This window comes from Zosterops lateralis (genome assembly GCF_965231275.1).
Source record: "Zosterops lateralis genome assembly, chromosome: 4".
In the NCBI taxonomy this organism is placed as follows: Eukaryota; Metazoa; Chordata; class Aves; order Passeriformes; family Zosteropidae; genus Zosterops; species Zosterops lateralis.
Genome location: NC_139765.1, coordinates 22,610,830 through 22,729,938, shown reverse-complemented (window position 1 = coordinate 22,729,938; position 119,109 = coordinate 22,610,830). Strand labels below are relative to the sequence as shown.

At 47.2% G+C, this 119,109-nt stretch overlaps 8 protein-coding genes across 15 annotated transcripts; 6 read left to right on the top strand and 2 right to left on the bottom strand.

The window, feature by feature from the left end:
- Positions 1–1,807: 1,807 nt before the first annotated feature.
- Positions 1,808–10,607, top strand: RAC2 (Rac family small GTPase 2). Its single transcript, XM_083860713.1, has 7 exons — positions 1,808–2,006; positions 4,808–4,879; positions 6,070–6,187; positions 7,637–7,699; positions 8,387–8,546; positions 9,420–9,554; positions 10,309–10,607. The coding sequence occupies exons 1-6, from the start codon at positions 1,972–1,974 to the stop codon at positions 9,548–9,550; spliced, it is 579 nt and encodes a 192-aa protein (XP_083716839.1). The 5' UTR covers positions 1,808–1,971; the 3' UTR covers positions 9,551–9,554; positions 10,309–10,607.
- A 2,815-nt stretch (positions 10,608–13,422) lies between these two features.
- On the top strand, positions 13,423–18,398 carry SSTR3 (somatostatin receptor 3). Its single transcript, XM_083860703.1, has 2 exons — positions 13,423–13,836; positions 16,750–18,398. Exon 2 carries the CDS (start codon positions 16,811–16,813, stop codon positions 18,014–18,016), a length of 1,206 nt encoding a protein of 401 aa, XP_083716829.1. The 5' UTR covers positions 13,423–13,836; positions 16,750–16,810; the 3' UTR covers positions 18,017–18,398.
- Positions 18,399–26,125: 7,727 nt separating this feature from the next.
- On the top strand, positions 26,126–62,746 carry IL2RB (interleukin 2 receptor subunit beta). Of its 3 annotated transcripts, none has more exons than XM_083858979.1 (10): positions 26,126–26,579; positions 48,488–48,585; positions 48,913–49,039; positions 50,519–50,612; positions 51,792–51,903; positions 52,392–52,540; positions 53,004–53,181; positions 54,943–55,039; positions 56,821–56,905; positions 58,236–62,746. In XM_083858979.1, exons 2-10 carry the CDS (start codon positions 48,504–48,506, stop codon positions 59,061–59,063), a joined length of 1,752 nt encoding a protein of 583 aa, XP_083715105.1. In that variant the 5' UTR covers positions 26,126–26,579; positions 48,488–48,503; the 3' UTR covers positions 59,064–62,746. The 3 variants fall into 3 exon arrangements, with proteins under 3 accessions (XP_083715105.1, XP_083715107.1, XP_083715106.1); XM_083858981.1 differs by lacking the exon at positions 26,126–26,579 and adding an exon at positions 35,360–35,387; XM_083858980.1 differs by lacking the exon at positions 26,126–26,579 and adding an exon at positions 46,760–47,218.
- On the top strand, positions 28,887–35,305 carry C1QTNF6 (C1q and TNF related 6). The gene is given in 4 exon segments (XM_083858982.1): positions 28,887–29,429; positions 29,431–29,565; positions 30,451–30,688; positions 32,273–35,305. Coding segments are annotated over 4 exon segments (993 nt in total). The 5' UTR covers positions 28,887–29,357; the 3' UTR covers positions 32,821–35,305.
- Positions 62,747–65,002: 2,256 nt separating the features above from the next.
- TMPRSS6 (transmembrane serine protease 6) lies at positions 65,003–81,796 on the top strand (the record flags this gene model as incomplete). 2 transcript variants are annotated; one of them, XM_083859617.1, is made up of 18 exons in its annotated part: positions 65,003–65,045; positions 66,579–66,735; positions 66,911–67,053; positions 67,232–67,299; positions 68,549–68,733; positions 71,461–71,502; positions 72,346–72,550; positions 72,927–73,063; positions 73,272–73,384; positions 73,854–73,963; positions 75,039–75,184; positions 76,093–76,191; positions 78,077–78,190; positions 78,470–78,586; positions 79,300–79,468; positions 79,841–80,112; positions 80,795–80,931; positions 81,631–81,796. In XM_083859617.1, the coding sequence occupies 17 exons, from the start codon at positions 66,588–66,590 to the stop codon at positions 81,787–81,789; spliced, it is 2,364 nt and encodes a 787-aa protein (XP_083715743.1). In that variant the 3' UTR covers positions 81,790–81,796. The 2 variants fall into 2 exon arrangements, with proteins under 2 accessions (XP_083715743.1, XP_083715742.1); XM_083859616.1 differs by lacking the exon at positions 65,003–65,045 and having other exon boundaries at positions 66,564–66,735.
- A 1,208-nt stretch (positions 81,797–83,004) lies between these two features.
- On the bottom strand, positions 83,005–90,631 carry KCTD17 (potassium channel tetramerization domain containing 17). Of its 3 annotated transcripts, XM_083859618.1 has the most exons (8): positions 90,114–90,631; positions 89,373–89,481; positions 87,568–87,659; positions 86,551–86,646; positions 86,055–86,180; positions 85,283–85,355; positions 84,823–85,038; positions 83,005–83,773 (listed from the first exon to the last, which is right to left on the bottom strand). In XM_083859618.1, the coding sequence occupies exons 1-8, from the start codon at positions 90,339–90,341 to the stop codon at positions 83,625–83,627; spliced, it is 1,089 nt and encodes a 362-aa protein (XP_083715744.1). In that variant the 5' UTR covers positions 90,342–90,631; the 3' UTR covers positions 83,005–83,624. The 3 variants fall into 3 exon arrangements, with proteins under 3 accessions (XP_083715744.1, XP_083715746.1, XP_083715745.1); XM_083859620.1 differs by lacking the exon at positions 84,823–85,038 and having other exon boundaries at positions 83,660–83,773; positions 85,217–85,355; XM_083859619.1 differs by lacking the exon at positions 83,005–83,773 and having other exon boundaries at positions 84,925–85,038; positions 85,217–85,355.
- A 6,474-nt stretch (positions 90,632–97,105) lies between these two features.
- Positions 97,106–102,554, bottom strand: LOC310908328 (3-mercaptopyruvate sulfurtransferase-like). 3 transcript variants are annotated; one of them, XM_083859215.1, is made up of 5 exons: positions 101,530–102,554; positions 101,196–101,274; positions 100,714–100,787; positions 98,700–99,352; positions 97,106–98,091 (listed from the first exon to the last, which is right to left on the bottom strand). In XM_083859215.1, the coding sequence occupies exons 4-5, from the start codon at positions 99,292–99,294 to the stop codon at positions 97,793–97,795; spliced, it is 894 nt and encodes a 297-aa protein (XP_083715341.1). In that variant the 5' UTR covers positions 99,295–99,352; positions 100,714–100,787; positions 101,196–101,274; positions 101,530–102,554; the 3' UTR covers positions 97,106–97,792. The 3 variants fall into 3 exon arrangements, with proteins under 3 accessions (XP_083715341.1, XP_083715342.1, XP_083715340.1); XM_083859216.1 differs by lacking the exon at positions 101,530–102,554 and having other exon boundaries at positions 101,196–101,508; XM_083859214.1 differs by lacking the exons at positions 100,714–100,787; positions 101,196–101,274; positions 101,530–102,554 and adding an exon at positions 99,796–99,873.
- TST (thiosulfate sulfurtransferase) lies at positions 99,928–110,546 on the top strand. The gene is made up of 2 exons (XM_083859217.1): positions 99,928–100,578; positions 110,063–110,546. The coding sequence occupies exons 1-2, from the start codon at positions 99,993–99,995 to the stop codon at positions 110,359–110,361; spliced, it is 885 nt and encodes a 294-aa protein (XP_083715343.1). The 5' UTR covers positions 99,928–99,992; the 3' UTR covers positions 110,362–110,546.
- The last annotated feature ends 8,563 nt before the right edge of the window (positions 110,547–119,109 follow it).

Below are 119,109 nucleotides of genomic sequence, written 5' to 3'. Positions count from 1 at the left end.
ATATCCCATTATTAAATAATCTCATTTAATCCCATTTAAATGTGATGGAAAGAAACATCCTGAAAGATTTTATGTAGATCCCTGTTGTCCCTCTACAGAGGCACTGGTGGAGGAAAGATGTTTATAGATTCAAAGCACAGACTTCTGACTGGACAAGAACAGACCGTCCATTGCAGTTGCAGGGAATTATCTTCCAAAAGTAATTTACCCAGAAATGGGCTCTTGCCAGGACTTCATAGCTCATTGCTAGATGTGCAGATTTACAGTGTCTTTGACATGGGGCCCATCTGTATGTGGGTTCTCCACAACAATCCCTCTTCCCTGACCAATTAAACTGGTCTTCTTCTCCAGTCCCTTCCACACTGCCAGTCCCACAAGCCTATATGCCAGACTACCAGGACAAAAGCAAACACTGGGTTTCAGCAGGTCAGTGGTTCTTGTTCATCCCTGCCACCAGGTCCTAGAATGATTTTTGGTTTTCCACCAGTAGTATTCTGGAGAGCCTAATACCCCTGCCTTCTAATTGAGTTCATATATTCTGTGCCTGACTGTCCTTTCCAGCTCCACTCTATAAAAACCTTTGTCCCTCTCTCTTATGTCCTTCTCCGACCTGTATTCCTGTGTCCCATTCCTGCTCTCACTTGCAGAGGTGTCAGTGAGTTTCCTTCCTCCCCTTTCCCTACCACCCACAGAGGGAACGCCTTGTACAGCTGGTCACTTTGTGCTTCTGAAATAGTGGCAAGACTTGGAAACATTCCATGGTTGAATGTTTCTGGGCTGTAGCCAGTGCTGGGTGACAGCTGGGAGTGCTCTCCTCCAGAGCAGGTCAGTCGCAACAGCCTTTTGTGGCTGCAGCAGCACAAAGGTCATCAGCCTTTGGAGAAACACTTTACTCAGAGTTCCTTCCTTCAGGAACATCCCAGCTGCAAACCCATTGTTCTTGCTCTAACTGGCCTCCTGGCAAAGCCTGGAAACGCTTAATTAATTCTGTGCCACCATAGCCCATCTTCTACAAAACTCATCTCCTGCCCATTCACTCATGGATTCAGGCTGGAGCACACAGATATGCACACATACACTCTTTTCAAGGCTTAATGTTGCATGGGAGGAGAAGGAAGGAAGAGGAGGCAAACCTTCATTTCATTAGTGGAAAGAAAGGAGTAGAGCTTCCTGGGATCATTCTGCCCTTGTCTCTTCTTTCTTAGGGTGATTGCTTTCTTCTTCTTGATGCTTAGCTGTAAAAATCTTTTATTTTCTGAGGACAATGAGGACTGCCTGAGAGAGCTGGAGTTGTTCAGCTTGAAGAAGAGAAGGATGTACTAGTAGTCTGGGCAGGTGAGGAATACCTTATCCCCACAGTAGCAGAGGAATAGCCATTGGGTCACAGCTGCTTTCAAGAGGCTGCATGACTTCCTTGTTCAGCCTTCGCAGAAGTATTGTTCCTTGTGATGTTTCTCCTTTGACACTTACGGTGCTGGGAAGACCTGAAAAATCTTCATTACCCTTTGTCAATCTAGTACTCCCACTTCAGATTCCCTTCCCTGCTAACACCTTCTCCAAAGCTTGGATAAAGGAGGGAGGAGAAAATCCACCCTTCCACATTCTCACCCGCTACTAATCCGTTCAGCTCCCCTGGAAAAGCAGTTTGGTGCCCCCCACTGTTCATTGGGATGAGGTGGGAAGGGAGTGAGTGAGACATGCAGGGAGAGCAAGAAATATTAAAGCAGTCATCATCCCTACCAAGAAGTCCCGCCTGCTCCGCCTTCAGCCAACGGCCTCTGCCGCAGAGCTGCCGTTGCGGTGGAGGGGCGGAGGGACCGGAGGGTGATCGTCGACTGAAGTTCCCTCTTCCACTTCCTCCCTTCTTGCAACCTGCTATTCTGAAACTCACATTTGCCCATCCCTCCCTGCTACTGCCTGGCCTGACTTCCCTTTGCCTCGGGGACCGTCGTCCGCCACGGGTCCAGAGCCATGCAAGCCATCAAGTGTGTCGTGGTGGGAGATGGGTACGTACCCTGCGGGTTTGCTGTGGGTGCAGGGTGGGACATGCTGTGACCAGGGGCATGCATCTGCATTTCCATCTGCATCCGTGGGAATTAGAGTAGGTCTGTCCCATGCACAGAAGGTGATGGTGTTCCTGCCAGATTCAACTTGTAGGCAGGAGTTAGATTTAAAACCCATTAGAGGCAATTGGTCTCCTGCAGGTGAATGGCTCCTTAAAAGCCGTGTGCTCCCTGGGAATGACTGGGAGAGGGCATGGCACTCTGATGTCTATCAAGATCTCTATCAAGGTCTCTATGTTCAGCTTCCCTCAGCAGGTTAGCTCTGTATTGGGGTGTGGTGGAGACTGTTGGCAAGGGGCTTCTGTGGGCACACAGAGAAAAAGCTCTTTCCACTGAGAAAGGCACAAGTGTAGGCCACTTGTAAGGAGCGGGAGCTAACAAAACCTTGCCTTCACAACATGGTGGCTTCTCTGCCCATGTTCCCTGATGCCCGGAAATGGCCTGATCCAAACCATCAATGAGTTAAGCAGTCATCACTGCCTGGGGCAGGAAGGATATAGTGGACAGAACATCTTCTTGCCCTGTGGGATGAGTAAATGCAAGAGAGGGAAGGAGGAGAGTCTGTGCTTGGAATGGAATAGCTTAATTCCTTTCCACCTAGGAGCTGGCCAGACTTCTCTGGGGCAACTATAAGGTAGCAGATGAAGAGACATTTACGGCAGTGCTGCTCCCCACAGTCACTTCCTCCTTCAGACCTTGCCTGGAAACAAGATGTCTGCACATATAACCATACATGTCAGACATGTTCTCAGGGGCTGGGCAAGGAGACGGGGAGAAGGGATGAGGAAAGACAGAGCTCCAAATAAAAACTGTAACCTCTAAAAAAGGTGCCCTGAAGGCTTTAAGCTGGAGCTGGATGAACTACTCCACTGGGTGCTTATCTGTTACCCAGTTCTCTACCCTGCAGTTTGCCCCTCACACACAGCACCAACTCTGTAGCCTTCCCTCAAGGCAGCATCCCCCTCATATCATGGTTAACCCTGCCACATGTCCTGTGCTACCAATAGGTAAGGCTTTGTAAAGGCCTTACCTATTAGAAACAGTGCTGCTCTCAACCCTTAGGACCTCAATTCCTCTTAAATGTCTTCTGTCTCATCATTTTTCTTTTCTGTTCTCTACACCTCTGTATACCTCTCACCATCTTGCAACACAGCCCTCATTGCTCTGAGCTCTTGGTTCACCTCCGCTCACTTCCCTCCCAGCCAATGTTACCCTCTTGGCTCAACCCTAACAACCATAGGATCTTCTCCTATCACTCAGCTCACATGTGGTCCCATAGCTGTTCTCCCCCCATATCCCCTTCATCACACATCACTGACCTCTTAACATGCCCTGGGTTCAATCACAGGAGCTGCAGGTACCACTAACCTCACCTCTGTGTTGTAATCTTTTCCCTTTCACTGACCCTTTGCACAGCTCTCTGTTCAACCACACCAATTCAGAACCTCCCCCTCTCCCATGACTGATCCACTTGCAGGCCCCATAGATCTCCTGAGGCATTTCCATGAGAGCTTCACCTCCCTCAGTAACTCCATGATAAGAGGAAAGCAAGGCACCTGGGGAAAGAGCAGGGACTGAGAGAGGAGGATTTAAGAAAGGGGGGTGGCAGGAGGAAGAAACAAATGTCAGAGCATGCCAAAAAGCTCAGCTTCCTCCTCAGCTGCCCCACAGTCCAGCCACAGAGGCAGGTGCCTTGAGACCAGTGTGCCTGTCAAGGGCACACAAAAAGGCAGAGCTGCAGCTCTGTGGCAAGAGACTTTGCAGGTACAGCTGAGATGGTCTGACAATCCCCAGCAGCATGATTACAGCCTTTGCCCAGGAAAGACCTCTCCCTCCTCCTCAGCTGTGCTAGTTGAGGCAGGTTGCTGTCACCACCTCCATTTCCTGTATTCTGTAACTGAAACATGGCCAAGCTTTCCCAGGCCACAAAAACCTGAGAAACAATGTCCCAGCAGAAGGATTTCTTTTCAACATCTGTCTTGGCTGCTTTATTTTCTTCCAATTTTTCTGCACTTCTGTCCCTCCTCACAGGCTTCAACTTGCCCACAACACCTCCTTCCCTCACATGATAGCCTTATTGCTCCTTATCCCACCAATGCTCTCACCCAGACTGGGTTGCTACCTTGCACTCCACCCTGCTGCAGCAGGCTGTGGGGGAGGCTGAGGGGAGAGGAAGCACCAGCTTCTAGCTCAGAGACACCACCAGCAGCCTTCAGCAGCCATGGACCTTTCTGGCTCCATACAGCTCTCTGCAGGTGTTGCTGCAGCTTACTGTAGAATGGGAAAGACTGGGTTAGTCAGGAAAAGTTCCTACCAGTCCCTGGCCACAGCACTGGAAAAGCAGGCAGGAGTGCCTGTACTTGTGTGCTGAAGCTGGCATGGCCGCTTTGTCATGGCACATCAAGCCAATGCATCTGTCCTGGCTGTAAGCCGACAGCACTCTGCATGCACTGCAAAATGGGCTTCCACCTCCATCCCAGAGTGGATGTGTTTTAGCTGAGTGATCTCTGTACTAGACCATAAAAACAAGCCTTCATGCTCAAAACCAAGAAACATTTCTGGGTGACATCCTGTCTTTCTTCCTGCCAGGTTTCTAACCTGTGGTTGTGGGCTGTCTGGTCTGTGAATGTGTTTCTGCTTCCAGGGGTCTCTGGACAGGGCTAGGTTAGAGGTGTGGAAGGATTGCCCCTAACAAGACTGCCTGCACTGCCGTGAATTTCTGCTATTGTTTTCTTTCTCTTCAGGGCTGTGGGAAAAACCTGTCTCCTTATCAGCTATACCACCAATGCCTTCCCAGGAGAATACATCCCCACTGTGTGAGTAATGTATAAACAGGTCCTGTAGTGGGTGGGAGGCATGAAAAGTAGGATGTGAAGGGACACAGTAACCCCTTGTTGTGCACTCCATGGGTCACAGTCTCCATGCCAAGCAGAGGAAACTCAGGGAAGGTGTCTCTAACTTTGGATCTGTCACCTTTCACAAGAAGCAACATTATAAAAGCCTGGTATAAATGGGATGTTTGGGAGACTCCAGCCAGCTCAAGGTCTATGTGCTTCCTAAGTTTACAAGTAGCAGAGAGGATCCTGCTGGCCAAAAGAAACAAGCACTAGGCTACAACAACTGGGCCACACCAAGAGAAGGCAGCTGGATGGACATGGGACCTCACTTCCTTCTCTGTCCAAAGCTCTTGCTCTCATTGGAACAGTCATAGATTCTTCATGAAGCAGAATCATAGAATTGGTTGGAAAAGACTTCTGAGATCATTAGGTCAACCACTAGCCTAGCACTGCCAAGCCCACTACTAAATCATGTCCCTTCTAATGTGCAGATGTCATGAACACATTCAAAAGACCTTCGTGTTGGTTCCTCCCTAACACTGGTTTCCCTTTGTCTAGGAAAAAAGTAACAAAAGGACCAAGAAATAAAATATTCTAGGATGAGGGGAGGAACTTCTCTGTTGCTTTATTATCCTTTTTTTTTCTTTACTCCTAAGCAGGAGTTTACGCCTAAGCATGCAATCCTGACAGTTGTTCTAAAATATTTCAAGCTGGGTTGTCAAAGAGTAATGGGACATATTGTTCTCAGTTCCAGGAGGGCTGTTGAGGTGTGCAGCAAACTACAGAGTCATGGATTCTTCTTCACTTCTAAAAATAAAACTAGGTTTTAGAACACAGAAGAAAGATAGGAGTTTGGCTCTAGAGCAGATACAGTTGTGGGAAGGATATTGGGGGAAAAAATGGGAAAACGGTTTGTGAACCTGCATTCAAGGTATCAAAGGTGTAGCTGCAGCCAGGCACCTGTCCAGGACAACTGAATGATGAGGAGGAGGTTGATGAGTGGGAATTCTATAAGGTGAAAGTTCACAAGAAACCAGCATCACCCAGGTGAGCTGAAAAGACGAATCACCACCCTTTGCTCCTGGGTGCACCTAGTGAACCTCACCTACACTACTGGAAGGGTTCCTTCTTCTCCTGTTTGAGCCATGGCCTTTGTCTCTGAATTTCAGGTTTGATAACTATTCTGCCAACGTGATGGTTGACAGCAAGCCTGTAAATCTGGGACTGTGGGATACTGCTGGACAAGAGGATTATGACAGGCTGAGGCCGCTCTCTTACCCACAGACGGTGGGTCACACTCCATGCCCCTCCTTCCTTCCTCCCTCAGCTACATCTCCATCCCTCACTGCAAAACTCAACATGAAACAGACAGGGTTGTTACTGTCTCTCTCAGCCCTTTTCTGAGAATATCTCTGTTGATATACAACTGCCTTGAAACACAAAAGTTGAAAGGTATCTTAAGGATATTTTGGAGCCTTTATCTAAACTCCCATAACTGGTATAAGTGAGCAAGAAAACAAGACATTCAAAGACACTCTTGAACCCAGCTGACACTGACTTTGTGTGGGGCAGATGCCTTACACAGCCCTGGAAGAAACCTTCCCTTTGTAAAGTTAAGGTTGTTCATGGAATTTAAGAGCTGAGGCAGGAGCTTGTCACATTTCTGTGAACCTGACTCTTCTGACTTCTGCCTTTTAAAAGAGATACGATTTTTTGGGCAAGTGATTGATCTGCTGGTGCCTCTAGCAGAAAAAATGGGTGTCTCAGATACTGTGTTCACCAGTTTTTCACCACACTGACAGAGTGATTTCAGGGTTTAAGGATCACTTTGTCTGGAGAATGTTGTTTCAAGCAGTCTCTTGGCAAGCTCAGCAAGACCTTGCTGCATCAGGCATTAGTCTAAAGATTGCCAATGCAAATAAAACGGTTAGGAATTGATTATGAATTATTTGTTTGGGCTAGGTTCTGCCACCTAAAAATCAGAAACCTGATATAAGGTGTTTTTGCCTGCAGTCAGTGCAACAGGTCTATTTCTCAACAACATGCTTGCATCCACTCTGGGACATATCTCAAGGATAGGTAGAGGAATGTCTCTCCAAGGTTTTTGACTCTGATGGCTGTAGAAGTATGGAAATGGATAGGCTGGGTCAAGCACTGCTGCTCCAGCTAGGTGAAGCTGGATGAAGTAGATATAACCTTGATGAGCTAGTATTGTTTTGGTTTTGTTTGGTTTGCTCTGGTTTTAAAGGAAGTCTAAATTCTACCATGCCCAGGAGAATCACTTACCTGGACAGCCTGCCTCCTCTGAGTCTCCTGCATGTATAGTTTTTAGGCTGAAACTAGGTCTGTCTTAACTGTAGGCAAAATTATTTTGGCCTGAAAGCTCTCTGCTGTTCTGTGAGAAATAAGCAGGAAGCTGTCAGGCTGTTTCCCATGAGGATGAATGTGCCAACCACAAAAACCCCATCCTCAGAGTTGACCATTTGGCTCTTCTGATAATGGTGGCTATGGTTACAATGACTCAGGGGAGCAGAGAGCCTTCTCTCCACTAGAGGCAAGAAGCAGCAGTCAGGACTTTTGTGTTGTAGAGAGAGCTTTCCCAAGCACAAATCTCTGCTGCTGAAGGAGGGTGCTGCCCACACAAACTTCCCTCCCCTCCCCTCCCTTCCCCTCCCTGCTTCATCATGTCATCCTATGCTCCCATCCTAACTCTGCACCACGGTTGTATGCCTACAGGATGTCTTCCTGATCTGCTTCTCCCTTGTCAGCCCAGCATCCTATGAAAACGTCCGTGCTAAGGTGAGACCATGTCCCGGTCCACAGGGGATAAGGGGGATGACATTGGTGGTGGTCTTGCAAGAACAGTGACTATGGGTGGAAACTACCACTAGGACATCTAGGTTCAAGAGGTCATATCTCTTTTCTGTTAGTCAGAAACCTCCTTCAGATGCCTTTTCTGGTTCATTTCAAAGAGGGTGGCCAACTCTACTAATGGACAAGTATTCATCTTGCTGGGCTATTGTACTGTGAGATCACAGACATATTCTGATGGCATCTTTCAGCCAAGACTGTCAAAGCACAGAGACACAGGTCTGGTCCACAGGGTACAAGAAGCAGGTACTGACAGCTTTTAGAGGGGAAATGAGGGAAGAAGGGAGAGATTAATGAACAGAACAAGAATATGTCCTTCCTACCATTTTAAGGTTCTTGCCTGGGTGGGAGGGTCAAGGGCAGAGAGCAGCTTGGGATTTTGCATAACAAAATTTGAGCTCCCTGTCAGGGATTTTGCCTGAGGACCCAGCAACAGGAGCTGGCCTGGGCCAGGCTATAGTGCCCAACAATGGATGTGAGAAAGGCTAGGCTGTTAGCTACCTTGCTGACTTTTTTTCAGCAGTGTTTGTTTTCCTTGTTTCTCTTTGTTTTCCAATGTGCATGCTCATTCATGTGACCTCTTCTCACACCTTTGGCACTTTGCTCCATTGCTAGTGGTTCCCTGAGGTGCGGCACCACTGCCCAAGCACTCCTATCATTCTTGTGGGCACAAAGCTGGATCTGCGTGATGACAAGGACACCATTGAGAAGCTGAAGGAGAAGAAGCTATCCCCCATAACATATCCTCAGGGTCTTGCTCTGGCCAAGGAAATAGGTATGTGTTTGGGAATCATCTTGGACCTACTGAAATTGAGAGGCAGTAGAAAAGGGCTTCACCTCAGTTTATGAGGCTTTTGTAGTAGTATCTCACAGTGGTATCTCCAAGGGACACAAGTAGACACATCCAGGGTCATGGGACAAAATGCACTTCAGAAGACTCAGGAAGGAGATCTGCTTCTTAAGGAAGACTCAGCCCCTTAGCCCTCTGTTTTCTACCTCTTTCTGGCCACCATCCTCCACATACACACACAACTACACACTTTCACATTCTCCTCCCCTTTTACTTTGCTTACTTCTATCTGGGACAATATTTATTCTGTGCAAGCCACAGCTGCACTGTGGACAGAGGCCACTCCTCCATATCCGGAGGGAGACAGAAGAGAGGCTTTTAACCTCTCTCAGGAAGAGTTGCAAATGCAGTTTCCTGTCCATGCCTCTGTCTGCTGGGGCTTATATGTGCAATCCCAGGTATAGGTGTCTCACCCCACCATCCAGCTCTTCTCAAATGTGGCACACAGAAGTAGGAGAGAGGGTGAGAAATGTAGCTTGAGGGAGTTTTCAAGGAGTTTAGCAGAGAGAGTGTCTGGTCAGGATGGTCAGACACACACAAAATTGGCTACATGGGTAGCCAATAGGCAAACCTAGGTCTAGTGCAGCTGGCAAGCTTTGCCCTGAAGTCAAGAGTGTTTGAGTGAGTTAAATGTGTCCTGACAATGTGTAATGTCTTTGATCACCTGAGATGTGTTTATTCAGCTTGGGCAAGAGCTGGTGCTATGCTTTCTAGCATAAGGATCAAAAACGTGGGTATCCCCACTGCCTACCCCAGCTCCTTTCTTCCCCATTGCAACATCTGCTTTCTTCCTGACAGACTCTGTGAAATACCTCGAGTGCTCGGCATTGACACAGCGCGGCCTCAAGACGGTGTTTGATGAGGCCATCCGAGCAGTCCTCTGCCCGCAGCCCACCCGGACAAAGAAACGGGCATGCAGTCTCCTCTAAGCAAGTAAGTCTGACAGAGATCCCTGGGAGTGACACCAGTGGTGCTTTCCTGCTCCTGAACCCAGACAGTCGGGGCCATACTGTTCCTGGTGAGGCTGTTGGAATGGGTCACTTTCAAAGAGAGAGAGAGAGGGAGACAGGTGATCCTGCTTGGGAAAAGGACAAGCAGGACATGGTATGATGCACCCAGGATCAACTTCCCCCTCCTTTCTGCTTGACTGTGGGCAAGTTTGTTCCCATCTCTTGATGTGGGGCAGCCTAGGATTTTCCACATGTGCCCTCACAGAGAAGAACTGTCTGTCAGCTTCTGCCACAGAGGGAACTACATCCAGGCTGCCTTGGGGATGACCTGCTATGAGACCTATGAAGCCACAGATTTTGCCTGTAGGAAAAAAGGAGGAAAAGAAAAAGCTGTTCCTTATTCATGGCAGTTGCCAGTGGCCCTTCCTCTTAGCAAGCCCTGCTCACCTCAAGGGTTCTTTTGTGCTGTTCGTTGGCAAGTGGCAGCTTCTCCTGCAGGACTCCTTTACTCCTCATATTGTCCCTACCTGCCTCCACTTCAGTACAAGGCAGCAGAGGGAGGAGAGAGGCTTCAGGACAAGAGTCAAAGCTGGTCAGAGCCTGATGAGAGAAAAGAGTGAGAGCCTGCTAGTTTGGACCCTGTCCCTTCATACACCCACCATCACCAGGGCAGAGGGAGGGAGAGCAGGAAAATAGTTGAGCTGGTATTGTGAGGTCTGTCATGTTTTTGGCTATAGATCCCGGCCTCGTCCTGATGCCAGGCGCTGCCCAGCACACAGGAGAGTGATGGCTCCAGCAACCCGGAGCTCAGCACCCTGGGATGGTTATTGCTTTTTATTTTTGCCAGCTTGAAAGACTGCTGTGGGTCTGTAACACTGGTTTGTCTGTTCACACAATGTCCTTACTCTTGCCTCTCCTGCCCACCTGCCCCTTCCCTTCCTTCTAGGCCCTGAAGTTACAACGTAGTGAATACCAATTCAGTATTCAATACCAATACCAATTCTTATTCAAGACCTAATAAACAGACTGTACATTCTTGTCATGTCCGTGATGTGTTGCAACTCAGAAGGACACAGCTCTGAAGCTGTAAGCAATGGGACAGCTGGACTGGAGGCACCTCCCAGCTGTGCCCCTCCTTCCACAGTGATAACCCAGGCAGCACCACATGAAGCCTGGTGAGCCTCAGTTGCTGTAATTTGATGAGACCAGGCCTGATTCATCCTCCAAGTTGCTAAGCTCTCAGCTGAGCCCCCTGCATTCCTTTTGCCTTTCCTCTTCTCATTCTCCATGAGTTCAAAGGAAAAGTTGTCTCCCCTCTGTGCCATGCAGAGAATGGGATGCAGGCTTTGGGAGGGGACATCTGGATGCAGACTCCTCTCCATGGGGACAGCACCCACAGGTTGCTGGGGACATCTTTTCACCAAAACATTGCTGCATTAATCCTTCTAAACTCTGGCACTTTCACACTGCCAGACACAGGCAGAGTGAGAATAGGAAGGGGGAGGGCAGGGAAAAAAATTAAAGAGGGAGGAATGAGTCACCAGTCCAGACAAATTGCCTCCAAGACACTAAAATTAAGCTGAAGAGAGTGGTCCCAGCGGTACTATGGATCTGGCAGCTGTGAGCATCTCCTTTCCTGATGCAGGGACTTGAGAGGAAGTGTTACAGGGTTGCTGCTACTGCCACTACTTGCAGGAGAGAGGAAGGCTCAGAGTGTGATGATTGGCACTGCAAAATCCTGCAGTCCTAGGAGGGCACAGAGAAACTATGGAGCTGAGCCAGATTACTGCTCTTGGATGCCAGAACACTTCTGAGCTTCAAAGGCTGCTTCCTGCACTGAGGAGTTGCATTGGTGGTGCCAGGTACAACCAGACACAGTGAAGCTCCCGAGGTACCGTGCTGCCAGGGAAATTTCTGCAATTTCTATTCATGGTCAGATCTAAAAAAGGCAGTTAATTCAATGATGTGACACATTACAGGCAGTTGATTCAATGATGTGACACATTACCTACTGATAAAGTTCAGAGCAGCCCTGGCAGACATCCTGTGGCAGGGAGTTCCACAAATATCTGCACTGCACATGGGCTGCTGGATGGATTGCCCAGGCCTCATCCAAAGGTAATGTAAATTATGTCAATGTAAGTCCAGAAGAGTAAAAATTAAGCCTCTGGTATAGTCATAAACCTGTGAAAGGGCATTAGACACAAAGTACTTGAAAATGGGATCTAACCTCCTTTAAGCATCCTAAGCATGACTCAAAGCAGTATGTTCCCAGTGGTTTATCACTTCTCTCCAGTTTTCAAGCCTTGGCTTTTACCTTTTCAGTCTGCCCCATCCCCTGTCATGTACAGCAGTGCATACAATGTGTGTGAAACAAAATTTGTGTATCTGCCTCCCTGTGGAGGTGCACAGGCTGAGCTCTCCTCCCAACACAATTTAAGCAGTTTGCATAGCCCTCCACTGGAGCTGAGACAGAGAATGGGACACAAATCAGAGCACTGAGGAAGTGATCTGGAGACCTGGAATTTGTGATCCTATGACCATACTTATGCTAACAAGTCCTGCAAGAGTTAGCAGGACTGTGTAGAACTCTGCTGTTGCATGGCTCTGTTTCTTCTAATAAAGGAGCTTGGGGGCTTCTGCATGATGTGACAGACATGTGCCCTGCCATAGTAAAGAAAACCTCTGGGTGCTACCCATGCCATTCCTTCCCCAGTGAGGACTCCACTCTCTTCTGTGTCTCCAGATAGCATTGTGGCCAAGTTCTAGCCTAACGAGACCTGACAGCTTTGAAGTATTATCAGCTCACCTTTGAGCAGCACTGACATAAAGTTGCCCAAGTAGGTTTGGATGCCAGATTTTAAACCCTGGCTATGTTGTGCTCGAAGAGATACTGCCTTCTTTTGTTAAAGCTGAAATTTACCCTAGGGGCTCAAATGCTCACCAATAGCAGGGTCAAATATCAAGAATTGGGTGAGGAACAGTACAAGGAGTCACTGATGTTGGCTGCAGGGCAGGAAACGGGGTGAGAATGACAGGAAAGCTCTTGGTGCAGGGAATGGGATGGGAAAATCCCTCGTGGGACAACTGCTCACACAAAGATTAATTTATTTCTTAGATCTGTTTCTCCTGTGTCTGTGCCTTCCAGCAGAGATGAAATCTGGTAGGAGAGTTTGGGGCTGTTAAACTGGACCATTTTCCCAATGAAGGTGCAAAAGACAAGAGATCATGTACAGAGCCAGGGAAAGGGAAAGAGTTGTAAGAGACAGACCCCTATCTGCCCATCTCCCCTCATCTCCGTCCATCTGGAGGTGCTCACAGGGCAGAACAGAAGGGTTTGTGTGCTCAACATCTGCCCCGATTTCTGAGCACCCTGCCAGCCAGAAGGTTTTGGTGTGTTCCTGCAGCTCCGAGCAGCACCAGTCCTGCCTGCAAGACCCTTGGATCAGGGGCCCATTTCCTGGGTGCCCCTAGGAGAGCCGAGCCGAGTCGCCCCCTCCTGCACGCCACTCTCCCACCACATAGCTGTTCTCTGCATCCCTCTTTTCTTCCTCTCCCTCTTCTCTCCATTGTCTTCAGCTTCTTTTAACGCACTCCTCATTCCTTCATCCTCCCCTCTTCTGCGCTCCCCTTATCCTTCTGCCCACCTCTTTGCGCCTCCCTCTCCTGCTTTTATTCTCCATCCCGGTATCTCCCCCTGCTCATCATTGTTCTCCTGCCCTGTCGTCCACCCCCTCCTTCTCCTCCTTCTCCTGCCGGTGTTTCCGTGCGTGGCGCCCATTGGCTGCCGGCACCCGCTCCCCAGTACCGGCGCTCCGCTCCCTCTGCCCGAGCCCCGCGGATGGTGGGGGCTGCGTGGGGCAGAGACACACGGGCGTGGGGCTGAGGGGCCGCATATCCCCCCGCCGGCCCCCGGGCCCCTTCCCACGCCAGGCACGGCGGGGATGAGGGGCAAGTCCGGGAAGAAGGACTCGCGCCTCCGGTAGCGCTCGGCGGGGCTCGCTCCCTCCGGGAGCGTTTAAGAAAGGGGAAGGGAAAAGCATGACACGGATTCTCTCCGGGAACCGGAGGAAAATGTACATCCCGACGACATGTAAGTACCTGGCGGTTCTGTCCGCTCTTCCCAGATGCCTCCCGCGGGCATGAGTCCATACAGAAGTTAAGTCTGCAGTTCCAGAGAAGAAAATCTGCTGACCACCCCCTGCTGCCGACCCTCCAACTCTGCCTGTCCAGCCTGGTCCAGCCTGAGAGAGCTCAACCCCGAGGTGAGACGGGAGAGTCCTGAGCTGGAGCAGGGCCGCGGGAAACAGGGGGGACAGGAGGGGAGGGGGTCAGGAGGGGGGTGGTGCTGGTTATTTAGCGGTGTTGTCCCTCCCAGCTGCTATTCATGGTTTGTTACCAGGACTAGGCTCAGCTTTCAGCATCCACCTCCTCCTCTCATTCAGTGCAGAAGCATATATATATATATACATATATATATATATATATATATAATTATTATTTATTTATTTATTTTGCCCTAAGGAAAGAAGTTGTGCCAATTTCCCATCTCTTCCTACCTGTCTGCCTTCTTCCTGCTCTCCAGCTGCATGAACCAGGCATATTCTGGTAGTACCTCTTAGAGGATCCTAAGCCTCTTGCAACAGGTGCTGTCCACATCAGGAACAGATCCAAATAGATATGATCACACTATCAGTCTGAGGCCAGGGTTCCTAACCAACTCCTACCTATGCATGTGCTGCCAAAGCAACCAGCAGAGTGGTCCATCCAAACTAAATGGAGCACTGGTGCCCAGTATTTTTTTCTGCCAAACTAGCCAAAATGTGTGACATAGCATTTCAGCTGGTACATGGTACTTGAGAAAGTTAAAATGGCAGCAACAGACCATGCCTGCTTAAAGATCAAGTTTCTCCCCTGCAACTGACTGAGCAGAAAAATGAATTCATAGGAAATCCATGCTTTTTGTTGCACTCCTTGGCATTTTTGATAGGGCTTCTGAAGCTACCCTGAAGCTGGATTTACTCTATTGCTAAACAACCGTCTGAATAACTGTCTTTGAGGTCTGGACACCAGACACTTCTTCAAATGCTTTGCAGCTCCACCAGGAGCATATCCAGCCATATTTGGTATTTATAAGGCTCCAAATGTTTGGTCTTTTTCTTCTTTAAATTCATTTGCATGCAGGAGGAAAATCCAAGGGAATTCCTATCTATGTCTTCATCTTTTAGAAGATCTTTCTTTTATGAACATACTGTTCTCGCTTCTGCCACCTTTTGTAGGGATCTTTGTCCCTAGAGCAGCCATTGCCCTCCTCTTTTCTCCAACAACTGATTTGTGTCACTAGAACAGAACTGGAAAAAATATCAGAGGAAACATCCTTGAACTTAGAGTTTCAAATCACTTCCTATTCTGCTTCTTCATTGCAGCCACCCATGATGTGGGGGACAACCCAGTGCTGCAGGACCTCATGGGATGGGCTTCTGTCGGGACAGTGTGTCACAGCCCAAGACCCCTGAAAATTAAGAAAATCTAAACAATCACAGTCCTTTAAAGCTCAAATGCTCTAAAGCAGGAAACATTTATACAATAGCATGTCAAAATGGCCTTAAGATATAGTTGCTCAACTGTGTTTTTATGGGGCCTATCAGATGAGGTTCCTTCAGGATAAAATTTGATATATCTGTGGAGTCTGTTGGGTTTGCCTGTCTGATGTCCAAGGAATACATCCAAAGCTCAGGTCTCCCCTAGGGTTTCCAGAACTTGGAATGGCACCTACAAAACAAACAAACAAACAAGTAACAAAAGCCCAACCAAAAAAAAAAAACCACTGTAATATTAGACATTTGTGAAGAAAGTTGTGATGCTGCAGAAAATCACATCTGCGAGAAAAGTCTCTGGAATGTCTCTGACCTCCTGAAAGTAGTTAAGGTTGTGAATCCTTTCCTTTGACATCCCCAGTTTTAATTTCAATAGAAAAGGAGCTTCAGAGCCATAAGGGATTTGTTGAGATGTAAGAAGGTAAGCCTCAGGGTCACCATCCACTTCCACCAAGTCATCTTCTATTCCAAGGACCTAATTCAGGGGGATGACCCTGTCAGTCCACACTTCCAGAAGATTTTTCCAGAGCTGGAGTAATCCTGAAAGGAAGACAAATCTCCCCTGCATTAGATTTTCCAGGATGTCTCTGGTCCACCGTATATGCTGGGCTTTCTGTTTCACATATAAACCCCTGACAAAAGGCATGTCCGTCCCTTAACTGTCCCTTCTCCCCCTGCAGCTCCTCACCCAGTGTCAGCAGTGAGCTGGTGGTGAATGGAGAGTTTGTTTGCTCAAGGATGTCTCTGAGGGAGCCGAGTGCTGTTTCCATGCTAAACCCTGACATGACAAGCAATTGGGCTCCTCAGCTTAGGAAGGCTGGGACACTGCTTTGGTGTTGCAAACAGGTGGGGCAGGCAGAGCCTCTGCCATTAGCAGTGTGTTGCAGCATGCAGAAGGAGAGGCAGAGAATGGTGAGGAGAACAAGAGGAAAAGAGACAAAAGGGATCTGGACTGATACCTCTTGGTGTACCCAAAATTTTCTTTCCTTTACTCTTGAGCTGGCATAACACAAACCAACTGCCCTCCAGCTCAGGTGCTGAGCTAAGCCTCTCTGCTTGGATTGAAAGTGGTTTTCCTTCTCCTATGGGGCTAACAATAACCTGGCCAGTCCAAAAAGAGCTTCAGCAAGCAGGAGAATAAATAGAGAATACTAAAGTCAGAGTTGGAAAGGCACTTTGTCACAGGATGCCTTTCCCTCTTTTGCTTGTAAAGCACCTGCTACCCATAAATGAGGACCAGGCCCCTGGTGACCATGTCCTTAGTACTGGACCCCTTAGCAGAAAATGAAAACTTTCCCTGTCCTTATGCTAGTCTGTTGTTCTTTCCCCAGAGGATCTTTCATTAGATGAGAGGCCCACATTGACCCATCTCCCTCATTGTCCCTCCATGTCCACTGTGCCTTGCAGGACTAGATGGATTTGATATTGTCCTAGATTTTCCAGCATCTGCTAGCATTCACAAACTCCCCTTGATTTCCCATGCCTCCCCATACCTAACACACAGTTAATGTGGTGATTTTACCTGTGGCTTGTTCAGCTGTCATGTCCCCAGTATCAATGTTTTTTTTCTCCTCCCTTCAGCTCCAGATTGCTAGCTGATCCTGCAAGGACACTGCCCCCTGCCCTCTTCCCTGCCTCTGCTATGGACACTTCTGCTTTTAGCCTCCCCACACCAGCAGTGTTGGAGGAGGGGAATGCCTCCAGTAGCTGGGCAGGCTTCACTACCCCCAACAGCTCCTCCACCGTCAGCCCTGGTGTAGTTGTCAGCGGTGTCCTCATCCCCGTAGTCTACCTCATTGTCTGTGTGGTGGGGTTGGCTGGGAATTCCCTGGTCATTTATGTGGTCCTGCGGCACTCCGTGAGCGAGTCGGTGACCAACGTGTACATCTTGAACCTGGCCCTGGCTGATGAGCTCTTCATGCTGGGCCTGCCCTTCCTGGCTGCGCAAAATGCCCTGTCCTACTGGCCTTTTGGTTCTTTCATGTGCCGCCTAGTGATGGCCGTGGATGCCATCAACCAGTTCACCAGCATCTTCTGCCTGACAGTGATGAGCGTTGACCGCTACCTGGCTGTGGTCCACCCAGGGAAGTCCTCCAAATGGAGAACAGCACGGGTGGCCAAGGCCGTGAGTGTAACCGTGTGGGTGCTGTCTTCCATAGTGGTGCTGCCTGTGGTTGTCTTCTCAGACGTCCCTTTAGGGATGAGTACGTGCCACATCCAGTGGCCAGAGCCTGCCTCAGTGTGGAGAGCTGGCTTCATCATCTACACTGCTACCCTGGGATTCTTTGGACCACTGCTGGTGATTTGTCTCTGCTATCTCCTGATTGTTGTGAAGGTTCGCTCCTCTGGCAGGCGGGTGAGGGCTCTGTCCTCCAAGCACAAGCTGTCAGAGCGTAGAGTGACCCGCATGGTGGTGACTGTGGTGGCTGTCTTCGTTCTTTGTTGGCTTCCCTTCTATGTCCTCAACATAATCAATATTGTCTGCCCACTGCCAGAGGAGCCATCCCTCTTTGGAGTCTACTTCCTTGTGGTGGTGCTGCCGTATGCCAACAGCTGCGCCAATCCCATCATCTATGGCTTCCTCTCCTACCGCTTCAAGCAGGGTTTCCGCAGGGCCATCTTCAGGCCGTCCCGCCGAGTCCAGAGCCAGGAGGTGCCAGCATGCCCCCCAGAGAAGATTGATGACGAAAGGGAAGAGGGTGAGATCAGCAAGATCACCCAGAATGGAAATGACAGGCAGGATCGCCCTCTAAGCAGTAGAGAAGGAAAAAGCAATGAGCAAAAACCACTCCCTGAGGAGCCTGCGGGATGCGAAAAGAGGAACAAGTTGCACATCAGTTATTTATGATGAAAGGGATGGTGCAGGGGAAAGATACATTGGGACACAAAATCCCCTTCACATTCTCTGCTTTCAAAGGCAATGGGAGACATCGATACAAGGGAATAATGAGTCCAAGAATATGCTTAAAGATGTATAGGGCTCCATGATCTTGTTGAAAAAGCAAGGCATTGTTCTTGGCTTTGGAACAGACACCTGAGGTTTGTGTGGTACCAGTATTACCAGAAATCGGTAAAAATAAAACCTCCTTAACACTAATTTAGTGTTAAGAAGCAGGCATTCATTATTTGGCTGGAGGCACCAAGGGATATCTCCTTCTCCTGATAATTCTTCAAAATATTATGCATGGCTGAGTACAGAAAAAGCTCCCATATATACTATATTTTACATACATGCTAATTGATTTTCCCAGAATAAACATACATATGATATTAGTTTCCCCAAAATTATTAATGTATTTTCCCTCTCATTTACGCATGTGTTCTTCTGTCCTGGGAGTTTCTTGGTGGCCCCTTGTGGTTGGTAACCTCAAAGTCATACCTGACTGCCTGGTGAACTGGTAAAAGTCAGCACAACTGAGCTGGTTGCTTTCGAGTTCTTCTTCCTACAGAATAAACATTGTGCGGTTCCATAGGCCAGTGGCTTTTGAAGAATAAGCATTGTATTCGCCACCAGGAGCAAACAATTTTTCATCTGATAACAGCAGGTAAAGAGCAGACTGCATTTAGGGAGAGCTGAAGAGATGACAGGCACTGAGAGTACAGAGAGAGCAAGGTCAGCCCTAGAGAGATGATCTACCCTTAGATGACCCAGCTTTGGAGGGCATAGGCTGCCATCTCATGGTGGCACCTCAAGGAAGTCTCCAGATGGCATATACCACATGTAGGCAACCCAGTGCTTTGACTATCTTCCTTATAAACATGAGAAGTGGTTTACCTTAAAAGATGAGCAGTAAGGAGAAATATCTGCAGCAAAGACATACCAGCCAGTTGCATGCATGGCTGGCCTCTCTCTAGGTCTTCAAAAGTCTTGAGGATAGATTTCCTGCCCATGCTGGTCATCGCTAGAGACCACTGACTGCTCAAAACCTCCTCTTTCTTTTCAGAGCTCTTATGGACTCTGGGCAGGATGATGAGATTTACCTGGGAGAAATAAATTGAACACTTCTTTCCTGCACCTCGCATTCCTCAGGGTTCTCCTGGTGCCTCTGCACCCTGGTGGGAGGTGTAACAAGGGTAGAGAAGAAGACAATGAGACATGAGTTGGAGGCAGCATTTCTTTTCTTCTTAAGCTTTACTGTAAATAAAGAAAAAGCCTTTGGACTTAGAAGGCCAAGTGGGCAAAACTATTCTATATGTTTAGGGTAGGGGATGCTATAGATTTGGCTTTCCTGGGAATACACAATCTTGGGTCAATCTCTGTATGGAGTCATGTTTGGCTGATACAAAAGATTAAGGCATCTCTCAGTACAGGATGGGGGCAGGAAACAGACAGAGGTCAGGGGATCTCCAGTGTGTGGGAGTTTTCGTTGTAAAGAGTCTGGGCAATACTAGGAACCAATTTATCCTGTGGGAAGTGGTAGAGTATTTGGCTCAGGATGATGAACATATGAAGTGTCTGCATGTGCACAAAGGTAGTTGTAGGCAAAACTTTGTTCCCTGGACTGTACATGTATGGGAATGGCTGAAGAGGATCAGAGACCGAGGAATGAGGCCAGTGGGAGGCGGGTGCCAGTCTTGGGCACTGATGTTCATGTGCTGGGGGTGTGCACATGCACAGGGGTACCTAAAGGGGTATGCATGTGTGTAAGTGTACACAAACACAGATGAGGGAGTGTGTTTATGTAATTGCAGGATGTTTAAGTGTCGATATGAATGCTTGGATAAGAGTTGGAGAGCAAGTGTGCTGGATGGAGTGGAATTGGATGAGTGCTTGCTTGTGCACACTGGTTGTTGGAGAGAAGTTGTGGATGGGCCCATCTGAGTGTGCAGGCTAGAGGAGCAGCACTGTACAAAGGTGGGTGGGATTAAGGTCTTCCTCTCCACTTTGGCTTCATTCCTGCAGCTCTGCTAAAATGTCAGTCCCCACGCTTTTAACTTCTCCATGAATGCTATTGCTAAGCTACAGCCACTGAAATGACCCTCATATTGCAGCCCTTTGGGCAGTTTTCTCCACAAACAATTTTGAGAAATGGGACAGAGGGACCCACCAGAAAGACACATGCCTCCCTGAGGTCAAGAGATGTGGCAGGAGGTGACTTGTGGAGGGTCAATTATGGGAGCTGGCTGCATAACAGAAAGATGTCTCACTTGAAAGAAGGTAAGAGAAGGAAAGGGGTGGCATGGGGTCAGGTGTGCTGGGACAGAAGCCAAAAGCCCTGAGCTGGGAAGCAGAACAAGCTGCAGCAGCTAAGGATCGTGGGAACAGCACCGCTTTTTGAGGAAGCAAGAGTCAAGGTCACATAAAGGCAATATGAGAAGACATGAAGGCCTGGCAGGCATCAGAACTGCAGTGCAGGGCACCCGACTTTGGAAAAGGACTGTCACAAGGAGTCAGCTGAACAGACATCTTCTAGTCAGGTTAGAGACCAGAGGAGGGGTGGGAAGGGACTGCAGACACAACCAACCAAAACACATTCAGTTGTGCTCTCAACCACTGGTACTGCCATCACCTCCATGACAAAGATTGTCCCCTGAAATCCTACCTCCTCTTGTTTCCTGTTTAAGCCTGGGATGCTCGTGCAAAGCTGTCCATGCCTGCAGGCTCAGCCTTGGGAGCTGAGCTGCCTGCCAGACCACACAGGAACTGCTCAGGTGCCCTTATGGTGTTCCCCTGAGCATGGGCAGTCCAACACCCAGGAGTGCAGGCTCAGCTCACAGGGAAAAGAAGGAGCATGGTAGCCAGTTTCTATCTTCTGCAATGCCTTTACATCTTTTTCTCCTTCAATCCATGCATCAGCTTCCCACACTGTGGGCCCCAGTCAGAAAAGCAGCCAAACTATTCATGGGCGTGGGATACAGTTTGTTGGACTAAAAAAAGCCTGTTTTAGTTTCTTGGAGAGCTCCTGCAACATCCACTGGATGAAACACAACCAAGAAATCCTGGCAGGATTGCCAAAGGATGGACAGCCAAAGCTTCTGCCTCTATAAGAGGCAACAAGAGGTGGAAAGATTAAAAGGGCTGACTACCAAATGGTCAGGTAGATGGACAACACAGCACTTCAAACTCTGGTCTGTGTTGCTCCTCTTGCAGAGCAGAGCTGGTGAATGCTGAACTCTCCTGGCAGAGCAATCCCCATAGGACAGAGCAGAAATCGTATTATCTGAAGAGCTTGTAGCACTGCTCATGGTTGATGACCAGGCACTGAAGAAGGCATGTGACTGTGAGCAAGGATCTTGCAGGAAGGTGGCTGGGGGCAGATTTAGGATGGGTTTCCTTATCCATGGAGTGGCAGGCCAGCTGCTGTGAGGAGATGCGGGGAGTTCCTCAGCTGCCCACACTTAACAGTCTCCTTCATCACCAAACTGAGTTGAGGCTTCATTTCACACGCCATTGCAGCTCCATCTGCTGCAAATCACCATTCAAGAAACTCGGTCGACTGGTTGGCTTCTTAAAATACCAACATTCCTTAAGAGGCCAAGCACTGCAATGCCAGCACCAAGCAAGTATGTCAAGGGGACATCATTTTGACACATGGAATCTGAGCTCCTACCAAGGCAGCTCTGCAGGGCAGCTGCTGGGGCAAACAAAATGTATTCCAGGGAGATCTGCAAAAATAATGGAAACCTTTAGATTAGGTAGGGGTTTAAAAGAAAAGAGACATAAGCATCACATTTTTCTGGCTTCTGTTTTTCTCGCCCTCCAAAGGCTGTATCCTGTTTTGCAGTGACAAACTGGGGAAATAAAAAATGAAGATGAACAGAAAATAAGACTGGGGGAGGGGAAGGAAAAGGTATTTCTTGTCCAAAATTCATGAGGAGAAAACAAATGCCACAAAATTCTTCAAGCTATCACCACTGATTTAAAGGCTGTTTTTCACAGGAATGTGCATTCCATTTGGAATGATGGTCAGGAGATCACTGCCTCAGCACTGTTTCCCTGTTGGTGAATCCCCAGAGTTTTCTGTGGTTATGGCATTAATCTGACTGCCTTTGTGATCCCTGTCCTTAACGATGGACTCTGGGCAACCCAGAGGGATTGAAACCATGTGCAGTGGCTAAATGAAAGTCTGGATGTGTTCAGGGGGGATTTGCTCCAGTCAGGTATAGAAAAGAGTTTTTCTATTCTGGATGCAGAGACACAGAGATAAGGGCTCCATCAAGCCCTGTGCTGCACAAAAGGTTTCATTCTTGTCACGTAGTGATCAGAGCTGCAAGACTAGAAAGGGCTGCAATGATTTCAGCAGCATTGTGCAATCCTCTTCCAGCAAATGTGTGATTACAGATGGGGTGATAGGGACACAGGGAACCCATTCTGTCAGAGTTTGTGTACATACCAAGAGCAGAGAGAGAGAGGCATTTGTATGTGCTGTGTATGCATGCATGCAAATGACTGTTTATTGCATCACTGCCTGCTTGTGTGTGTGTGTACGTGCAACTGCATGGATGTGTATAAACACACAGACATATGCTATGCACGGGTTCAAGCAGATACATGTGTGTGTGAGACCATATGGGTCCACCCACACAGGTGCCCACACACCCAGACCTGTGTGCACCACTCAGCCTAAGCATGAACACCAAGAGTGCAGCACATTCACCTTAATGCACACAGGCTGGCAGAGGGCATCTGCACCTTGCCAAGGACCCTCCACACACACACACACGCACCCACCCTAAACCCAACTGCACAGTGGTGGTCTGGGGCAGCTGTAGACCCACTTAGTGTGACCTTTCTGCTCTGCAGAGGATCTTCAGGAGGAAAACTGGAAGGGTGGTGAATGGTGATGGCAGAGGGGCTCCAGTGCGGAGAACCAAGGGGGTGTTTCCAAGCTGTTACCAGCACAGCCCACACATAATGCCATTTGAAGCTGTTGTTAGGGAGCCACTGAATTTGTCATCAGCAGGGAATCACAGCAACTCAGATCAGGCAACAGCAAAACTGTCCAGGCCACGTTCTGCTTTCTGCTCTTGTACAGGGCCGTGGAAGAAGGGGGTGTGTGGAGGGGGCCAGAAGTATTGTTGTAATTGAGTAGCTTCTAGAGAAAAGAGACAGGGGAATACAAAAAAAGGGAAACACCTTTAAAAAGAAGATGCTCCTAGCTCTCCTGAGGATCCGACGGAGAATTGAAATTGCTTTATCTGCTCGAACGAGTGGAAAATATGCAAATATTTGCTCATGAAAAATTGCTGTTCTTTGCTTTCCCAAGCATAAACTATGCAAACGCCACACACCACACAGCCGGCTCACGCAGATCTCACACTCAGCACGTCATGCACAGACAGACACACGCGCATAGCCAGTGCGTCAATGCAGCCGGGCTGGGACACGTGCCTGGGCTGCAGCACAGTAGCCTTCTCTACATGACAAACAGGGCCGCGGGGCACGGCAGTATGGATGCCTCGACTAGCAAAATGTGTCTGGGCGGGCAGTGTCCCGCCGCGGCTCCCCGCCGTGCTCTGGAGCCGGAGCGGCTGCCGAGCTACGGGCGGGAGGGACGCGAGAGCCCATCCCGGTCCTACCTTGCTCTCGGGCACGCGGGACACCTCTGGGGAACACGCAGCGGGCGCGGGAGGGGCAAAGCGGGGGTGGCGCCGAGCGGCGCGGGGGACGCGGGGAGGGGGATGCGGGCGCTGCGCGGCGCGTCCTGCAGAGGGGCATTGGGCACCGGCCGGTAGGTGAGGCACCGCGGAGAACCGGGGAACGCGGCCGGGCTCCTACCCTTCCCACTGGGGTTAGGACTGTGCTGCCAAGTGGCAGGGGAGCCTCTCCTTGCCAACCCCCCCCGCGTGTCAGACATCCAGAGGGACCTGTGCGGGCATGAGAAGTGTGCAGTCGCAGCACAGAAACACAGTTGTGTCCTGGGCTGCATCAAAAGAAACGTGGCCAGCAGGTCGAGGGAGGTGATCCTGCCCCTCTACTCCTCTCTGGTGAGACTCCATCTGGAGTGCTGCATCCAGGTCTGGGATGCCCAATATATGAAGGACATGGACCTGTTGCAGTAAGTCCAAGACGACACTCATGAAGATAATCAGAATGCTGGAGCATCTGTCCTATGAAGACAAGCTGAGCAAACTGGGCTTATTAGCCTGGAGAAGAGAAGGCTCCATGGAGATCTTATAGTCCCTTCCAGTACCTAACAGGAAACTACAGGAAAGCTGGAGAGGGACTTTTCACAAGGGCATGTAGTGATAGGACAAGGCTTTAAAATTAATGAGATCAGGGTTAGATTAGATATTAGGAAGAAATTGATCACTGTGAGGTGATGAGGCACTGGCACAGGTTGGCCAAAGACACTGGTGCTGCCCCATCTCCAGTGGCATTCAACGCCAGGCTTTGAGCAACCTGATCTACTGAAATGAGTCCCTGTCCATGGCAGGGGGTTGGAATTAGATGATCTTGAAGGTCCTTTCCAACCCAAACCACTCTGTGATTCTGTAATTCTGTCATGTCACTCCAGTTCCATTAGTGGAAAGCACCCTCACAGGTCCAAGAGCTTGTGAGCTCTTAAACACCAGCATCCTTGCCCATCCACCTGTCCACTCATGCCCCACCACCCCATCTCCCCTCCACAAAGTTTTTGTTTCTTTGGTGAGAAAGCTCATGGGTATCTCTGAAGAAAGTTTTCTCACCCAAACTGCTGTGTGCCTTTCTCGGCACTCCTTGTGAGAGCTGACATGCCCTGAGTAGTGATCTACTGTTGATAAGTGATACAGGCAGGTCTAGGAGTGTGCGTAGGAGAGCATGGCAAAGGAGTAAAATTTTCTGGGTCTGCACAGGAGTGGATGGGAGAAGGGGGCCTTCAGGTGCATGCAAATACAGAGAAGCAGAGGGCAGCAGGTTTACCTGAAGGTTATTTTAAGAACTGGTTCAAACAGGCTACAATGTTACCTGGTATCTCCCACCCAGCCAAGCTGCTGGATCTAGATGTTCACAAGACAGCAAACTCTTTCTGGTTGCAATAGGGATAGTCCTGCTAGTAGTCATATACCAGAGTTTGGGGTAGATAACAGCACAGTTCCTTGGTCTCACAGGCAGGGTTACAAGGCAAGGGTAAGGGATGGGACACTCAGGTTGGAAAAGCTGCTGATGGGGAGAGGGGCAACCTGGGTGATGCTGTGAGGCATCTCCAACTGAGGCAGCTTGTGAGCCAGTGTCTGATACCCTCCCTGCTCATCTGTGTCACACAAGGACTGGCTGTGGGGGCACTGGGAAGTAGGAGACAACCTCATGCTTTCCTGCTCAGTATTGGAGATTGCCAGGTCTAGCAACAGCTTTGCTAAAGCAATGAGTGCAGGTGAACAGCTCTTCCAGCTGCTCCTCAGCCACGTGGCATTTCAGCAACACACAAGAAAAAAAAAAAAAAAAAAAAAAAAAAAAAAGCAGTCTTTGCCAGGCCTTGATCTCTGTGTGAGACAGACCAGGCCGCCAAGCAGCACACAGCATAAATCCATGCTGGCAGAAGTGCCTTCAAACTCAGCAGCAGGCTGCATAAAGCCAGGGAACATGTCATTTCTGCTTGGTCCAGGCCCCACATGTGCAGAAGTCTAAAGAGAAATGTAGTCATGCAGCTGACATCTAATAGGTCTGCCCATCCTTAGAGATGTAGAAGGTTTTCTAATTTTGTACCATGCTGGTGCTCTTGAGCAACAAGGGCTGGCTGTTGCACAAGCCCTGTGCACAGACATGGAGTCCACAGGCTGGAAAAGATTCATCTAATCATAGAATCACAGAATAGTTTGGGGTTGAAGGGACCTTTAAAGGTCATCTATTCTTCCCAGCCTCTTCTGCTGCCTGGCCAGAGATGATCAGCAATCCTGGTACAGCAGAGTGACAGCTGCTGTTACAGGATAACCTGAAGGCATCACAAATTACTGAAGCGAAAAACCACATTGCCGCCTTTCCAGGTCTCAGGTGTACGCCTCTCCATTTACAGGCACTATGGAAGGGCAAGGCAAAGGTACTCAGGAGCAGTCAGGCTGTGATGGAGAGGAGGCAAGTGCAGACCAGTTCTGCTCATCCCTTCCCAGCTCTTGAAACACCTTAGCTTTCTGTCCAACGGTAGTAACAGCAGTAGCCAAAAGCCTGAACTTTGCTTCCAGAAGGAATCAGCTGTTGAGCAGAGCAAATTGTGATGCTGTGCAGGGTGGGTGGAAGAAGGGAGGGACGGAGGGAGGAAGGGAGAGAGGGAGGGAGAGCCAAGCCTGACACGGGCCAGAGCAGAAGGGGAGGCACTCACAAAAGCCTTGGAGGCAGGATGGAAAAGACAGTAATTACATAAGAGCACTTGGCGAGCATCTGGCTGGAGTCAGCTGGGCCCCGCCGGCCCTCCCTCCCGCGCTGCTAACCAGGAGCAGCTAAGGATACAGGATAGAGATAACTCAGCGCGGGACCCCTGCGGAGGGAAGCGGAGGTAAGAGCTGCTCCGCTTCCCCTCCCGGCTTGTGATATTCTTGAAGATTAGGGGCAGAGGACTGGGGAGCACGGGGAAGGAAAGGCAGCTGTGGTGGAGGAGAAACAGTCAGGCAGGGGAAGAGAAGGGGCTCTTCCTCTGCCTCTTGGTGCAAATACCTTTGCTCTGGAGGTTTGGTGAGGGAGGAGCTGTGAAGGGCAAGTGTGCGTGGATGTGCGTGTGTATGTGCAACAGGGGAGATGATCCACATGTGCCACAGGGGAGCTGAGCTGTACACACGGGCTAGAGAGGAGAGAAAACATCATTTCCTTCTCCATACCTGTGGTAGAGAGGGAATAATAGGATGGATGCAGCCACTGAGGTAGAGACGGTCTTTGTCCCCATACTTTGCCAGTGTTATGGGAAAAGGGAGGAAACAGAGGAGGAGGAAACAGCTGCTTTTGAGCAGGGATCATTGCAGTATAATCTGGACAGTGCTTCCTTGGGCTGCCTCCAAGGCAAAGTGTGTGATGAGGGAAAGTGAAGATTGTTGGACACACAAAATGCCCTCAGGCTTGGACTGCACTTTAAAGCATGTCTGGCACAGGTTTACTGGATAGAATTCTCAAAATCTCCTGCAAATGTGACTGCTCTGGCAAAATATTGCTGGTACACACTGTTCCCTTTGGGGAGCAGGGCAATATTACCCAAATGAAAGTGTCTTTACTGGCATAAACTTCTGCCCAGCTGGGCAATGCCACCAGAGCATGTCTTTGTTTGCTGGCTCCTGGCAGGTCCCTATGCAGCCCAGATGAGATATTAAATACAAAGTCCTGCTTGCTTCCCACTGTGACCTGTTCTTGCAGTCAGATAAAACACAGGCAAAGGCCCCAGCAGATGAGGTCCCCCGTGAAGAACATCGGCTTGGCTGTGAGCAACTCAGGAGTGCAGATGAAAATGTGGTACAGAAATGAGGACAATGGCCTCCCTGCAACCTGTTTCTCTTGGAAAGGTGGAAGAGGCCAGGCATAAGGCCAAGAACTGCAAAAGTGGGTAATGTCATGTTTGGAAATCAGCCAGGCAGGAAACCTGAGAGGCAAAACAGGAGCTTTTTTGGGGCAGAGAAGAACTTTGTCTTCAGTATCAGTCTCTAAGTTTTCATACACCCCAGAAAATTTACTTGCCTTTAATAGAACTGTCAGCTGCAAAAATTCCCACCAGCAGCAGCCAGGAGTAGACAACATAACTGATCACAAAACCCCTCTTTTGTCAGCTGGTAAGGCTCCATTAGCACGAAGCATTGCCCTAACCTTTCCCTCCCCTCTCATTTCCCAAAAGGGGAAACTGAGGTAAACGCAGGCAACTTGCAGTGGATTCCATTGCACGTCAGTGCTGGAGCCCGGTGAGGAACTCACGCACTCAGCAGTGAATTTCTCTGTCCTCTTCCTGCCCCAGCTGGAAGGCATGTTCACTCCACATTCATTGAGCTCCAGGCTGACAGGCAGCCTGAGAATATTTCCAGGCCTCCCAGCCCCCATTCCTCCCTTCCCCCCCAGCTCACAGTACATATTTTCCCAGAGTTTTCCGCTTGCTTCTCCAGTGGTTCTGGAGTCCTGCCAAACGCCAGCCACTCTCTGGGAAGCAGGGCCTCCTATTCCTAAACCAAACAAATGGGAGAAGGGAAACAAGAGAAAAAAAAAAGTCCCAGTACACGTAGACACGCTCAAAACCCTATTCCCCTCAGAAACCTTGGACTCTTCTGCAGCTCCTCTGGGAAATTGCAGGAGGCACAGTGCTGACTTGGCATTTCTGATCCCTGCAGAACAGAGATATTGTCCATCCTTCCTTCTGCCTCACAAAGACCCGGATGTGCAACACCCCCCTCCCCCCGCCCCCACCTCCCCACATACCCCGGGTATAAATGCCCAGGTCAGTTTTGGTGCAGGATAGAATCTTCTCATCCTCTTTCCAACAGACTCCGCAGTGTAAAAAAAATTCTCATGTCTCTCCCACCCTGCATTCTTCTCCCCTCCAAAATGCCCTTCATTCCAATGTTCTGGTGCAGCCACATTGTTCTTACCCCAAAGGCACAAGCTTGTCAGCTTGGCGCCAAGCTGGGGACAATGGTCACAGCCAGGGTTTGTTTCCAGATCCCCAGTTTTGCTGGCAGGCAGCTCCCAGCAGCCAGGCTCTGCTTCAGACTAGGCACACCCCTCCCATCCAAAATGCTCAGCCTGGGACCTAAACAGGGGACGTGACCAGGGGATGACACGTGCTGGAGCACAAGGCTTGGGGCTCTGCCAGGCAGAGGGGATGACCAGAGAGGAAAAAACTGATGCCTCTCCCCATTGGCAGCTGCTCCTGCTAGAAATATCATGCCTGGAGCAAGAGGCCACAGTGACGTGCAGAAAAAACAATGCAGGAGAGAATGAAAGATGAAGTGTGGGGACTATGAGTGGGTCAGGCACAGCTGGGAAGAGAGCATGGCCAAGTGAATGGCAAATGCATGGGACAAGGGACTAGTGCAAAGGACTGAGGGCAGAATCCTGTAGCATCCTGCTTGAAGAGAAGTCTGGCTCGTGCACCAGTTCACCCTACCTTGTCCATCATGAGATGTCAAGGGTGGGATATTGCCCTGCTGCTGTCCACCCCTTGCACAGGGCACAGTCTGTGCTGGCCGCATTTTTTGCTGGCTGGAAGTGAAAAGGCAGAGACTAAAACCAAACCAACAACATGTACAAGGAAAAGGCACTTCCTAGGAAAGGGTTAAAAAGACGCTGAAACCCAAGCCGGTTTAGGATGGAGAGCACCCAAAGCCAGGGAAGGAGGAGAGGAGAGGGGGAGGAGGCCGGTCCAAGCCTAGCTTGTGCACCCAGCCAGCGCTGAGCAGTGCCTGTGCCAAGAGCCGGCTTCCTTAAAGGCATGGGCCCGGGGGCCTGCCCTGCAGGCAGAGGGGAGCCAGCGAGCAGGGGCTGGGAAGCAAAGAGGGGAGCCTTCGGCCTCCAGGGTGAGCAGCTGCGCTGTGCCGGGGGCAGGCAGCAGGAGGGGGGGCATAGGCTGCAAGAAGGGCTTTCTCAGCTGCTTGGCATGTCTGTCTTTTGTAAGCATACTTCTCTGCAAGCTGCAGAGCTTCACGTCCTTCACCCTTGGCAGCGAAGCAACTGTCCTCTAGTCTGCCCAAAAGCTGCACTGGGGAGCCGGCCATCCCCTTGGAAAGGTGCTGGGGTTTGCCTGAGAGCCCACTGGGCATGGGTGGAAGGAGACCAAGCAGCTGGGATGGGTGGGATTTGGTGGGGGAAAGGAAGAGTCTGAAGTTAAGCTCCCAGCCCATAGGAGAAGAGACATCTCTTTCAAGAGATGTGGGTCAGGCTCCATCTGCGACATGGGGATTTTAGAGTTAGATTCCTATAAAGAGTTGATACGCAGTGATAGAAGGGCTGGAGAATTTTTTTAACAGAGCTTCCCACAGACTGAGCAGCCTACCAGAGCATGCTTTTGCTAAAGATCTGCTGAGGTTGGACTCAATGACCCTAGATGTCTTTTTCAATCATACCAATTCTGTGAATATGTCTGCTTCCTCTATCCCAGCCTGGGGACTGAACATTCTAGTGGCTTTAATGGTTTGCCTAGTCAGCATCAAGCCTTCTCCCAGGGTCAGCACCAAGTCTCCACTGGCCTGGGCTGAAGGGCATGGGGAACCCTCTTGGGCCCTGTGGTTGCTGCTCAGATTGGACCCTTGAACAAGCATGTAAGCTCTCTCCACAGGACAATGCCATTTCATCCCACCCCTGGCTCCAACCACTGAAAGATGTTTCATCATGATCTCTGTTCCATCCCTTTTGTCCTCCCACTTCTTATACCTCACTCTTGGCACTTCCTCATATCTTCCCAGGTCACCATGGACATAACCTACCTGCGCACATCCCTGACCTTCCTTTTTCTCCCTCTTCTTGTGTTTGGGGCACCCACTGATGAACCCAACCTCACAGAACCAGGCCCTGGTGCTTGCAAGCGCTGTTGTGACTCATTGGACTCTTCCACAGATACCCCACCAGTCCCTCCCAGCCACCACCACTTTCCCTACCCGGTGCCAGAGGTCCGTCCCTATATCAACATCACCATTCTGAAGGGTAAGTCTTTTCCCCAGGATGCCAAGGCTGGCTCAGAGACTGATGACATTGCAGTGGAGATGACAGATGGATTTCTGGCATGCTGGTTGTGCTAACAGACCATCCTGGAGGATAAGTGACCACATACACTGTGCCCAGTGTTTTGTGTTAGTGATGGGGAGTAGGCTGGGGGGATGGAAGTCAGTTCATATCTCTGATGTGATCTCTGTGTCTCAGGATGCTGCCTGCTACTAACTTTTCCTCCTTGCTAACACAGGAGTGGCACAGACAGCCTCTTACCAAGCTGGGAGGACACAGTCCTCGTCTCAGACTTACAGAGTCCTGTAATGCCTGAGGGAAGGAACATGCCTTATCAACTGCAAAATAAGCATGTTTGGAAGGCATTGGTACCCAGGGAGGTTGTGGAGAGGCCTTCTCCAGCTCTGTGGGTCATGTGCATTTGGGAGTGGGAGGAGGGCAAAGGGAAGCAGCAGTTATTTGCCAGCACCTCTAGGTTAAACTGGCAGTGACCCCCAGCTCATTCTACCCTGCAGTGGCTGGCTTGGCTAAGGGGAAAAAGTTCCCTATTTTACATCAGCTCCTCCCTTCAGGACTCACCTTTTAGCCTTTGCTGTGGGCAAAAGCCTGTTTCCAGCTGGATGCTGCCACATGTTTCTTGTAGCTCTATGGTTTGTCTGGGTTAACTGGGCAGATGCTCTCCCTTCCTTGCCCCGCCTGGAAGTAGCTGTAATTGATCAAATCTCAGAAGGGCAGATAGAGGCCTAAACTAGAGTGTGGTGTCTAAGGGGGACCTTCAATACCATGCAGGGGATGGAGAGGAGGAAAAGAATAAAATACAAACTTTGAATGCTGTCACTTAGTGCTGGAGGCTGCTCTGAGTCCCATTCCTTCTTTGTATACACAAAGTACATTCTGGTGCTGGTCTCTGTATTGATGCCTGCCTAAGTGTGTGATGGGCAGTGCACATCGGGTTAGAACTGCAGTATTAATTATACAAGATGCTCAAAGCATACCAGTATTGTGAAAGTACCATTCCTCTAAGTTTCAGTGCTCCATCTGCCCAGTCCAGCTTGGATCTTTTCCCTCTGACCCACTGTATTGTCCCTCCCCAACCATATTCCCCCACAGGTGTTAGCAGTTCTTCCCCTTCTCCAGCCTACTGCAAGACCAGTGTGCATCCTGTGTGGATAACTGGGTCATAGGAGAGGTGTATGGGAGGGCAAGACTGTGCTGGAGGTAAAGGAGTGTGGTGGAGGAAGAAAAAGTCAAGAGCCCCAGTGGTACTCTGGACTGCTGGGCTCCCTCTGAGGCTGAAGTCTCCTAGGGAGAGGTCCTGGTGCCTCTGGCAGAGCTGTATCATTTGGTGAGCAGGGAATTCATTGGGGAAGAGACTCCAGTCATTCCCAGAGCTCTGCTAGTTCCTTTCCTATGAAGAGCAGAGGCATTGTGACCCTCAGAAGTGTTCCTTCTTCTGGCATTGCCCCATTCTTGTGCAATCCTCTCCCTCCTCATTAGGCTTTCTCACTGCCACTTCCACATCTTCTGGCATCACACAGGAGTTGTGTCCTCTGCTTTCTCCTGTAGGAGAGAAAGGAGACCGGGGAGAACCTGGGATGCCAGGGAAATGGGGCAAAGAAGGACCACGAGGCGAGCGGGGTGCCCAGGGCCAGAAAGGCAGTAAAGGACAGATGGGCACAGCAGGAGACCCCTGCAAGCATCAGTACGCTGCATTCTCTGTTGGTCGCAAGAAAGCGCTGCACAGCAGTGAGGGCTTTCAGGTCTTGATCTTTGACACTGTCTTCGTCAACCTCTACAGCCACTTCGACATGTTCAATGGCAAGTTCTACTGCTCAGTGGGAGGACTTTACTATTTCAGCCTCAATGTCCACACCTGGAACTTCAAGGAGACCTACATGCACATCATGCACAATGAAGAAGAGGTGGTCATCTTGTATGCCCAACCCAGTGACCGCAGCATCATGCAGAGCCAGAGCGTCATGCTGGAGCTCCAGGAAAATGATGAGATCTGGGTGAGGCTCTACAAACGAGAGCGGGAGAATGCCATTTACAGTGATGATGTTGATGTGTACATCACCTTCAGCGGGTACTTGGTCAAGCCCAGCATTGAATAACTGCCTCTCCTCTTCCTTGGGGTCTCTTAGGCCTTTTCTTCTTTCTCTCTCTCCCTCTCTGTCTCTTTCTGTCTCTTTCTCTCTCTTTACTGCCCGTAATCACTGCAAATCACTTGGAAATGGGCCTGTCAAATCTCAGGCACTGAGTATGAAACTTGCCACACTGGCTCCCACCTCACACTCTCTTGTAGCCAGACCTGTATCTGTCCACTTTACTTCATGGCACTACCAACTCTTGCCCCTCACCTCATAACCCCAGCTTAGGTTATTGGCTTCTTCTCAATCTGCCAGCAAGCTCCCTCCGGCATTTAGGGTACTAGAACAAGAGGAAAGCTAAAATGCTGTTCCTGGACCTGTGTCCCTCCTTGGGGCTTTATACACAAAGGACTCCTGTGGAAAGGGCTAAAAAGTCCCCATTGCCATGGTACATCCTGGCTCCTCCCCATCCTAGCTAGACATATCAATTTTGCAGCCTGAAACAGGGTCTTGATGTCACCTCTGAGCAGACTGGGATCTGATGGTCTCCTGTAGCACAAGGAAGATGTAGAAGCACTGAGAGAGGATATTGTCCTTCCAAAAAGAGAAGTGTTGGCCTTCTAAACTGGCTTTCCATAGACACCCTCCTGTGTCACAGAATCCAGGCTGGCTGTCAAACCTAGACCTGGTGGGATTGTCCTCCTCTGTGCCTCTTCCATGCCAGCTCTAGCTCTTCAAACAGATGAAGGGTCACACATCTGGCCAGACCCTTCATAGGCATCTGCCCATGATTCAGTAGAGGCGACCATTCTGTTCCCACTAGGGCTCACCAGTACAGACTGAGAGAGAGAGAGAGAGAGAGAGAAGGTTGAAAATCCCCTCCCACTCCTCCCCTGGGGTGCTACTCAGTCTTGGCTCATCAGCTATGGGAAGCTAGTCCAGAGAGCAAACCTGAATCTGCTCTCCTTTGGCAGAGGTGCCATTTCATTGTCCTCCTGAAGGTGGTTCTCCCACATTAGTATTGAAGCGCCTGAGCTCAAGGCTGTAGGGGAAACTGCAGTTCAATCAATTCCAAACCTGGACAGGCTGCCACTTCTTTGCCTCTGTGATGGAACAGAGATAGAGGTGAGACTACAGCACATTGCCCAAGGATTAAAATCTTGCCTGCCGTATGCTCCATGACCTTTTTGGCAATCTCATCAGAGTAACTGAGAAAAGCGTGTGGCTAAAACAAACCCTTATTCTTTTTGTCAGGTTGGAGATGTCATAGTGAGAAAGGAATGCCAGTGATAGAGTTTTCTAGTACTATTTATATTGGTCTCACACTTCTCCTGCTTGCATCCCTTTGGAGGGGATGCTGCAGTCCTGGGGGAAGCAGGTGAGGCTGGCTCAGCACTTTAGGAAACCTACTTCCACATGTCGTGATGCCCCCATAAACAGCACTGCCAAGATTTGTCTCTTTTTTGAGTCTCAGGACAGGACAAGCAGGAGAAACACACTCTGCTCATCACTGATCATGAAATCAGCAGACTTACCCAAGTTCTGCTGTCTCATGATGAGCCACAGTGTCTGCCTATAGCATGTGAGACTACCAGGGCTCTCCCAGAAGAAATGTGCATCATTATACAAGATTAGGTCTGGTACACACAGCCCAGGATAGCAAAAAAACAGGGACCAAGGCTAAATATTAAAACTGACCTTGGAAAATTTGCAGGGCATTTTGTCTCTTATCTTGTTTGCTTATTCTCCATGCTTTTCTGAGGAAGCTGTACAGACTGTAGTGAGTTTCAGGAAATTTGCTCCGGATCCTCCCCACCACTGCCAATGAGGCAATGGGTATAAAAAACAAAGTTTCACAAAGGCAAGGATGATTTTTTTTTTCCCAGGGAAACGTGATGAAGGGATCATGGAAACTAAAGGAGTCTGTGAGTTTCTTCCTCTCCCTTAGCAGGCCAAGTGTGTGGAATTGCTCAGAGACAGGATTTCACATAGCAGAGGAAGAAGAAAGCTGGAGGTGGTGTGCTCAGGACTGAATTCCTTTCTCTCTTCCTCAACAGGCTGCAAACCCAGAAATAATCTATTTACAGTGTACAGTGCCTCATGCCTGCCTGAAGAGAAGCAAGTCTCTCTAACACTGAATATCTCCATAAACAAGCTTCCTTCTTTCTCCTTTCCTATTTGGTGATTGAATACTGGTGATAAGTCTCCTGTGCTACCCATGAGGAGCCAGAGGGTGCCTGATTTGTGTGAGAGAGGAGGGAAGGGGGACCAAAGGGTGTGTTTAACAGGCTTCTGGTGCTAAACAAGATGGCATTCCCTTGGTGCTAAATCAGATTTCAGGAGTATTGAGTGCTTTCTGGAAAGTGCAGTAGGCTGAGTTGTGATGTACTCTGGAATTAATGGTGCTTTATGTAACAAAACCAAACAGACTCCAAGAACTTTTGTATATATATTATTTTTTTCCAGTGGTATTAAACTTTTTTCCTTTGTTGTTTTGCACTTAAATATGGTTTTCTCTCCCAACCTATTCCTTCTAGCTCTGGTTATTGTGGAATGATGTGGTGGAAAAGACACTGACCTGAAATTGACAGGTACAAAGTCTAACTCAGCTCTGAAACTTCCCTGGGTAATCCTTGGCAATCTTCTGTCTGTTTCCTTTGCGAAAAACCATTACCTCAAAATACTTACTGCTTGAACACTTTTAATTATGACAACACTCTTCCTTCTGCTGGAAAAGCTTTCAGCAAATTCAAAAAAGGATTCTTTGATGATTACCAAAAAAATCCCAGGATAATACAATGGGTAGGAGTAGCTTCAAGTACTTATTTATATTGAGGAAGGCTGGGTTAATGTTGAAGTTCTCTTGAGGGAGATCAGACCCCTTTATATTATGAATTTTTTAGCACATTCTTCTATCAAGTATTTTGCAAGCACGAGTGTTTTCTGTTTTGCCTATGACATTTCTCTTTTCTCTGCCAAGAGCTGAAGGCCAGGAAGTACAGTGTAGGAGCAACAGTAAACTGTTCATTGGACACTTGTGCTTCCTAATATTGGAATGAGTGGGAATTTCAGTATCAAGCTGGGCATGTATATTTGGAAGACCTGTGTGTGATGAGAAAGGCCTGAGATTCAGGTCAGAGGTGGAAGGACAAGTGGCAATTGCTTATTTGTTGAAAGGAAGACATGAGCAGGGACTGGAGACCTGTATGCTTGAGTGAATGATCTAGAGGGAATAGAATCCTAAGGACAGGGAAATGCCTTTTGGGGTCTCAGCCCAAGTCAAAGAGATACATGGGGTTTTGTTTATCATCTTTGAACTGAGAGGACTTCTGCTGAGGTAGAAGCAGAGGCAAAAAACCAAGCTGAGGTGCCCATATAGGACCTTCTGGTTTGAGTTCAGTTTGTCTTCACATAGTTTCTCCTGTGGTTTGATATGTACTAGACACTTAATTTGCAAAGGGTGAAATACACAATCATACACATCCCTACAGGCCTCTTTGGTCCTATGTCAGGCCAGAGCAAGGGCTATATATATCCTAGTAAATGCAATATTCTGACATGTCAGAGCCTAGCCTTTTCCTCATTTTCTGTTTACTTCTGAGGAAGCAGATAAAAATGTGTCCTCAGGAAGTGTAGCAGTTGTGTTTGTGCATGTTCCTTGAGGTGAGATGCTGGCAGATTGGAAGTGACTTTGTCACACTTACAAAAGGTGAGGAAAGGGGGCAGGGAGGGAGGAGGGGCGATCGGAAATGTGTAGCTAGATCTTCAAGAAAAGTTTTCTGTGATTCAACCATTCAGCCTGCCACCTGAAGAGTCTCCTCAGTCAAATCCCTTGGGGCTAAGATGCATGGTAACTGGCAGGGTCTGTAGCTGGTGCCACCCATCACCCATGGAGGTGCTGCAGGTGAGGCTCAGCTCAAGCAAGGTGGATTCTGCAGTGCTTCGAAAAGAACAAGGTCTAGAATGGATCTAGACTAGATCAGCCCTGTTGTCCTGCCAGGGAGTGCACCCATGCCCAGAAGGCCATGAGATCATTCATTCATTCATTTATTCATTCATTCATTCAGCCCAGGTGTGTGGGTTTTTTCCATGCAATGGAGCTGCCCTGTGGAATGTGATTCAGGGGTTGGTGACAGCCTGTATCTCTCTTCTGGGCAAAGCAAGTGCCCTGGGGTGCACAGCTACAGCACTACCTCTGGAGCTGTGCCTAGATCTGCCCCTGAAAGAGTGGTCCAAACTCTGCTGCAAAGGGCTCTGTGGACACGTCTGAAGTTTGCTCAGGGCATCTGTCACAGGGCTGTCCCTGAAAACTGCCTTCCTGCCAGTCCCTGGTCTTCCAGGTATGAAAGGAATGGAGTGGAAGAGAAAACGTGAAGTGCAGGACATGGTGCTGTCTCTGGGAAAGGAAGCACATGCCAGGGACAAGTCAGGAGAAGCTGGAGGCCCTGCAATAGTTCCTTGCCCTGTGATAGCTGTGGGAAAGGGGAAGAGATAAGCAGGCCCAGCCTGCAGGTGGACACAGGTGGATGAGCCTGCACCCAAAGCACCAGAGGGAACAGGGACATAAGAAAGCAGGACCTGGCTCCACATCCCTTCAGAACTTTTGTCACTGGAGGGGCAGTCACAGGAAGTGTCTCTGGCATTGTCTCAGCTGATATGGTAAAAGATCTGCCCCACATCAGTGCACTATTCAGGGGCTGCCATGCTGTACTGTAGCAGGTTTCCCTGCAGCCTGCTGTCTTTCTTCTTCTTCCAAACCACCAGACAACCTGCTTCACTCACACCTCAGCCTTGTTTATCTCCCAGAGTCCAGAGAGGGAGAGGGGGTGATGAAACACCCCAGCCAGCATCACCCAGTGACACAACCCTCTAGAGCTGCCAACTCCCTCCATCTAGCACATTTCAGCCAGATGCCAGCAGTGGATTCAGCCTACCCAGATCTCCTTTTTCTCAATTTCCCTTTCCCATTGCTGGCTGGGAGCTGCCATAGGATTTGGAGGGCTGGATGTAGACCCTGCTCATAGCTATGTGGATGCTAGGGCACAGCTGCATTTCAGGGCAATTGTTCCACTGCCTCATGTGGCTGGCCCTTCTCTGACCACAGTGGCAAAGCAGGCGCTTGCCCAGTCACACCAGGCTTCAAAGGCCAGCTCAGTGCACACTCTCCTGTGACACCCACACACGTATACCCACACATACCAACACACATACCCACCCCATGTGGACATCTCTCACCTTCCTGCCAACGGAAACTGTTGCCCTTTGTGAGCCTGGCACACTCTGAAGATGCTATCAGGAGGTGGGCAGAGGGTGCTGAGGCTCCAGGCCTCTTTGGTACAGGCACAGCTCCTTAATCTAATGAAATACCTTCTCTTTCACCCACGAGCTCTCTGTGATCTCTTGCCTTGCAGTTATACCACAGTGAGGGCCAGGGCAGAAGGTTTAAATCAAAGGCTTCTGACAGATTCTCATTCCACAGACCATCCAGTCTCTTGAGTTTGTGTCACTTAACTCACAAATGACCTGCGAATTACTGCAGAACTTCATACTTTTTCCAGTCTCTGTTTGCAAATGAGAGGGAGCAGGATGTAGAGGTCTTGGCTTGGAGAAGCTAAGGAGTAGGGAACTCCCCATCTACCTGGGAAGGTTGTAAATAGAGCCCTGGGAGACAGGAGTCTGTGTTCTTTCCTGATTGGTTTTAACACACTTGCACGTGTTGCCAGTGTGAGTGAGGATGGAGAAGTGCAGAGGTGCCTCCACTGACAGTGTGAGCTGCAGTGCACCTCTGAGGGAGAAGATATGCCCAAGCCTCACAGGTGCTACTGAGGGCAGATGCAATGCTTCAAAATAGCCAGAGGAAGAAATGGTCCACAGAGAAGAAGGAGGACAGTACGTTTCTTATCTAACTGACCCACATCCTGCAGGCATCATTTTCACTGTTCTGATCCCCTGCTCTGAGGCCCTGATCACCTTCCGGGTGTTTGGCAGAATGCCCTAGAGCAAGCATCTTCCATGGGGTGCCTGATGGTCACTACATTCTGTTTGCCTCTCACATGCTTTTCTGGGTTTCTGACATTCTCACATTCACTCCTACAGACGCTGTTTTCCTCCCCACATGTCCTCAATTCTTCCCCTGAAATAGTGGAATGGGGAAGATCATTAGAAAGGACATTCCAGGCAATGAAGCTCTGTCACCTGCAGCCACAGCCAGCAGTTGAGCAGATCTTTAGGGCCCAAGGACCACAGGATTACTATTCCCCAATCCAAAAAGCCTCCCAAGCCCTTGCTTTGCCCCAACTCTCACTTTTCTATGTGTAGTGTGCTGGTTGCATTGTTTTAGTCTAAGAGAATTAGGCAGGCTTTTACAGCTGTACCACATGATTTTAAAATAATTTTTTAAAAATTCTATTTATTCATTATATGGCAGATACTGAAGCACTCCCCTGACCCTCAGACAGGGTTCCTGCTACTCCCTCATCCCCAGTTCTGCCAGCCGTGAAGGCAGAACATCTGAGCCTTCAGTTCAATGGGTACACCATGCAGGGACAGTGGTGAGTTGGCTTAGCCCACAACTCTCTTCTCCTGCAAGATGGCAACCTGAGCCTGGAGGAAATGGAGACAAGATGAAGGATAGCCTTCTCTTTGTTGCAGGCCTTTTTTTTTTTTTTTTTTTTTTCCCACTCCCTCCTCCTCCTTTACATTCCTATGCCAGTCCTTCTCACCGTTTCAAAACACTGCAGAGAGCTCTCGGAGTGCAAAGTGCAGGGGGAGCAGTGGGAGGCCAGGTGAGGACAGAGAAGGGTGAGAGGAAAAGGTCAGTGACGCAAGCCTGAAGCAATGGCTCTCAGTTGAGAGCTGCTGTTTGTCCGTGGTTTGCTATTTCTACTCGGCAACAATTCACACATCTGGGGACCACAACTCCTTCCACCGCCCACACTCTTCCCTCCCCCGCCACGGGGGTTGAGGCAGGGGAGGGGGAAGGAGGAGAGATGCTGCACTAGCCTGCCAGCATAATTTCCAGGACCAAAAGGATAAAACCCCTGAGCAGTCCTTTCCATCAGCCACCTTCTCCCTGAACACTGAGCATCTCTGATGAAGGAACCTGCTGCCTGCAAAGAGGGTGGGGAAAGGAGCAACAAGGGGGGGAGGATCTTGTGTGGTGCACGGAAGGTCAGCACTGGAGAAATGTAATGACGCTGTCATCCTTGAAACATAGAAGCAACAGTACATGTTTCCTATTAGAATTAAAGCCTCACCTAAGTAGACTGTGGCTAAGAAAAGGGACCCTTCAGACATATGCTGTCCTTGGCCTATTTCTAGGGTAAACATTCAAGTGGAGCCAAGTGCTTGATGCCCCCCATGCTTCTCCACTGGGCCTGAACTGTGCTCTGTGTGTGTGTATGTTTGTGTACACGAATGTGTGCTCAGATGCAAGCACAGGGCAGTGCCCCCACGGACCTTCCCTGCAGCCTGCTCCAACTGCAGGGCACAGCACCCACCTAAAATAGCCCTCCCAGCCCCGTGCAACTGCTCTTTGCAACTGCACCAAGAGGGAGGGTGAAATTATGAACTGCTTCAATGCTCTGTGCCCTTTCCTGCCTCTTATGTGGGAGCTACCAGAGCAACAGCATACAGTGATACACAAAATGACATTTCCCCCTGCCCATGTGTGTCAGTCAGGAAGAGAAGAGGAGAAAGGTGTAACCATGTGTGTCTTTCACTCAGTGAACCAAGTCCCATTTCCCTTGAGACATATACATCCCATTTCCCTAACAGGGGCACAGCCTATGGAGCAGATGACGTGAGCTGCAGCTTGGGCTTTGTGTAATGGCAGCAAACTTGACAGGTACCACACAGACAGGGATCTGTGTTGTATCTCTCAAGGAGCATCTACAGGTTCCTCAGAGAACACAGTGATGAAAACAGTAGTGTCCACAGTGCTTGTTTTTCCTCCAAGTGGTGGTCTTGCAATGTTCACCAGGATCTTGTTAGTAGTCTCCCCTAACATGCAGCCCTCCCTACCAATAACCACAAAACAGGGTGGGTAGCCTCATCAAGCTGCTCTGCTATAGGCAGTGCACCTGAGAGGAGGGCTCCATAAGAGGAAAATCCTCAGAGGAGCAATTCCAGAGCTAAAACCCTGGCAGAGGTGTGCTCTCAGCAGGGCTGGGGAGCTCTTTTTTCTGAGCTGTTTCACAAGGTAGTGGTACATCCCTTAGGGAGTGAAGTGCCCTCAAGTCAGGTGGTTCACCTGAACACCACCCTTCCCTTCCATTCCTTACACCCAAGTACACTGGCTTTTCTCCCTCTCAAGATGGAGAGCAGCAATATTAGAGGGCAAATGAGGGGAGAGCTGAACCCAGGAAACCACAGTAAGGAGGGAAAATAGCTCTTCTAGATGAGCCCAGGGGAGAAACAGGAATGCAGTTCCTGAGGAGTGAGCTGTAAGGAGACAGGAAGCTGCCTCCAAAGAAGTAATTTTTGTTCAGGCATTTTAATGACATGAAAGTTAATAATTGCAGCAGTCACAAATCAGTAACCCCTGGAAGGGCTTAAGTGGGAGTAGAGGGTTAGCCCTTGGATAAGCATGACATCACCAACCATATTTTAAAATAAAATCAACAGTCTAATTAACTCCCTTTCTAGAAGCTGCTCAGGCAAAGAGATGAAGAAAACGGAGGAGTAAGGAGAGCTCTGAGCAGAATGGGGTGGTGGCTGTAATGATCTTTTTCCTCTAGAAAAGGAAGGGAAATGTGATTAAACTGAAAGCAAGCCTTGATAATCAAAATACCTGAGGGTTTATTCTCAGGAATCTCCTTACAATATTATGTCTTGCCTTCAAGCAATTTTGAATGTACAATAAATCCCTAAATTCTTCTCAAATTATTAGGTCTGGAAGCTGTCATTGCTTCGTATTAGGCTTGTCAAGTATTTGTACTCTCTAACTTTAAATAGAGATGTAACACACTGACAGGCTGAAAAACAGAGCAGGGCTTTATCTCTCGAAGACTGCCCAGGTAATAAGGTAATGATTTCCCTCAAGGACAAGAGCAGCCACTGATGCTGAATAGCAAATCAGCCAGTGTTCAGCTCATTACCTTTCTTGGGCATAGAGTTGGTGTAAGGCTGTTCTCTGAGTCCAGTGCTGCCTTCCTGTAGAACATATCACTTCCACAGACAATTCATCTTCAATACGGTTCTGTGAGCAAGTTCTGTAGGCAGTCTAGCCATGCATTTTTAGTTTTCAATACCAGGAGGACCCTCAGGAACTTGCAGAAGGATGTTTAAATACTGTAAGTCAGTAATGGCCCTACAGACCTGGGCAGTGGACACCTGGGTGTGATGCAAGACCCAGAGCCTGGTCTATGAATCTGTTTTTGAAGATGGGAAGGTGTCCTTTATGTCTCTTTCTCTGCTGTGGAAATTGAGACTCAGAGAGGATGTGAGAGCTGTACACACACGCTGATAGTCCCGTGGGTACGTATCTTCCTTCCAGTTCACACTGCTGAGTTTTCCATCACAGTGTGCCAGAATAAGACCACACATACACAGGTACCATGATTAAGCTGACAAAGATCACTTGCCACACTGCTGTGGCTCAAATGCCTGTTGGGCCTCAGATACCATGTCCACAGGCTCAGACAAGGGTATGGACAGTGGCCTTCCTTCATGTTGCTGAGTCAAGCCCAAGGTGACAGTCCAGGTCTTCCTTGAGGGTCTCTAGGGAGGGACTCTGGATCTGAACAGCCCTTGTGGCACCATGAGCTCTCCTCATCAGGGTGATAGGCATCCATTCCTAGGAGCTCTCTTAAAGTTTGACTCTGCTCCTGGGCTCCAGCCCCTCCAGCCAAAGTCCTGACACTGTCTAGTTCAACCCAAACATAATGAGGAACCAGGGCTCAGGTCCCAAGCAGGGCCATCTTGTGACTGTCCTGTGCTTCTTCTCATGAGATCATAGCTGTGTGTTCACAGCCAAGTAGGCTAAGAGTGAAACTGCTTGAAAGTAGCATGCTCTCCCTCCTACCCTTTTTTCTCCACTTCTCTGGGGCTGTGACCATCACTGTCAAGGAGTGAAAGTGAACACCTTCTCCATCACCTCCCACCTCTGGCCTCTGAGTTGCGAGTAAAAGTGCCTGTGAATGCCTCAATTTCCTACCACTTTTGTTCATGTTCTTCAATAGCCTTCTGGGCTAGGGAATCCCTACTTTGAACATCTTGTGTATTCATGTGTATATTTGATGTCTATTGCCTTTATCAGGCATGTCTATCAGGACACTCTGTGGGGCAGAATCTGGATGGAAAGAAATGCAGGAATATCATCTACTCTATAAAGTAGGCTTAATACTTGCTGTCCAGCATTGTTACTCCATTGTGATACTTGATTCCAGATCTTAAACTCCATTGCTTAAATGCCTCCCCACTTAAACACAGTGAAGAAGATTAACCTGAGGGCAGTGTTTAGCCTGTAGCAGCAGTATCTCTAGGAATGATGGAGCAGGAGGGAAAAAAACCTCTCTCGCATCAGCCCAAGTTTGCTGTTTTGATACAAAGTAAAGCCTCTTATAGGCTTGTAATGTGAACAAATTCAATAAAGACCTCACTCATACACTGAACAGTGGTTTCCCACAAGGACATTTTTACAGACATTTTTCAGAGTAGAACCACAGTTTAAGGGGAAAATAACTTCAGATGTTTTGAGAAGCGCACGCATACGATTGGCAGGAAATTCAATGCAAAGGTTATAGTTAAAACAACATTATTTGGAAAGTACCAGAAATAACTTGCAGAGCTTCTAGAGACCTTCACAGTGTATCCTGTCAGGAAGCAAACTTTGGTGGCCATAAGAGTATCTCTGCCCTTATCCTTTCACCTCCTGCTGGTTCTGTGCCCTTTCCACTGCTCCACTCCAGAGGGCCATGGGGACAGGACACTGAGATGGATGTGCTGAGCCCTCACCCTGCTGTGGTGGGCAATTTGCAAGGCATCCCAGTTAGTCTGGCACACTGGTCCCACTGACAGCCAGCAAAGGGAAGGGATGTCCCCAGCCTAATGAACGTGATGAGCTGATGAATCATGGGGTAGTTTGCACACAATACTTTTGCCCTTCACACTTCTTCTTTGTGTCTGTTCCCCTGTTCACCTTTGCCATTTTGCAGAGACTCTCAGTGGACACACACTGAAAACGAGCAGTTTCAGCAGCACTCCTCTAATGAAAGCAATGTGAGGGGGAAAGTCTTGTGCATAAGTACATGCCTCAGTCTTGAGTATTTTTAAAACTTATGCTGCCCCTGAAACCAATCTAGACCAAACAACACCTTCAACCAAACCTCCATCATCACACTTTTACCTGCCGCTTTAATACTGAACAACAACTGTGACTTCAGAGTTTACCCATCTCAGGCACCATTAGGGGACAGGAAGGTAAAGACAAGAACACCTCGCATGTGTTGCTGACAATGTGATTTTGTTTGGCTTCTCACTTTACAAATGGCACAATTCCTAACAATATCAGTGTCAAGGAGATAAAAAGTGCCAGATTCTCAGTAGCACAACATCTTGGGCAATCAAGTTCAAAAACTGCTGACAGCAAGCATAATTTACATGTGCCAGGTGAGGGTCTGGACATAATACCATTATCGTGTCTCTGGAGGAACCCTATCTCATTTATGCCACACGGTTGTTGCTTCAATACATTTTAAGCTGTGTTTCCAATGAAAATATGCTGAGGAAGTTCATGTCTCCACACATTGATGCTTGGTTGTCTGTAGCTGATCCATTGGATCTTTCCCCCTCCCTTTACAGCTTTGGAAAAGTCAATCAATTTCAGTCACCCTTGAGAAAGAGGTATATCCCTTATTGAGCAAGGGTATCTTAATAGAGGAGTGCTGGTTTTCCATTGGGATCCTCCATGGGAAAGTCTTCAATGTGACATCAGTCCTTGCTAGATGGCAGAAAATCTGCACAAGAATTAATCATGAGAAACAGATCTGGAAAAAAACAGTCTCCAGAGAGGCAGCTGATCACACAAACCCTTGTTTTCAACTGCATCAGCCATCCATCTCCTATAGGGACTGACTACATGTAAAGTTTTCCTCTTCCACTATTTCAGGTACCTTAGAGCACAATCAACATCATATGATTTTTATGCATTAAAAACAATAAGAAAAGAAAAAAAAAAAAAAAAAAAAAAAAAAAAAAAAAAAAAAAAAAAGGGAATCAATGGAGGTTTTTTTTTCTTCCTTGATAAGCTGAACAATAAAAAGCCTGTGCTTTGTGCACTTGCTTTCAGAAAGAGATCTCTGGTCTTAAGGAAGGTGTAAGTTTCTCTAGCCTGAAGGACAAACAGGAAAAATTTTAACACAAAAGCTCCATTGCAGCTGCAACACTGGTGATACCAAGAATTTCATTGCTTCAGCTGAGGATTTCTGTGCCAGAGTAAGCTGCATTCATTTTCAGAGTTCCTGGGAAAGGTGGTCTGTGTCCTGATGATCCATGCCATTACATCTTCATCCCAATGGGAGCCTCCAAGGTGCAACATACACAGCCAGCAGATACCAGTGCAGGGGACCACACAGCCCATCCTCTCCCCTGATCCTCTTCAGCAGAGGCTGGCTGGTTTTCACTCCCTTAGTTGTCCTCCCCAAGCCTAGCCTGACAAGAGTTTTCAGATGCATTCAAATGACAGCTCTCAAGACTCTTGGTTCTTGTTGTGTGTGGTGAAGAGGGCCTGCACTCCACTACTGCTGGCTAAGTGAGTGCTTGGTTCTGGATCAACTGCAATGCTTTCCCAAAAATGGCCATGAGGATTGACTATTGCAGCCTTCTGCAAAATGGCTCTGCCTTCAAACTACTGTTTTGCTCCAACATTATTTCTTTTTGAGGTCTAGTATCTTCTGAAATCCAGTCTCTGGGCTGGTTTCCTGTGGCTAAGAACCCATCCTCCTCCTACACTCTTTTTCCACTACCTGAATCCAAGATCCCTTTGTTATTAAGCTAGGTCCCATCCACCAGGTTTATAGAGGACCTGCCTGGAGACTTATGATTAGCCTCTGGCAACTTCTGCTCAGAAAACTTTCTTGCCAAATCTGAGCTTGGGCCTTGAGCTGCTCTAAGAGGGAAAGATGAGGAGCCACTTACATGTGGTGACCACTGTACATTTAAGAGGAGATTCTCATCTTCTGGCCTCACACCAGCAGCCATCACTGTGCAGTCCAGAGTAGACAGGAAATGTGATGTGTTGCACTTCAGAGAATTCTATTTCTATATGGAAAAGAGAGAGGGGGGTGTGAGGACATGTTGGCAGGCCTATGTCTGTCTGTGAACTGGACAACTATTAGGCTTTGGATTTACATTTGTACATCTGCCTTGGCTTGGGGTGTGAAGGCAAAGAAAGGGGCTATCTGTCTGGAAAGGTGAAGGCATAGGAAATTTTGGAAGAAGGTGGAAATATTTTTTTTTGTCTTTGTCTGGCCTATTGAATAGATGAGCCATGTTAAACAGGGACTACAGCTACTTCAGAGCAGTACTGCCTGGCTGCTCTAGCTGCAAGACAGGTCAGGTTCTTCCTTCTGTGAAGTGAATGGGGTGTTTGGCTGGGTAGGGAGGCAGTGGCATGGGTGTTCTTGTGGTGTCACACCATCTGCAAGTGTGAGGGTGTGCCTCAAACTTCTTCACCCTCAGCATTGACCTGGTCCACTCCCTCTGTGACCCAGCATGGATCCTCTAAAACTAGGGCAACAATGTCTGGTTTCATTCAGGTGTTTCTCAGGGCAGCAACTCAAGCTATTTTTTACAAAGTGGTCCATGGTATTTCTACTGTAGACAGACTCCTGTCCCCAGTTTCAAAGTGATCTGTAAACTTCTGCAGATCTTGAGAGCAATATGAATGATCCATTTGAGTGTCTAAAAGAGGAAGCTATGGGTCTTGCCAGTATCCCAAGAGGTCCTTTTTGCCTCCCAGCAATGGTTTGAAACTGGTCCCAGAATGTCTGAGCAGTGCTAACTAACACCTGACCCCTCTAACCTGGTTTCTGCACTTACTGCTTTATCAGCAGGAAGTAGAATGTGGTTTGGTTTTTTTTTTTTACTCTTGTCCTTACTAGCCTTTTCGATACTTCGGGGCCTTGTCTCAGTCTGACAAGGCAAGCAAGCAGCAGCTTCCTGTGCACAGGTGAGAGGGAGAAGACAAAGAGAGACCATATATGCATATATGAGAGAAACAGCTTTGGAGAAGAATTGCTGGGCTGTAGGGACATCTTCTCTTGTGGACATGCACTGAGCCAAGATACCTGCCTTCAGCACTCTCCCTGTTTCCCCTCACCCTTTCCCTCATTGTTGGATGTGAGGCAGCACCCGCTGCCATCCAACCCCACGACCCCAGGGACTCCTTTTGTCTGGACTGCTCAGTGCCCGGAGCTGAAAGGTAAAAGGGGCAATGCCAGCTCTCTCCCACATGGGGGTGGCTGATCTGAAAGCATCTTAGAAGGAGTTTCAATCTGACAAACTGCATCTCGCTGTTGGGAAGGGCTAAGAATGTATTTATCTCTCTGTCTCTCCACAATCCTCTCAAATCATACCCCGCATCTCACAACCACACCACCCGCTTTCTCTCTTTCTCTCCTCTGTCTGCCAATGTGTTGTCATCATGTTTTTCTTCACCTGAACCTAATCTTTTATCAGAACGGGAATTGGTATTAAGCTCATGCCAGCCTTTTATAAACTGTCTCTTCCCACTCCTCTGGCAGTCCCAGCAAGGTCCAGTGGGGTTTCCATCTTGTTTTCCTCAGGTCTGCCTGAGCTCCAGTTAGTGAGAGGTGAGGGCAGTTCCTTCTCCTGTGAGTGAAGGCGGATCTCAAGGTTTGGGTGTCCAGGTGGATGAAGAGAGAGAGAGAGAGAGGCTTTGATGAGAAGACTGTAAGGCCAGTCTGTCTAATATGGGACATGACTGTACAGGCTTTGTAAGACAAGAAGGCTCCCTGGGTGCCTGGGCTGGATGAGGGCTGCTGCTGAGTTTCCTAATTACAAAGCCCAAATTTTCTGATACGCCTAAAATCATGACTCCTTCCAAGGCAGAGCAAAGGTCTACTTGGAGGGGATGATGCATAGTTCATGCACTACTGTGTAATTTTTTTTGTATGGTAAAGCCTTGACTTTCTAGAACCTGGTAAAAAATTTCTTCTCCCTGATTTCCCCTCCTGTCCCAAGCATGTTATTGAAAATCTGCCTCCTAGCCATGAGGTCTCAACTAACTTCTGTCAGTTGCATCCAGGGACCCTCTTACTCAGCAAGCACCTAGTTATTTCAGCCCTAGGGTTTACCAAAAAAAAAACTTTTCAAAGCACAAGCTGTGCGCAGCTGAGAGAGCACTCTCTACCTGAGTCAGCAGGCAGTCTGAGACAGCACGCATGGACTGCTATGCGCTCACTCACACGTTTTCAGAAGACACGATTCCTGCAAACAGCCTCTGTGCTGCCCTGTGAACAGCTTCACTGCTGAGCAAAGCACCCAAGGCAGGAGAACAGTGAGGTGCTGAGGGAAAAGCACAAACTCTGGAGTGGAAGGGATATGAGTTTCTGAACCTAGAAGACTGGCACTGCATCCTAGGAGGGTGGATGCCTCCTGTGAGATGACATCTTGACATCTTCCCAAGTTCCCCTGCTGAGCTGTGGTGGTGGTGTCTTCTCTCTTTCAGTGTGTTGCCAGTACTGATGAGGACCTCATTGCTGCTTCTGTCTCACCTCTGCCTGTTCAGCCTCATGCCTCTCTCATGGGCATCAGACTTGCCACAAGGTAAGAAGTGATTCCTTTCACCTGTGCTAGCTGGGTGAAAAGGGAGGGGAGTTAGCCAGGGCAGTGTGTGCACCATGCTGTGTTGCTGCGCAATGTTTGTGTTGTAACATACAGCCAGAGGAGGTTGCACTATTACAGGTCTTTGATGAGCACATCAGCCTCTAAGAATATAGAGAAATGAGTGGCACTGCCTTTCTTGCTTGGAGTTGTCCACCAGAGGAGTCAGCCAGTAGTTCGGGATGGGGCAGCATTGTCTGGGGTGATGATTAATGCCAAGCATTGTTTTTAATTAAAGAACATTGCTGTCCATCTCTTCTCTGCTGGCAGGTGCCTCCAGCCTCACTTGTTGGTATGATTCACGGGTGGCTCTCATCTGTGACTGGGACCCGGGCAGGGACCTGGCTGAAGCATCATGCCACCTGGAGATTTCATCAAAGAAAGGCTTTTGTGACAGGTGGGTGGCTGGAGAGACTGAGGAAAAATAATGCCACTTTACAAAAATGTTGGCTTCCTCTTCCCAGACCAGGTGTAGTGGAGTCACAGAGCTGAGATGTTTTGTCTTGAACTCTGTCTCTATCTCCATGTGGGCTGAGATGCTGGCAGCCACTGCTCAGTGTTTGCCATCTGACAGTCCCAAACTGTCTAGCACAGCCCATCTTCAAGCTCCGTGACTCCATTTGAACTTCACTTTTGAAAAAAACCCTCTTCCTTGGCAGACACCCTCAGGACTGAAAGGCATTTTCAATGGAAAATGAGGATGTATAGAGATGAGGCTGGAGAAGGGTGGAATTGAAGTTATACAGAGGCCATTTGGCAATTGCCAGGATGAGCTGAGATGTTGCACCCTGAGTAACAATGACTGAAGAAAAATATCGTCCCCCTTCTCTTCCCTGGCTCTTTAATCTCTTCTAGTTCATGATGTTTTCCTCTCCCATATGCCTCCCAGCAGAGGTGAGGTGTTTGGCCAGTACTGCATTGGGGGTGGCTGAGTCTCTGTCATCTCCAAATAGGACATCTGCGGCCAAGAGGCTTACCAGCCAACCCCAGGAGTGCCCTGGGTGCCTGTCATAAGGAGAGGCTCATTGTGGTTCTGTCATTGAGTGAGTTATTTGTCACCGTCATAGAGACACCTCCAACCGGGTTAGATTGACAAATATATCTTGGGGCTGGTGCATGGACCTAGAAAGCTAAAACATTTATGTTGCTCCATGGGTGTGAATCAGAGACTGGCTGAAATCGAGGCTGGATGTGGAACTGTGCCATTCTTTGACCAGGGCTCTAGGAAGAAAACCCTCCTCACTGTCAGCAAATCCCAGACCTAATCTGACCTAAGAGCTGGAGCAGGCACCTCAGTCAGACACTACCCCAGCTGCAACCTCACAGATGTTCTCCACCCTGCCACATCCCATGCCATAGCTCAGCTGGGGCTCTCCAGCCACACTTGTCAGAGCAGAAGAGAGGTTATGGTATAGTGCTGCCACTTGTGATGTACTGTCTTGGCTGACTGAGATGTGACCTGGCTCAGAAGGTACATGTCACATCTGAGATCCTACAGGACTGTCAGTGTCTGGAAGGAGACCTGTAATTCCTAGTGGGGCTAAAACAGGCACCTGTCCTCCAGAGCCATGTTGTTGTAGGTGAGTTTCAGCTCTGCATGCCCTCTGATGTCAACAGGAAGCAGAGAAGATAGGAAGAGGGTTTTGTGAAATCTTTGAAACTGGAAATCTGCTGTTACCTTTGTCTCGAAATAACTAGGGTGCTTTAACTTCCATGTGCCAGCACACAAAATTTGTCTGAGTGATACAATGGGGAGAGAAAGTAGGATTAAATCTATGCTGTAACCCGTTCAGCAAATACAGTAGGCTGTAAAATGCTTTGAAAGCCTTTTAGTGCTACAGAATATTTGACTAACTACAAAACTGTAACTTCCCAGCTCACTGGAATTATATCAAAAATGTGAATTACCCAAGGCAGAGCATAAGACAGGACTGAGGAGATGCACCAAAATCTTCAACCAAGATGTTAATGTGAGTAATTCATCTGGGATGTCCTGGCTAATGACAAAGTGGAAAGGATTTCTATATGCATTTTGGGTATATAAACAGTGTAACACCCAGGGGTAGTATAAAAAACCCAAACCTAATCCTTGACTCCAGATCTGGGATTGGGCTTGGTGTTGTGTGTTGTTGGTATACATGCCTGCTGTGCGTTCTCCTGTAGGAGGGATTGGCTTCATTATGAGCTGGGCCATGCTGTTCTGACACATGCAGAAGAGGTACAGGACAGACAGATCATATGCAGTGTCCTATATCTCAATCACCTGTGTTTGGCCCTAATCCCTTCCTCTGAGGAGGGATGGGCATCACCACCAGCTCTGAAGTCATCTCGTGATCTCATTTTGCTAGATAATATCAATATCATTTTCCAGATCATTAGCTATTGTGAAGTGTGGTTAAATGTGTCTATGCAAGATGCAACAGCAACACATCATTGGAGCTAATGGTGATGCAAATCTTCTAACTATTATTCTTTATTTAAATCAGTCTTATTTTAGATCTGTTATCTACTTCCTTCAGTCACATCCAGAGTCACTGCAGTCCTCATGTTTTCGGAAAACACCTGCCCAAATTTGAGCTAATATTTTTATTGGTAAAGTCATAACCAGTTCTAATGACAGACAAGCTTTCATACATTTGCATATCATGTGCAAAGACAAATTGCAGGGTTGGTATACAGTTCCAAAATCTTTTCTTTCTAATCAAGCTAATTTCTCTGTTGTTTATTCAGTAGTGTATGATGTATGTGGCCTTTCAGCATCACTCCATTTCAAGTGTCATGTTTAATACTAATGCAGTTTCAGTCTTACCAGGGAACATAAAATGTTCTGGTAAAAATAAAATTTCTCAATAAATGTCACTCATAGAGAGTAACTTTTTTTCCTTCTTAGTCAGCACATATACAGGAATCTCAAGAAACTAGTGTATTACAATATTTTGTGCCTTTTTTGCCAATAAAAAAAAATCCAACCACATGAAACATAAATTTTTGGTTCCTCACTCACCACTGAGATTTATGTCCTTCTGCCACAAATACCTTCCATATTTATTGTCAAGTATGCCTAATCATCTTATGCATAGGCAATGCTTAGAAATTTGAATGCTTGTTCATGAGGTTTCATTGTCACTGATGGTTAATTTGCCTTGCAGAATCAGTGCTTCACCATTTCAGACAGTCTTAACTTGACTGTCCATTGCTGCACTGAAAAGAATACAACCAAAATACCTGCACAAATAAAAAACTTCAGTCCATTTGAAAATAGTGAGTACTCATCTGCCTTCTGGTCTCTGAAGCTTCCCCATGAGAGGATAGCTAATTTTCCTTCTTCATCCACTCCTATGTAACACCCACAGCTGCTTTTAGGCCTTTGTCTTTTACTTGTCCCCTGCTATAATGATCACAATGTTGACTCCTGCCACTTGCTCTTCTGTCATGCCAGCCACATCCTGTCCTCAGCTGCCCTCATGAAAAATGTGTGCTGCAAGGATGGAAAGTCTTGCTGTTCTTCCCCTGCTCCCCTCTAGTTATGTACTTCCACCCTTCTTTAAGACAGCTTTGGCATGTTTCAGTCTCTGCTGAAAGGATTCAGCTCGCTAATCCAAAAGAAAAACATCTGCTTGAGACATTGTTTTGCTGGCTGTCTGAGTTTACCTGTCTCAAGGAGATATCCTGCTGCTGAGGGACTTGATGTGCAGTCCTGTTATGGACAGAGTATGGGGATATCAGCCCTGCTTCTTCTCTTTTTTCAGTAAAGCTGTGGCCTCCAGGAAACCTTCAGCTGGTTAACATAACTGAAAACACCTCCAACCTAACATGGAGCCTGAATATTTCCTCTCACTATTTGGCTGGGGAGCGGGAGTACCAAGTGCGGTACCGACATGTGACTCAGCCCCAGGAGGTGAGTGCAGAGGGGGAGACTGGGATGAGCTACCATATGAGTCCCAGATGAATCCTGGTTTTGTTTATGTCCCCCAAAACCTGCTCCTGGTCCTCTTCTCAGGATGTAACCAGTTTTGGTGAAGCTGGAGAGAGGATGACAGCCCCTGTTCTTTTATCTATGTCAGCTGCTGCCAGGGTTTGGTGATGACAAGGAGACAGATGGGGATCCTGTTTTACTTAGTGCTGTAAAAAAAAAAAAAATCAGACAGTTCCAGGACAGACCTGAAAGGGATGAGAAAAGCAAAGCAAAGAAGAATTTTCCTTCAGGGTGAAAAAGCCATGCATGAGGTGTAAGGACTTGAGACAGGTCTTCTCTGAGGGCCTTGGAGAAGATGGGTATGTGAGAGTATGTGTGGTATGCGGCGAAGATGGGTATTGTAAACCAGGGTGTTGATGATGTTCTAAGTTTTCCTTACTCCCAGGAGGCTGTGAACTTGCCCATTGAACAGGACCAGATGTGGGCGAATTTTGAGAGACTCTGGCCCAACTCAAAATATGAGGCAGCTGTCCGTGCAAGGCCAAGTGCCAGAAGCCACTACAAAGGTGTGTGGAGTGACTGGAGCGAGACAGTCCTGTGGAGGACACACACTGACCAGAAGGGTAAGTCAGGTAGTCTGACCTGGAGGAGAAGACGGGGACTTAGAGCAAACAAGGTAGAACAGCCAAAACAGGGTGAGAAGCTGAAGGAAGATGTGTAGGAAGAACTCTGTTGACCAAAGAGTAATAGAAAGGTTGAAAACTGTCCCTCCTGATCAGTTAGGTGAGGCCATTTCAGCATCACACGTAAGGGCAAAGACCCCCTGACCCCAGTAAAGCCCCTCTGACTTCCAGAAGCCAGGCAAAATCCAAAAGGTATAAATGAAGGACTGCTTCCCCAGAGCAGTAAGGCCAGATGTCTAATCAGCAGAAGCAGTGGCCAGGAATGGCATTTTCCCAGATGCTGATGTTACCCGGGAACATTCTCCCAGCTTCCTAAAATGGCCCAGTTCAGTGGAGGTATTGACCAGTGAAATGTAGTGCTCTTGAGCTGAAGAACACCCAAGCCTGGGAATCCAAGTCGTGTGGAAACTGGGAGAGACATCCTGACTTATATGCACAATAAGACCCTTTCAAAAAAGGTCTGCTGAGATTTGCATCAGGCACTGTATGAACTTCCAGCCTTGGAAGATAGTGCCCTTTGGTGAGTTGGTGCCTGTGGCCTCTGTCATTTTTTTTCCAAAAAATAAGCAGATAGAAGTTGTTCCTTCTCACGTTGCCCCCATCCTGCCTCTGCTCATCCTTGTTGTTCGTGGTGTTGGTATAAACAGAGGAGCTATGTTTAGAAAGGGCACTGTGTTGCTGTGGTGATCAAATTTTGACAGTGTGTGATGTCAGTGAATAGGATACAGCCGCAACCAGTTGTCATAGCAACCAAGACCCAAAGATAACCAGGGTACCAGAGGCAGAGGAGACAAAATGATCTGAGTAGCATCTCAAGGACAGGGAAAGAAAGAATGTGCTAAAAATGTCTCCTCTATCTTTTATTTTTCTCTGTTTTCTCCTAACTGCTCCAGAGATTCTCTGCATGACCAAGGGACACGAGGGATGGGAGGAGATGAGGGGCAGACAGAGGAAACAGGCACCAGAATAGCAAGACCAAGCAAAGGTGCACTGGGGAGATACGTGTAAAAGAGACAGATTAAGGAATATTTGAGATGAGGCCAAACAAGCCTGAGGAGTGCTGGCAGTCTTGGCAATGTGGGAACCCAGTCTAGTATCCAAGTACCAAAGTACTTGGATCCAAGTACTAAAATATGGTGTAAAGCTGTAACCTTTCTAGCCTCCTAATGCTTCCCTACAGCTTTTCAAAGAAAGAAGCCTGCCCCTTGATCCCTAATCTTCTCTATCCCTATCTTCTTGCCTTTTCAGTGACCTGTGAACCCCATGACTCCCTCTCCCCCACTGACCATTAACGCTGTTTCAAGCCTCCACCCCCACTTTAGCTGGTTTTAGAAGTCCCTGCTTTCCTTGGCAATGAAACAGGTTGGTGGACACATCAGCTAGAAGACTATGCCACCTCATCTGTGGCAACCCCTAGCTGTTGTGCTGTTATGACCAGGGAGTTCAAGCTGTTCGGCACAAATCATCTGTTAAGCAACGCTTAGACTCTGAAACCCATACCAGCTCAAAGAGATCCTACACAACACAGCAGAACTCACATATACTCTGACCTGTATATTATAATTCTAGATAATGTTATATAAAATTATAACAAAAACTCACTTTGATCACCTTGAACAGTCATGAAAGGGCTGCAGCTTCTACCTACAGAATCCTGGGTGGATTTTAACAGCCATTTCCTCATTCTTTCTCATCTTGCAGGAACATCCCAGCCAGTCCTGCCAGTTCTGATAGTGAGCACTTTCATCTTTGTGATCATTGGGACTGCCTTCCTCATTAATTTACGGACCCTGAAATGGTAATTGAGAATTGAGTTTACATCTCTGTTCCTCTCCTGTATCTTGTGTGTATTCTCAAAACTCAGATTATTTTTCACCTGATGTTACTCAGGATTGAGATGGCTTTAAGCCAACCAGTTCATGGTTTATAGCCCAACCTTCTGAGATTGATATTTGCCTGTGGAAAAATAACACCACGCAAGATGATGTGGTTTCACCAGCACTGTCATATTGTGCCATGATCCTGTGACCTGGTGGCATGCACTGGTGCCATGGCCTGGCTAAATTTAAAACAGCTGTCCCAGCACATCTGTTGCCCAGGGGTTAGAGTGGTGTTTCCTGGCAGGGATGCATCAAAATTTCCTCTTCAAAAGCAGGTCACGGGGTTGAGAAAACTCCCTGTAGCAAGGACCAAGCAAGCCTGTTTACCACTACCTTCTCATTTAAACATTCCAGCAAGAGCTCAGGCGGGATGAGGTGACATTGGGCCTGAAGGCAAAACTCCTGAGTGAGGAGTACAATTCTTGTTCTCCCTGATCTGTGCAGTCCCTCACACACTGATAAAACCTATCTGATGCTTCAAGACCTCTTTGCCAGTGTTTCTACCCAGACACTGCCTTTACTAAGCACTTAAAGTGTCTCACAAGGTTACTCAACACAATAATAGGAACAGTGACCTCTCAGCTTGGCAAGGTTAGAAACAGGTTTTCTAATCTCAGGTCAGGGGTGCTGATATTCATGGGAGGGAGTAGGGACAAGCATTCTCAGGGATGAAGCTGCAGAGGCTGGATGGTTTCTCTGTAAGGAAAGACAGAGAACCATGCTGAAGGAAGATGGATACTGAAAAAGTCACTGGTCACTATTTTACCCTGAGTCATAACATAAAGTTGAGGAAGTGCTAGATTTACAGCACAGAGGGAGTTAAAAAGGCCTCCTTTCTCCACAAAGTATAACTAAGCTAGGGGAATTGAGTGCAGAATAATGCTGAGGTAAGATGCAAGGAAGGATTAGACATGCATGAATAAAAATAGCATCTGCAATGATGTAAGGTAGTTTATATGCAAGAGCTAGCAAGTTCTGATGCTTCAGAGAGTACAGAGATTGCCTCCAGAGGTCAGGACATCCTACAGCAAAGCTTCCACAAAGGGATCACAAGATGATCCAACCACTCTGAGAAACTAAGGAGCAGATTAGATCACTACTGCCTCAGGATGACAACACGCTGTTTCCAGGGAAGAAGAGGCCTCTGGACAATGCAAGGCCTATTCACTCAGATGGCTTGCACTGCCAGTGTGCCCCAGCTATGCCATGCAGCATCTTGCTAGGAGGGCAGAGAGCTGTGGCAGAGCTTTCCAGTGATGGCCCTGGTCCTGAGTCATTGTGGTGGCAGCAAAACAAAGAAGGGGCAGCTCACAGGAGTGGGAGCTTGGAAACAAGGAAGGCCTGCTCAGCTTGTCATCAGGACAGGGGCTGAAGGGGGCCTGTGGAGAGGTTAAGGTGACCAGGCAAAGCAGGGAAGAAACCACTAAAACCAGGGGTTGTACTTCCCCAGGGAAAAGGCTGAGGGAAATGTATGTTCCAGTGCCAGGTTTATCTGTCTCATCTCTATGTATGTCATGGCTCAGCTAATGCCTCTCAGACCACTCAAGAGCAAGGACAGCCCTCAGGCTCAACCTTATTTTACCACTCCCCCATGCCAGGGCAGTACCTGTGAATTTCATGCACTCCTTCACCCCCACCACAGTGACAGTGATCAAGATTAGGCCTGCTTCATTTGTTCTTCTCATTCTCTTTCCTCAAGGTTTAAGAGGATCCTGAGGATTCACATCCCAGACCCTGAGAAGTTTTTTCCCCCGCTTGTTTCGGTTCACGGAGGTGACATTCAGGTATTGGACTGGGGATGGAACCACAGGGGGGAGAAATGAGGGAAAGGAGGATCCAGCTGCGCATGCCCAGGGCAGATAGACCTACACGTGCACACATGATATATGTGCCTGTAGCACCTGCTGCTGGGTTCTCTGCTTAAGTTCTATTTTCTGACCTAAAACCTGACGCCCAGCTGAGGCATCTTTAATTACAGGACGGAGATATGGCAAACTACAGCACCGTGCTCCCAAAATCGGTAGCCTGAGAGACAACAAGGGACCTTCAGGAGGGAGCCTGACCTCATAAGATCCCCTTCCCTCTCAGTTCAGTGCCTCCCTACCTGCCTTAGGCTCCGCAGCTCTTTCACAGATTTCCTACTGTGAGCTTCTCCTCTCCTCCTGATGTGAATTGCCATCACACTGGATAGCACTTAGCTATTCCTTGCATTCTTGTCTGTTTCCCTTCTTTTCCCACTCCACTATTCCCCTTCCCCTAGGCTCTCTGTGAATATGGGCAGCTGTGAGGAGACAATTACCATTCTGTGCAGCATTAAAAGGAGCATCAGATGCAAGATGTGGGAGGTGATCCCAAGGGGCATCTTGCTTTAAGAAGGATGGGGACAAACTGCAGAGGGTTCAGAACAGCAAAGCTTTGGAAAAGCCAAGGTGTAAAAAGGCTTAGAAAGCTTAAACTCCAGGGAAAGAGTGCACAATAGGGGGACGGGGGGCAGCAGGCACTCAAGACACTTTATCAGTGCAGAAAGAACTTAAATTTTTTTCTTTACAAGCCAGAAAGGCAATGGATTTGGGTGTCATCAACATCAGTTTATTTTTAAGGATAATGATGCACTGCAGGATGTTGCTCATGATGAATGTGAAAATTAGGCACAAGGGGCCTGGGAAAGCACTTTAGACAAGAAATCTGCATATGGCCATGTGGATATATCAGAAGCTCGTTCAGCACCCAGGAATAGATTGCATGAGATGCACCTCAATACTGTTTTTCGTGCTTTGCTTCATCTTATGAACTTAAAAGGGTTTTTCCTAACTTTTTTATTTCTTTTGTTTCACTTTAATTCTCCATCTTAAATTCCCTGCTCCAATCTCAAAACATAGGCTGACAAGATCCACTCTTAATTCTAAATGATAGAATGACATACTCTCTCTGAAAATCCTGCAGATGAGATGGGAATGGGAATTTCCCTCCCCACCACCTCTGGTAACACTTGCTTGGACAGAGAAGAGGTCACTTGATTGCTGTGGCCAGTCAGTAGAAGAAACCTTTGATTCCTCTCTGAGTGCTATACTTTGGTAGTCACAGTCTCTCTCTCTTGTGTTTCTTTCCCACCAGAAATGGCTCTCCTCCCCATTCTCCACATCTTCCTACTGTGTGAGCAGCACAATCCCAGAGATCTCCATGATCGAGGTGATACAGAAGAATGACCAGGAATCCTGTTTTCTAATTTCTAAGGAAACCCTGACTCCTGATCCTCCCATAGAAACCAGTGTGCACTCTGGATCTAGCTGCTTCACTAACCAAGGCTACTTCTTCTTCCACCTTTCCAACTCTTTTGAGATCGAGCCCTGCCAGGTCTATTTCACCTATGAGCCTTTCACCCAGGAGGGCAGTGGCAGCAAGGATGGTGAGTGCTACCAGGCTCTCCCCTCCCCTGACACCTGCACTCTGGCAGAGGACATGAATGTGCTGCCCAGAAACTTCTTTCACTGTGTCGAGGCAACCCAGGGCTTCCAAAAGAGCGTCTTCATGGAAGAGACAGCAGGTGAAGCCCAGCAGGCCATGGCTATTCCTGAGGCTCTCCAGTTGAATGAAGGCAGCTCACCAACACTGGTTCTGGAACAGGATGAGAAGGTGATGGACAAAGAACTTTCACAGCCTACTGAGGCCATGTGCCGGCTGGACACTGACTTTCCTGACCCACTGGACCTGCAGGACAGCGATACTGTCAGTGTAACGGAGGGGAGTGGGAAGGGGGGCCCTCCAACTGACTCCTGCGCAACAGCAGAAAATGCTACCTCTTCCTTCTCCCAGCCTCCACCTCTAAGGCAAAGACAAGATGAGGATCCATGCAAAACGGCCTTCTCCAGCCAGGTCTCAAACACTGGTGCCTACCTTTCTCTGAGGGACCTCCAAAGCCAGTACAGCCATTGCTCTGTCTAGGATCTGCCTGGAGGAGACCCACAGGTGGGAAAGACCACCCCACAGGGAAAGCTAGATGGACAGTTTCTCTCTTCAGGACATGAATGTAACTTCAGCATCAATCCCATCGGGACTGCTCGCAAATGAGGCTGGAGAACACAGGCCAGCAAGGACTTACCTTCATAACCAAATCTGTTTTTCTGTGACATTCCAAACATCACCAACTTGTTCCCTTCCCAGATTCCAGTAGGAGACTGTGCCAGCACTCCCATGCTCTGCATTTTGGTGTAAAATAGTGCTAAGCTTTGAGGCGGAGCAGGCACATGATCCATTTGCCTCATAGTGGCCTAAAAACCTCTAATGGGATGGAGAAATGCCTGAAGATGTGGATAGGAGATTTTGTACAGGGAACAATAGCACTGCCAGTCAGTGCTGGGGTTGATGATGAAATGGATGAAGACATCTCCTCCTGATTGACCAAGGGTGTGATTTTTTTTCTATGATGTCCCCACTTTAGGTTTTAATCAAAGACTACATTCTAAGCTACTAAGTCCAGCTTTAGACTTTGGAGTCTAGACCTTGGAGTCTCTAAGGTCGACTCAGATCAACAACTGCATCAGCTGTCTAGGCAGTGCAGTGTAAAAAAGAAATCCCCATTATTGGGTTAAAAATACTGGGGAAATCCCCTCCCTCTCTTTCTTTCCTCCAGCTCTGATGGTGGCAGTAAAAAGAACTGACGCAGTTTCCCATTCTTGCTACAATATTTTTCATGAAATCGAAAGCCATTCTGCCCTGCTGGCAAACTACAGTTACTTGACTATGATAAGCTGATTGCAGAATAGTTCATCCCACATCCTGTATAAGTGGAAAGCATCACAGTGCTGCCTATTCCTTCCACTGCTCAAGGGAAACCATTGTCTAATTAGCAGCAAAGATGTGGTGAATGAGCCCAGAAAACTAACCCATGAATCAACACCTTTACTGAAAAGAAAACCTCAATCCACTTGCAAAGAATGGGGATAGCACAGACTTTGTTTTTCTTCTACATGCCCTGATCTGGGTTAAGAAGAAGCCACAGAAGAAAAGTGGTAAGGCAAAGGAATATCCCTGCATTCACCATTTGTATCATCTGTCCATTTTCTTGCCATACTTCTGGACTTTTCAGCAGTGGGAAAATACCAGCCATGTGCTAAGAGTTCCTCTTATCTCTTAAAAACTCTTCTAAAGGAATTTACCAAAAAAGCTCAAGGATATTGAACTTGTTAGTGGTTCTGTCACAGCTGTGAGTGTCAGCTAGAACTAATTCTTCCCTATCTCTGTCTGTCCAAGCATTGCAATTCCTGCTCCTACACTGTTATAACTGACCTTGCAGTATATATCCCGAATGTCATTATGAGTCCCAGCTGCAGGGTCACCTACTGGCTTGGTTTTCACTTCAAAAGAGCTGCTCAGAGGAGCTGAGCCTACTTGTAGCTGGAAGGGCTTTGGGAACTATTCCTCTCCTCTCATCAGTTCCTTCACCATCTGTCTCAAGACATGGACTGCTCCATTGTGTCCAGGAGAAAACAGGAGAAGACCCCACAGCTTCTCAGATAAGGAAGCACAAGGCTTTCCCAGCTGTTTCTTGTACTTTGAGAACTTTCCCAAATGGACTTTGAAAAGAGACACTGACTCCCTTGCCTTTGATGGGCAGTTTGTTATCTTTCATGGGCCAAGGATCCAAACTGCACTGTCCCCATGTAAACTTTCTTAAGCTTTTCTATTTTCCTTCATAGAATCATTAATGTTGGAAAAGACCTTCAACATTATGTAGTCCAAATTTTGACTGGATACTACCATGCCCACTAAACTATATTGCAAAGTGCCACATCTACTTGTTTTCTGAACACTTTCCAAAGATGGTGACTCCACCACTTCTCTGGCAAGCCTATTCCAATGTTTATCCTCTCTTTCAGTAAAGAAATTGTTCCTGAATCCAACTTGAATTTCCCCTGATGCAATTTGAAGTAATTTCCTCTTGATCTATCACTTGTTATCTGGAAGAAGAGACTGACCTCCACCTTGCCACAACTTCCTCTCAGAGAGTTGTAGAGAGCAATAAGATTACCCTTGAGCCTTCTTTTCTCCAGGCTAAACAACTCCAGCTGCCTCAGCTGCTCCTCCCAGGACTTGTGCTCCATACTCTTAACCAGCTATACTGCCCTTCTCTGGACATGCTCCAGCACTTAAATGTCCTCCTCATATTGAGCATCCCAAAACTGAATACAGGATTTGAATTTGTGGCCTCACCTGTGTACAGGGGGATGATCCCTTTCCCAGCCCTGCTAGCCACACATTCCTGATACAAGCCAGGATGTCATTGGCCTTCTTGTTCACCTGGACACACCTGGCTCCTGTTCAATCCACTGTCAACCAGCACCCCCAGGTCCTTTCCCACTTGCCAGCTTTTCAGCCACTCTTCCTCCAGTCTGCAGCACTGCATGGTGCTGTTGCAACCCTGTTGCCAACAGAACCTGGCGCCTTGTTGAACCTCATACTATTGGCCTTGGCTCATCGATCCAACCTGTCCAGACCCCTCTGCAGAGCCTTCCACCCTGCAGCAGATCAACACTTCTACCCAGCTTGGTGTCATTTGCAAACTTACTAAAGGAGACCCCTTGGTCCCCTCATCTAAATTATCAACAGATATTAAACAGATCTGGCCCCTATACTGAGCCTTGTGGAACACCGCTGGTGACTGGCTGCTAGCTGGATTTAACTGAAATCACCACAACTCTTTGGGCTTGGCCATCCAGCCAGTGTTTTACCCAGCAAAGAGTACACACATCCACATCAGGGGCTGCCAGTTTTTCCAAGACAATGCTGCAGTAGATAGTGTAAATGGTTTTACTAAAGGTTTTACTAAAGATAGACAACTTCCACAGCCTTTCCCTCATCCACTAAATCATCACCCTGTCATAGAAGGAGATCAGGCTGGTCAAGCAGGACCAGCCTTTCCTAAACCCATGCTGGCTGGGTTTGATCCCTTTGTTGTTCTGCACCTGCCATGTGATGGCACTCAAAGTGACCTGTGCCATGACCTTCTGTGGCACCAAGGTCAGGCTGACAGGCCTGTAGTTCCACAGATCCTCCTTTCAGCCCTCTTTGTAGATAGGTGTCACACTAGCTAACCTCCAGTCACCTGGAACCTCCCAGGTTAGCCAGGACTGTTGATAAATGATGGAGAGTGGCTTGGCAAGCTCTTCTGCCAGTTTCCTCAGTGCCCTTGAATGGATCACATTCAGCCTCACAAACCTGGGAGTGTCTAAGTGGCACAGCTGGTCATTAACTACTTCCTCCTGGATTATAGGGGGTTTATTCTGCTCCCTGTCTTTGTCTTCTAGCTAAGGGGCGTGGTTACCCTGGGGATGTCTCCTCTTTCTGTTAGAGACTGAAGAAAAGAAGGCATTAAGTAGCTCAGCCTCTTCCTTGATCTCAATATTCAGCTGCCAAGTCAAATAAAGGATGGAGATTCTCCTTGACCCTCTTTTTGTTACTTATGTATTTGTTATTTTTGATGATGGTAGCTAGATTGAGTTCTAGCTGGACTTTCTTCTTTCTAATTTTCTCTCTGCATAACCGAATTATATATCTGTACTCTTACTGAGTACGTCTTGCTGTTGAGTACAAAAAAACCAGGTTTGCTTCTTTGTAAATAAACAAAATATTAAGTAATCTACGGTGTTTTTTCTGTCCTTTGGGATGAGGGGAAATTATTAACAACTTTTCTAAATAGGGAACTAGGTATAGTTTTGCTCAGACTAATTTACCTTTAGCTCTCCTTCCTACTTTCTGCCCCAAGGGACTCTGACACCTAAAAAGAAAGAGTTAGAGATGATCCTGTTGCAAGCTCCTAAGGACTGTCCTGCTGGCTCATTATTGCCACATTCCCCCTCCCCCCCCACTTTTTGTGAAAATGTTGACAGCTTTGGAGCTGGCAAGCTGTTAGCACTGCTTTTGCAGCCATGCTGGGTGTGAATGCGTGACACACTGTGGCAGGAAGTGTTCAACATCAGATCTGGCGATAACCGGACCTTTCTTCCAGGAAGGCAAGATCGTGTGGTCTTGTACGTGAGTAACACAGGTTGTGAATGCCAGAGTCATAACACTCTCGGTGATTTGGGGACCTCTCACTGCTGGGTTCCCAACAGCCCACTGGAAATGTCATGGGGAGCAGTCAGTCCCCTCTCAAGCCCATGAGAACACAGTGTGTGGTTCACAAACCCACAAAAACACGTTACGACTGTGTCCATCACTACCAGAGGAAAATCAAAGCTGAACAATAGCACTGTGTGGAAAATATTGGTGTGGAAAATATCAAGCTAACAATCACAGGCACGAGTCCTCTCTTTATCTTAAACCTAGAGACAGCAAACATAGCTGTCACATCTCTCATCTCCTTTCCAAGATATCTTGTACATAAATAGATATCACTCGCAGCCTCCTCCCACATCTCTTCCTTTTTTTTACTGTGAAGAAACAGAAAGCAAGGGGTACTTGCAGTAAAAAAATTCCTCTGAAGTCAGATCTGATCAAGGGTTTGGGTCCTTGGTTGATTCAAAAGCTTGTGGTGATAGATGTGGTATGCTTGCTTAGAGAGATCAGATTGAGATTCTACATTTTTTGTTCTGCTGAAAACACCAGAGAATGAAGATTCTTCTTTCCAGGAAAATTTAATTCAAGAAAGTAACTTTTGGCACTGAGAAATACTCTCAAATGGGTTCTGACCCACTCTGGCAAGCCCCTCATAGTGTAAACTCAAAAAAGCAATATATGAATACATATATGCCTAAAGATGCAGCTTATCCCTCATTATCTGTGGAAATTCTGGTTCAAAGTAACTTTTTAAAGTGAAATCAGGCTTCAAATCTCTTGAGCAGTTCTGAGAGCATTCCCAGTCAAACACTGCAGCTTTCTATCTACATTTAATGTTTATCTACTAGAATCCACCATGGGGCAACTATACCAATGGCTTTTGGTCTTCATGCAGTCCCAGACTAAACTTGGTCCAGTGGCAGAGCTTAAAAATATCTATCCCTGCCCAGCTACCAAAATAAGCTGAAGTGAGCCCTGGCCCAAATGAGCTCAACCCCAGGTCGATGTCACTGGCTGGAGCTCAGCCCTGGGTCAGGAGTCACCTATTTATTGACAGAGTAACTCTGTTTACTCTGCTCTAGCTGCAGTGTCTCTGTTTTCTGTGAAAAACAAAGGGGCACATGCAGAACCACAGGACTGTAAGCAGAAGGTTGTGTAGGAAAAGTAGCTGAGGAGGACCTGGGGTTTGAAGAAAAGCAGATGCTGTAGGGAGGTGTGAGTTGTGGTGCAGCTGAGTGTGGGTAGCCCAGGGTCAGGAGACTGGGAAGCAAGCAGGGCAAGAAGACAAGAGGGAGTCTCTGAGGTTGGCACTGAGAGGCACTGTGCTTTATTTTCATCTGCGTGAACACTGTGGTAACCAGACCCACCCTCTATTGCCATCTTCCCTTCTCCCAGCCATCTACCCCTGCCAGCCAGCATCTGCTCCATCCCTGTGCTGGGGAGCACACACCGATGAGACCAAAGAGGGTGGCTAAGAAATACAGCAGTTGCTCAGCAACTCCCCATCCCCCAAGGAGGACAATGTACGCGATCTGCACCAGTCTCCTGGACTGCTCTTCTCTGCACAGCTGGAGGTGCTCCTACCTTGACTTTTTCTGGACTTCGCCTACTCAGCCTGCAGATCATCTCCTGCTCAAAGCTTCCAAACCCTCCATTTCAGAAAAGAAAAAAGCCATTGTGTAGGATGTGCTGACCCACCGCAGGAGGATGGTGCAGGACAAAGGCCGAGCTGAAGGGACATGGCACCAGGTTATTGACCACTGAGGAGACCTTGAGCTGGGTAAACAGATGTCCTGCTTCCTCCCCCACTCCCTGCAGGTGTGAGTTGGGGTGTGGGCCAGGTCTCACAGGCAGCAGCAGGCTTTAGAGGTAGGTCTGCAGCTCTGGGGGAAATCCCAGTGCCTGCCATCAAATATACTAACAAAGAGGCTCTTCTGCTGCTTCTTGCCTTCCCTCCCCTGCCCCTCTGTCTGCGTTTGCATGCTTATGCCTGCTGCTTCTGAAGGGATGCTGTGGTAGTGGAGAATGCCCTTGCTCTCCTGGACTACCCAGCTTGGCGCCTTGGGGAGGAGATCCTTCCCAGGGGTTGCACAAAAAGGTGCTCCACAAGGAGCAAGGGAGGGTAGTCTGTGCTGGGCCTGTTTGTACTGCCTGCCTCTCTGGAAGAGTGTGTTAGAGCAAGTGGATGAGTGACTGCTTGTCCGAGTGTGGATGTTCACCAGCCTGGGTTTAATGTTCTGGAGTGAGTTACCTGGTGCTTGCATTCTGGAAATTTACTTCCATGTTGCAAGGCAGCCTGGAGGGCTTGGGGCTCTGTAACTGGGGAAAGGAGGCTGAAAAGCCCAGTCACCCTTATCAAGTGATGCTCAGTGGTATCCACGTGGGCTAAAATGTGCATGAGGCCAGTCACCTCTTCCCTCAGCTGTAGCAAGTCCCTCTCATGCACTCCTCTCCCATGTTCACATGCACCACTGGGAACAAAGACGACCCACAGAGACAGGACACAAGCATTCCACAAGATCTCTGTGTTCTCCCATGCGGATGCATTCACATCCCTTTCCTCACCAAAAGGTGAAACACAGAAAACCTTTGAGGGCAGGCATGCACTACGTGGTGGCAGAGGAAAGGAGGAGAAAAGTGGGTGACAAAACCAGTATTAATGTGGCTCTCTTGGGCAATGGTATTTCTTACCCTCAGAGCGTGGGGTTGACAGAAGGGAAGTAGTCAGGAAGAAGCAAAAGAAATAGCTTGGGAGAGATGAGGGACAAAGGAAGATAGAAGGTGCCCCCTGGCACAAGCAGGTGGTGGTGAAGGGCTGAACATTACTCAGGTGCTCTCTTCTCATTAGCTCAGCTATTGAGCCAGTGCCAGCATTGGCTTTGCCTGGGAACACACAGCCTGGTGGGAATGGCAACATTTGTTTACTTTTCAGGATCAAGATAAAAATGGCACAACAGGCAAAGTGTAACTTCAGGTTCCCAGGCAGTGACTGCTTTGTGCAACTTTTGCTCACATTTCAGATCAATGATTTTCTTCTGCATTGAAATCAATAAAATACCAGTTTTAAAACAATTCCCAGCCTTGGAGGACAACAGTTTCGTATTCAGAGAAATTCATTATTGTATTAATTTGCAGTTTTGACAGAAGCAAAACCCAGGGAATGTCTTTGAAAACCAAGGGATTACCAGGTGATGTAGACAAGACAGTGCCCTGGAAGCCTGTCTCTCATTGATTTAGCAGTTTTACTCACATTTGCTTTGAGCAAAGTCTTTGATGATTTGCACAGTGACCTCTTGGAGCCGTAGATCCTGGGAGAGGAGGACAGATTTGGCATAACACCTTCAGAGAGGGCGTAAAGGGAGACAGTAAAACCAGGCTGACCCTGGCATGCTGTGTCACCAGACACACCTGATGGAGGCCGAGGAACAGGAGGAAGACTCCAGCTCCCTCTCAAATGACAAATCTGAGACTAACTCACGTCGATGCCTCTGCTATGTGCCCCTTGGGATAGCCTTTCTTGTGCTGGCTGGAGCTGCTGCAGCAACCTGGTATTTCCTAGGTAAAGATTCACATGTTTTTTCCCCCCAACAGGAGGCAGAAGGGAGATAGTCAAAGCAATGCCCAGCCCAATGCACATTAGTGACTCTGGGTGGTCTTTAGACAGTCATACACAGGGGTAACCCTCTCTTTCTTACGTATCACCAAGGCAACCCAATAGTGTCTTCTCTCGGCAGACTACAGACCATGGCACCTGGAGCCATCCATCCTGCAGTTTTACTGTGGCAGCCTCCAGGTCCTCAACCATCAGTACTCCCCGGACCTTGGGCAGGTGGAGTCCAGAGCCTTCTGGGTGGAGTCAGCTAAGCTTCAGAACATGGTGAGGGCAGTTTCACAAACAGAGCCAGCCCTGAGGCTGCTCAAAGAGTAGATGGGGAAGGGGTCAGGCACCCCCATCTAAGGACAGGCTTGGTGGGTCTGTACAGCAAGAGGGATGAAAGCCTGGATCAGCCACTGCAACATTGCACTGTAGTTATCAGACAATGTTCTCATTGCAGCTGAAGGAACTGATTCGTGCCACAGAGCTGGGTCGGTACTACAATTCGAGCACAGTGTATGCCTTTGGGTGAGTAGCACCTACAGCATATATTCTTGTTCCTGTGTGAAAGCTTCCAGTAAACTATACTCTAGTTTCACTGAAATATGCCCATGACAAACTTCTGCAGTCCATGCCATGACCTCCAGGCTAGGCTGGACAGTCCAGATTCAGAATGGTTCCAGCATGACAGAGCTGGGGATATTTTGATGTTCTTGTTCAACCCAGGACATGATGAAAAGCCAAAACTGAGAAAATTTTCAGAGAGGCAAAAGTTCAAAATACTAAAAAAAAAACCCCAAAAATCATTGGGAAGAGATAAAAACAATTTTTTCTTGGCATTGTCAGTAGACACTAAGCAGCTGGAAATTAATTTTTCTAATTCAAGAAAGCTATTTTATGGCCTGACTCTAGGCACCAGAAGGGAGAGGCCAGAATGCACCATGGAAAAGTTATTCCTGCCAAGAAGCCTGGACCACCTGGGAACAGGATAACATTGGAATGGGACAGATGTGGGACTACAGCTTTGCAGGTCATAACAGTAGAACAGGATAGTAGAACTAATTTCTAGACTGATGGTAATTTGCTTCTGATTCTTTTCCAATGGAAAACCACATCCCTAAATTTGTCCTTCACCTAAGGAACATTGCAACTTCAATGTAATTCCATTTTCAACTGGGGAAAGAAAAGTTTCTCTTGCACATTGTCCTCTAGCATTTTACTGAACAAAGATGTCTTTCAACACCTCCTTGCCCTCCCCCAGCCAGTTTTCTCTGCCAGCTGGTTGAACAGAACTTTCCCAGGCACAGTCTCCTGCAGCTCCAGCCTGCCCAGCATTAATGAGTTGTGGTAATGTACCTGGTCAAAAATCATCTGCTTGCCACCACTGGGAGATGAGACAGTGAAGTCTTGAGCTTCTCTTTTCAACCCCTGGTCAGTAGTACCCAAAGGTCATTTCTACCTGAAATGAGATTACTTATTAGACTAGTCTTGATTAATTATCACATTAATTTGAGCTCACATAGTCATCACTAAAGCCAGATGGCATGGAAAGGCTTCTTCCCACAAAGCACTAAGCACTGACTCACACTGTGGATATTGCAGCTCTCCTGCCCCACTCAGAGAGGTTCCCCAGGGTCACAGCAGCAGGGCTGGAAAATCTACACAGACATGTCTAATTTGTGGAAAAATAGTGGGGAGGGTAATTCTCCAGGGTTTGTCTCTCTTGTAATTCTGGAGATGAAGAGCAAGAATATTTTACATGCTATTTCTCTGTTAGGGAGGGAGCTCTGACCTTCTTCTTCTGGTTCACCCTCCAAATCCCTGAGAGTCAGCAGAAGGAGGCAACTGCTGAGAGGGTAAACAAAGTGCTCCACCAAGAGCTCTCCACCAGCTTTAACAGCTCAGGCAGCCTGTCCTACCAGATGGAGTACAGGGTCAACCCAGACTCTCTGGTTCTTCTGGGTAAGTACCAGCTGCTCAGCCTGAGAAATGCTCCACGATGTAGAAGGTTAGGAGAAAAGGCCAGGAGTCTATTGAAGGAGACAGAAGAAACCAGAAGAGGATGAAGGAAATAGTAAGGATCAGGAGATACAATTATGCACATTTTTTCCTGATAGAGAAGAACTGAAGTTTGATTAAAAAAAAAGAAAAAAAAATCCTTCCTTTGAAGGATTAAAATTATTGGAGATACACCTGACCATGATCAGATAAGTGATTCTTTTTTTCACCCATCAGCTTTGGCTTCTGTAGAGTAAGATCTTAGACAGGTCATGACTTTGATCAGCTCAGCTTGAAAATACCAAGCACTTGGGTTTCCTGCTTTCCTTTGGGAGATGATTCCAGACTATTTGACAGAGAGAACAAAAGCAACATATCTGAGTCACCACTAAGTCTTCCTCTGAGACCAAGCATTGTTGTCACTTCAGATACTGATATATGATTTTAAGGATTATTTATTGTTGCTCACAGTGAAGGTCACAGCCTGTTTAAAAAGCCACCCATCCAAAACTGCTCTGAAGTAGGTGTTAGGTAAGGGACTAGGGATGTATATATAGCCAATGCAAGTCAATACAAGTCCAATGGAATTTATATTTGATCTTTGTAATGAGGCTTAACTTGTCAGCCTAGTCTGATCCCTCTTACAGAGTCCCAAATCTCACAGGTTTCAAAATATACTGTGTTTCTTCTCTACTCTTGGGATTCCTATTTCCAAGTTTCTTCTTCCCATAAGACATTACATCTCCAAGTTGTTTTGGTTTTTTTTTTTTTTTTTTCCTAGGCATGCTATCTTGCATTATTCTAAGATTAAGCTGCTTTTATTATATCCTACCCATACTTTCTTTAACTTTTACCCCCACATCCCAATTGTTTTGTAGGTCATTTTTGGTGCCTGTAAAGAAAATTTGATTTCCTCTAAATGATTTTCACTCCGTCATCCAGACCATTATTTTAAGGTCTTAGTCAGAAGCTGCGTTAACATCTCATCAAGACATCTCCTCCCACAGTTACCATTAGTTCCCTATTTTTACTTATGATTTGTTTCCAGCATACCAGACCCTATGCTCAGCCAGTTTAAATGAACTTTCTTAACAAAGATATCACAAGGAAATATGCTACATCCTTCCAAGTCAGCCCATCTAGCATTTTCCTTTTATTTGTTCACTTCATAATGGAACTCATAAACAAATAAAAGTGATAGTGCCATAATTTTAGCTATTCCCAGTTCCCTCTTATTTGCTTTGCATCTTTTTCACTGTTTTATTCATTTCAGCAGACAACACTTCTTTCTATTTTGAATTTAATATGCCAATTGTAGCTTATCCACCTCCTTCTGCTTTCCCTAGTCCTTTCCTTTTCCAGTCAGAAGTACAGCCTGATAACTGAGACAAAATACCAACATTTCTTACACTGCTGAGCCAGGATGACCTCCAGCCAGTGACTTAGCCTCTGGTTTCATTTGCCCTGTGGAGTTAGAGTGAAAAAACAGCCAGCTAGTCGCTAGTAGCATTAGTACTTCATTGCTTTCTGACAGGTACTTGCCGGCCTGCTCAGCTCTAAACGTTCATTCTGCCTTGAGGGCTGCAAACCATCGACTGGTACAGGAACCCCTCTAACATCTCCAGTGCTTCATTTTTACTAACAGCCATGCTCAACCCAGTACACTAGCTTCCTCCTTCCCCAAAAATCTTTCAGGATTTCCTGTTCCCTACAGGAACTCGGTTTTACTGCCTTCAGATAAAAGAGTACTTACTACCAGCTCTGCAGAGACTATTCCCTACAGCACATGAGCTCACCTAGGAACCTGCTTTATGCCTACAGGATCCTATTTTCCACAACAACTGTTTCCTATGACAGAATTACTCATCTCTCCCCACAGATTTTCTTAGAAGCTACAGAAGACCCAAGCCTTGACTCAGGCAAACCTTCAACAACAACCCTCACCCCCAGCTGACCTCACAGTGCCTTTTATTTTGGCAATTATTCCCAGTAGCACCTGACATCTGGCTGATTCCAGTTCAGCTGGGAGGCTGGAGAAAAGCTCAGCTCTCTTAAAGTGTTATCCACACTGTGACTGGTTTGCACAGATTTGTAGCCCCTGCTGGTCACTTTCTCTACAACTCCCTTCTCCAAAGGTGGACTCTATAATGATGTTGCGTAGCTCAGTGGTCATCAAAAGAGAACTCCTTCTCCACCCTCAGTGACTCCCATATTTTTGATTGGGCATTCTTTACAGCGGGACAGCAGATGGTGGAGGCTCTGGGAAGTGGGGTTGTGCCCTGTGATGTGGCTGGCAGAAGAGGGGGATGACTGCCTGAAACAATGCCAAGCTCTCCTGGGAAGGGGAAGAGATCCTGGAACAGCATACCAAAATGGGCAAGGAAAAGAGGCAGAGAAGTCCTTGGTGGGCTGGAAAGCAAGAATTAGGGCTGTTGGATTTGGGTCAGGGGAAGAGAAATTCCCCAGAGAGATGAGTTGGGGAAGACATGACTGAAACAGGTCCCTGAGAGCGGACAGAGAGTAGTAGTTGTAGTTCCACATCTGGAGGATGCCTCATGCTGAAGTTGTAAGTGAGCTAGTTACATCAGGAAGGAAGGGAGCCCTCATCTACCATGTTAGGGTATCAGATTGTCTCTTTTTACCCAGTTTATATTTTTGTTTATCTTCCTTTATTTATTTTCTTGCCAACAGAATCCAGTGTGAAAGACATAGTAGTGCTGAAATCCACTCTGGGTAGGCTACATTCTCCTTTTCTTTTGAGTTTATGTCTTTATGGGAGGGATTTTCACAGGGGACAGAAAGCTTGTTGGCCTCCTGGAGTTTCAAATCCTGGGAAGGGAAGAGTAGGAGCAAGGGAGCACCAGTGCTTCTGCTTGGCCAGATTCAAACTACATGATGCTACATACTGGATGGTTCTGGGCAGAGATGCCAGCTGCCATGGGCAATGCAGCCATGTAAGACTTGTCCTGGTCCTAATGAGAACTGTGAAATATCTGGGTGTACTGGCACCACAGCGCTGAATCCAGGCCCCATGCAATGCTGCTGAGTGGGGCGGGGGTTTCCTGAGTGGCTCTACACTGGATGTGCCTCATTTAGGAGTCTGTTGTCTTTGGCAATGTTTGAAGATGCTTTTAGTAATTTCAGGCAATGTAGTAAATTCTCTGTCTGGCAGCCTGCATTAGATAGGCTATTAGAAGCTCACCTTTAAACTGATATTTACTCAAAAATCCTGGTGTGAAAGTCTTCTGAAACCAGAAATTCAGATGAGGGAGATCTAAAGCCAGGAAGAAGATGGGGCTGAGAGAAGAAAGGTGAAAAAGTAAATAAAGCCAGTGGAAGACAACTCTACAGTGCTGATATTTAAAGCCTGAGGTAGTATTAGGTTAATCAAGGAAGTGGGGACAGTTCTTAGAGAAACTGGGGCAATGGCACAAAAGGATCAGTGCCACCACAGCATACGTAAAAGTAAACCGAGATCACTGGGATGAGTCAGCCTTACCCTAAAAAAGGGCTTATACTGGTGTACCCAGTGACAATCCCATATCTTAATTTCTCTTACAATCACATCTATTTCAGGTTGCTACAGGTACAGCTATGTCCAGGAGGATGACATCCTAAGGCTGGAGGGCCCTGACTACCTGGCCTCTAGCTGTCTTTGGCACCTCCATGGCGTCAAGGGCTACATGATCAAGCTACACCTGGAGTGGACTCTTCCTGACTGCAGGGACCGCCTGGCAATGTACGACGCAGCCGGGCCCCTGGAGAAACACCTCATCACCTCGTAGGTAGCTCCTGAGCAGGAAGAACATGGTGGGGAAGACAGGCAGGATGGCACAACACACCACAGCAGGGGAAGGTGTCAGACAATATCAGAGGATATTCTCCTTGATGTACAACCTGCCTGTTGCCGATCAGCTGAAGTCACTGATGTGGGATATGTCTTACATCACCACACTGCAGGAGCTCTCACTGTTGGCCCTTTGTTTGATTCAGTTAGTGCCTTACCACTGCTGTGTGTGGATCACACATATATCTGTATATCCATATCCATATCCATATATCCATATATCCATATATCCATATATCTCTTTCTCATTCTTCTCTTTCATTAGTTTATTGCTTGCTTCATTCCCATCCTTTTATCTCTTTCCCCTGAGGATCTACGGCTGCAGTCGGCAGGAGCCCATTGTGGAAGTCCTTTCATCTGGCCCTGTCATGTCCATTGTGTGGAAGAAAGCCATGTACAGCTACTATGATCCCTTCATCCTCTCAGCACAGGCAGTGCCCCTCGAAGGTGAGGAAGGCTGGAGGAGATTGACTATAGTTACAGGGAGAAAACAGGTTTTCTCCTACAACATCACAGCTCCTAGAGGCCTGCATCACTATAAGGGGCAAAATTCATTCTGGATTGCAAGGATGGTTGGTAAAAGGCAGGTTACATGGCCTCCCCAGGCTGAGGCTGAGCTGATAGAGAGCAGGGCTTTGAATGTCTGTATTTACAGCTTGTGAAGTGAACATAACTCTCCGGGAGAGCCTGGAGCTGCAGGGGAAGATTGGCACCCCACACTACCCCAGCTACTACTCGCCCAACACACAGTGCACCTGGCACATGATGGTAAGAGCCAGCTCCCACAAGAGCATCCACCCTGTCCCCAAAACCTGGGCAGCACTCCACATATTGCGGGGGGTACAACCAGGGCTTTCAGTCAGATCATCATGAGAAGCAAGAAGAGGGTGCAGCCTGCCCAGCCTCCACATAAGGTGTATTTCTGGAGGGGAAGAAGTCTAATATTGCATACTGGCACAGAGATGCCATAGCTGAGGAGGAATCTGAAATCTGATCTCCAGAGGAGTTCCAGAACCAGACTGATAGGAATTGAGAAGAATTCCCAGGATTTGACACCAGCAGTAGAACCACCCTGGGCTGTGGAATGGCTCCAGTTTAGAGGGTGCTTCTTTCTGACCTGCAACGTGGCTGGATGTGGCTGGCCTTCACATTTGCTTTGCTCGTTTCTGACTTATGGAGCATGTTGTAACACTCCTAGGAACCATCTGCCCTTTGCTCTTCATCCCCTTGTCTGCAGGTCCCATCTCTTGACTATGGGGTCACCCTCTGGTTCGATGCCTATGCACTCAGCAGACAGAAGCACGACCTGCCCTGTACCCAGGGCCAGTGGATAATTCAGAACAGAAGGTGTGTGGTGGCGTCCTGGTTTCTGCCTCTCACTTCCCACCTGGGATAAAACTGGGATTAAATCTCTGTAGGTTCCCCGCTCACTTCAGCCACCATATGTGAGAAAGAAGAGCCATATAGTGATCTACACTCAGTGACCACTCTTTGTGCTGGTGCCATCTGCTTTTCTGCTTGTCTTGTTCACTCTCTCCTCAGTGAACACATTTCTCACAGATTTGCTTCGAGCTACCAACCTGCTTTCTCTGTCTTGCTGTTTGCATCAGGCTTCTTGGTTTTCTCCTGTGTGTGTAACCTTGGTGTCCTCCCACATCTCCTGTGTTTGCAAATCTGCCTGTCACCACCTCTGCAATATTATGTGTGTGAGCCATTGCCTTGCATCCACCTCCGTATAGATCTTCCCCTTAGCTCCATATCCTCTTGCTTTGACTGCAGCCACTTCCCCTGCAGGACTTCCCACAATTAGAATCCATATGTAGTGGGGCTACTGCTCACTGCTGCCCAGGTGCAAAGGATGAACACCTGTTGTACTCCCATCTCCTCAAAGCAGGCTCTGAGATAGATGGACCTACAGCTTTTGGTTTTCCTCCCACTTTTTGCAAAATTGCCTGTTTCCTTTCAGAACCTCCCCGGACCCACCCCATTAGTGCCTTCTCCACAGTTCTTGTAGAGGTAACTTGTCTTTCTATGAAGAATCTGATCCAGAAGTTGTGTTACCCTGGCTTATGATTTCCACATTTTCTCTCCCTGCTTTATTTTCTTAAACTGTCAATGCCACAGTTTCTACACCATGACTTCTTCGGGAAGATGACAAAGAAGAATCTTCTTACACTGGGAGAACTGAACAGCTTTGCATGGGCTGATCTCAGTGCTTGCCAGAAAGCAGGAAATGTCCAAAGATAGGAGGGTCCCTCTGGACTCTGTATCTCATGCATACTGAAGGCATTTTGCATTCCTGGTTCACCTGCAGCACCCAGTCTGTGTGACCCCCTTCCCACCCCAGTCCCACCGAGCCCCCTTGCCCTGCTTTTTCTCCTGCCTTCCTGTCCAATCCACCTTGCCTGTGTTTGCCCCTCAGGTTGTGTGGCCAGCGGATTCTGCAAGCCTATGCTGAGAGGATCCCAGTCACATCTTCTGCTGACATCACCATCACCTTCACCTCGCAGATCTCCTTAACCGGCCCTGGCGTACAGGCAACTTACAGCCTGTACAAGCAATCTGACCGTAAGCTTAGGCTCTTCCCTGCTCCTTAGTGAGGGGACCAGCAGCCCCTCTGCACTTGGCTTGTGCCAGGAGAAACACAAGGCACAGCCTGGGAGCCCTAGGTGCCATCCTTCAGGAAGATGCTCACAAATCAGTGATGCACCAGTGATCCCCCTAAAAGAAGAGGCAATTATGTGCAAAGTTGCTTCTCACATGTGGCCCTGCCTCTTGTGGCCAGAGCACATATGCAACTAAACGCAAAGTCACAAAATTGCCTAAAAGCTTACCCTCATGTGAACATCACGGACTGGCCTTGGAAATTCAATGGGAAGGCACCTCTGCTTGAAGCAACATTTGTTTTGATTACAAGATCTCTTAGAGAAAGCTGTTTTCTGTTCACCTTGGAATCCGTGCAAACAGGAGATAAATAAAACCTCACACAAATACACACATATGCAAATGCCACCTACAGTCTGTCTTTCCAAGGTTTTGCCATCTCCCTCCTACAGGTGCCAATAATGCACACCAGTCCCTGAATATGTACACCTGTCAACGTGTCTAACAACCACCCCTTCAAGGTCCCACGTAAGTTTTGATAACAACTCCAGAGAGACTGTTTCAGCTTTCCTGTGGCATTCAGGAGACATGAAACAGCAGTGATCCCATCATATGGCATGCCAGACAGGCAGTTGTCCTGGATATTGCCCAGTGGTACAATGCAAAACAGGGAAAGCCCTCTTTCCCCTGGTGCATAGCCTGGCATATGCCCCTGTTAAGAGCAGATGACAGCAGATTTTGGGGAGTGTGGTGACTGCAGCAGCATTCATGTGGTCAGGAGGGTGTGCAGTTCCACCGTTTCAAGCCATGGTGCTCTGCTGCCAGGAGGTTTCCAGTCATTGGGGACTAATTACTCTCTTTTTGTTTCACAGCCTGTCCTGGGGAGTTTTTGTGTTTGGTAAACGGTTTGTGTGTTCCAGCCTGTGATGGGATCAAAGATTGCCCCAATGGGCTGGATGAGAGAAACTGTGGTGAGTGATTTCTTCTCCCCACTGGTCCCTGGTCTCAGCAAGCCCCTTTGCTCCTCCATAGGTAGGGAGAGATGGGGAGTATTTGGTTGGTCAAGGCACAGCCTTGTATCTCAACTTCAGGAACTTAAACCTCTGTGCCCTTTAAAGTCTCATCCCACTGCTTTATCCTGCTCTGGAAAGACCAGTAATGCTTCTGGCTCCTGTCACAGCATAGCCTTCCTGGGAGAGTCCCCTAGTAGCCAAGAGCACCAAGAGTCCCAGGCAGCCTGCAGGAAGCCCCCTACCCAAGCTGTCCCTCACCTTGTCCTGCTTTCTTCCCATCTAGGGTCTACAACCAACCTCAGCCCTGCCCTACAGCCCCCTCTGCTGTCACACCACGCAGCATCCCCCTCCCTGCTCACACTCCCCCAAGCCCACCTGCTGCCCTTCTCTCTCCTCTTTCCCCCCCGAGGCCATTTGTGACACTTCATCTGTACAGATCCTCACACATCTATTTTGCCCCAGTTTGGGAGCATCAAAGTCCTTGATCAGCCTCAATCAGTTCTTCATGCCAAAAGCAGGTAGTGTTGATGCAGGCTCCATCCTTAACATCTCAGAATTCCTGCAGAGCCTCATTCTCATAAGAACAGCAATTCAGTCTTAGACGTGACATCTGATTCATCTATTCTATCATGTCTGGTGTGATGGAGGGCTCATCATATTGCTGCCACCACTAATGTTTCATTAGTTGTTTCCTATAGACTTTTTTTCACAGATAAAGAGCCCTGAACCACTGGAGAGAGTGGCCAATTTTGAAGAATCAGAGGAAGGTGTAGGAAAAGTCTAAAGTCAAAGGAAGGTGAAATCTTTCTAAGGAAGCTTTAATTCAGTGCTAGAAATGTGAGAGCTCACATAGATTGCCAAAGTTCAGTTTTGTATTGTCTGCAGTATTCCTGACAAAGTGCTCTGTCCCATCATCCAGCTGTCTGACAACAGAGTTTGCATGCTTCCCTCCTGTAGACATGGATACATTTGCATCCTTATGAATATCTAATACTTTCTTGAATCCCAGTATCTCCTTGGCCCCAGGGATATCCTGTTGTTCAGTTCCACAAGTTGACACAGACCATGACTGACAGAAACCCCACACTTTCTCAATGTTTTCCAACATTGGTTTATATTTGAAAAAGAAAATAGAAACATTATTATTTCCTTCCTTTCTTATACTCTTGCCACTAATGCATCTATGATTATTCACTCTATGTTGGTATGGAACAATCTCTGTTTTTAAAATCAAAGTTCAAGTTGCCTCAGTCCTTCATGTGCCTTTAGTCATCTAGAAGATTTGTGTTATTAATGAAGAAATTATAGTCACTGCAGTAAGTACACACAAACAGAACAAGCTCCTGCTATGGAAATCTGGTGGGCAGGCAGCTTAGACCCATCTCCATCCTCCAGTGTCCACCAGAACTCATAGACATTGCGGAATCCTTTGTTGTTCAGGACTCAGCTGCAAGGGAAAGCACTGGTCTGTACAAAACAGTGACCCATAAGCTGGGGTTGACAGTAAGGCAGGAAGAACAGTGACCTCAGAAGACAGGATGCAGTTCTACAAAACCCTAACAAGGCAAGCAGACCAGGACTGGTGGTGGTAACTGAGGACCTCAAGGCAAGTACATAGTGCTGAGGTGGGTCTGAGGCCAAGACAAAAAAGTCAGCAACAGCAAAGTGTAAGACAGGGTTCAGGCACACCTACAATGCAGATCAGGCAAAAGCTACACAGCTGCACTACACCAAAGCTGGTCTTAAGCACAGATTATGAGGCTGTAGAGACTGCAGGACTTATGACCCTGAACTCACACCTGGTCTTGCATGCCTGATTCCCATGTGCTTCCCTCCTCTCCAGTGTGCCCTGCAAAGTTCCAGTGCCATGAGGACAGCACTTGCATCGAGTTCAGCAGGGTCTGCAACCAGCAGCTGGACTGTGTCAATGGGAGTGATGAGGAGCACTGCACTGAAGGTAGGGAGGGGACAGTGCTGAGATGACAAATGCCTACCCTTGTGTTCAAACCAAGGCTGTCTGTAGCGTACTTCCCACACGTGACATAAGGGCACCATCTAGGAGTTAACTCACCAAACCTCCTCACAATGATTGTGAGCTGTTTGTTCAGGAAATTCTGTCATCATTTATGGAGTTCCCCCAAGCTCTCTGCTGCCCTTTCTCCTCATTTAAAGGACTTTGGGCTGCATCTACAACTAGCTGCCTTCTCTCAGTCTTGGCTTCCCTTCCTTTTTGCAGGGGTCCCCTGCGGTCCTTTCACTTACCGCTGTGAAGATGGGACCTGTGTGAAGAAACCCAACCCCCTGTGTGACACCACTGCAGACTGCAAGGACCTGTCTGATGAGAATCACTGTGGTGAGGAAATGATCAGCCACACATCAGCTAGGCAGGTTCAGGATGACACGTAGCTGCAAGTTGCCCCGTTTTCTCCCACTACCCAGAAGAAGCACCCACCCTCTCTTGTTCCACCACCTTCTCCCCACCTCAGTCCCATAGTACCAGTGCTCCTGCTCCATTCTGCAGTGGCAGGGACAGCAGCAATGAGCCAACTCTGTGCTGAGTGTGAGCAGGCAGTTGCCCTTTGGACAGCTGTTTCCTGCCTCCTTCAGGCAAAGACATCAGGCCAGAAGACAGACAATGTCTCACAGGCCAGGTTCAACCCACAGGCTGCCTGTTTGACCACTGTGTCAACTTATATACCATTGTACAAGGCTCCAGCCTAGAAAATCACACATGGCCACTGGCAGGGAAAGAGCTGATGTTTTGATTTCCCTACTTGCTCTTTTCTGGAGCCTTGGTAAGCAGTGAAAGGATTTCCTGACAGCACAGCAGTTAGCATAGTCAGCATGTTGCCCCAAAGGCATCTCCAGGCTGCAGCTGAAGGTGGGGAACACTGGAGGGAGTGCTCACTAGACGTGTCCTGGGAAGTACATAAAGCATGTGCTGACTGCGTAACAAGTGCAATTAGAGGTCAAACTTTTCAGTTAAACTAAGTAGGAAAGGAAGGGCAGGCACAGTATATCATGTTCCTTTCCTTCCCTGAAGTACCTGCTGTGTCTCCTCCTCAGACTGTGGGATGCAAGCCCCTCTCAGCAGGATTGTTGGTGGTATGAATTCTGTGGAAGGAGAATGGCCATGGCAGGCCAGCCTGCAAGTTCGGGGCCGCCACATTTGTGGGGGAACGCTCATTGCTGACCGCTGGGTGGTCTCAGCTGCACACTGCTTCCAGGATGAAAGGTAAATGGAGAGGGGAGATGCTGGACAGCAAGATCTGCATTGCTTTCCATGTCATGCATGATTGGAGGGTCTTCTGATTGACAAAAATGTCGTGGGACAGCTGCTCCCCTCCTCTGGCACCTCAGCCATGCTCCTCCATGGCTTGGAACTGAAGAAAGGGATATGGATACATGCAGTATTATCTGGGGATGTGTGCAGGGGAAAAGCAGCAATGCTAGGATTTGCAGAGCAGCTTTGAGGGGGCAATGATAGTGGAAGAAGCTGCACAGCTGCTGTCACAATGATGGAGACGTCAGCATGTGCTAGGATGGGGACGGCATTACCTGCAAAGTGTGCCCTTTGGGTCCCATGCTCCTCTGCTGCATCCTATAGGCTGGCCTCCCCCTCCATCTGGACCGTTTACTTGGGCAAATACTTGCAAAATGCCACCGGCCATACAGAGGTGTCCTTCAAGGTTATCCATATCTTCCTCCACCCTTATTACGAAGAGGACAGCCATGATTATGATGTGGCCCTGCTCCACCTGGATCATCCTGTGATCATCTCATCCTCAATTCAGCCCATCTGCTTGCCTGCTCCTTCTCACATCTTTGAGCCTGGCCTTCATTGCTGGATCACTGGCTGGGGAGCCCTCAAGGAAGGTGGTAGGTTCAAGGTCTCTTGGTGGCCTACTGCAGCAGCGCTGAGGCAGAAACATAGGTTCAGATGTGTCATAGGCAGAATAGGCTTCTGTTCATCCCAAAACATTGTGCCTCCTTCACTCCTTCTGATTTTGGGTAATAGGTTGATGAAAGTTAGCTGTTGAGTGCCCTGAAACCTCATGTGGAGAGGCAGGCATGGTAGCCTGGTAATCTGTATGAGGAGAGCATAGGTTTCTTCATCCAAAGACTAGAATAGTCCTTCAGGTCAGCTTAGTGCCTTCACCCACTCATAGACTTGTTCCAGCTGCTTCCTAATTGGAAACACTCAGGAGACCCTACAGAACTGGACACTCCTGGTTTGTACTTTTAGACAGAAGAGCTTAACATCCATTTCAGCGAGAAACAAATCCAAGACTCTGACAACCCAGAGGTTTCCCCAAAGCAGAATACACCTTGTTCCAAAAGCTAAAGTGCCAACAATATATCCCTTTAGGGAAAGGAATAAAGAGAAATTTTATGCCTTCCACACAGAAAAAGTGCTCTGCTGGAAGTCAGAGACTGTGATGCCAGTGGAGAGCAGAACAGAAATTCCAATGGCAGGTTTCAGCATGCAGTGAGGTAGGCATGGGCTAGGGAAACTTCCATCATGTCTCACCTGTGCCACTTTTGTTGCTCTACTTTTCAGGGCATATCAGCAATGTTCTGCAGAAGGTGGATGTGCAGCTCATCCATCAGAACATCTGCAGCGAGGCTTATCACTACATGATAACTCCCAGGATGCTGTGTGCTGGGTACTACCAGGGCGAGAAGGATGCCTGCCAGGTGACAGAGGAGTTGTGGGATCAGGGTTCACTACTAGAGGTGGGATGTGTCCCAAGTCTCACAAATGCAATCCACAGCCTGAAATGAGGGGAAAAGACTGTATAAAGTCACTTTCCCAACACTTCTTCTGATCTAAGTGGCCAACAACGGCTCTCATGATCACTTCTTCCCAGCATCCTGGCCTTAGACAGGATCTAAATACAGTTAAATTACCCTTTTCTCATTTCAGCCCATTCTCCACTCTACCTCGCACTTTCAAGTCAGGTGGCTACATCAGTCTCTTACACCCTCAGCCTCTTTAGCACCTGTCATACACAGTAACCTGTCTGTTCCTTCATTACTATTAATCTCAAGAAATTCCTCTCTGCCATCCCTCACAGAATCCAGTTAAATTTCAACAAGCATCCTTGCTTGCTACCTATTTGGAAATGCCATACAGACCAGGAGGAATCAGTAGAGCAATCAGCTTTCTGGGACCTGGCAGAGGGGGAGGAATTTGCATGATGAAGGAATAACCTAGTCAGATGTTTGCACTGGAGACTGTTTTTGACATCTGCCTAAGGTACAAGGAAGGTTGCAGATGCATGAGTTGAGGGGATACAGGAATCTGTATACAAAGGGGCTCAAAGACAGCATAATTAGAAAGCAGCAGAAGCTCCATCAGATCACATCACTTCATTTTACTCTTCTTTTTTCTAGGGTGATTCTGGAGGTCCACTGGCCTGCAAAGAACCCAGCGGCAGATGGTTTCTGGCTGGTTTGGTCAGCTGGGGAATGGGATGCGCACGTGCAAATCACTATGGAGTATACACCAGGATCACTCAAGTGCTGGGCTGGATAAACCAAACCATGAGCTGAGAAAAGTGCATCTATGTCTTCTCCCATCACACCTACTCTCACATGGCGCTCATTCCTGATCTTGCTCACTTGCCTCTCAGAGAAAGAGTGTGGGATGTTGTCAGACCCAGGATGCTCTTCTGAACAGGATAAAAAAGGCTGCTGCAGGGATTGTAGAGAAAAAGCAGGCAGACCCTCTTCCTCATTAGTGCTTCCCAGGAAGCATCCCAAGGGGGTTTTAGGCCATCCATCCAAAAGCGAGAAGAAGGGAGTCAGGTCAGGGAGTTGGGGGCAATGACATGACGTAGAAATAGTCCCAAGCTGATGGTTTCTGAGAAGACGAATAAGGGGAGTTGAACTTTCCATGAACCATGTGATTCAGCCACAGTCTTATGCTGGAACATTTGCTGAAAGAAAATGTGACTGATGTAGTTAGAGATTCCAGTAACTGTGAAATCAATCTGCCTCCCTCTTCCTTCCTGCTGCTTATCCTTCTCCCCCTTCCCCTCCCATCTCTCCTCCTCTTCCATCTCCCTAATTGCTTCTTTTCTTAGTTGGCGTGTGCTGTTCAGTATGCTGTTGAGTTCAGCCAGGCAACTCTTCACGTCTCAGTGACTCCCAGGCATGAGTCCAGCATTGCACCCCCAAGCACGTGTCCCGCCTCCCTGCTGGAGCAGCACCCAGCCTCCACTGCTGCACTTCCCCCAGAAAAAATACTGGAGCAGACTCCTTTCCCTCAGCCCTTCTAAATACCTTTAACATCAGGTCTCAACCTCTTCCATCTCCTATCTCAGGTAATCGAGGAGATGAAGAAGGTTTCAGGGCACAGGGCTTAAACTGCAACCGCTGAGGGTTTGGGGTTTTTTTAACTAAAGATACACGTGTGTGTGCATGTGTGTGTGGACATAATTGGGCACTCTCTGGAATTTGGAATAAAATTAATTTGAGGATTTTCTTGGCTCTACTTTGCCTCAGTCTGCTAAAAATTACCTTGAGGTTTGTATGTTTTTGACCAAACTCCAGTCCTGGCACTGGCAACTGGCAAAAGTTTCCACACCCCTGCCCACCCCCCGACCCTAGATGTCCCTGGAGTTGATGCATTCGCTAGACAGGTGGTCCTCACTTATGGTTATAATTTAGGTGTGCAGATACCAATAATCAAACCTGCTCTGTAGCCCAGCAGCCTCCAGTGGAGGTGCAGCACAGACACAGTGGGAAGCACCTCCAGTTCCCAGAAGACAGGCACAGCACAAGCAGCTTCTCCTGGCTCCAGGTAATGAATCCAAACTCCTTTTCTCCAACTCACACCCCCTTACAGCAGGAATGAATTCTTGCCACTTGAAATGAGAGGCGGCAAGGAGGAACAGACTGCAAATTTTATTCAGGAGTCTTCAGACACAGCAGTGAAGCAAACAACCTACTCCCCAAAACTGGAATCTGCTTGGTGCTGGCTGACACAACATCAGGTACCAGCATGTTCCTGGTACCCAGGCAGCACACCATTCTCCTTCTCACACTGCTGGCACAGAGCTGCTTTGAGGAACAGGGAGGGAGGCACCAAGGAACGTGATACCCAGCACAGGGACATCTCCGAGTGATACAGGTGGCCCAGAAAAGGACGGTGGCTCTGCATTTGTCTCCAGGCCACAAGCCCACACCAGTTGCCTGCAACAGTGAAAGGGCAAGGGCTGGTCCTTCCACAGCTGCCGCCACCTCGATCACCATTTGCATCCAGGGTGCTCAGGAAGGGACCGTAGGCGGCAGTGGTTGATCGCTGACGTCCCCACCAGGGGCCACTGTGACATTAAGAAAAGCCATACTGCCAGTCATAGGAGGGGGCCCGTGGACTCTCACTCCTACAGCAGCTCAGGGCTCCGTGGAGCATCTGCCCTCCTCCAGGGCTGGAAGATCAGGCCTCCGAGGTGAGTTTGTAAAAGAAAAATGGCTGCATGTGAAGAGTGTAGGGGGCTGAGGGCATCACTGTGGGACAAGGGGCTGCCATACACTGCAGTACAAAAATAAAGATATAAACAAGAAATTAAAAGGCTGGAATGGAGTGTTCAGATCACATCCTCAGATCTCTGGTTTGTAATAGCTAGAGAAGGAGAGAGAAAGAGAAACACAGTCAATACTAGGAAAAAAATGCAACTGAGCATGGAGGGGAAAGTGAGAAACAAAAAGGGAAATTACAGAGGAAACACAAACAGAAGAAAAAGAAAAGAAACAAGGGTAGGAAAACAGAACAGAAGGAAGAAAAAGTCCATGTGATTAACATACACTGAGTCTTAAGATAATAACACTCAGGTTCCACAGCCTTAGACAAGGAGGCTTTCAAACAGAGGGAGAGAGAAATGTCAGCCAGCTAACAGGTGCCCTCCATCAGGACCGGTGGAAACTGACACTTAACATCTCCAGTTTAACAAGAGCCTCAGAGTTTTGCAGTATTGAGAGGAATACTACCACTTTCTGTATCCAGCCCCACCCATATTGGCCAGCCAGCTTTCCTAAGCACTGGAGAGGCTCATTTTGCACGCAGCTGTGAGAACATCTGCAATGGGGACCAGCTGCTTCTGCTCTGCCTTTGCCACCTTCCCACTGCGCTCTCACCCCGGCAGAATCAGTGGGGGAAAAGCCCAAGGAAGTGAGAGCACGGAAGGAAAAATAACAGGCTGTCTTCTGCAAACCGCCCGGGCTGGCAGGCAAAGGAGCTGCAGATGGCAGTCTGGAGAAGCGATCTGGCATGCGTGTCACGTGGCAAAATCCCACCCCTTCCCCGAACCACCCCTGCCTGCTTCGCATTCATTTCCACCCCTCTCCCAGGTGCACTCTCCTTTCTGCTGCCAGTCTCTGGTCCACAGCCATAGGATCTGCTTGGCAGGTAAAGGCATGCATAGGATGAGAATATGTAAAGCCACCTTAGGGATGAGTCAACCTCACATCTCCCTCCTTCCCCTCCCCAAGCTCTACAAACCAGGGCCATACCCACAAGAGGGAAGTGAGTCACTCATGCAGAGCTCAGGCTGGCAGGAGCTGAGATGCAGACAGGTAACATACCTGCAGAGAGGAAAAGTGAGGAGCAGAGAGAGACAGGGCCCTGGACAGAGATCACTCTGAGCCCTGGGGGACAAAGAGAGCAGAGGGAAGGATGCTGGAGGCTGGCGAGTGGGGCAATGTGGGAGGTAGATGACAGTGCTGGGATGGACACGTAAGGGAGCAGGAGGGAGGGTCCGCAGGAAGAGAGTTCAGCACAATCCCATATAGATGGACAGTCTGCAAATAAAAATAAAACCGTAGATAAACCAAACAGTTTAAAGTACAAAGTAGCAGCCATGGTAACAGCTCTCCCCTATCAGCTTTATCTCCAGAGAGACTCCAACTCCTGGAGAGGACAGCCCCCACACCCCATACCTGTTCTAGTCCTTCCCTGCTGCTAGCTGTGAGCTCTCACCAGAAAGGTGGACGAGTCTACGCCTGGGGGATTATTTTTATCATTTTCCTCAGGGATTTGCTGCACCTTTCTCCTCTGCTTCTGCTTCTGCCTCCTCCTCCACCTCCTGCTCTTCCTCCTCCAGGTCCTCCTCTGTGTTCTGTGGCCCAGCATGTGAGACAAAAGGAAGAAAGAGTGGATATACTTGCAAGATGAGCCATGGCAGTTCTTTCTGACACCCAACGGAACAAAGTAATTGTCATAACAGTAAAATAAAAAGGGACCTTTCCACATGGCCAAGAAAATTCTAGGTCAGGGAACAGAGAGGGTTGTTTTCCTCTGGAGTATCACATCAGGGTATCTAACCCACTTAAAAGTGCTGTGACCCCACTGCTCAACAACTGCCATCAGTTCCTGGTGTTCTTTCCTGCATCCTGGGTGTCTAAAGGATGTCATGCACTGCTACGTATTTCTGTCTTTCCCTCAAAATAAGAGCAGTAAATATCTGCCCCTCAAGCTGAGACTCAGAAAAAGGAAAGAGAATGCTGCAAAACCTTCAGGGATATAATGCCCTATAGGCAGTGACACACAGAATGGGCATGAGGAGGCATGAGGGAGATGTTAGAGTAACATGAGAGGTCCCAGGGTGACTTGCTAAAGCCATTTGCCACACACACCCCTCCAACACACACACTCCTCCTTTTGGGCAACGGGTGTAATGCCACGGTGCTGAACACCAGGACAGGCCCCTGTATTTCACCACTGAGTTGCCCCACTGTCACAAGGGAGAGAGAAAAGAGAGAAAGAGCAAAGGATCTTATAGGCAATGGGAGCAGGGCCATAGCAAAATTAATCTCACCTTGGCTTTGTGGCTGGGCTCAGAGCTCAGGCCATTGGGGGAGTTGTACAACTCTTTGGAGACCACACACAGGAATTCTGTCTGATCTTCATTCCCATAATTATAGGATGAGCCAATGTTCACAAGCTAGAAAAGATCAGACCAAGAATCACAAACACATATATAGTGAAAACACTCACTCCACCTGGGGAGCAAGGCAGAAAGCCCACCATGCAGCACTGAATTCAATCCACAATCCTGGTGGAAAGGCCTCATAAGCTGAGGAGACAACACAGAGAACCAGGAGAGAAGTTAGCCAGGATGAAAAACAGGCTGACCTCACACAGTATCCTCTAAACCTCTAGAAAGGGGCAAGAAAGAGCCAGCATGATGACTCAATCAATGACTTACCCAGTATTCTCAGAGCAGGAGGGAGCCTTGCCTGGCAACTGTATGGTATCCATCATCTTTTCCCCAAAAGACAACTCCTTCCCCTTCTGCTCTGCCTTATCCATACCTGCTCAAAGCGCCATCCATCTGACATGGTGGAAACCATCTGAGTGAGCTCCTCTTCCTGGCACTGCAGCACACGGTAGACATGCTTAGGAGGCACCTGAGAGCAAAATTACAGAGCACACTGACAACAGTCACACGCTAAAAGCTGTTCCCCTTCTGCAGAATAAAGTGTTAATACCCCTCCTTGACAGATCTGTCCTCTTCCCAATGTCCCAGGTGAAAGGGGAGTGGAAACCAGAATACAGATTTCTCCCATGCTGTCAATGGAGGTAAAAACAGTATTTCTTCTGAAGAGTAGGGACTGAGCTGAGTGCTTCCTGCATTGTCCCTAGAAGATACTGCCCTCTTTTGATGGGGAGTTTGCACTCGTCATTACAAAATAATTTTTGTAAATGCAACAAATGCTGATGAGGCTTTGCAGCACAAAGTGACTGCGCTGCTGGAGGCTTACAACATGAAGCAGACAAGATGAAAAGTGAGATAGCAGATGATCCTCCCTCCAATAAAGATTTTCAAAGGTTGCTGGCCAAGACAGGGTGTGATTTTACCACAGGATAGATTCCTTGTCTGCATTTAACTCCTTCACAGCCATTTCTTCACCTGTTATCTCCAGGTTTCTCTACAGGTATTACCATGCTCTTCATTGTGATTACACTCCCAGGACTGCCCACACCAGTCCTCCTCTTCATGACACCTTTGCTCTCCTCACAAACATTCTTGTATATCCCACAGCAACCAGCTGCTGCCTTCTAAAAGCTAGAGGAGCTCACTTAGTTTCAGGGGCTACATCCAGCATTACTTCTGGGATGCAAAGCAAGCCTGCAACTTGTTTATTGTAACTAAATTGGTAGTAACTTGTCCCCTGCAAGATTTTGCTGCATAGGGATTAGCACATAATCTCTAATTAGTTACTTCCTTCCATTTCTTGCTGCTTCTCTCAAGCATTCTCTCACTTTAGACTTATCTCTCTCCCTTTTTACACCCCCTGCTTTCCTCACCCCACTCTATCTTGCCATACCTGTGTTACTGTATAGTCCTTCTCCTCCATTCGATCTTTGATTATTCGGATCAAAGGACCGATGTTATAGAACTCAGCTTCTTCAAGGATCCCTGAGAAAGACAGACAGAAGGATCACAAAGACAGAAAGTTAGCAGCCCATCTTTATTTTTCAACTCACAAAAGATCAATTCTGAGCTTCACAAGGCCCATAGGGAGAAATTATATTACTGCCTTACTTTTTAACAGGCTTGAAACTCTTACTGCAGAGAATTGAAACTTGGCTCACTGCATCTTGTTTCTAATGCTCACCCCAACCTCCTTATGCTGCCTGCTACTACAGAAACAGGCACTGCCAGTGAAGGCTTGTGCTGAGGACTACTAATACATTTCCCAGATACTTGGCCAAGAACAACTGTAGGCTCCAGTCTCTTTCAATGACTACTTGTTATCACCTTGCTCAGACTCTTATTAAGGCAGAGAACTTGAGGTTCTGAAAGTCACCAAAAGATCCTGGAAAAGCCTAACTTACCTCCTGAGCCACTTGGAGCTGCAGCCCCATACAACTTTGTATGATCTTTGGCTCTCTTCCCTTGCTTCAACTCAAAACAGAGTTGAACTCAAAAACATAAATGTTTTTGTTTTTTTCTCTATGGTGTCTGCATCCGTCATTTCTCCTGAGACTCACCTGTTTGCTAACAGGCCTTCAGGAAAAGAGAGGAGGTCCCCAGAGGGTCAGTGAGGGAAAAGTGGCTGGAAGCCAACACTCACATGTCCCCAGGGACAAAGAAAAAATAGATGGTGAGATTGATTCTTCACTACCTGACACACTCAGACCTCTTCTGTGTCTCTCATTCAGCAATGAATTGTCTAATGGGTTAGTTTTATGCCAGCTTGAATGTTTGCTGCAGGAAATAAAAAAAAAGGCAATACAAATGAACTGGACTCAGGTTTATGTTTCAGATTTGATATTAAAACTGGCAGATGAACTCTGTCTGATCTCAGGATTACAAGAAATGTCAAGCACCAAGGGAAACACCTCAAAATTTGGCTTATTTAAATCCTGTACCATTAGTTGGATATATTTTTGGAATTATAACTGATAAGACTATTCAGAAAAAAACTTTCCTTGCTTTATATAAAATGTGTAAGAAAGGCAAGAACACTATTAACCATGCAGAAACTGTGCTTGGCAAGGGCTGGACAGCACAACCTGTATTTGGAATTTGCTCCTTAATGAGACCCAAAAAATAACAAGGCACTGTGGATTGCTCACTGGTAATACTGTGATGTCACCTAGTCAACCTATTGGACCCACTATCAACCTCAAATGAGGAACTGGTTTATCTGACTTGCTCCACTGGAATTTCTGCAGTCCACAACCCATCAGAGCACAAGCAGCATACGGTGCATATCACTGATTAATGATGGTCTTTATTACAGTCAGTAGAAGAGATGAGCTTGGGTTTTTTTCGTCTACTGGGCTTTCATTCCTAATTAGAAACAGACGTTAATAGAAAACTCACAGAGCCTGGTTAAAAGTAGATCAGGAACAAGTAAAAAAATGGCTTATTGAGGCTCTGAGATCTTGCCTACTGCTGTCTTGGTGACATCTCTGCTGGACAGTCATGATGCCACAACACCTGCAAGCACACCTTCCTCACCCACTCCAAACCCCTTTAGTAAAGGAGATAGCATCATGCCTTGCAGAGATAGCTCTCTGAAATCCCCCCATATCAACATCCAAAAGGAGAACGAGAGACAACAAGATCGACCACAAGTTCTATTTTTCCTGACTACTGTAAGCGGGATTTTTCTGAGCTCACCCTCTTCAGCCATATCTTTATCCAGGACCAGCTTCCCATGACGGAGGAAATTCAGAATTGGTCCAAAGTAAGTGGGGTCCCGATCTATTAGGTATGCACCAGTTTCATCCTAGCAACAGAGATAGATCACAAGGGAAAAAAAAAAAAAACCAAAAAACAAGGAAAACTTGTAACCAACCCTCAAATACCCTAGAATACAAGAAAATACAAACCTAAGCAAAAATGTCCACTATTTCTAAGATTCCTTGGAAAACATGGGTCTCTGAGAGTCCCTAGCCAAGTCAGCCCAGCTTGGATTTTAACTCCTGTATTGGTCTGCTCACCATGCCCACCTCAGCATGAATCAATCCAGCTGAAAAAGCCCAAAAATAGGCCTCAGTCTCTTTGTGCAACTATGCATCCAGGCCTGGTGCAAGAGAGCAGAGATCGCCTTACAGAACAAGGCTGAGTCAGGCAGACACAGCTGGAAAGTAGACCCAGGATGTGGGGTGACAAAGAGGAAGAAGAGGAACAGAGGGGAGATGGCCTCTCATTTCTCCAGCTCGGGAAGGCAGGTATCGGGCTGCAAGAAGGTAGAATCTGGCATGGGGAAATCCTTCCCGGGAGAAGGGGGGAAAGAGCAGGCATGTCTCACTCAGTTACTCCTGCAGCTGCCGGGGTCTGGCTCCATCCCTGCATCCCTCCAGCCCTCCTCCCCATGCTCGGTGGGGCACGGTGCGGGAGGCAACCCAGCTGCCTTACCCGGTCCGACTGCAGCTCCTCGCCCTGGCACAAGCGACACAGGAAAGATTTCTGCTCCCGACACAGGGTCTGCCTGGTGGTGAGGAAGACGGTGCCCCCCACATTGAGCCTCACCCACTTGGCCTGAGTGCCAGCGGGTGGCGGGATGTCCCAGGTGCAGCGTAGCCCTACGGCGGCCTGCATCTCCTCCCTGCCCTCCATCCTCATCCTCACCCCCACCTCCCCCATGGCGTGCAGGGACTACCGCAGGTGCTGCCTGTCGGAGAATGCCGGGATCTGTAGTTTATCTGCCTCTCCCTCCGCAGCAGCCGTGTCTCCTGGGGACTAGGATCTTCCCCGTGACTACCAAGGGAGTCCTGAGAGGAGGAAGGTTGCTCGGTGCTAAAGGATATCACTGTGGCTATTGGGGTGGGCAAAGCCACAGCTCCACAGCACTGACACTCCCTGGCTTTTCCCCTCTTCCCATTTTCACAGACCGTGTGCTGGTCAGGACTCCGGAGGTGCAGGGTGTTACGCAAAAATCGTCGACATTTATTTCCGTAGACATCCTCTCTGGCTCATTAAAAGGTTCTGGGAACTGTAGTTTGGCAGGGACATGCACAAAAGGCTGATGGGAACTGTAGTTTTCCCAGGTCGCTGTTCGTGCAATGATGATGCTGTAACGAAGGGGTTTGCAGCACATGACCCACTGCGGCTGGTACTCTGCCTGCTTCCAGTCCTAGGTTCTTGTCTGGAAGCTTCCTCTGAGACAGGAAGCACAGCCTACTCCCTGACAATCGTCAGATAAGACCCTTAGCGCAGTATTTCACAGCATTCCCTTCAGGACATCCATTATCCCAGGCTCACTGCTCAGTGCAGCATCAGTTGTCATACTTTCTTGCAGCAAAATATGCAGACAGTTCCTTCTTGCTAACATATGTATGGACAGCTCTGGGAACTGTGTTCTGGATCTGCATGAAGTGCTGGCAGCGGGCAGGAATAATTTTTCTTCCAGCTCAGAGGCATTCCTGACTCAGCAAACTCCACACGCCCCCACCCCCCCACCCCCCCCCACCCCCCCGCAACCCGTGCTGCTCTACCAGCGCAAACCCCCCACGTCCTTCCCCAGGGCTCCTGCCACTCCTGTTTGTGTCTGGGCAACAAAGAACTCAGACTGTAACTCAGCTCTGTGTGGAGTTTTACCTCTTCCCCTGGCATGTGTCACCCACCGAGGCTTATGTGCCAATCTCATGTTATGGAATCTAAGCCACTCCTGGCAGGCCGAGCCTGGTGCTCAGCAGTTCATGCCCCAGGGGAGTCTGTTCAAACACTCCTTAGCACAACCTGAACAAGCTCTCTCCAACAGCTGTTTTTCCCACTCCCTCCTAAGCACAGCTGTGCTTGCCAGCAGCTCGAACACAATGGAAAAGAAAGGCTGGTATTTCACCCCATTGTGGCTCAAAACCTTCCTTCACCTAAGCAACTTCCTGGCTCTTCCTTGACAGGGAGCACTGCAGAGACACACAACACTTAATTTTTCTTGCATTTAGATCTTAGTGCCTTTTGAGGTGGGGAATTATTGAGTGAAGAAGCTGGGTAAAGAGAAACATTCTGTTTTACAGTCCCTTTCCTCTTGTCCTTCCTTCTTTTACTTGCAAATCACTCCCTTTTATCACTAGAGAAGAAGGCAGTATCGCCTTTCCCCCAAATCACCCAGGATTTCCTTCACAAAGATGGCACGTGTACTTCATTCCTTCCGTGGAGGAGTGCCAAGGGGAGGAGAGGAAGAGAGGGTAACATGGAAGAGGTTTCAAGATTGCTGACCTTCATCTAATTTAAGTACAGGACCAATTCAGCTGCTCCAGGGTGTTAATTCAAATAATTTTGAACCAGCACTAGAGCGACCATTAACAGAGCATGAAAAAATATTTTGTTTACCTATATGGAGCAGGCTGTGGCCAAAATTACTGCCCAGCCCTGGGAGCAGTCTCCACTGAGCAGTAACATGCATCAAAGATGCTCAGACTAACACTGACCCGGGCTGAAGCACCACATAGAGCAACACAGCTCTGGACTGTCAGACTGCTGTCCTAATTCTGGCTCTGAGTCAAACCACAGCAAATTGGAGACCTCTGCCCTGCACTCTGGTGTGTGAGTACTGCAGAACCCTGTCAGTTACTGGCTGCAGCTCCAGCACAGAACTGGGTCGAAGACTGTGGCTCTCCGATATGAATGCAGCAGTTGGGTGGCAGCCTACAGCCCCTTATCTCCCCCTCCACGAAATCTGCCTTGCCTTCAATTTTTTCCCCTCTTTTACCAAGAGTTCACCCTCTCCTTTTCCTCCTCTCACAGCCCCTCAGCCTCTTTTTCCTTTTTAGGGTCCATCTCTTGTTCTCATCACCTTCTTTTCCAACCTCCCCCATGACAATGCTGCTCACGAGTCCAGGATGGTCTATACTCAAGGCATACTTTCTTCCATCAATACCAGTCTCCACGTGTGGTTGGAACCTCAAGTCTTGCTCACCCCAGGGCCATGGGGTGAAAAGTTAATTGCTAAATCCAGAGAGGTATATTGTGAGTCAGGAAAGATGTCAAGGAACACCACTCCCAACATCACCACCTTTTTCCTGCAATATACAGTAAAAAAATCATTGAAAATGCACCAGGCCAGGGATTTTCTCACAATATGTGAAATCCTCTTTAGGAAGAAGCCAGTGTGGGGTGAGCAGCCAGCTGAAATGTTCTGATGAGTTGGAGCATGGGCTAAATACAGACTTGATTGCACACTATTACCAGATGTAGTTCTGAGATGCAATTCATGTGCCCTTGTTAAGGTTCCCTAAAATCCAGCAATAGAACACAGGAGAGGTAAGTTTAAACAATTAGTGGTGTTTGGTCAAAGGTTGGACTTGATGATATCTGTTCTTTCTTAACCTTACTGTTTTATGATTCTATGACTTGTTCCTTTTGCCTTTATGATAACTGTATATAAAACACATGCACAGAAACAGAGGGAAGAGCAAGCAAGAGCTTACATGGGGCTCTGTGATGGTGTAAGACCATACAGCCTTGCAAAGCACTCAGTAAAATCATGAGAACTATTGCACAGATGGACTGGGAGCAGGAAAAACCTGACAGCCACTGGATATTGGGGTGAACAAAAGCTAAGGAGAACAGAGCAGGGGGTAAACTGGGAGTGTCTTGATTCAGCAGTCAGGCCTGCAATGCAATCCTGCAGAAGGCTACACACACTGCAGTGCTCTGCAGCTTGGTACGTGGCAGATGATGCATCTGGCATTGCAGGGCTGCTCTTATGGAACTGTTGTGTTGTGGAACAGCAGTGGGAACAGGGATCCCCATGTGTTAGCACAGACAGTGTCACCACTCTGACAGTCTGGGAACACATATTGAGGATTACATGGCAGGAGGCAACAGAGAAGAAACCAGGAAAAACTAGTTGGCAGGTCCATGTAGGATCAGTGCCACTCTCTTTTCTGCAGGAAGTGGAGAGGGGAAGTGTTGTGGTTTGAAAGCAAAATGAATGAGAGGCTCCAAGTCAGAGATATAATTTAATAAGAAGAAAGGTAAAAAGGTAAAAGTAAAATAAAATAAATACAATAACACAAAGGATCACTGACAGAGTCAGAATACAACCTGAGCAGGATGATGGAAGCAGTCTAGGTGAGGTGCTCTTCCTGAAGCAGTCATCCTGTAGAAAGGTCTGGTAGCTCTGGTCCTCTGGGAATCCAGTGGATAAGTGCTGCTTGCACTGTCCCACATACCAGCTTATATCCAGGTGAGAATGCTTGGCTCCTCCCCCTGGGCAGAGCATCTCACAATAGCATGAGAAGTGTGAAATGGGTCCTTGATGGCCCATTAACAGAGATAACCCCTGGAGGGAGTTACCTGTGACTCATGGGTCATTAGCAGGAGACACCTCAAAAGTCATTTGCAGAAAACACCCCAAAGGCGTTAATGGGCCATTAGCAGAAAAAGCAGGGGGCTTGGGAAAACACTAGCCCACCTGGTTTGAACAGTTCATGAAGATGGTGATAGAATAAATACTTTGTGTACATCCTACACTGCAACCCAGGACAGGAAGACAAGTGATGCTCTGACATTTTGCCAGTAGGCCAACAGTGAATCGGGCAAATAAAATTTCCTACGCTGGACTTGGGGGTGGACACAGTTGAATAACAGACTCCCGCTTGACTGCCAGCTGAGCCAGGCATACTGGAGCATGAGAAAGACCCCATGGCATATAGGCAAGCTAATCTTCCTCCAGCTCCTTGTGCTGCATGAGGTCTGTGAGCAATGTAGCTGCCTTCAAAGCAGTGTGCAAAGCATGCGTGTGGACGTGCATCATGCAGCACCTTTGCTGGAAGACTGCTGGAAGAAGGAGACAGAATGGTGTGTAGCACCTGGTTTTAAGCTGGGACCAGGAGAGATGGGAGAAATATGAAATGTCCCTGCAGGCAACACAAATTACCATGGCTTATGTAGTACTTGGGCCAGTGGTGCTGGTAGAAGAAGAGCTGCTTTAGAATTTAGAAAACTTTTCAGAGAAATAAAAGGTTTGTTGGGAAATTAAGTGTTAAATAGCACAACCTGACTGCTAGGGAGCAGTATGCAAGGACAAGGAAGGAAGATGACAAAGAAGACAAGTGAAGAACAGGGAACTATGGGATTACTTTTCATTAGACCAGACTGTTTTCACAGAATCCAAACCTCCTTCAGGACAAAAGTATTTCAGATAGTAAAATATACCAATAAACCAGTAAAGAGTTTACATGCTGGCCTGGGATTCTCAAATTTATATAGAGAGCTGTAAAAACTCTAGTCTCAAGTTAACCACAGGTCAATGTGACCTTCCTCCTACATCAGGGCTGCTGTTTAATCTACATTTTTGGCTACCATGAGCCCTATTCCACCAAAGATATGCTATTTCAAATTGCCTGTGACAAATTTTACGGGAAAGTCATGAACATTACTGGTTTGCATTATATTCACTTCTCCCCAGCTTTTGATTCCTATAGGAAACCCACTCACTGAGTCAGGGACATAAAGACCTGCAAAACATTTATAGTCCTGGTGTAAGTCCGCTCAGCTGTTCCTTATATCCAGTAGCATCTGGATATAGCTCAGTTATAGCTCAAAATAGGTTTTTACAATCTCCAGGCTTTGGAAACATTGTCTCCGTCTTCACAACCTCCTCAGTGCTTTGCCTGCATCACCAGAACAGATCTTAACTAAAAGGAGGGGAAACATCAGAACACACTCTTGGATAGATTTTTGATACATGATGTAAGAGGGAATACCCCAGAAAAACATAGTATCTTGCTGTGGGAAAGAAGATCTCCCTTTCTCCTCTGTGGAGAAATCAAGGCAAAGTTAAGCATCTAGGAAAAGATTTGCCAAAAGCTGGAAAGAACCACTGAGATTTTGTGGCAGAAAATTCAGCCCGAGAATTGAGTTGAGTATTGCCAAGCTTGGCATAAATACCAGAGAGGGGGAAAGGCCCTGCTAGATGTCATCAAGCCACAGGGGTGAAATGTAGAGCAAGGGGAGAGGAAAGTTTTCCACTCAATTTGCAATCTCCAGGCGAATGGCTGGGCTTTGCTGCACATCTCCCTGCAACACACAGGACAGGAAAAGTATCTCAGCCTCAAGAAGAAGCAGAGATTCCTACTGACCCCAAGGACTGCTGGATCAGTGGCAAAAAAGAAACTCAGTGCTTAAGATGCATCAAAATATATCCTGGAAGGACACACAAATGCCAGCTCCCTGCATCTATTGCAAATAAGTCTGAAACAATATGTCTATTTTCCTAATAACTAAATTTTTCTGGAGCAACAAAGCAGGCAGAACACTCATCTGGCCACATAATCACAAAATCAGCTTCTCAGTGTACTAAAGCGTGGCTTGTTTCAGAGCCCTGTGCACTCCATATACTCAGCACTCACTGCAAGGCCAGCTCCAAGTCCTTGAAGAGCTGGGTTGTCAGTCTGAATGCAAGCAGGGAAATTGCAAGCTGTCAGTCACTGGGTGGTCAGACCATATGTGTGAGTGGGGAGGACAGAGGAAGAAATAAACTGGACAGTGAAACTCCAGCTACCTAAGAGGTGAGTAGAAACAGAGCTTGCATGCATGCAGGCCAAGAAGAAGCAGCCAAAAGAGGTAAGACGAAATGCAAAGAATAAACACTCAGCAAGAGGAACACTCAGCAATAAGAATCCAGCCCTTACAGACAAACCTGTGACAATAAGCATCCACTGCATTCCCTAGGAAGGGCAACCCCATCATTCACAGATGTCTACAGGTACCTGTTGTTGCAAGCCCAAGAGAACAAACTGTCTCATTAACTTTTAAGTTACCAGTAGGCAGAAAAGATGCAGGGGTGTTTTTTTTGGTTTTTTTTTTTTTGGGGGGGGGGGTTGTTTGTTTGTTTGTTTTGGTGGGAGGTTTCTGTGGTTCTTTTTGTTCAGTTTTGGGCATTTTTTGTAGAGGAGAAAATCCCAAAGAGAACAAATTCTTGAACATTATCAGAGAACCTTTTTCAACTGCTTTCAGCTTTTAGACATAAAAGAAAAAGTTCTTGATGAAAAATAGGTGCCAGTGTGGGATATTTCTGTGTAGGTCTCAGTTCTGCTAAGTTTTTAGGGGAAGGTTAAATGGTAAGAATTAAAATACCCATGCGGTCCATTTTCCACTATGTAAGCTGACATCCAGTCTTTCAAGAACAGAGCTGTAACTGACAACTGTGGACTTTAAGGCAAAAAAGCAAATGGACAAGGACTGAAAGCAGGAAGATGGTGCAGAGACTCAAGAGAGAGGCATGCCATCTTTCCTGGGTCAAAGAGCTTGTTGAGGATAAGAAGTGTAGCTCTACTCACAGAGAGAAGGAAATATCTCATTTGAATCTCAGTGTGGACAAAGTGATTCCATAAAAACAAAATTCCTGAAAAGGATTCACCCAATCAACACTCACACGAGTTCCATTCAGCAGAAAGACCTTGAAACGTGTTTATTTACACTGTTTAAATCCCAGAATCTTTTTTTTTTTTCTCAAGGGAGATTTTGGACCATGGGGCTACAAGGGTGGCTAAGTACACACTGTAGTTACAGTCCAAGTACAAGAAGAAATAGAAATCAAGTGTCTAGCCTAAATGCCAACCTGAATGCCATATTTGCTCCTTTAACAGCCATCTCTTTCCACAAAATTTTGTACTCAAAATGGTCAGAAAAGTACATAGGTGGGACAGAGGCAGAGAGCAGAATTATGAGGCACAGTTAAATAACAATGACAATCCTGTCAATGAACATGACTGATTGTTTTGAGTCAGGAGCTTAGCTTAACTCAATTAATTTCCCATGCTGGCAGCAGCACTCTCTGCCACCCAGCTGATACGGTGAAATAGTCACAGAATCACAGAATGGCTGAGGTTGGAAGTGACCTTGGGAGGACATCTGTTCCACCCTATCTGCTCAAGCAGGGTCACCTAGAACTGGCTGCCCAGAACTGCTGTAATTCATCCTCCTAAGCAGCAGCAGAGTAAGGAGAAAGTGCCAAAGTAGCATGTGCGCATAATTGTTATCTAGTGCCTTCATCTCAAGACACTTAACCAGGAATGCTAAACCCATCTTTTCCAAATCCTATTTCAAGGCAAGCTATGTGCACAACAGGGAAACAATGCAGCTTATTACACTGTTTTTCCCTTTCCCTCAGAAATAATATTTTCAGGCTGTGCCCGCATGTACCATTCCACCCAGGCCCCATCGTACACTGCGACATCTGGCTTGCCACAGAGGTAGGCCCCCAGAGCCACATGGCAGGCAGTAACCCCAGAGCCACATGTGGCTACCATCGGCTTTAAGAGGTCCACCTTCTTCTCCTGGAACAAAGTGCGGATCTGCTCAGGGGTCTTCTCTAAGCCAGACTCTGTGAGGAAATCAGTGAAGGGGATGCTTGTTGACCCAGGGACATGACCAGGCTCAATTCCTAGAGAAAAAAACAATACAGACAGAAATTAACCTCTACTGTTCGAGACTATTGCAAAGCCTCTTCTGTTTCACTGAAAGGAATATTTATTGCTTAGTGTATTTTGTTAAAACAAGTACATTTATTTTTGCTACACTTTGCTTTATTAGATTGCTGATTACTCAGGAAGGATGGCTCTCTGTGTAACCTTCATGCCACCACATGGGCACAATGCTGTCAAGTTCCATTCTTTCCCCTAGCTCTCTCCACATCTTTCTCCCCATCAGAGCAACTCACACTGATGAAGCACCTCCACAGGCCATTCTGACGGGAAGAGTAGCACCAGTACTTGAAGAGACCTGTGAGAATCTTTGAGTGTATCAAAAGCTATGTTCCTCACCCCAGCCCCTCATGAGGAAAAAAAGATACATAGCTTCCCCACTGCTGAATTTTCATAGAGTAGCACTTGCTAGTCAAAAGGAAAGGAGGACAGGTGGACATACTGTCCGAAGTCTCATTCCATAAAAGATAGCCATTATTTCCTAGCATTACCTCTACAGGAGTCAAAGTGATGGGCTCCTTAAATTACACCTCTCTTTATAATGCCACTGTCTCAGAAGGCACATTACCATCTCGGGGCTCTGGCTCCACTCCCCAGAAGCGTCCTGCAGCACGGGCATCCACTAGTTGGAAGCGATGGGAATCCAAGTTATCTAGGACATCCTCATATGTTTTCACCAGGGACTTGTCCAAGGAGGCATGGAACTCAGATGGAGCTACCTGGGTTTTCCCAGAGCTAAGTGCATTGCCCTCTCGCTGCCAGTTCTTCAGGCCACCATCCAGAAGGGAGACAGCTTCGTGTCCAAAGACCCGGAACATCCACCATACCCGGGGTGCTGAGAAGAGACCTTGGTCGCTGCCATCATACACCACAACATGGGAATCATTCCCCACACCCAGCTTCCCCACATACTCGGCAAAGTCACTAGCCTTGGGCAGCATGTGATCATAAGGTGAGGTGCGGTCACTACACTGGTCAATGTCGAAGAAAACCGCACCAGGGATGTGGCGCTCCTCAAACTCCCGCTTCGGATCACGCTTCATCTTTGGCAAATACCAGGATGCATCCACGATTCTCAAGGCAAGGCCAGCTTGCTGGGACTTGATAGCTTCTGAAAGCCATTTTGCAGACACCAGAGCTCGGTAGAGGAGTTGTTGTGACATCACTCCTGAGTCCTGGTTGAGATTATCCAATTTCTGGATTCTGCCTGAATCCACCTAACTGCAGAAGGTAGAGTCACAAATTAGAGACCAGCCTTTCAAAAAGCAACTGGACAAAGATGCATTTTAGGACCTGTGCCTGCACAGAGGCACTGGCTAAGCCTTACAATGAGGGGCTTGAAATGCTCCAGCCCTGAAAGTAGTTTTCAAGAGCTCATCCCAAACAATGCCCCGAGCGGGACAGCCCCGGCACTCCTGCCTTGCACCCGGCCCTACGCAGCTCCTCTGGCCCCATCCATGGACCTCAGCCAACACTGACAGCAGCCAGAGCAGAGCGGGGCAGCCCCAAGGACCAAGTGCTCTGCGGTGAAGCACGGCCCCGCGGCTCCGCCCGCCCCGGAGCGCACCTGCGGCCAGGGCCTTACCGGGGCCCCGCCGCCGCCTGCTGCGAGCCCCCCCACCCCGGCCCGGCGGGGCCGCGATTCCCGCCGCTTCGCCCCGTACCTCCGTGCTGGACCTGACCGCCCGCCAACCACGGCCGCCGCCGGAGGGCGGGAGCACTCCCAGCGGGCCGGTCCCGGCCATGCGGCCGCCTCCGTGCCACCCCTTGGGCAGTGCCTCCCGCCGCCATTTCGTGTGTGTCTGGCTGTGTGTGTGACGGGAGCAGGTCCCGCCGGTGGCGCCCCCGCCGCTCCCCCGAGATGGCGCGGCAGGGCCTCAGCAGGGCGCTAGTCACGGCCTCCTGGCTGGCGGAGGCGGTGCGGGCCGGGCGGGTGGGCGCCGGCCTGCGAGTGCTGGACGCCTCCTGGTACCCCTCCAAGGAGCGAAACGCCCGGCAGGAGTTCAAGGAGAGGCATATCCCCGGGGCGTCGTTCTTCGACATCGAGGAGTGCCGGGACAAGTCCTCCCCCTACGACTTCATGCTGCCCAGCGAGTCCCACTTCGCCGACTACGTGGAGGGGCTGGGGGTCAGCAATGACACCCACGTGGTGGTGTACGACGGGGACGAGGTGGGCACCTTCTACGCTCCCCGTGCCTGGTGGATGTTCCGGGCCTTTGGGCACAAGGAGGTCTCTGTGCTGAATGGTGGCTTCAAGAATTGGGTGAAGGAGGGGTACCCCGTCACGGCCGAGGTCACCCAGCCCACCCGGGCTGTCTTTAAGGCCAGGCTGAACAGAGCCCTGGTGAAGACTTTTGAGGAGATGGTAGAGAACGTGTCGTCCCTAAAGTTCCAGGTGGTGGATTCCCGCCCAGAGGGCCGGTTTCGGGGGACAGAGCTGGACCAAGGTAATGGAGGTGGGACTGGCACCTGCCCCAGAACAGGATGAATGTCAGTACTAGACTTGGGAGTAACAGCTCCTGGCAGCCATCAAACAGATCTTACTAATGCAGAGGCATGGCTCAGCCCGACTCATTGATTACCTTAAGGGATCCACAGTTGCACGTTCAGACCCCAGTGCCGTGATTGAATGCTTTTGTTGCAGTGGCCTATAAAGCTGCAGGAGGAAATAGCAGAAGAGGGCTGCAGTTATTTGGTTCCAGGATCTCCCATCCCGCACCCTGCAGAAGTTTATCAAAATGCAAATATGGGAGGTGAAAGCTCCCAGTGGTTTGTTCAAGGTCCTATCTAAAACCAGCAGACACATACAAACTATCAGTATTCATACAGGCACCTCTCACCATAATGAGTGCACTAGCAAAAGCCACGGTTTTAGGTAATACAGTAACCCAAGGGACATTATCCTTATCACTCTGATTCCCAGCAAATAGAGAATTTGCTTGAGCTGATATTTGTTCTTTTGCTTATGTAAGAAAAGTCTGAAGCCTTTAGCAAATATATGGGGTGTCAGCCTCTTTCTCTCTTAGGTGCCCCAAGTTACAGAAACAAAAACTGATTTTGTTACCTCGGTGAAACACTGGACACACAAGTGGCAGAGGTGGGAGATGTCCTGCGCAGTGAGGACAGCAGCTACAGCAGTGTGCCTGGAATGGAATTGAAGTTGGTTAAAGGAGGCCCTTGCTGTGTAATTTAAGCTTTGGTGTATCCCAGAATAACCTCCCCTCTGGGGTGTGAAGGAAACTTTCAGGAGACATTCTGGCAATGACACTCCCACCACCAAAGAGACTTTAACTACTGGGACCAAAACCCCTTCTCAGCGGGGAGCTCCACTAATCTGATGTGTGACCCACTTGACTTCCTACACACCTGGCACACACACTCAGATCAGGTTTTCTTACCGTCTCAAGTATGGGTTTTCCTTAGCAGAGCCTCAAAAGTCTGGTTCCTTAAAGCAATTTATTAACAGCACAAAAACACAGAAGCAGCTTGAGCCTGTGCCTCCGAGGAGGGACTTAAACAAAGGAAACACTAAACTTTTATGCTTTCCCAGTCTGACAAAGTCCTGGCTCTTCCAGCTGAGTCCTTGGCTCCTGCTGTGTCTCAGTGTCAAGTCACCTGGCTGTGCCAGAGGTCCTGTGCTCTCTGTTGTGCAAAGGGTCAGGACCATTTCCTGGCCTCTTGCCTGGGGCTCTCACCACCTAGAGCTCAACCTGCAGCTGACAGTGCGGCTGCACACCGAGATACCTGCACTGAATGTGTTCCTCAGCAAGGGAATCACAAAAATGGTTGGAAGAGAATTTCTAGAAAAGCTCAGCAGCAGCTCTTGGGTCTGAGCAGAGCCCACACTGCCAGAACGTGCAGTGGGTTTCTGTGGTACCCATGCCGTGCTGCCCTATTGCCCCACAGGTTATTGCTATTCTGTCCTGGCTGTTCACATATTTGTGCGCTGCTGTACAGCCGGTTAGTGTGACAACACTTCCTGAAGTATATTCCTGCATCCAAACTTCAGGAGCTGTAAATTACTCTGTACACTTGGGTCGCCCAGGTGTCTACAGGGAGCCCTCCAACACATTTGACCTGCATGAAGACAGTGTGGGAGGTGGGAGAGGTAATTGGGAGTTATGGAGGAGGCTGTGGCAGGGCAAAGTTAGGCTTATCACTCATTTTATTTCTTCTCCTATCCAGCCCATCAAAGTGAAGGTTGAATTTTAACTTTGAAATGTGACTAAAATGCCCCTTGCTGCGAACTGGTGGATTTTGCATTCTTTCCCAAGGTGAGAGTTGTCACCAGATGGCAAATACCCCGGCCCCAACAGCATCTTCAAAACAGATTTTTCCTTTGAAATGAGTCAGCATGGAACAACTTATTTGTGGTCATCCAGTTTTGCTTCCCACAGCAGATCCAGCAGGATAAGCACTCCAGCTGCAGCTGTTCATTCCATAGGAGCTTGACAGCTCTCTGAACCAAGCTAGACAGTAGCAGCACATCAGCCAGCAGTGGGTAAAAGACAGTGCTTACACCTAAAAGAGTGATTTGAAGTCAATGCTGATTAATTGCAGGGGTCATCCAATCAGGGAGGATGCAATTTAGAAGAAGACTGATGGCCTTCAGGTTAGGGAACTTGCTGCCTTCTCAGGTGATTTCAGCTTAATTATTGCTTCAGTTCTTGACTTCCTAATTAAGTCAATTAATCTCTCCTGTTCTGTGAACTTCATCTCTAGGAGAGGCTAATTGCAGCTGACTCTTTGCCTCTAGTTTTTCAGTTCTTTGTGGTAAGAATTAATTGTCCCGGTTTTATTTTTATCCTTGCTGGGATTTAGACCTCTGCACTGGTTAAGATAAGCCATAATAGAGGACTAATTTTTATTTGCTGGGAGAGGTTCACCAAAGTTTCCAGAATAGAGAAAAATTAGTATCTCTATAGGCCAGGTCTCATAGGTCCTAAATGTTTTGGATTGGTCCATATTGCTTTGGATGAAAAGCTGGATGTTCATGCAGAGTGTGTAGCATAAGCCTGACAGATGTGCAGCCCTGACCTATGCACTGAGTAGTTCGAGGTGTCTCTGCACAGTGCTGTGTTTCTGCAGGATCTATCTGTCCAGGGCGGATGTTAAAAATAATTACATGACAGTTGCCAGTGCTGACCCTCTCTGACTGTCGGGCACTGAAAACTGATGAACAAGAATTACAGTTAACCAAATGCATGCAGAAAAGTCGTGAATTTCTGAATTCTTTTGTAGATATCTGAGAAAAGAGGGGAAGGTTGCCAGGCAAGAACTCTATAATCTAAAAAAAGAGAGCAAACCCAAAATTATATAATGAACTTACAGGTGTTTTTCTTCTGTCCTTGTCTCCCTTCTGCATATAGAACTCTTCAGATTTTGCCCATTTTCCTAGCTCTCCATCCTACCTGCCCCAAACATAAAGCTTTTGCTCATCTTGAATGTTCAGTGGGAATGAGAATGAAATGTACATTTTTCTTCCCCCTCTTCTCCAAGAGGATTCTGCGGCTGGAGTGGACTGGCTTTGCTTTGATAGTGTAATGATGCTTGGAGCACAGCAATGGAGAGTGAGAGACTTTGTCAAAGTCTGTTTCACCCCACAGGGACCTAGAAGAACTCTCAAGGAGCTGGCCAGGACCAAGCCTAAAGTGTTCCTTACAATGTGTTCACGGTAGGTTTGGCAAGATCAGTAATTTTCCTTTCTAAGACATGCAATTTGAATGGAAGAGAGAGATAAACAAGGAGGTAACAGAGGAGGCATTTGGAAAAGAACTACCTGCAGCCAGCACACTCCAACGCCACAGGGAGTTAAATATGGGGAGAGCAAATATTTTAACTTTTTGACATTAAGAAATTCCATCTGGAGTTTTCATCAGAAAGGGAAGGCTAGAGAGAGGGGCTATGGTCTGAGTTAAATAGCCAACAATAAAAACATTATGTAAGCAGAGAATCTAACAAATGTGGAAAGGGGGATTAAGTAGTGAAGAAGATAACATATTACAGGTGTTCTGGTTTGAAAGCAAAATGAATGAGAGGCTCCAAGTCAGAGATATAATTTAATAAGAAGAAAGGTAAAAAGGTAAAAGTAAAATAAAATAAATGCAATAACATAAAGGATCACTGACAGAGTCAGAATACAACCTGAGCAGGATGATGGAAGCAGTCCAGGTGAGATGCTCTTCCTGAAGCAGTGATCCTGTAGAAAGGTCTGGCAGCCCTGCTCCTCTGGGAATCCAGTGGATAAGTGCTGCTTGCACTGTCCCACATACCAGCTTATATCCAGGTGAGAATGCTTGGCTCCTCCCCCTGGGCAGAGCATCTCACAATAGGATGAGGAGGGTGAAGTGGGTCCTTGATGGCCCATTAAACAGAGATAACCCCTGGAGGGAGTTACCTGTGACTCATGGGCCAGGTGTTGATGGGCCGTTAGCAGAAGACAGCCCAAAGGCCATTAGCAGAAGACACCCTTAGGAAAACACTAGCCCACCTGGTTTGAACAGTTCATGAAGATGGTGATAGAATAAATACTTTGTGTACATCCTACACTGCAACCCAGGACAACAGGTTATAAATTGTGAGGAAGGATTGCCAGACACCAAGCTGAGTGAGACTTGGCAAAAGGAATTAAATAACAAAAACCTCTGGAACAGAGTGAACAAAAGAGAACAAGGAGAGAAGGAATAAATAAGGTTGCAGTGCAGTTAGCAGGGGTTCCAGGTGGAAGATTATTTATGTGTGGTCTTAGCGTTATACTGAGCCATGAGTCTGTGCTACCATGCTTTCTTCTCTCCTAAGGATAATTTTGCAGAGCAGGGAGAGGGCTAACCAAAATATATCCCCATGCTCAAATCAGTGAGGTAGATGATCTCAATCCCAAATATGTGTCAAAAAATCAGTCATGTGACATTGCAACTTCATGAGGCAAGAATTTGATAAATTTATTCAAAACACGGTTCTGTGGGACAGAAACAATTACAAACGTCATATTTAGAAAAGGGATTACAGCACTACTGAAGCAGCTGCTGGTCTAACCTGGGTAGACTGGGAGGCTTTCAAAAAACCCTTCAATAAAAATATTTTAAACAAAGGTTAAATTGCATAAAATATGTTGGTAGACTTGCACTACAGCCAAGGGCTTTATTGCCTTGCCAACAGAATTGGTTGGCCAGATAAGAGAAGTGGGAACACACATGTCTGGAAGTTATGTCTGGTCTTTTCTTCCAGCCATTGGAAGCACCTGCAAGGTAGAGTTGTGCCATTTGGACTTCATTAATGCTTTGGGCATAACATAGAGGGATATTTATTAGCTCAATATAAGGAGAGGGCAAATAGCACAAGTATTGTTAGATTTTAAAAATTGACTGAAAAGGAGGTAAGTGAGATTAGAACAGCATGTACTGAAAGAAGATCTGTGGGGCTGGAAGTTGCCAGCATGGTCCCGTCATTAAGCTTCTCTGTTTTGCTTTGTATTTTCCTGAATCATCAAGGCGTTGAAAATAGGGAGTTGTTACTGAAATGTGCTGCTGACACAGCCATGGGAAGGGCTAAATGATCACATGGGGAGTATTATGTGAGGTGCCACCTGCAGATGTACAAGTGACAGGAAGTATACAGAGAGCAAACTTGAATGCTTAGTAGCCCAAAACACTGAACTGCTTGTGTTTCTCCTACAAGGTGATGACCCACATTTGGAAGCAATAGAAGAGGGTAAGACCTGGATGAATTAGTTGGGTGCAGGAACATCACATGTGATTTAGCCGTGGCAACAGCCTTGGCAACTCCTGTCTACCATCTGTGATGGTAGGAAATGCCACTTTATCCAGAAGCCTGCTGGATGCCTAGAGCTGTTTCTAGGGTGGCCAAGACAGAGAAAAGCATATCTAACAGGTTCTTATTGGGTTTAGGCTAAGGACATGAGGTTGTTGGGAGTGCTGAGAGCTTGCCATCAGTCTGATGGAGCAGTAGCAGAAGAGCAGAAAAACTATTTTGGCCATAGTGCAGTGTTAGCTCAAGGATTCTTGGTGAGGGTTTTTTTATTTGAGATTTAGATTGTTTAAAGTTTTTGGCTTTTTAAAAGCTTTGAGTTGCGTTGATATAAAAAAGCGAAGTCTTCAAAGCTTTGTTTTTAAGTTTTTCATAATGTTTATTATTTGATATTTTAGAATTTTCTCCACTCCCAGCCAAAGTCTAGACAGCAGTTGAGACATAAAGCAACTGCCCACCAGTGAAATGTCACCTTATATTTATATAGATGACTACGTATTGGTTATTTACTATTTTGTACTAATGTCTAGTGCTTACACTAAAAAAGTCATTTCTACTTTGACCCAATCCACTCTAACTACCTTGTGTCGTCACCACTCCAAAAGATAGAAGACAAAAAAGAAAGAAAAAAAATACAAAGTGCCACCCAAATTCCACCATTTTGTCCCCTATTTACTTCTATTCTAAGAACCCTAAAACTACTAAATTTTTCATCTTCCACTATACTAAACTATTGTTTTCACTTCTTAGTGATTGGCAATTCTTCTCTCTGTGTCGAAAGTCTCTCCCATAGACTAAAATCAAACCCAGTGTTTTCTGGGCTGTGTGCCAAAGTCTCTGAGCCCCCTAAACCAACTCCACACCCCCCTGTCCAAAGCTCAAATTCCCTTCCTCAAGTCCAAGGTCATCCAAGGGAATGTCCTGGACTCCAACAAAGGATAAATGGTGTATCGACTGACTGTGATGACCTGAACACTGGAAATTAATATTCCTCCTGACATGAGCTTGGAGGTGCATCAGTGGGAAATTTCATTACAAGAATCCAAACTGTTTCTGAGATGGATGCTTTTTTGAAAGGTAGCTTATAAAATGACTGCTGAGGTAGCTGGAGCCCAGGCTCTGTAATCCTAGGGTTCCTTCCTGGTGTTTCTGACAGTGACTGCATGAATCTGGTCTAAAGTATCATCCTCCATTTCATGTGGGACAGGAGCAGGTGTATCCTCTCCCCTGTTCAGATTCCAGCTGCATCCAGTCTTGCTTTCCAGTCCTATGTTTCTGTGCTCTTGACCTAGCAGAGAGAGATTATAAAGCTTCCTCAGCCACTTGAGAGCACTTCTTAGGCAGTCCATGGGATTGTGGTTGGGCAGTTTCAGCTCTTTCTCTCAGCTGAACACCCACATTTGTGAATGTTTCTACAGAATGCAGTTTCTACAGAATTCCCCGTCTTTCACTCGCAGAGTGCAAGCACTGATCTCCTGACTCTGACAGATTTTTGAATCTATGGAGCAAGAAAATCTCCCTATAAATCAAAGTCAAAACTGCTCTAAAACGAGTGGGTTTTTTTCAGGTCTGCTCAGCTCCTACTTGAAGAGTTGTTTAAGGGTGGTGAGTTGTCAGTCTCCAAGTAAGAGGGATACAAACCTATTTCAAGGTTTGTGAACAGTCTAGAAAAACAATAATGATCATGGTGCCTGGGACACCTAGGAAGTGAATTGATGGTCCAGCAAGAGTTCTCTTTTACTTCATCCTCAGGATTTCCTGATCTCAGGACACTTCCCAGTGCCCTGTGATGGCTCACAGACTTGTCTGTATTGGGGTGTAGTACTGTACCAGTACTGCAGCAGAGCCTTGCAGAAATCCTTTGCTGAATGAATCCTTTCCTGTTTACTCTGTGGGAAAGTGGTAGCATAACCCAGGCACATAAGAGGCTCTAGTAAGCAGCTTTGCAGTCTGAGAACTATATACAAGGTTTTCTCAGTTTTTGCTTCATTTTTTATTTCCTCTCTGTCATACAGACACTGTATTGCTGAGTCAGTTTTGCAGTTCTCTGTACTAAAGTGATGAACTGTTGTCTTCTGGAACTGGAAAAAACGTAGTGAAAGCATCAGTCCAAAACGCTGCCTCTTTTATTTTTTCTTGTCCTTTTTAAATGTTAGTCCATGCAGAAGTCAGCAGTTTTTCTCCCAGCTTCTCTCAGTAATGCTAAACGTTCCTGAAGGATGCATGAGGTGACTCCTAGACAACTGTGCTGTATTTCTACTGCACTCAGGGAGGATGAATCAAGAGACAAAGAAGGTCCATCTGGAACAGGAGGAGAACTTGTGAAGCTAACTCAGGGCAGCTTTGATTGTCTTTAGGCTCTGTCTTTGTCCAGCAGAGCAAAAATTCCTTTCAATTCTGTGCCAAAACTGTTTTCTCCTTATATCTCACCATGTCGTATTACCACTCTGCATACTGATGAAACTGCAGTGTCATTATGTGTGGGGTCAGTCTCTGTCTAGGTATAGTTTAATCATTTGACTATAAAGTCAATCATTTGACTATAAAGTTTAATCATTTGACTATAAAGTCAAATGATTAAACTGCTCAAATCTCTCCCCTCTCTCAAGACCAGTTATCCCAATGATTTGTACAAGTGGAAAGCTCCCAGTGAAAAAGATTACAATTCATGTGATTTTTTTTTCATATCTGTCTCATTAGAAGTTCAAACCTAGCAAGGAACCATTCCCTCAAACACATTTTCAGTGTAATGCATAATGGTTTTGGCTCCAGTGAGGCTTGATCCAAAGCTTCTCAAAATGATTGGAAAAGCTTCCATTATTAACCCTTAAGAGTCTGAATTTGAAGGGTGTGATGCTGTCATGGTTTGAAAGCAAAACAAGTGAGAGGCTCCAAGTCAGAAATACAATTTAATAAGAAGAAAGGCAAAAAGTAAAATAAAATAAAATAAATGCAGTAATACAAAAAAACCACTGACGGAGTCAGAATGCAACCTGAGCAGAATGCTGGAAGCAGTCCAGATGAGATGGTCTTCCTGAAGCAGTGATCCCGTAGAAAGGTCTGGTAGCTCTGGTCCTCTGGGAATTCAGTAGGTAAGGGCTGCTTGTACTGTCCCAAATCCCAGATTATATCCAGGTGAGAATGCTTGGCTCCTCCCCCTGAGCAGAGCATCTCACAATGGGATGATGAGTGTGAAGTGGGTCCTTGATGGCCCATTAAACAGAGATAACTCCTGGAGGGAGTTACCTGTGACTCATGGGCAAGGCATTGATGGGCCATTAGCAGAAGACAGCCCAAAGGCAGGGGGCCTGGGAAAACACTGCTCCACCTGGTTTCAACAGTTCATGAAGATGGTGATAAAATAAATACTTTGTGTGCATTCTACACTACAACCCACGAAAGATGCCTTGTCCATCTTATTTTTATATCTGCTACTCGCTGAAGACCTTGTTTTGATGTGCAACTTTGAACTTGCCTGAAGTGGTCAAATACACCAGCAGAAAAACAGAACCTGTGCTGGTTTCATCCATGAAGTAGATAAGAAGTGATACAAAATTTAAATTCTGATTTCTCTGACCCCATTGTCCCAGGACAGCTGCCTCAGCAGTGGTGTAGCTGACTTTAAGGTGCTTTGTGATTTCTTATTTATTTTTCTGAAATACTATTTTAAAGTGATGCAGGAATAAACTGCGAACAGATAACCACTCTCACAAATTCCACATATAGGACACATTTCCTGCTTCTGAAAACTGTCACTACATACTGCTGGCATACCAAGGGAAGGTTGAAAATGCATTGCTTTATTCCTCTTATCACCGGTGCCCCTAATGCCTTTGTTAAGGCATTTTCTGTGGAGCTTCTTTGATTCCTGTCATGTCTGGGGCTTCTTCAGATTTCTACATCTCATTGCTTTCAGTGAGGAAATAGTTTGGTAAATATTCTGGAAGTTTTGACTTCAGCAAAGCTGAATAATATTTGTCCTCTTCTTTTTAGCCCAATACCACTTTGCATCTTCATCATCAAGTGGGAAAAATGAGTCTTTTTGAGGGAGTAAGACTCCCTCCCTCATCTGCAGTGATATCTCTAATGTCTTTTGTGGGTGTCCTTCATCAGCTATGTTAGTGTGTCCTTGCTCACGTTTCCTTTTCTGGTTCACTCTTGCAGGGTTGGAATCTGGCCACATCCCTGGTGCTGTGAACATACCCTTCCACTCATTCCTATCAGAAACAGGGCATGAGAAGAGTATTGAGGAGATCCAGGAAATATTCCGTGAGAAGAAAGTGGATCTCTCAAAGCCGCTGACAGCCACATGCCGCAAGGGTGTCACGGCGTGCCAGATTGCCTTGGCAGCCTTCCTGTGCGGCAAGCGTGACGTGGCTGTGTACGATGGCTCCTGGTCCGAGTGGTTCCATCGAGCGCCACCACACTACAAGGTCTCGGAGTTGAAGCGCAGCAAGGCTTAGAGAGAGGGCTGTGTCTGGGGCAACGCAGTCTAGCAGCTGTCTCCAGCCCAGGATAAAGAAAAAGGGAGGAGGTGGAAGTAAAGAAAAAATTGGTTGGTTTAGATTTTGCCAATTTTTTAAAGAATTACATTAAGTTTCTACTGAACTTTTGATTTTTGACAATTAATAAAATCTTAGATGATGTATCTGTGAATATTTCTAATTTTCCTCTGTTACCTGCAACCTGGTTGTGTTGGGTGGGAAAAGCTGCTCTACAGCATGAAAGAGAGTTACACTGTGCCTGAAGACCTGCCAAAATTCCAGTGGCCTGGTGAAAGGTCAGGAGCAGAATGAATGCAAAGTCCAGTGCTAAAATACAGCACTGGGTACTGGACATGGGGAGGAGCCAAGCTGTGGTTTTGTCATTGACTCTATGGAAGATTTCTTGCCAGCCCACCATCTTCCCATTTGAAATGTGGAAAATGGGGTACCTCCCATATGGCAACTGGACCCAACCCACAGGGAGGTGTGTTGCTTGCCTGGGGTCCAGATAAGGGACATCAAAAAGAAAAATATGGTATCAACTGGTATGGCCCACTGATTATTACTCACTACTGGTGTTCCAGGTAGGCAGCAACAAGGTCCCAACAAGAAGGCTGAGGTCAGAGAGCTCATGCGAAGCATTTCAAGATGCTAAAAGATCCATTCCTGCTGGAATACAGTCCTGTTGATTATCATGACTGTGTTGGGAAAGTCTCCAAGAAATCCTGTATGTGTGATAAGAACTTTTGGGCACAGGTATTTAATGAGAAATGAGCCTTTTACTCTTCTCCTTGTGTGTTTTTCCAATCAGCGAGTGTAACCCTTCCCCACAGCATGTGACTCCTGTTTCCCATGGAGCTGGAGCCTGCAGCTCATAGAGGGAGGGAGCATTGTTCCCTAGCAACCATCTGTACTCTTCAGCCTTCATCCCACCTCCATACCTGGACTTCAGCAGGACCTGCCTGCTTGCACGAGCCACCAGTCACCACACCAGAGATCATGGACCAGGTGCAAGAGGTAGTTGTGGAAGAGTTTTTGCTTCATAGTAAATCATAGATATTTGGATTTTTTTTAATTTGAAAAAAAAAAAAAAAAAGAAAGAAAAAAGAAGACGTCATTTTCACATCCATGGGGCTCCTCAGGTTTGGAAAGTCATTGAAACCTCACACTTTGGAGACCCAGTTAAATGGGGAAGGCCTATGAGACCACTCTTGGCCACATCTGGTGGCTGGTGAGAGTGGCCAGTTCCCACACCTGTCTAAGGAGGTTTTCTGTCTGGGAAGAACAGCTCCCTCTTTCCTCAAAGGCTGCATGTCAGGAAAGTCAGAGTGTTAGGCTATGCTAAACATTTCGTTCAGAAAGAAAGATCATGATTAATCCATTTTAGCTCTTTGATCAAGATACATCTTTTCTGATTGGTTGCCTATTGTCCCTCACAGAATTGGTTTGGCAAAGCAATAAGCAGACATACTTCCGTGGTTTCTCTTATCCAGGAGGATGGTAAAATGGCCTTAAAGTCCTTCTTGGCCTCAGGATGTGGGATTCTCTGAGCAGTGCTTTGACTTTGGACCTTCAGGGTCAGAAATAAAATGAAAAATAACCATCACATGCAGTTGCAGTATTTTTATAATAATAGTGATAGCAACATCATATACAGTTACAAACTAGAAAGTAGGAACAATTGCTGGCTTTGGTGTCATTTTGTTCAAGAGGAACTGGGGAAATAATTGATGAAAGGGATTTGGGAAATGAGCACACTGTCTCATTACACAGAAATTCTGCTTTGTTGAAGGAAATGGGAGAGGAGGAATTTCTACATCAGCAGACTGGAAAGTTCTTCCTACTGAATATAGTAATAATAACAAACAGACATGATTTTGTTTTAAGTAGGAGGTGGGAGTTAGCACAGCAGTTTATTTAGCAGCAGCTTCCTGCACTTTGATCATGTGTAAGTGCATGCTTCTTCTTTAAAAAGAAAAAAAGAGTAATACAGAAAAAAAAGCAGATCATTCCCTGTGAGTCAGGACTGGCTTCCTCTCCTCATGTCTTGTGGCCCTGTTCTTTTCGTGGGAGAGGCTCTGCAGAGCATGCAGCACTGACTCCTGGAGTCTGGCTGATACAGTAACTTTAGCTTCAGGATCCCAATACTGTGTAAGACTTGGTGTTGCAAAGACCTGTCTCAGTGTAAAACCAAGCTGCTGCTGATTCAAGTCAGTCCTGGTGGAGCACTAGGCTTCCTACCCCATGGGCTGGCACCTTCATTCCCACAATGCCTCAAGATCAGAAGGTAAGCCCTGTGTCATGTCCTGAGCTAATCTGATGAATCCAAACATACATTCCTAGCTGATCCAAATGCCATTTGTCCTGCTGTTAGTGCCAGCAGGCTCACAATTACAGTATTCCACCACTATGGGCCAGGGCTTCAGTTTAGCTTGTCCACCCCTGGGATGAGGAACACAGCCAACAAGCAGGACATGACAGAGGGTTGGTTGCACAGACATTCCCTCTGCAGGAAAGGCACTTCTTTTCCTAGTTGTCCCATGCAAATGCAATGCCTACAGAAGCTGCTAAGTGAGACTCAAGGACACACCCAGGTCCTAGGCATTAGTCATAGCTCAAAGAGGTGGAAATGCCAGGGGTTTGCTGCACTGTGGGAATGTGGATTGACAGAGTTTCCCTGTTCTTTGTATTTCCAGAAATATCAAGCTCAGGACAATGCAGCATTAGAAACGGGACAGAAAGGACCCAACGACTGTACTGAAATGACAAAAAACTCCTTGACCTGGGAATCTCTTTCAGATTACCAACAACTGGGTTACAACCTGAGAATAAATGTCTTCCAAGGTGAGGGGACACAACGGCTGCCCCTGACCTTCAAAGCTGGTTCCATCTATGCTTTGTCAGGGCTCAGGCAGCCATATTGCTGTAGGTAGAGATCTGACTATAGGTAATACTCACCTTTCCTTCTTATTCCTTCTATCCAAAGTCACTGCTTTTCCACGCTGTGGTACCTGAGGAACTGGAATCTAGACACTCCCATTTTATGTCTTCTATCCCTTTCTTTTCTTTCACTTTTTTTTTTTTTTCATCACTGTGAAAAGTGAACAGGAATCATAACCCCTGTCATCCTGTTGTCCAGATATTCAATGTTCCCTGTCATCTCCAGTTGCTAGTTACTTCCAGTTCCAGTGCCAACATCATTTCTCTTCCAGACCTTTAGATCTGTAGAGCTCTGAAATACCTTTCCCAAACCTCTGTTTCCAAGGTTCCCCAGGATCCCTTCATCTAAGCAAATATTGGAAACTTAGCATTCATCCAAGAAACTCTGAAATAATTCTCCCTGGTTCTAGTTTTGCATGTTCCAGCATAAGGCATTAGATTCCTTTTCCTTATATGCCTTATATTCAGCATGTTCCCTGACAAGACCTTGCTGGATATCGAGGACTGCATTGTCCTGGGTTTGTGTGGTCACACAGAAAAGGACATCTTTCCTCAGGGAGCTCAGAATCATTATTGTCAAGACAAAGACGTGATTAAAAGGAAGGTGAAGAGGAAAGGATTAGAGATTAAAATAAAGCCCCCTCGTGGCTAGAAGTAAAGAGGGGATGAAAAGAGAAGTCACAGTTGGCAACTCTTTGTTAAGTATTGTGGCAGAAAATGAGATCAAGAAGGCCTGGAGTGGTAAGATGGTTAGGGATTTTGTGGAGTTGTGCTGCTAGTTGCTGCTAGTAGCTGCTAGGAAGCTACTCACATGGATGAGGAGATTCAACAGGAGGTGAGCACTTGACTGAAGAAAGGGCAGTGGGATACAAATAAAGATGATACCTTGCAGCACCCTCTGTGTGTATCTCATACTTGAGGATGAAAAGCAGATAAATGGGCAAATGTAAGCAACTTCCTGGGTAGTGATGATGAAGCTATTGTTCAGTACCCAGCCTCAAACCTGATCAAAGGTACTGCAGTCAACACATGACTTTTCTTGAGCCCTTGCAACTGCTGGTGTTTCTCCCCTGCTCAATTCCAGGACTGCAGTAGGGTGATTTCTACATATAATTCCTTATTTGCTGTTCCTTGCAGGTGGCCCACTGAAAAGCCGAAGCTTGATGAGAGATTCCTACACCCCTGATGTATTTCAGAAGGCAGTCATAGATCCCAGACATTGGCATGGAAGGACAATTAGTGAGCTAGGTATGACTTTTGCCAGGAAAAGTACATTGCTATAGTCCTGAGATGGGTGCTGCTTCTGCCAAGAATAAAGGATGGATTTGGGCAAAGGCACAAGGGGACTAGAAACTGGCATTTTAGCAAGAGAGAAGCTCTACAGCTAGAATAATCCTTGGAGAATGATAGCACTAGGAGGGAAGCTGTAACTGAACTATGATTTCCCTTCTTTACAGGGAGATGGTATGAGAAATATTTCCTAGATCTCAACGTGGAGAAAGCAATGAACGAGAAATATGGGGGAGATAAAATATACAATTTCTAGAAGATGGAGGTTGAAGATTGGAGTGCATTCAACAATGAGTCTTTTTCTTCCACCATCTAATAAACCTGCTTGTGAAACCTGAACCTATTGCCTGCAAGCTGGCAACAGCGGATTTGTTCCTGGCGCTTTCTCCCCTCTCTATTAAAGTGTCTCTGGGGAGAGCAGTGTGAGATAAGTCTGAATATGCAAACAACAACAACAAAAAATCACTTTGTTGGTCACTGGTATGGTGGGAAGGATTAGTGTGTGAGGCCCATATCCTTGCAGAAGGATGTGGTGTTGAGAGGAGCGCACACAGAAATCCACCTGTTCAGCATGTAAGTTGGAGCAGGACCTATAAGTGGTGTAAAAGGACAGTGGTAGAAGGGGTGTGTGTTTGTGAGCAAACTCATGTTTGCCAGAAGACTCACGACACTTTGACAGCTGCCCCAGCACTCCAGAGAGTACAGAGGATGCACTGGGAACCAACCAGGGTTGTCCCAGCAGCAGAAATGTGCTAAAGCAAATGGAAATTCACCTGAGAAGAGGAGCCATCAGGTTGTTTGTGAAAGCTCACGCTATTACAAGCCAAGCCAGTGAAAATAAAACCAAAGAAACAACAAGTTTATTCCACCTAAAGGGAACAGGAAAGCTGCAAGAGGCCTCAGGACTCCTCCAATGCACAAAGCACCCCACAATGTGCATGTACCCTTACTGAAGCTCTCATAAGCCCCACTTGCCCCTGGCAGCCCTTTCCCTAGCTCAGAGGTAAGTGACTCTCAGAGAGAAGCACATGCATCTAGTCTGTACAACCTGGAGTTTGGGAGTGTATCTGGGCAGCAAGTAAGGACCAAAGCTTGAATGATGCAGGATATGCATGGTCTTTAGTGTTTCCTGATGTGTTTTTCTCACAAATTTAATGGTCTTTATTGCAGGACTCTGCCTTCCAGCTCCAAAGTGTAGCAATTTGTTATGTGATGGTCATAGGTTGGAGACAGGCACACAACACAGTACACAGCGAGGGTCATCAGCAAACAGCCCATTTTATTGTTCAGATCCTTTTATGTAGTAATTCAAAACTCCCGGGTCCAGACAACTGATTGGCCTGGGTTTTAAATCACCCAGCTCCCTGACCAGTGATATGTCTGCCCTCTGGACTGAACATGATTGGCTGAGGTCCCTGTATGAGTTCCATTGTTCACCCAGGGACTTGTTTCTAGAATGAGCCAGGTTAGCCAAATTGGATTTTTACGACCAGATTTATTTTGCCCAGCTACAGACCAGCTGTGGCGGTGATAGCAATTTGGTGCAGCAATCACAAAGTACATTCCTGGGAATAGCGATGCCCTATTCTTCCCTGTCTGGTCCTAAGTTCTCACCATTTTAGAAGACTGATGCTTTGCTCAATAATATGAACTATTTTGGGACAGAATTAGGATTGTTACTTCACCATTGGCTGGTGATTAGATAACAGTATGCTGACTTTGTTAAAGTAGCGAAGGAGGTTAAAATTTAACTAGTATGATAATCAAGTGATAATCATTTTCCACCACCAATAATTAACTGGACATTTCCAGGCAGATGTCCAAGTCTTTCAAATTAAGAAGACTAGCCAAATTGCAGCTTGTAGAAGCCTCCCTGTGGGTTTGCTTTGTACATCAGTACTGAGTGGCTGCTGTCTGAGCACACCACTCTCGCCTCCCCTGAACAGCACAGCTCTGTAGGAATAGCTCTGTGTTGCATCCAGCACTGATGGCCAATATAACTCCAGATACATAATGAACACTGTCTTCTGAGACCACAGCAGAAAACATGGAGCTAATCCAGAAAACATGGAGCTGAACAGAAATCTGCTGATGTTGTTTGGCATACTGGAAGCAGGCAGTTCAGGGCACAGTCAGCTTATAGGCAACACATAATGTGGGATGAATCCACACAGAGATGTACAAATTTGTTTCTACTAGACATTAAAAATGCTTGATAGCCATTAGAAATAGACACTAGGGCAAGCAGGCAGACTGCAGGATTATGGTTCAGCTAGAAGTAAATGCCCTTTTGCTGTTCATGAAGGGCTCATTAAGAGAATAGATCAGAAGAGAAATGGACTGAAAGGTCCTGTTGGTGCACCACTGGGCACAAAATGGGGTGTTTGCCTCTTGCAGTGAAATGAAGTCACTGTGTACACCTTTTACAAATGAAAATATTTTATAAGCACTTAAATAGTATAAAATACTTGGTGTTGTATAATGCACTCAAATGGGTGACAGCTGTTTGATGACAAATGAATATACCTGTGTCAAACCCTCTTCATCTTCTTTGCTTTGCCAATGGTACAGCTCAGCCAGGAACACTTTCAGACAGATGACACATGAATGCTGCAAAGATAACAGATTTTAGCTTTCAGTAAGGCAGTACAGCCACTGGGGACAATACCTGAAGTCTTTGAGTGCTGAACAGACTTATTTAGCCACAGCCTTGGCAAGGAGCATTTTCCTGTGTGGCACTTTGTGTTGTAGAGTGCTTTGGATATCCAAACACATATATGGAAAGCCAGCCTTGGAATCTCCAGGTACCATGTCATATGCAGTTAGACCAGAACAGAATGGAAATAAGTGCTCATGCTCACTGCAGCTGAAAGCTTTCTATCCATTCTTTGTCTCTCAACGGTTCATTCCTTCTTGCTTGTTTTGTGCTGGTGTTGGCACTTCCCTGCCCAAGCTCTGAACTGAGTCAAATTGATAAACCAGCAGAAAATCAATACAGAATGAAAAAAACCCCAAAAGTTAACAGGTTAACCAATTAAAATTTCTAAGCAAAGAACCTTGTTGCAGAGAAGGTAATGAGTGATGGGATATGCAGATGTTGGGAAAGAGTAGAGGGAGAGTGGAGGTGGAAATGGCCTTTCGCTACCTTTTTAATGCAGCAAGAAATTAGTTTGCCTCCACTGTACTGTTTCACAGAATGCAGTGCTTTGCAACACAGATAGCCCGTATTTAAGTGATTTTACAGGGTCTGATCATTGGAGGGCAGTTATGAGCCAGTGTTTTTATCTGACAAGTCAGAAATTGGAAAAAAGTGTGTTCTTCTCTGCTTTGGATAAACCAGTCACTGAAATTGCTATTTAAGAACTGTTTATGTCACCTCTAAACAGAATGCAACTTGAAATATAATCAGACTACAAGGATTTGAAGTAGAAGAAACCAGTTTCACCTCAGCTTCTGCAGCACTCTCCTCACAACTTTTTCTAGCAGTAATGGCTACTTCCCAGTTCAGGTTTATGCATCAATGCAGTTGAAGCACAGGTAATTTTGCAGGGTATCACTTTTTATAAATATTTCCTATTCTCCAAACAATTTTTTTATTATTTATTTATTTATTTAACCCTCTGACCTCTGCCTATTTCATGCTATGCTGAATTATTCCAACCTTTGTTATCTCCGCTGTGAATGACTTTGAATGGCTCATATAAAGAGATGGTAACAACTGTAAGAAGAGAAGACGGATACTGCAAAAACTCTTATTAGAGTCTTCAGCCAACTATTTGATTCAATCTTTTGTGCTGTAAAGCTTGCACAGAAGTAAAACCTAAATTCAGAGCTACATCTATCCTGAGGTAAGCCCAGTATTCCTAAAAGAATGGAGTACTTACTGCTGATCCTGCCTATAATGGGATAAAAGAGAAATCCAGCACTCCTTGAAGTGATGAGATTACAACAAAAAGGGAGCAGGTGAATTGACTTCAGTGGATTTCACTCTCAGGCACTGAGTTTAAAATACAATTATGTCTTACATTTGAAGGTATTAAAACCTCTTATTCATCAAGAGAGAATGGTGATTTGAGGGTTAGGAATTACCTGTGGTGCTCCAGTTGATAGTGGTAGAGCAAGGAGCTAAGGAGCAAAAAAAGGTATAAGACAAACCCAAAACTCAAATGGTGTGTTCCTCAGGGTTCACTTTGTGTTTTCCTTGCCACAGACTCCTCTCTGACAGAGCAAAGGTTTCATGAATTGAAGCTGGAAGAGCAGTGACCCAGTATCAGGGGTCAGTGGCATCACTGCACTTGGAAACAGTACAAGAGGTTTAAGAACAACAGCTCCTTACAGATGGAGAATAGGCTCTCTCAGCTTTGGGCAAAACAGGGGTGAGGGCTACATTGAAAAAGGTGTACAAGAAGGTTCTATTGCTGATTAAGTGAACAGGCCTACCAATTTTTATGCTGACTTGCCGTTTTATCCCTCTCAATAACATTCCTTTTCTTTTAA

Excerpts from the sequence above, each read along its gene's own strand:
- KCTD17 (XM_083859618.1), bottom strand. The coding sequence starts at position 90,341 with ATGGGGGAGGTGGGGGTGAGGATGAGGATGGAGGGCAGGGAGGAGATG. Across the intron at positions 87,660-89,372 it reads TAAAGATATGGCTGAAGAGG|GGATCCTTGAAGAAGCTGAG; the intron begins GTGAGCTCAGAA and ends TGTCTTTCTCAG. Across the intron at positions 86,647-87,567 it reads AGGACTATACAGTAACACAG|GTGCCTCCTAAGCATGTCTA; the intron begins GTATGGCAAGAT and ends TTTTGCTCTCAG.
- RAC2 (XM_083860713.1), top strand. The coding sequence starts at position 1,972 with ATGCAAGCCATCAAGTGTGTCGTGGTGGGAGATGG. Across the intron at positions 6,188-7,636 it reads CGCTCTCTTACCCACAGACG|GATGTCTTCCTGATCTGCTT; the intron begins GTGGGTCACACT and ends GTATGCCTACAG. Across the intron at positions 8,547-9,419 it reads TGCTCTGGCCAAGGAAATAG|ACTCTGTGAAATACCTCGAG; the intron begins GTATGTGTTTGG and ends TCTTCCTGACAG.
- IL2RB (XM_083858979.1), top strand. The coding sequence starts at position 48,504 with ATGAGGACCTCATTGCTGCTTCTGTCTCACCTCTGCCTGTTCAGCCTC. Across the intron at positions 48,586-48,912 it reads GGCATCAGACTTGCCACAAG|GTGCCTCCAGCCTCACTTGT; the intron begins GTAAGAAGTGAT and ends CTCTGCTGGCAG. Across the intron at positions 55,040-56,820 it reads AATTTACGGACCCTGAAATG|GTTTAAGAGGATCCTGAGGA; the intron begins GTAATTGAGAAT and ends TCTTTCCTCAAG.
- SSTR3 (XM_083860703.1), top strand. The coding sequence starts at position 16,811 with ATGGACACTTCTGCTTTTAGCCTCCCCACACCAGCAGTGTTGGAGGAG.
- TST (XM_083859217.1), top strand. The coding sequence starts at position 99,993 with ATGGCGCGGCAGGGCCTCAGCAGGGCGCTAGTCACGGCCTCCTGGCTG. Across the intron at positions 100,579-110,062 it reads GGGGACAGAGCTGGACCAAG|GGTTGGAATCTGGCCACATC; the intron begins GTAATGGAGGTG and ends TCACTCTTGCAG.
- LOC310908328 (XM_083859215.1), bottom strand. The coding sequence starts at position 99,294 with ATGTCACAACAACTCCTCTACCGAGCTCTGGTGTCTGCAAAATGGCTT. Across the intron at positions 98,092-98,699 it reads GGAGCCAGAGCCCCGAGATG|GAATTGAGCCTGGTCATGTC; the intron begins GTAATGTGCCTT and ends TTTTTTCTCTAG.